The sequence below is a fragment of the Schistocerca cancellata genome, chromosome 9 (genome assembly GCF_023864275.1).
Source record: "Schistocerca cancellata isolate TAMUIC-IGC-003103 chromosome 9, iqSchCanc2.1, whole genome shotgun sequence".
In the NCBI taxonomy this organism is placed as follows: Eukaryota; Metazoa; Arthropoda; class Insecta; order Orthoptera; family Acrididae; genus Schistocerca; species Schistocerca cancellata.
The window spans coordinates 204,988,151-205,132,329 of NC_064634.1; the positions used below are offsets into that span (position 1 = coordinate 204,988,151).

General features: G+C 42.4%; 1 protein-coding gene across 1 annotated transcript; it reads right to left on the bottom strand.

Moving 5' to 3' along the window:
• Nucleotides 1-12,592: 12,592 nt before the first annotated feature.
• Nucleotides 12,593-86,263, bottom strand: LOC126101284 (uncharacterized). Its single transcript, XM_049911965.1, has 3 exons — nucleotides 86,102-86,263; nucleotides 35,333-35,572; nucleotides 12,593-16,196 (listed from the first exon to the last, which is right to left on the bottom strand). Exons 1-3 carry the CDS (start codon nucleotides 86,261-86,263, stop codon nucleotides 15,504-15,506), a joined length of 1,095 nt encoding a protein of 364 aa, XP_049767922.1. The 3' UTR covers nucleotides 12,593-15,503.
• Between the last annotated feature and the right edge of the window lie 57,916 nt (nucleotides 86,264-144,179).

Consider the following 144,179-nt stretch of genomic DNA (forward strand, 5'->3'; position numbering starts at 1 on the left):
TGCTAAGGACCCCATTCAGCAAAACTCCGGCATGGTTTTAGACCATCTCTCTGCATCTTGTAACTGTTGGTCAGTCTCTGCATCACCATCCGTGCAGCTTTGTACATGTGATTAAGTCGCAACTGAGTGGAAGTCAGAGAGTGCTATATGTACCATCGTCTGCATCCTGTGGGAAAACAGCTTTACATTTAATCTCATCTTTCACAGTCATGGGATATCAGATGTCTAGGTGTACCATTTCGAAGAGACCAAGAGCATTGATTCCTCATATTGCAGCCGAGTATGAGACCACTATTTCAGTTCTGACTATCCCTAGAATGTGTTGCTCCCATCAAGAGTCTCTCCATCTCATACAAGTGGTGTCAGTCAATCATAATCTGGTAATCAACAGCATACCAGTGGACAGATGGGATGGAAAAGACTCCGTCAATATGAGATGACGTACTGTAATAAGCACCACAGTTGATAGTGCTATAAATTTTAGCAATTTTGACAGTTTTTCCGTAATTACACCACCGACCAGTGACACAGCATCATGATTCCTGATTTCTGTAATATCGCTAAACCACTCCTAAACAACTTTGTGTGTACCATATATCAGATAGCGAATGTAGATAGATGACTGTGCACATGTCCATTCATGGTTAATTCTCGAACATACTCGTACATACGAAAGTATACAAGACAGTGTCGCATTACAGCCAAATCTAGACGACTGGGGAGCGAGGAAAATAGCTTGATGCATATGTATATTTGTAATCTCAGAACCTCTGCTGCATGGTATTATTTACTGATTAATTTGAGTGTTCCTACTTTTTAACACATTCTCGTAACCTACAGTATTTCTGTGCAACCAGAACAATTAATATTTTACCCAAAACACTCCAAGAGTGTGCAAGAATGACTTTTTTCTAAATTTATCTCAATTAACGTAACAGTACGAAGAACTTTGGCATATGGTGCAGACAGCGCATAATACATCGGAAAAAGTACTTGAAGCTGGAAATTATTTCCCGAAACGTATCATTCTGTTGAAAAATAATTCCAGTTTAGGAATTTTACAGCTGTTACCACTTCAAACAGCTTATTCGTATCATCCAAACTGACATTCTACTACCGAGATGGCTGAATGGGCACAGGCCAATAGAAAATAAATTAGAGAAGAAAGATAGAAACACACATGTTTGTATCTGTATATCGTTAGAGCAGTAAGGCTCTAACATACTGAAGAAGACAGCACGAATTAACCAATCACGAAACTCTATTTTTTTCAGTGTCCATATCTACATGACTACTCTCCAATTCATAACTAAGCGCTAGGTAGATGAGAATAATCGAATCATCAGCAGATCATATTTCTACGTATCCACTCACGAACAACGCGAAGAAAAATCGAACACTTAAATCTTTCTATTATTAAGTTACAATGATGACTTCTCTCTATGTATGTGGGCATCAGCTTACAAGCAGTGAGCTTTTTGACGTGTATTTTGCTGATAATGTTTAGGGAACGTGTGTAACATTAATATTGGGAGTGTCATCCACTCGAAATGGGACGTACGTTTGAGGTAGCACCATTGTGAGTGCGCTGCTGTATTTCATGCGTAACATATCACGAATCATACACGAAAACGCAGCTGAAAATCGGACTCATTTCCTGAAACGTGTCAAGCACGCGACATAATTCTAGTTTAGATCGGTATTCGTAGGTAATCTACGGTGGTTTATTGCCAATAGCAGAGTGGAAACTCCGACACATACTACTGTGTGTTTTGTGTCGTTAGAGCAAAAATGATTATGATATACGGGTGAAAGCAGCACGTAACTTGCGTTACGAAACAAGCAAACGAGTAACGCGATTTCACGAGTAGTCAGCTAGATGTGATACTGGTAGGTATGTTTGTAATACAGAACTGCTCCCTGAACTCAAATGAGAATGCCTGGAGGGAAGATGACTATCTTTTCGTGAAATACTAATGAGATAAATAAGAGAACCTTCATTTGAAGCTGCTTACGGAATGATTCCACTGGCGCCGACATTTATTTCATGTAACGGCCACAAACACAAGATAAAAAATATGTCCATTACAGAGCATATGGACAGTCGTTTCCTTTCCCCTCACTCTATTTCCGAGTGGAACAGGAAAGGGAGTCAATAGAAATAGCGGTGCACGGTCCTCTCCACCGTGCACAATACGATAGCTTGCAGAGTAGGCATGTAAATGTCTAATCAAATGTAGAAGGAAGGAAGATTAAGGTTCAACGTACCGTCGACACCAGAATCATTAAATACGGAGCATAAACTCGTGTTCTTTTAAAAAATGGGGAAAGAAATCATCCACGTCCTTTCAGAGGAATCGTACCGGAATTTGTCTGGAGTAATTTAGAGGAATCACGAAAAACTTAAATCTGGATTGCCGCACGTGGATTTGAACCATTGTCTTCCCGAATGTGAGTCCAATGCATGACCACCTCACCACCTCGCTCAGTGTAGATGTAGAAATAGTTGTGTTCTATAGTTTTCGAGTCATAACCACAAGCGACAACATTCTCGTACTTAAGCAGTTCCACGTAACATGAAGGTCGTTCTCCATACAGCGTCTGGAAATGTTCTTTTACTCCTTCTTAGCAAAGCATGTTCATACCCACCTGCAGACAGAATGAAATCCTATTGTTATGATTTGCAGTCTGAGAACTGGTTTCACGCAGCTCTCCATGCTACTCTACCCCTTGCGATCCCCTTCATCTCCGAATAACTACTGCAGTCTACATCCTTCTGAATCTGCTTACTGTATTCATCTCATGATCTCCCTCTACGATTTTTACCCACCCACCCTCCTCTACACTTCCCTACTATATTAAACTGGTGCTCTCTTGATGTCTCTGAATGTCTTCTATCAACTGATCCCTTCTTTTAGTCAAGTTGTGCCACAAATTTCTTGTCTCCCCAGATTCGTTCAGTACCTCCTCATTAGTTACATCATCTGCCCAACTAATCTTCAGTGTCCTTTTGTAGTACCGTGTTTCGAAAGCCTCTATTTTCTTTTTGCCTAAACTGTTCTTACGTACTTGCTACACTCCAAACAAATTACTTCAGAAAAAATTTCCTAACGCTTAGATGTATATTCGATGTTAACAAAGTTATCTTCTTCAGAAATGGTTTTCTTCCTATTGTCTGTATACATTTTATATCCTCTCTACTTCGGACATCCTCACTTACACTCCTGGAAATGGAAAAAAGAACACATTGACACCGGTGTGTCAGACCCACCATACTTGCTCCGGACACTGCGAGAGGGCTGTACAAGCAATGATCACACGCACGGCACAGCGGACACACCAGGAACCGCGGTGTTGGCCGTCGAATGGCGCTAGCTGCGCAGCATTTGTGCACCGCCGCCGTCAGTGTCAGCCAGTTTGCCGTGGCATACGGAGCTCCAGCGCAGTCTTTAACACTGGTAGCATGCCGCGACAGCGTGGACGTGAACCGTATGTGCAGTTGACGGACTTTGAGCGAGGGCGTATAGTGGGCATGCGGGAGGCCGGGTGGACGTACCGCCGAATTGCTCAACACGTGGGGCGTGAGGTCTCCACAGTACATCGATGTTGTCGCCAGTGGTCGGCGGAAGGTGCACGTGCCCGTCGACCTGGGACCGGACCGCAGCGACGCACGGATGCACGCCAAGACCGTAGGATCCTACGCAGTGCCGTAGGGGACCGCACCGCCACTTCCCAGCAAATTAGGGACACTGTTGCTCCTGGGGTATCGGCGAGGACCATTCGCAACCGTCTCCATGAAGCTGGGCTACGGTCCCGCACACCGTTAAGCCGTCTTCCGCTCACGCCCCAACATCGTGCAGCCCGCCTCCAGTGGTGTCGCGACAGGCGTGAATGGAGGGACGAATGGAGACGTGTCGTCTTCAGCGATGAGAGTCGCTTCTGCCTTGGTGCCAATGATGGTCGTATGCGTGTTTGGCGCCGTGCAGGTGAGCGCCACAATCAGGACTGCATACGACCGAGGCACACAGGTCCAACACCCGGCATCATGGTGTGGGGAGCGATCTCCTACACTGGCCGTACACCACTGGTGATCGTCGAGGGGACACTGAATAGTGCACGGTACATCCAAACCGTCATCGAACACATCGTTCTACCATTCCTAGACCGGCAAGGGAACTTGCTGTTCCAACAGGACAATGCACGTCCGCATGTATCCCGTGCCACCCAACGTGCTCTAGAAGGTGTAAGTCAACTACCCTGGCCAGCAAGATCTCCGGATCTGTCCCCCATTGAACATGTTTGGGACTGGATGAAGCGTCGTCTCACGCGGTCTGCACGTCCAGCACGAACGCTGGTCCAACTGAGGCGCCAGGTGGAAATGGCATGGCAAGCCGTTCCACAGGACTACATCCAGCATCTCTACGATCGTCTCCATGGGAGAATAGCAGCCTGCATTGCTGCGAAAGGTGGATATACACTGTACTAGTGCCGACATTGTGCATGCTCTGTTGCCTGTGTCTATGTGCCTGTGGTTCTGTCAGTGTGATCATGTGATGTATCTGACCCCAGGAATGTGTCAATAAGGTTTCCCCTTCCTGGGACAATGAATTCACGGTGTTCTTATTTCAATTTCCAGGAGTGTATTTTGCTGCCCAAATAACAAAACTCATCTACTACTTTTACTGTTTCTTTTTCTAATCTAATTCTCACTATGCCAGCTGATTTAATTCGATTAAATTCCATTATTCTTGTTTTGTTTATGTTGATGAACATCTTACATCCTCGTTTCAAGACGCTGTGCATTCCGTTGAACTGTTCTCCCAAGGCTTCTGCTGTCTCTGACAGAGTTACATTGTCATCAGCAAACCTCAAAGTTCTTATTTCTTCTCCTTGAACTTTAATTCCTGCTTCAAATTTTTCTGTGGTTTTCCTTACAGATTTCTCAACATACAGATTGAATTACATCTGGGATAGGCTGCAACCCTGTTTCACTGCCTTCTCAATCAATGCTTCCCTTCCATGCCCCTCGACTCTTATAATAGCGGTCCAGTTTCTGTACAGATTGTAAATAGTCTTTGGTAAATAGTCTTTGGCTTCCTGTGTTTTACCGATGTTAACTTTAGAATTTCAAAGAGAATATTCCCTTCAACATTTTCAAAAGTTTTCTCTAAGTCTAAAAATACTATAAACGTAGGCTTGCCTTTTATTAACCTATCTTCTAAGAGAAGTCGTAGGGTCAGTATTGCTTCGTGTGCTCCCACATTTCTCTGGAATTCAAACTGATCCTCTCCAAGGTCGGCTTCTACCTGTTTTCCCATTCTTCTGTAAAGATTTCGTGTTAGTATTTTGCACCTATTAGTTATTAAACCTGTAGTTCGGTAATTTTCACACCTTTCAGCATCTGATTTCTTCGTAACTGTAATTATTACATTTTTCTGGAAGTCTGAGGGTATTTTTCCTGTCTCATACACCTTGCACACTATATGGAATAGTTTTGTCATTGATGGCTCTCCCAAGGCTATCAGTAGTTCTGACGGAATGTCGTCAGCTCCAGGGGCCTTGTTTCGACTTAAGTCTTTCAGTGCTCTGTCAAAATCTTCTCGCAGCATCATATCTCCCATTCCACCATCAAACGTCTTCTTCCCTTTCTACAATAACGCCTTCAAGTTCGTCTCCCTTCTTACCTATATATCCCTGTTCATATCTTTTGTGTGTGTGTGTGTGTGTGAGAGAGAGAGAGAGAGAGAGAGAGAGAGAGAGAGAGAGAGAGAGAGGCGGTAAGTACTCCATTTCTGATATAGCTGGTGGTCGTAAACCTTGAATGTGGTGAATTTCTCTTCTAGTTTGCTTCTCTGCAACTCTAAACTTAAAAAAAAAAAATACTTGCCCGATCTACCACTCCGTTATCTACTTTCACTTGCAGTTCGCGAGTTATAAGCCAGTAATATTAGAAGTTCTTTCTCCTGTTGTCATTTAGCCTAAAGGTTACATAATTTATGGACACCACGTTTCACACCAATCAACAGTGTCTCGAAAGAAATGTCTCAGGGTGACCAGGACTGGCGATGAGCACCCATACTATATTCCACCAATTAATTCGGACGAGGTAGAACTTTTCTTACTTTAATGATTACAGTGTGGTGGCTGGAGAAGGTGATATGGATGACGTCACAACCTTGCACATCAATTCCCGTTGTGGTAATAGAGCCTATCAAGCCTTGATGCCGCTACTGCCGAAACATATGCAGAACGCTAAGTCGGTCAACCACATACTTCAGGCTCAGACCTCCTGCCGCAGATGGGGGATGGATTTTGTATCTGTCGTCTCTAAAAGGCAATGTTGGTATTATACGTCTCGATATAGAAGTTTGTTATCTGTTATATCACCTTAACAGGATCCTGGATTGAGGGAAAAAATGTTTATCTGGATAAAATATAGCATATATATATAATAACCACTCGCCTGTGTCAGCAACGTCCTCCTAGTTTATAGGCAAATGATTAAAACTATAGGCAGATAGAGAACTGCCCCAGTAGACACTGCAAATGCGTAACATATATTTCCACCAAGAGATCGTCTACAGCTCAGCTGACAGTCCCTTTACTTAATGCAGTATTGCTGTTTCTTACAACCACTCGCCATTGTCGAATGTTCCATTAAAGCTACGTTTAAAAAGCTTGACAGCAAACATAGAGAGTGATTGTCGGTAACCATGTATATTATCTACAATTTCCCGGATTTTCCAATTGCGGTCAGGTCGCAAGGCGTATGTGGAACAAAGTAATATGTTCGGGTGTGCAGACGATTTGCTTCTGGCTACAGTCCATACTTGGCCTGCACCACCTGTCAGTCGCGTTATTTTCAATAGAATATCCTACAAGTTGCGTTATAGGGAGTGATTTAAGTCTGCTCAACACTTTGATTCCTTTAGTGTTATCCCTTACGAGATACAGCATTGATGTGTGTATATCATCTTAAGCCTGTAATGAGAAAAAAATGTTTCCCATAGGGAATTGGTTGGTTGACTAATGTTATGAACATCTATGGAATAACATTGAACGATCCAGTCCTGAACCGATAATGTCTATATTTGACGGTGTCGTGGTGAACAACGTCCTAGATTGAAAAGAAAATGGATGTCTCCAGCTTAAATATGACATTTACGTGTATCACTCATGCCTTCTTTGTTGGAGTCTACATTATAATTTACACTGTGAGATGGAGAAGGTGGGGGAGGGAGTGTGATGGGTGCAGAGTACCGGGAACATGACTTTACAAATAAAAATACCGTTTTTAGCATTTAATATATTTACACAGGCTTCCAAAAGGCCACACACACAATCGATTCCATAGTCAAAAACTGTAGCTTATAGTGTGGTAATACCACAATCATTAGCCATTGTATTTCTGTTTGTTAAAATAGTCAACAATCAGCTGTACAGGAAAAATTTTATCCCTTTACCGGTTTCAGACGCCTTGTGCCCTTTTTTTAGAAGGTTACAATATCTCATTATTTGCGAGCACCCGACCACAGCAGTATGCTGCGTACATCTACTTACGTTTCACAAACACGAATAATGCGATAGTTACCACTTTTTGAAGAAAAGCACTGGGAGCCTGAAATCGGCAATGGAACAACTGGTTGCTGATTATTTCAACAAAAAATATTATCAGTGTTCACATTGCTGTTTCCCTGGAAGCCTCTTCTTGCAAACAGAAGTCGTGCTTTGATGTTAGGTAGTCACACACCCCCGTTGTTTAAAAATCTGGTTAACTAAATCTTGCATTATATCCAAATCCATGTGCTAATTGTCATCTACACAAATCTATTCCAATAGTCCATTTTAACGTCGACCAGCTACAAGTTATATGACATAGCTACAGGCTCTTTTATATTTCCATCAGTTCCTTGCCAGTTTTCCCGAATAAATTCAACTTGATGAAACGGTATTGCCCATGTGTAGGAGAAAATGGCAGTTTCGTCTTGACATCGTGTCTCTAGAATTTTGTGTCTTTCCACTGTCAGAACCCACACATGTGACGTACTCACACTACTATATCTAGTGCTTATATTAAAGTTCTGTTGCTTCTGCTACAAATTCCACTTACTCTCCCTGTATTATGCCATTTCTAAGCACATCTGTAAATCGGCGAAAGAAGGAAATTATAATTGGTATGTTATGGAAATTACAAAATAACGAAATATGTAATCACATACGACTCGTAAACGTGCTCGGAATTCTACAAAACCCAACTCAAAGGAAAGGTCGCGTCAAATAGAATCCTAAAAGCTTTCAAAGTCCAGTGCCAAATGAATGTTAGAGCAATGCCAGCTTCGAAAAGGAAATGAAAAAAACATAATAAAATGGTTACGATTACCACTTGAAGAAAATGCTCATTGAGATCATGCGTTCTGTAGAATCTGGTATTACATGAGCATATTTCACTACCATACTACCTTCGACACAATCCTTTATAAGTAACTTTCATATCATAAGGTATGTGTGAAGTGGATACAACTTTCTTCGAGATGTCAGAGGGGTAGAAAAAAAACTTTCACTTGATAATTTTGATCCACAGGCAGAGATTTTCAGGTCATCAAACAGTAATGAACAACTGCTATTAAGGGACATTTATGGAGTTTACAGAACTGGCATAAATTTTTTGCATCACACTTTGCAATAATCAAAGAAAGAGGTCACAATTCATAATTTATGTTTTATGTTCAATAAGGAATCAGCATCAAATAATTTTCCCGCTGTTTGTTGCGCTTTTGCATAAGTTTTGCTCGTTCTAGTCACATCCAGTTATTCTTTAAAATCGTTTCTTATATATGGAGGGGATGTATTTCAGGGCATAAATAATTATTCTGAAGATATATGTATATGCACGTTCCAGTACACTGGGTAGAAGGCAAATTACAATTCGCGACGCTGCTAGGATCTTATTTTTGGAATTTGCTCATGGATAATTAACACAGATACCAGCTTCAGTGGATATGGGAACTTCAATCATTTTACATAAAATTCTATCAATTGTAACTTATGAATAATTTCCATGCCAGCAGAATTTTTTCTGATAGTGTTCTTATCAATTCTGTGTAAACTATAGATTGGTAAAGTGTTGCTTGTTAGTGCAACCTTCGAATTGTGAAGATGCATTTTATAAAAAATCATTATGTCTCTATATGAAAAAGCTGAACTTTACTGTAAAAAAAGTTTATGTCCCTCGTGCATTTTCAGCTGTCTTTGGAATTTTTGTTCTTCTACTGTTTAAAAACTGGAAAAGCGATGTACAACTGTACAACTCACCATTGTCCTTTCTGTTAGAGCTTCCATACAATACGGTTTTGTGTTGATTATTGTTATTATAATTACTAATTAAATAATAAGTAAATGCTTAAAATAAGGATTATATTATATTTAAAATACTGCAGTTACCAAAAAGTTCCACTAATCCAGAAAGATTTTATGTATTTTCAGACTGTTAATTAGTTGGAGGTGAGTGCTTTGGTGATCCAATCATGGAGTGTCATCAATGCACTGTCATTTATGCATTTTTATTCGCATTTTTAGTCGAGCCTGAAACCTAATGTTCATTACGAAGTCCAGTTATTACTGTTATTATCATACAAATCATTTTATTGCATTGAAATTAAACATTAACATGGCCTTATGTCACAACATTTTATTGCATTGAAATTAAACATTAACATGGCCTTATGTCACAAACTTTTCCATTTTCCTGTAATGACTTCTGTGCCTGATGGTGTATGAGCACAGCCAATATGGCTGAACTATATCCTTGATTTTATTTTTCAGTTACAGCTTCAGGCAGTTTTACTTACTGAAGAGCATTGATTAATTGTATTTCCCCTCTTCATGAATCACCAACTTGCTGTGTGTTATGGCGTCCATATTAGAATTGTGAATTAAACCGCGCAGCGAGCTGTTATGACGTGTAGAATCTGGATAGATTGCACTTGCAAGCTCCCTCGGAACTTATTTTTTGTAAGTACGTTTCACATCGTAAGGCACGTATGATGCCGTTGCAGTTTCTTCATGATCTTTCAGCTGGGGAGACGAACAGCTTTCACTTGTCAATAGCGATCAAAAGACAGAGATTTCTAGGTCATCAAACAGTAATGAACAACTGCTATTAAGGGTGTTTGAGAGTTTATAGGAATTGCCTCACGTGTTTTTTATCATGCTTGTAGTAATGAAACTAGGATCTCACAACTCACAATCCATGTTTAATATTCAATAAGGCGTCACTATTAATTGATTTTCACCTTGTTTGTTGAGTTTTTCAGTAAGTTGCTTTCCATGTCCCTATTCTTATCAGAATCTGTTATCTTTTAAAATTGTGTCTTATATTTGTTGGTGCATTTCAGGACTTAAATAACCCTTCTAAACTTATATTAATATGGAAGTGCCAGTTCACAAGCTATGGGGCATCTTACAACTGTATAAATGGAATAGTGTACGTATTCTGTGAACGATACGTAAAATCATACCTCTGTTGACAATATGTAAATACCTTTCTCTCTTTGTTACTGTGTGGTTCTGCTTCTGAAGTGTACAGTGGGTTGTCAACTGTGTAAATGATATATTATATTGTAGGTTTCTGCACAAGAGAGCTGTTGGAAGTCCATAAATAAAGATTATTCCAAATTATCGATAGAGAAAAATACAAGGATCAATCCAGAAGTTTCCATTGCAGTGTATATGCAATCCAACGTGACTCTGATGCGGGTAAATAAGCGCCGGCAGGTAGGCAAGGGGTCAGTGTGGCTTTAGAACGGAAACTATAAGACTTGAAAATGCATGTTGATAACGTGGCATGGAGAAAATAAAGAAAAGTCATGAGCAGTACGAGTGAATACTATTTTATAATAAACAAAACCGTGAATTAAATTATGATTACAAAATGCAGATTTCATTGGTTTCATATGGTGATACTGATGAAACGCTGAAAGACTGTTGATGGTAGGTTGTGATATTCTGCTGGTATCTTGTCATAGGAGCAGCTGTCATTCCACTGTGTGTGGTGTGACTGGGCTAAAATGTACAAATGGCATAGGACTGGTAATGTGGGAAACGGGACATAGGTGATGACTGACAAGAGTGTTTAAAATGTGCAAATGGCGTATGCTTGGTAGTATGGCAATCTAAGTGGAGATGGGACACAGGTGAGTACCTCGCGAGATCACATAGTATGGAAAAGATATTTATTAGGAGAGCATTACAGGAGTTGTGGCAAAGGAGAAGGGTCTGGGTGTGCTTGTGGTGAGAACTTTATGCAGTACAGTAGGTAGCTCAGAAGAATACCTGCGAGAGGTAAGGTGGAGAGCAGGACAAAGCCTTTCCACCAGCTCCTTTCTGCCTGTGGCTGCCTATGGTCAGTGGATTGGCCACCCCAAAAATATTGTCCTACCACTACGCTCCATTGTTAGCCTTGTTGTGATGAGATTTATTGTATGACACTAACGATATTTTTAAAATGACATGTATTGTGCATCTGTAGATCCTGTAACGACCTGCAGCCGCATTCCTGCCACTCGCTTTCTTTTCTGCTGTGGAAACTAAGAATATACATTCTGTGTGAAATATGCTTAATAGGGTATCAAGATAGAAGATTGTGGATTTGGAAGTATGTGGTTGTGGCATTTAAGTGGAATGTGGAACAGGCAAATGGTGTGATTTGTTGGGGTCATGGAATTGCACAAAGAGTTGGATATTCAAGTGAGTGGTGATTCCAACACTGATTATATCTTCGTTGATAGTGAAAAGTAATTTGTGTATGGGTAATGGTACACTGATATGTTGGACTGGGGAGAGACTTGGCGGTCATCAGATCCTGATTGTGATTCAAAGCATCTCGTCAGAGTGGACATCCCTTCATAACATAACAGTCACTCAATATCCGACATTTGCTGCTTCTTTCCTATCACCTTATCTCCAATATCGGATAACATGACGAAACTACAAACGCCAGACTAAAGATAAAAAATAATAAAATAAAAAATCAACAAAAAGAACTTCGGAGTCTTGGCGTGACACGGTATTTAAACGAGTGCACCATGCGAGTGTTTAGTATTGAAAACAAAAGAAGACTTCCATTACTGATCAGGAACAGAGGAGGAAATGAACCTCACTTCAGTACCTTGATAAATGTTCTGATTTCTAGCCTCCAGTAGAAACAATTTGTAAAATGTGTGCAGTTTTCAGGCATCTGACGATCTTTCAACAGACTGAGACGAAACGCTTTAGTGACGAAAAAATAGATTTAGTAACTGCACAAAATGTATCATCACCAATATAGTATTTATGCAATATTTATGGATACCATGGCTTTATAAACGAAGAATGTACTATAAAGAAAATAACATTATGGATGTCATTATTTTAAATTAATTAACATTGGAATTAAATATTATGTTTTAGACTTGTATTTCTTATTCAGTAGGCTCAAACATTTGTACATGTCCTTATTAGGTCTGTTGATGTGGAAAGTATGGTACACACACCATTTCTATGTAATATGAGTTGATAAATATGTCTCTCAAAGTTATGAATGAAACAAAAGAAATGTTAATTTTTCGGTACTTCATTGGTCCTTCTAGACATTTCATTACAAATCAGAACTATATAACAAAAACAATACAAAAACAAACATGACATAACAAAGATAAAACGTCTTCATCACTTTAACATACAAGCACCTTTCTAATAACAAATAAATAGTCCCAACTCACACGAAATAAAAATGCAATAACTTTCCTTCTTGTATTCCGTGAGCACAGTGTATCTATAAATTGTAGGAAACATTTTTTCACATAATAGTGGGAATGAAAGTTTTCTGTAACATATTTTTAGACAGATGTTCATTTTGCAAATTTTGAACTTTAAACTACAAGTTAAATAAAACTTCACTTTAAGAATTCCAAGGATTTCATAACAGAATGTAATAGATTTCCTTTTGGTCGAAAATATGTCGAACACTATTACCTGCCGTTCACCTTATGAAAATATGTGTCTCGAGTAATGCACGCACAGCCATCACTACATAAACAGTCTTTTACTGGTCGCGTCAGTACAAAGTGACCATGTTCTGCTCAGTACAAGATCGTAATAACATGCTGAACTTGTCTCTAATAGAATCTGTGAGTAACATACTAGTATACATCCAGTCATTCGTGTCATATATGCACTATACTGATGGCTTTATGTATATGTTTATACACAATTTTTAAACAATGTATTTAGGAATATTACTGCTGTCGTCCTACTGATCGTTATATTGAAGTTTATGATATAATTTAATATTCGTAGAAGTGTTCCCACGTATTACAATGGAACCAATATTTTACATACTTGAGGTCGTAGAAGTGTCGTTTAAATAAATACGAAGAATTTTCGGGACGTAAGATTAAATGAAACTCACGACGTGTAATTACAGTTACATTTAGGTGCGCCTCAAAGGCGTTTCGGTACAATTCACGAATTCATTTTGGCTAAACAAGTAAGTGGACTGTACTGAAATGTCTTTGATGTGCATTTAAATGTAAGTAAAGTTTTAATTACATGGCCTAAGATTTGAAGTCATCCATCTTATAATCTAAGGTTTTTTTAAAAATTGATAATGCTTTGTTGGCAGCTAATTTACCTAGAAATACCATTTTCTAGTCGAAATAAGAATACACTGTAATAAGAACATAGGATAGGGAAAGTTCTGACGTGAAACGTCATACTCTAATTAACACCCGTCTTGGTCAAGAACATTTATACCAAAATCTTCCGTACTGTTGTCATATATTCTCCGCCACAATTGCATGACGTACAGATACCTTCGGTAATGCCGTCAAATGTTCTGCACATTGCATATCCGCACAAGTCTGTCACAACACTGCGACTTATCCCTCAACAACTCTAACATTAAGAAATACTGAAATATATGTGACAGTAGTACAGAAGGTTTTGATGTAAATTTTCTTGATGACATTTTAAGTGTTAAGCTCTCCTACCAGGATGATTCTTTCTTTCTCCTTCTTGGAATGCCCAACTAAGAACCATGTGCCAATTTCAGTTCCTTATTTATTTTTATTCTATCCTTTTCTTTCATTACTCCTTGATCTGTTGACTATGTTTTTTGATCGTGTCTTCCGACCATATCAGACCAGTTTTTTTCACTCTTTTACCTTGGAATCCTTCCACATCCAGTATTTTTTCCCCAAACACCTCTCTGTCAGTTGTTTCTTCAGCATTTATGTTATTTTTTTCTACATACTTTTTTCGTAATGCTCAGCTTGCATTTTTTAATGTTTGTAAAAAAAATTCATTTTTCTTAAATAAATCATAAGCCAAATCTCCTGGCTATTTCCTCTAAAAGATTATTTTATGTGACAGCAGATACCACATTTTCAGAAAGACATCTACAAAATTCAAGGTAGTTTATTCCAGTATTTTCGTTTTCTCTTCCCAGCCTTATTCTAGAAATCTTATACTCATTCAGTTCTTCAATCCAAATTCCCACTGTCTTTTTTTGGAATACAGTTATACAGTTACAAAGAATTGGGGATAGCAAAAGGATTATGATATTCCTCCCATACATTTTCTCTTTAAATATTGTGTCTGTGAGTGTTTCACAAATTAGATTTGCTAATTCAGACTTTACGCCAAATTCTTGAACTATTTTAGTTACAGTTTGTGAACGAAATGAAAGGCCTTTCTGAGATCGGCAACCATTACTGTAATATCTTTTGAGTTCAGTAATCTATGCTGCGTGACTGACTTCACATTAAATACTTGTTCGGAACATGATCTGCCCTTCCTACAACCACCTCGATATTCACCAAAATGACTGTCCCAAAAGACTGTCCAGGGTTGTTTCTGCTCTTTTTAGTAAAGTTGTTTTTATTTTAACATATTTTGACTTTGACTTAGAAATAGACCTTCCTACCGAAACCAGACTTCAATAAAGCAGTAGTCACTAAAAGCTGCTTACACCGGTAACATGAATTTCTTCAAATATATATTAATGTTTACCTCACGATTTGTTTCCTCTTACGTCTCGAAAAGTTTTATGGTTATAACATTTTAATGTACATGATAGTCTGCATCTGAATACAGTCAAGGTCTGTTTCTCATATTTCAGGTATCACTTGACAATAGCGCAACAGTCGAAAGAGATCAATAATATATTCTAAACCTCTGACGAAAGCCCTGGCACAAAAATGGTTTCAACCTCAGCCAAATTCCTAACGGTTGTGAAACCCAACGTAAGGAAAAATGACGGTTTTGGCCCACGTTTTGAATTGTGTTATTCAGAAAACAATTATTGGAATGTGCACCTTTTACTTCATGGTAAAGTCGTCTTGGTCTCAATAAATTTATTAAGGTCAAATCATCGTTACTTGTTGTACCGTCCTTCACGGTTAAAGCGAGACACTGTGCGTCTGTTAGTATAGTTGGCCTTCCGGGCGCGCATCGAGCACAGGCTGCTAGACGGTGAACCAGGTGGTCGCCAGCAGAGCGATGGCAGCGGCGACGCCGACCACGGAGGATGGAGCGTGCAGACAGGCCGCCCCAGAGGGTTTGCTGCCCACCGCGAGCACGGCGCACTGCTCTGCAGACAGCGGGCTGCCCGCAGCGCAGCCGCGCGCCTTGGCCAGCGCCTCCGTCACGCCGGTCCTCTTCCGGTAGGGACACACGTCCTCGGCGTCACACACTCGCAGGTCGTCGGAGACGGCCAGCTCCCTGCAGCTCTCGTACTCTTCAGCAAGGCACAGCAGCACGTTGTCGGAGATCGACGTCGAGCTGTCGCCGGCTCTCAGTCCGGACAGCGCGCCCGCCTCCAGCGCCTGGATGGTGTTCCTCTGGAACGACAGCCTCGACTTTCCTCCCTGGGACCAGTGGTGCCACCGTATGCTGCCGCTGGCCAGGGCCGCGAAGGTGTTATCCGACACGGTAGCGTCCTCTGACTGCACCGTCAGGGCGCGTGCGCCCAGGCTGGCGAATTTGTTGCTCTTCACCACCACCTGCAGGCTCTCAATGTACAACGAATCGCTGCTGAGGTTCGGAAACCGGCATCCTGCTATTTCCGTATAATTCAGTGTTATCCCATTAAGGAAATGAGATTCCAGCTCTTTAAATGCGACGTCTTGTGTGATTAACGTCTCCATGTTCTCAATTTCCTGCAAAAGAGAAAGTAATTATTACATTGTAGAAACATACACTATTTTTAAGGGGGCCTGAACGTAAACAGGAAGCTTTATCACCCTAAGTTTTAAGAAACCATTACTCCTCATCTGTAACTCTTAGAACGTTACATTTCGTACCGACTAAGGTCCAAAGCGAGGGGAAAGATCCACCGTGGTATAACAATCATGTACGAAAGGTACTACGGAAACAAAGAAAGCTTCATCATAGGTTTAAGAGTAGTCGAATCATAGCTGATAAGGAAAAGCTGAACGAAGCGAAAAAGAGCGTAAAGAGAGCAATGAGAGAAGCATTCAACGAATTCGAACATAAAACATTGGCAAACAATCTAAACAAGAACCCTAAAAAGTTTTGGTCATATGTAAAATCGGTAAGCGGATCTAAATCCCCTATTCAGTCACTCGTTGACCACGATGGCACCGAAACAGAGGACGACCGAAGAAAGGCAGAAATACTGAATTCAGTGTTCCGAAACTGTTTCACTGCGGAAAATCGTAACACGGTCCCTGACTTCAGCCGTCGCACGGACGCCAAAATGGAAAATATTGAAATAAACGATATCGGAATTGAAAAACAACTGCTATCACTTAGTAGCGGAAAAGCATCCGGACCAGACGAGATACCCTTAAGATTCTACAGTGATTATGCTAAAGAACTTGCCCCCTTTCTATCAGCAATTTATCGTAGATCGCTGGAAGAACGTAAAGTACCTAGCGACTGGAAGAAAGCGCAGGTCGTTCCCATTTTCAAGAAGGGTCATAAATCAGATGCGAATAATTATAGGCCTATTTCGCTTACGTCAATCTGTTGTAGAATAATGGAACATGTTTTGTGTTCTCGTATTATGACGTTCTTAGATAATACAAATCTCCTTCATCATAACCAACATGGATTCCGCAAACAGAGATCATGTGAAACTCAGCTCGCCCTATTTGCCCAAGAAATTCACAGTGCCGTAGACACTGGCGAGCAGATTGATGCCGTATTCCTGGACTTCAGGAAGGCATTTGATACGGTTCCGCACTTACGTTTAGTGAAAAAAATACGAGCTTACGGAATATCGGACCAGGTTTGTGATTGGATTCAGGATTTCCTAGAAGAAAGAACACAACATGTCATTCTTAACGGTTCAAAATCTGCAGATGTAGAGGTAATTTCGGGAGTACCGCAAGGAAGCGTGATAGGACCTTTATTGTTTACAATATACATAAATGACTTAGTTGACAACATCGGTAGCTCCGTGAGGCTATTTGCAGATGACACGGTTGTCTACAAGAAAGTAGCAACATCAGAAGACTCGTACGTACTCCAGGAAGACCTGCAGAGGATTAATGCATGGTGCGACAGCTGGCAGCTTTCCCTAAACGTAGATAAATGTAATATAATGCGCATACATAGGGGCAGAAATCCATTCCAGTACGATTATGCCATAGGTGGTAAATCATTGGAAGCGGTAACGACCGTAAAATACTTAGGAGTTACTATCCGGAGCGATCTGAAGTGGAATGATCACATAAAACAAATAGTGGGAAAAGCAGGCGCCAGGTTGAGATTCATAGGAAGAATTCTAAGAAAATGTGACTCATCGACGAAAGAAGTAGCTTACAAAACGCTTGTTCGTCCGATTCTTGAGTATTGCTCATCAGTATGGGACCCTTACCAGGTTGGATTAATAGAAGAGATAGACATGATCCAGCGAAAAGCAGCGCGATTCGTCATGGGGACATTTAGTCAGCGCGAGAGCGTTACGGAGATGCTGAACAAGCTCCAGTGGCGGACACTTCAAGAAAGGCGTTACGCAATACGGAGAGGTTTATTATCGAAATTACGAGAGAGCACATTCCGGGAAGAGATGGGCAACATATTACTACCGCCCACATATATCTCGCGTAATGATCACAACGAAAAGATCCGAGAAATTAGAGCAAATACGGAGACTTACAAGCAGTCGTTCTTCCCACGCACAATTCGTGAATGGAACAGGGAAGGGGGGATCAGATAGTGGTACAATAAGTACCCTCCGCCACACACCGTAAGGTGGCTCGCGGAGTATAGATGTAGATGTAGATGTTACATTTACACTACTGGCCATTAAAATTGCTACACCATGAAGACGACGTGTTACAGAGACGAAATTTAACCGACAGGAAGAAGATGCTGTGATATGCAAATGATTAGCTTTTCAGAGCATTCACACAAGGTTGGCGCCGGTGGCGACACCTACAACGTGCTGACATGAGGAAAGTTTCATACACAAACAGCAGTTGACCGGCGTTGCCTGGTGAAACATTGTTGTGATGCCTCGTGTAAGGAGGAGAAATGCGTACCATCACGTTTCCGACTTTGATAAAGGTCGGATTGTAGCCTATAGCGATTGCAGTTTATCGTATCGCGACATTGCTGCTCGCGTTGATCGAGTTCAAATGACGGTTAGCAGAATATTGAATCGGTGGGTTCAGGAGGGTAATACGGAACGCCGTGCTGGATCCCAACGGCCTTGTATCACTAGCAGTCGAGATGACAGGCATCTTATCCGCATGGCTGTAACGGATCGTGCTGCCACGTCCCAATCCCTGCGTCAACAAATGGGGACGTTTGCAAGACAACCACCATCTGCACGAACAGTTCGACGACGTTTGCAGCAGCTTTGACTATCAGCGGTAACCCTTGACGCTGCGCCACAGACAGAAGCGCCTGCGATGGTGTACTCAACGACGGACCTGGGTGCACGAATGGTAAAACGTCATTTTTTCGGATGAATCCAGGTTCTGTTTACAGCATCATGAGGGTCGCATACGTGTTTGGCGACATCGCGGTGAACGCACATTGGAAGCGTGTATTCGTCATCGCCATAGTGGCGTATCACCCGGCGTGATGGTAGGGGGTGCCATTGGTTACACGTATCGGTCACCTCTAATTCGCATTGACGGCACTTTGAACAGTGGACGTTACATTTCAGATGTGCTACGACCCGTGCCTCTACCCTTCATTCGATCCCTGCGAAACCCTACATTTCAGCAGGATAATGCACGGCCGCATGTTGTAGATCCTGTACGGTCCTTTCTGGATACAGAAAATGCTCGACTGTTGCCCTGGATACCACATTCTACAGAGCTCTCAGCAATTGAAAACGTCTGGTCAATGGTGGCCGAGCAACTGGTTCGTCACAATACGCCAGTCGCTACTCCTGATGAACCGTGGTATCGTGTCGAAGCTGCATGGGCAGCTGTACATGTACACGCCATCCAAGTTCTGTTTGACTCAATGCCCAGGCGTATCAAGGCCGTTATTACGGCCATAGGTGGTTGTTCTGAGTACTGATTTCTCAGGATCTATGCACCCAAATTGCGTGAAAATGTAATCACATGTCAGTTTTAGTATAATATATTTGTCCAATGAATACCCGTTTATCATCTGCATTTTTTCTTGGTGTAGCAATTTTAATAGCCAGTAGTGTATACAGAGTGTTTCACAGTACATCTTACACACTTCTAGAGGTTGAAGATGGGACTTAGTAGATCAAGTTTTACGTAGTAACTCATGTCCGAAACGTCATCCAACGACGTTACAGAGAGTCAGAGCTATAGCCCCGGCGCCTGTAAATGTATGTACAAAGGGGTTTCAAGAAGTTTTGCACAGTCGTCACTAATTTTTTTCTATTTTTTGCAGCAGGAGAATGAAATTTTTTGTGAATATACTTGGAACATTTAACCATAAGTTGGTATCTAAAAGTATTTTCTTTTATTTACAGGTGAGCCACAATGGACCGTGAAGTAGATGTCAGCTTGCGACAACGGTCGATGATGGAGTTCCTCTTCAAGGCTGGCGATGATTCAGAGACATCGATTCATAGGAAGTTGCTCCCTGTTTATGGGGAGGACACAGCTTCAGGGTCAGCACATCAGACTACACCATGACAACGCCAAACCCCATACAGCCCTTATGACGCAGGAGGAAAGCTGGAAAATGGGTTGGAAAATTTTTCCTCATCCTCCCTATAGTCCGGACTTGGCTCCATCTGATTTTTACCTCTTTGGTCGTCTGAAGGCGCACCTGCGTCGCAAAACATTTGATAGTGAGAAAGACCTTATTTCCTGTGTCAAGCGATGGTGTAAAAGTCAATACCCAGAATTTTATCAAAGTGCATTTACATCAAGGAAAGAACGTTGGGCCAGATGCGTCACAGCTGATGAAGGCTACACTGAGTAGGCTCAATGAATAGCTAAATGTTCCAAATATGTACACAAAAAATTTCATTCTCCTCCTGTAAAAAATAAAAAAATTAGAGACGACTGTGCAAAACTTTTTAAACGCCCTTTGTATGTATATATAGCGTGACTCCACGATGCTGTTACAGACCTTCTAGCACGATGTAGGAGGATAAATGTATCACTTTTAGGTCAGGGTCCCTGTAACGAAAACGAACGAGTCGAAATTTACAAGCTAAAACCGTTATGAAACCTCTGACAGTGGGATACATCTACTGATACTGTTGTTGCTAGGACTGTAGGTAGGCAACTTTCAGAGGTGGTAGTATGGACCGGATCAAGAAAAATGTCTAGTAAACATGGGCTCTGAAATGCATACGCTAAGAGCTTTGAACACTTGCTCAATAGGGGAGATGTTTTTCACACTAGCGAAGATGAACAAGTGCTCACAGCTCTTGAGGTATGCATTTTAGAACCCATGTTCACTAGATATTTTTCTTGTCCTGGTCCATACTACCACCTCTGAAAGCTGCATACCCATTATTCTTAGCAACAACAGTACCGGTGCAAGTATTACACTATTATTGGTATCAGAATGATTTGTAACTTTCGATTCTTTCGCTTCCAAAGAACGACCCTTACCCCTGATTGATACATTTATACGTCTACACATCCTTGCAAGTTTGCAACTTCATCACGGAACCACCCCGTATATACACCGATCAGCCAGAACATTATGACCACCGACCTACTATCGATATAAACCCGGCAGCCGATAGCAGCGTCTACTATGGAGGAATAACTGTAGTCAGGCGCGCACACACACACGATGTATGTAGTATCAATGACCGTGCTGTCCGTGTGTAGAATGGGGAAGGCGCGCTATCTACACTCCTGGAAATTGAAATAAGAACACCGTGAATTCATTGTCCCAGGAAGGGGAAACTTTATTGACACATTCCTGGGGTCAGATACATCACATGATCACACTGACAGAACCACAGGCACATAGACACAGGCAACAGAGCATGCACAATGTCGGCACTAGTACAGTGTATATCCACCTTTCGCAGCAATGCAGGCTGCTATTCTCCCATGGAGACGATCGTACAGATGCTGGATGTAGTCCTGTGGAACGGCTTGCCATGCCATTTCCACCTGGCGCCTCAGTTGAACCAGCGTTCGTGCTGGACGTGCAGACCGCGTGAGACGACGCTTCATCCAGTCCCAAACATGCTCAATGGGGGACAGATCCGGAGATCTTGCTGGCCAGGGTAGTTGACTTACACCTTCTAGAGCACGTTGGGTGGCACGGGATACATGCGGACGTGCATTGTCCTGTTGGAACAGCAAGTTCCCTTGCCGGTCTAGGAATGGTAGAACGATGGGTTCGATGACGGTTTGGATGTACCGTGCACTATTCAGTGTCCCCTCGACGATCACCAGTGGTGTACGGCCAGTGTAGGAGATCGCTCCCCACACCATGATGCCGGGTGTTGGCCCTGTGTGCCTCGGTCGTATGCAGTCCTGATTGTGGCGCTCACCTCCACGGCGCCAAACACGCATACGACCATCATTGCATCATTGGCACCAAGGCAGAAGCGACTCTCATCGCTGAAGACGACACGTCTCCATTCGTCCCTCCATTCACGCCTGTCGCGACACCACTGGAGGCGGGCTGCACGATGTTGGGGCGTGAGCGGAAGACGGCCTAACGGTGTGCGGGACCGTAGCCCAGCTTCATGGAGACGGTTGCGAATGGTCCTCGCCGATACCCCAGGAGCAACAGTGTCCCTAATTTGCTGGGAAGTGGCGGTGCGGTCCCCTACGGCACTGCGTACGATCCTACGGTCTTGGCGTGCATCCGTGCGTCGCTGCGGTCCGGTCCCATGTCGACGGGCACGTGCACCTTCCGCCGACCACTGGCGACAACATCGATGTACTGTGGAGACCTCACGCCCCACGTGTTGAGCAATTCGGCGGTACGTCCACCCGGCCTCCCGCATGCCCACTATACGCCCTCGCTCAAAGTCCGTCAACTGCACATACGGTTCACGTCCACGCTGTCGCGGCATGCTACCAGTGTTAAAGACTGCGATGGAGCTCCGTATGCCACGGCAAACTGGCAGACACTGACGGCGGCGGTGCACAAATGCTGCACAGCTAGCGCCATTCGACGGCCAACACCGCGGTTCCTGGTGTGTCCGCTGTGCCGTGCGTGTGATCATTGCTTGTACAGCCCTCTCGCAGTGTCCGGAGCAAGTATGGTGGGTCTGACACACCGGTGTCAATGTGTTCTTTTTTCCATTTCCAGGAGTGTATTTGAGTTTGAACGAGAGCAGATTGTGATGGCCCGGAGGCTCGACACGATCATTTCGCAAAATGCAGAACCCGTCGAGTGTTCGAGGAGTACTATGGTGAGTGTCTTCATCACGTGGCGAAACCAAGGTGAATGAGCGTCCATACGTCGTGGGGTTGGGCGGTCGCTCCTCATTACATATGTAGGGCATCGAAGGCTTGGCAGACTGGTAAAACGGGACAGGCGACGAACTGTGGCGAGACTAACATCAGACTTTCATGATGGGCCGGTTACAAATGTGTATGAACACTCAGTCCACCGAACACTCCGCAACCGACGGCCCATGCATGTAATAACGTTAACACCACAACATCGGCAACTACGACTGAAATGGGCACGTGTCCATCGGCACTGGACGTTGGTGCAACGGCAGAACGTTGCATGGTCGGATGAATCCCAATACCTTCTTCATCATGCCGATGGAAGGGCGCAAATCAGTCGTCTTCCAGAGGAACAGCTCCTTGACACCTGCACTGCGGGACGGAGACAAGGTGGCGGTGGCTCCATTATACTCTGGGGAACATTCAGGTGGACATCCATGGGTCCAATGGAGCTCGTCCGGGGCACCATGACGGCCAAACAGTGTCGTACACTGGTTGCAGACCACGTACACCACTTCATAACGCCCATGTTTCCCGACGTCAGTGACATTTTTCAACAAGATAATGCGACACGTCAACAGGCGAGGAGTGTGATGGAAGGTTCGAGGAACACAGTGACGAGATCCAATTAATCTACTGATCCCCTCCCCCCTCACCCGATCTAACACATCCGGGAAGTGATTGAACGTAGGATCAGAGCTCATCGCCCCCTTCCCCAGTATTTACGGAAATTATGTGACTTGTGTATGCAGATGTGGTGCCAACTCCCTGCAGTTAACTTCCTAGCCCTCGTTGGTTCCGCACCACGACGTGTCCGCGACGTGTCCATTGTCCGCGACAAAGGTGGACGTACTGGCTATTAGGCAGGTGGTTATAATGTTATGGCTGATCAATGTACATAAATTTATAGGAGCCGGCGCCCATAAATTGGATGCTCCGTAACGCCGTTGGATGACGTTCCTGGACATGTGTTTCTACATAAAACTTGATCTACTAAGTCCCCGATACTACCTCCAGAAGTGTACTGCATAACATTGAGTATAGCAGTATTCGAAATTATATTTATTTAACTTTAATAGTTTAATTATCACAACAATTGCTCTATTAGAAAACTTTCGAAAGGACCATTAGTTTTAGATACCGTTTTCCGGGGCATCATGGATGTGATATCACTAAAACTGTGGCATACTTCCTTCAATGTCCACAAAAATATCTTATGCCTCACAGCTCCTATACTGTCGTTTCCTCGGTTGTACTCCAAACTAGGAGTTGTGAGGCTTAAGACATTTCTATAGACGTGGAGATGTCTGTCAATGAGTGTTGTCACCCAGTTGGTGCCTCAGATAATGGCACCATGCCTGTGATTCCACAGGAACTATGGCAGGTTTCTCTCAACATCCATAGAAATAGCTTATGCCTAACAGCTTCTAGTTTGGAGTATAACTGAGGAAAGTACATCAATTTAAGTTACATAATGTAAAAGTAATTTCCTCTGCGACATTTTTGCAATAAAATTGTTTTCGTTCTGTTGTTATTTCAAAACTGCTACACTAATTATTAACTATGAAGTATATGTTAACCAAAGGAGAAATAAAATTATTCACTTCCAGTTAACTGATTGCACAAACTGAAGGACAAAGATGATCAGCGAGCAAATACAGTTAAAAAATTGTGTCCTGCTCGTTATACTACTTCAAAAGCCTTAGTGTGAGATGCTCTACTGAATATTACTCTGGCACAATTGGAGTTAATACCAGATATAGAGCAACAGCACTTATTGCCAAGGTATTCAAATAGAATTAATAATGAAAAAGATACCATGTGCTTACGACTAAATATGTGACAGGACGTCTCTTTCTTCGTTCTCAGATAATCGTAAAACGCCTTTTTGTTCCAATAACTGACAAGGGCTTCTTCTCGAGGCAAGCTTAGCTCATTCACTTGCAGTCGGTGTCGTTTTAATAGTAACGCAGGATTCGTCTCCAAGCACGTATGTGTGACGGTATTCATCCCACCAAAAACCGACCAACGAGATCGGACGCACTGCAAACCATCAGTCGGGCGATATAATGAAATAATCAGCAACCGACTGCATCAAAGAAATTTAATTTCTTGACCGGTTTCGGGCACTTAGTGCCCTTCTTCAGAAGGTTATTATGCTTATCGCATTATTTGCGAGTGCTAATAATAAAGTGCATACACTTCTGAAGAAGGGCACTAAGTGCCCGGATCCGGTCAAGATACTAAATTTCTTTTATGCAACTTTTTGCTTATTAATTCACTATATACGACTACAGTCGCTTATGACGGACAAAATACTAAACAGTCGGGTGATGTTATTGGGCAGCCTCTCTCGGCCGGATCTAGGCGCTTCAGTCTGGAACCGCGTGACCGCTACGGTCGCAGGTTCGAATCCTGCCTAGGGCATGGATGTGTGTGATGTCCTTAGGTTAGTTAGGTTTAATTAGTTCTAGATTCTAGGGGACTGGTGACCTCAGAAGTTAAGTCCCATAGTGCTCAGAGCCATTTTAACCATTTTGAGCCTCTGTCGATGGCGTCCGGCGACCGTCGTCGGTGGCACTCTGACCTCAGCCTAACCTGTGATACCATAATTGGTACTCTCTGGCCTCCAGAGTACAGATGTAGAGGTAGATGTAAATGTGGTTGTAGCTGTAGGTGCAGATGCAGATGTAGATGGTGGTGATACGTTGTGCACTTTTTTCGTTATGAGGTTTAATGTAATGGGGGTTCGTCGAAACTGTGTGTATGGACTGCAGTATGGGACGAATTGGAGTGGATGTTATATGGAAAGGAGCGTATGCAATCTATGTGGGAAAGAACTGATAGATGCGATGTAGATGTTAGAAGATGCGTGGAAAGACAACAGGGCAGGAAAAGGTTGGTTGCAGCCTTCATTCAGGATGAGCAGCGTAGGCTACGGGTGGAAGGAAGCGTACATTTCAGGGTCCAGCCGAAGGTCATGAATGGTAGGTATGTTGGTAGAGGCATGGTAGCAGAACAGGATTCTCAAGGATGGGAAGTACTATAGGATCATGGGAGAGAAGTAGGAGAAGTGGAAGTGTTCTAGGAGTTAAAAGTGGTGTGGAAACTGTATAACTGGTAGAGAACACGATCGGGAGAAGACACACGGTCCAGTCACATTAACTGGACTACTACCTACGTTCGACGTCAACGTGCAATAACCACCCACAGGAGACATGACTACATCTACATCCATACTCCGCAAGCCACCTGACGGTGTGTGGCGGAGGGTACCCTGAGTACCTCTATCGGTTCTCCCTTCTATTCCAGTCTCGTATTGTTCGTGGAAAGAAGGATTGTCGGTATGCCTCTGTGTGGGCTCTAATCTCTCTGATTTTATCCTCATGGTCTCTTCGCGAGATATACGTAGGAGGGAGCAATATACTGCTTGACTCTTCGGTGAAGGTATGTTCTCGAAACTTTGACAAAAGCCCGTACCGAGCTACTGAGCGTCTCTCCTGCAGAGTCTTCCACTGGAGTTTATCTATCATCTCCGTAACGCTTTCGCGATTACTAAATGATCCTGTAACGAAGCGCGCTGCTCTCCGTTGGATCTTCTCTATGTCTTGTATCAACCCTATCTGGTACGGATCCCACACTGCTGAGCAGTATTCAAGCAGTGGGCGAACAAGCGTACTGTAACCTACTTCCTTTGTTTTCGGATTGCATTTCCTTAGAATTCTTCCAATGAATCTCAGTCTGGCATCTGCTTTACGGACGATCAACAATATATGATCATTCCATTTTAAATCACTCCTAATGCGTACTCCCAGATAATTTATGGTAGTAACTGCTTCCAGTTGCTGACCTGCTATTTTGTAGCTAAATGATAAAGGATCTATCTTTCTGTGTATTCGCAGCACATTACACTTGTCTACATTGAGATTCAATTGCCATTCCCTGCACCATGCGTCAATTCGCTGCAGATCCTCCTGCATTTCAGTACAATTTTCCATTGTTACAACCTCTCGATACACCACAGCATCATCTGCAAAAAGCCTCAGTGAACTTCCGATGTCATCCACCAGGTCATTTATGTATATTGTGAATAGCAACGGTCCTATGACACTCCCCTGCGGCACACCTGAAATTACTAGCAGTGGAGCGTATATAAACCGAGTCGGAGACACGAGAAAAACACAGTGCAGTCATTGATTTAATGCAGAAACAGAGTGATTATCTGGCGTTCAAGAGGGCATGATGATTGACTTTCGGGCCTAGGGTGGAAATATTCCCGAAATGGCTAGTTTTGTGAACTGTTCGCCTGCCGCTTCGGTTAAAGTGTATTGTATATGGCAAAATGGCACTATCCAAACCTGTAGCCGAGGCAACTGCGGTGCAGTATGGACCATAGATGACGGGAGTGAACGACAGCTTTGGAGATGTGTACGGGCGAATAGACGTGCAACTGTTGAGCAACTGACAGCCCAGATGAAACAAGGGTTACCAGCAATGCCTCCTCAATGACCGTTCAGCGAACGTTGCTGCGTGTGGGCCTCCGCAGCAGGCGCCTAGTTCATGCACCCATGCTGACTGCTGTTCATTGGCGACAAAGGCTAGACTTTGCACGCCAGGACTGCAAGTGGAAGCCCACTGAGTGGCGACAGGTGGCTTTTTAAGATGAATCGCGTTGTATCCTCCATCGCACAGGCTGCCGCTGGCATGTACGGCCTTGCAGCAATTGTCGGAAGGGTCCAGGTCGGAGGAAGGAGCGTGTTGGTCTGGGTAATATTTTTGTAGCATTCCCTGGGTGATCTTGTGATTCTGGAAGGCACAATGGATCAACATAAGTATTCATCCACTCTTGGAGCCAATGCTCGCCCCCTACATGCAGTTTGTTTTCCCTCGGCATCTACCGAGCGAAGTGGCGCAGTGGTTAGCACACTGGACTCGCGTTCGGAAGGACGACGGTTCAATCCCGTATCCGACCATCCTGATTTAAGTTTTCCGTGGTTTGCCTAAATCACTTCAGGCAAATGCCAGGCTGGTTCCTTTGACAGGACGCGGCCGACTTACTTTCCCACCCTTCCCTAATCCGATGACCTCTCTGTTTGGTCTCTTCCCCCAAATCAATCCAACTCCGCGGAATGATGGAATCTACCAGCAAGACAATGGAACGTGTCACCCACTTTGCAGTAAAAGTGTGCAGTCTGAAGAGCACCAGGGGAGTTAACTCTATTGCCGTGAGCACCAAACTCTCAGGATTTAAACCCAGTCGAGAATCTGTGGGACCACCTCGATCGGGCTGCTTGTGGCATGGACCCTCAACCGAGAATCCTAGCGAAGCTTGCAAGTGGACTAGAGTTGGCATAGATCCACAACTCCGTCGGTTCGTTCCAGAACCTCATTGACTCTCTTCCTTAACACCTCCCTGCAGAAGGGGTTATTCACGCTTTTGACAGGTGGCCGACTTACTTTCCCATCCTTCCCTAATCCGATGACCTCTCTGTTTGGTCTCTTCCCCTAAATCAATCAAACTCCGCAGAATGATGGAATCTACCAGCAAGACAATGGAACGTGTCATCCACTTTGCAGTACAAGTGTGCAGTCTGAAGAGCACCAGGGGAGTTAACTCTACTGCCATGAGCACCAAACTCTCAGGATTTAAACCCAGTCGAGAATCTGTGGGACCACCTCGATCGGGCTGTTTGTGGCATGGACCCTCAACTGAGAATCCTAGCGAAGCTTGCAAGTGGACTAGAGTTGGCATAGATCCACAACTCTGTCGGTTCGTTCCAGAACCTCACTGACTCTCTTCCTTAACATCTCCCTGCAGAAGGGGTTATTCACGCTTTTGACAGGTGGCCGACTTACTTTCCCATCCTTCCCTAATCCGATGACCTCTCTGTTTGGTCTCTTCCCCCAAATCAATCCAACTCCGCAGAATGATGGAATCTACCAGTAAGACAATGGAACGTGTCACCCACTTTGCAGTACAAGTGTGCAGTCTGAAGAGCACCAGGGGAGTTAACTCTACTGCCGTGAGCACCAAACTCTCAGGATTTAAACCCAGTCGAGAATCTGTGGGACCACCTAGATCGGGCTGTTTGTGGCGTGGACCCTCAACTGAGAATCCTAGCGAAGCTTGCAAGTGGACTAGAGTTGGCATAGATCCACGACTCTGTCGGTTCGTTCCAGAACCTCATTGACTCTCTTCCTTAACATCTCCCTGCAGAAGAGGTTATTCACGGTTTTGACAGGTGGCCACGTTAATAAGATGGGTAGTGTAGTTGGATGCGGAAATTAAGCTGGAGTAGATACAGTTTCATGATTTGGGGGTAGTTTTACACTACCTCCACCGACCTGTATACAGAGAATCAAAAATGTACAGGGCTATTACAAATGATTGAAGCGATTCCATAAATTCACTGTAGCTCCATTCATTGACATATGGTCACGACACACTACAGATACGTAGAAAAACTCATAAAGTTTTGTTCGGCTGAAGCCGCACTTCAGGTTTCTGCCGCCAGAGCGCTCGAGAGCGCAGTGAAACAAAATGGCGACAGGAGCCGAGAAAGCGTATGTCGTGCTTGACATGCAATCACATCAGTCACACAGTGCAACGACACTTCAGGACGAAGTTCAACAATGATCCACCAACTGCTAACTCCATTCAGCAATGGTATGCGCAGTTTAAAGCTTCTGGATGCCTCTGTAAGGGGAAATCAACGGGTCGGCCTGCAGTGAGCGAAGAAACGGTTGAACGCGTGCGGGCAAGTTTCACGCGTAGCCCGCGGAAGTCGACGAATAAAGCAAGCAGGGAGCTAAATGTACCACAGCCGACGGTTTGGAAAATCTTACGGAAAAGGCTAAAGCAGAAGCCTTACCGTTTACAATTGCTACAAGCCCTGACGCCCGATGACAAAGTCAAACGCTTTGAATTTTCGGCACGGTTGCAACAGCCCATGGAAGAGGATGCGTTCAGTGCGAAACTTGTTTTCAGTGATAAAGCAACATTTTTTCTTAATGGTGAAGTGAACAGACACAATGTGCGAATCTGGGCGGTAGAGAATCCTCTCGCATTCGTGCAGCAAATTCGCAATTCACCAAAAGTTAACGTATTTTGTGCAATCTCACGGTTTAAAGTTTACGGCCCCTTTTTCTTCTGCGAAAAAAACGTTACAGCACACGTGTATCTGGTCATGCTGGAAACTTGGCTCATGCCACAACTGGAGACCGACAGCGCCGACTTCATCTTTCAACAGGATGGTGCTCCACCACACTTCCATCATGATGTTCGGCATTTCTTAAACAGGAGATTGGAAAACCGATGGATCGGTCGTGGTGGAGATCATGATCAGCAATTCATGTCATGGCCTCCACGCTCTCCCAACTTAACCCCATGCGATTTCTTTCTGTGGGGTTATGTGAAAGATTCAGTGTTTAAACCTCCTCTACCAAGAAACGTGCCAGAACTGCGAGCTCGCATCAACGATGCTTTCGAACTCATTGATGGGGACATGCTGCGCCGAGTGTGGGAAGAACTTGATTATCGGCTTGATGTCTGCCGAATCACTAAAGGGGCACATATCGAACATTTGTGAATGCCTAAAAAAACTTTTTGAGTTTTTGTATGTGTGTGCAAAGCATTGTGAAAGTATCGCAAATAATACAGTTATTGTAGAGCTGTGAAATTGCTTCAATCATTTGTAATAACCCTGTATTTATACTTATTGTTTAGTGTATTTTTACTTATTGTTGTGGATTGAGCACACCTAACACCCCACCAATCTGGCGATTTGGAGACAGACTCGAAGCGTGTACCACTAGGGGCAGGTATATCAGAACCTGTAGACGTGTCATTCGGTCTGTTTTGTCACATCAAATTAGTTCGTGCCTGCAGATATGTAACTCAATGAACAGATTTACAAAGCGGGCAGTCGCATGCATATGCTACTCATATTGACGTTTACCACGTCAGAAACAGTGCTCATATTGAGCAAGTATAATGTGAGCTGAAAACTTGGAAAGATGCTATATAGAGGATGTTTCAAAGTCTTTGCATCAAACATCCATGGGCGATAGATTACGTCATGAGCAAAAATTTATGTTAGAGATAAAGTGTCATCTGTCGCTTTCCGGAGTCACTGGGCGTCTTTTTATTCAGAAGATGGCCGTAGGGCTTAAAAGACAAAATAAAATAATTTTTTTTTAAAAAGGTATGATATGGTAGTGGATCATAGAATATTAAATGTGTAGGAAATAGCTGACCCCAAATGCACATTAGAAGAAAGGGTACGAAACATTTTACATAGATAATTAACTGTGAGAAATCTTTATGTAAGATTTGTTAAGTGCCAACCATAGGCAAATGAGAAAACGAGTTTCACGGCAACAATTTCAAAACGAATGCAGCTCCTTGTGGATAGATCATGGGACCACCACTTTAAAACAAAACCGAAACAAGAATACAATAATGGAGCTCAAACAAAAAATGGGAAGTTCATTTCTTCTTTCAGAAAGATTGTGAGCAGTGTTTTCGATGTTGAAAATGGGAGTCTTCTTGTTAATTATACTACCTAATCAGATCTACCCACATATTAGAGGACATTAATACGTTGTGTGTCCATCCTTCGGCGTTATGGTGGCTTCCAGCCATTTGGGGACAGTTACAGTGAGGCTTCTGAATGTCTGTGGAGGAGTGGCAGCCCATTCTTCCTCAAGAGCCGAAACCAGAGACGATAATGGTGTTGGATACTTGTGTCTGGAGTGAAGTCGACGTTCTAACTCATTCCACTGGATTGTGGTCGGGACTCTGCGCAGGCCAGTCCATTTCAAGGGTTGTGTTGTCCACAAACCACTGTCTCACTGTTGCTGCTTTATGACAGGGTGCATCGTCATGCTGATACAAGCAATAATCATCTCCGAATTGTTTCTCTATTTAAACCTAATCGAGAATCTGTGGAACCACGTCTATCCGACTGTTTGCAGCATGAATCCTCAACCGAAAATCCCAGCACAGCTTATCGCAGCACTGGAGCGGCATGGCTATACAGCTCGGTCGGTACCTTCCAGAACTTCATTGATTCTCTTCCTGCACGTCTCCCTGCAAAAGGGACTATTCAAGCTTTTGACAGGTGGCCACATTAATTAGACTGGACAGTGTAGTTGGATTCAGAAATTGAGGTGGAGCGCATACAGTTCCATGATTTGGATGTAGTTTTCCACTGTCTCTCTCGAACCGGTTACAGAGCATGAAATGTGTATTTATACTTATTATTTAGTGTTTTTATACTTATTGTTATGGGTTGAGTATGCCTAACAGCCCACCAATCTGGCGATTCGGAGACAGACTCGCAGATGACGAGTGATACTACAGTGATATTCGTAACTACCTCTAGGGTTTCAAAAGACGACTGTGTAAAACCTGAGTGACATGCAGAATGGCCATATATATCAGTGGAGAAAGCAGGTCTCCAAGTTTCGATTCATAACCTGCAGACGAATTGGTTCGTGCTTGCAGAAATCCAACTCAATGAATAGTCCGTTTCAGGGACGCTGTTGTTCACAAACCACTTCCTGTTTTACGACAGGATGCATCGTTATGCCGGTACAAGCAATCATCGCCTCCGAACTGTCTTGGGCGTAGTACGCCAAGCTGTAAAATGTATTCGTACTGTCCGGCATTTAGCTTTTTGTTAAGCATAATAAGGGTACCACACCCTAAACACCAAAAACAACCCCATACCACAAGGCCACCTCCCCTGTACCTCACCTGACGGCAGGTAACGTTCTTCAGGCATTCGCCAAACACAAACCCTTCTACTGGATTGGCACAGAGCACAGCGGAATTTATTACGACAAATCACTCATTTCCAGTCGTCCACTGTGCTCTTTCCACTAGGGCTACTGACAAAATATCGATCTATCGATTTTTTCCCAAGAATATAAACATATATCGGACGGTATCTTTTCTTATAATATATCGATATCAAAATGGTAATGTCGAGTGCCGATATTTTTTTCGCTATTTTCGCTAAGTATTTGAAGCTGTTCTTTTGAAGATAATTTTACTTTCACTTTGTGAAGGTGCCTTACTACTTTTTCAGCTTCATCATGTCCAACATTTCTCTTTGACTGTGTGCAGCAAGTATATGTGGCACAAAAAAAGAAGTCCGATTCCACTGGTGAGTGTCGGTGTGAATGGAGTTACAAGATGTGAAGAAATAGCGCACCAGTCAAGTTAATAAACAATTTTTAACGCAACTGGAGTGTTATTTCTTCACATCGGCATTCTTCAAAGATAGTAGCTGAAAATGATGAACAAAAATTTAAATGACGAGACTTGTCTTTGGGGCGGGCGGAGACGAGTAAGGGGAAATGCTGACGTAATCAGCGCTCGGCAACGTTTAACATCACCCCGCGATTTCGATACTATAGATGTTAGGTCGGCGACGTTGTAAAAAAAGAAACAAAATTGAGAAACTGGGAAGTAGATACGAAGTGTTCCAGACAAATTCGATATGTGACACACCGAAGACGGACCCATCAGTCAACTTTTATTGTGCCACTTACATGCATTACGATTAGTAGCAAAGTGGTTATCGCCAAGCGTGAACGTGCATCGTTTTCCTTTCAATTCTTGCTCTAAGAGGGGTAGGTAGGCTGCTAGCTTGTTGATGTACAGAATATATAATAATAGATCAATACTTAAATATAAAGCTCTAAACCCGTCTGTATATTTACAATGTGCAGTGAATATTTTTATAGGCCGGCACGTCGATAATTTTGTGTCGATATATCGATGTATCTGTGCTTTTATCGAATTGCTGTGAGCCTATTATCGTATTTTTAAATATCGATATACCGCATTACGATTTTTTGTAAATATCAACTGTCCTAGTTTACACCATGACACGTGTTTCCTCCCAATGGCTTATGAGGAGCTGTTCGACCATTGTGTCCGATTATTTTTAACTCCCTACGCACAGGTATTGTGGTAGTTTGACTGCCGGTAGCGCTTTCAAACGCACTAGTGATTTCTTCCACTGATTCCGTGCTATTTTGTCAACCAACCTCCGCAATGCTCTACTGTTGTTGTCCGTCAATACATGAGTAATGTGCTGCGAATACATAGAAAGAAAGATCCTTCATCATTTAGCTACAATATAGCACGTCAGCAACTGGAAGCAGTTAATTCCATAAATTATCTGGGAGTACGCATTAGGAGTGATTTAAAATGGAATGATCATATAAAATTAATCGTCGGTAAAGGAGATGCCAGACTGAGATTCATTGGAAGAATCCTAAGGAAATGCAATCCGAAAACAACGGAAGTGGGTTACAGCACACTTGTTCGCCCACTGCTTGAATACTGCTCACCAGTGTGGGATCTGTACCAGATAGGGTTGATAGAGGAGATAGAGAAAATCCAACGGAGAGAAACGCGCTTCGTTACAGGATCATTTAGTAATAGCGAAAGCGTTACGGAGATGATAGATAAACTCCAGTGGAAGACTCTGCAAGAGAGACGCTCAGTAGCTCGGTACGGACTTTTGTTGAAGTTTCGAGAACATACCTTCACCGAGGAGCCAAGCAGTATATTGCTCCCTCCTACGTATATCTCGCGAAGAGACCATGAGGATAAAATCAGAGAGATTAGAGCCCACACAGAGGCATACCGACAATCTTTCTTTCCACGGACAATACGAGACTGGAACGGAAGGGAGAACCGATAGAGGAACTCAAAGTACTCTCCGCCACACACTGTTGGGTGGCTTGCGGAGCATGGATGTAGATGTAGATGAGTTCGGCTTGGTCCTGATATAGCTGTGACCGTCACTTCGCGTTTCCACTTCATAGTCACATTACCAACGGTCTACTTGGGCAGCTTTAGAAGGGCTGAAATGTTCGCGAGGAATCAGATTACTCACGTGACGTACAACTTATAGTCCACGTTCGAGTTCTCCTGGCAGATGGAAGTTTTGGAAATTTGTGGTAAGTACCTATGGGACCATACTACTGAGGCCATCGGTCCCCACGCTTACACACTACTTAATCTAGCTTAAACAACTTACACACACACACCCATGGCCGAGGGAGGACTCGAATCCCTGTTAGGGGGGGATTGTGCTCTTACTTCTTCTGCACTGACTGTACAGTATTCCCCGCCTCCTCTTCTCCTGGCGGGTGTCCAGCTTTCATCATATCTAGTGGCCAATTCCACATAGCATACCGCTGTCTAGAAGTCGTCATCAGATAGTGTATGTTGAGCTGTATGATTTCATCTAAAAGACGGCCACGTTGATAACGTTTCGAATTAATTTACTTTCTATCTTTCACTGGCGGACAAAGAAATTTCTACGCAACCCTGGTCGGACTCGCCCCAGTAGAAGGACGAACTGGAGCTGACAGAGATCGGGCACATGCAGTAATGGGGTCAGCGTCACTGGAGTTACCTGAAATATGGCCACTGGGATGGAGGCGAGCTCGCCGATGCCTGAGAGGACGAGCTCCCTGAGCGATTTGGGGAGTATCGATTCCAGCTCCAGGTGTGACACATTCAGCACCCTGAGCTTCTCGAGTCCAGCTGCCTTCTCCAGTGTGTGCGCCCCAAGTTTCACCGCAGAGCAGTTCTCGATCGTGATCATATACGCACCCGACAGGAAACCCGTATCGTTAGACACCACGTCGATCTCCTGAAAAAACAAATATACAATGATTTCAGCCTAGCATGTATGTGGTGAAATGTATTGGTAACTTGTATGTGAATACAAGAGGCATTAAAAGCACATAAACGTATTAAATGGATGCTACATTGTGTTTCAGAAAACTACATCCGATTTCACAAGAGTACAGTGAAGCAGGGAAATAGTGCGCACTTAAGCAAAAATTAATATTTTCACACATTCATAATAAGTAACCCAAAACAGCATTTGATGTTTCTGTAGCTTATTTTTACTGTACTAAAACAATTTAAATGTAAAACATAGTACAATGAAGTTCAATTGCAAGTATCACAAAAACGAGATTGTGCATGATCATCCACCTCATGCCGCCGGAGTGGCCGAGCGGTTCTAGGCGCTACAGTCTGGAACCGCGAGACCGCTACGGTCGCAGGTTCGAATCCTGCCTCGGGCATGGATGCGTGTGATGTCCTTCGGTTAGTTAGGTTTAAGTAATTCTATGTTCTAGAGGACTGATGACCTCAGAAGTTGAGTCCCATAGTGCTCAGAACCTTTACCTCATAGGATAGTTATCTGCAGTGCTTGAGAAGGGAAGTTTACACGATGTTAAATGAATAGTTTACTTTTTTACTTTGTTGATATTATTATTACAGTTTTCTTATTAGAGCCGTTATTATTATTATTATTAATATTATTATTATTATTATTATTATTATTATTATTACAGGCGCACTGGTCTAAACTAGCCAATAACGTAATTTGGAAATGTGTGGCAAGGTCTTATGGGACCAAACCGCTGAGGTCAGTGCTCCCTAAGCTTGTTGTTGTTGTTGTGGTCTTCAGTCCTGAGACTGGTTTGATGCAGCTCTCCATGCTACTCTATCCTGTGCAAGCTTCTTCATCTCCCAGTACGTACTGCAACCTACATCCTTCTGAATCTGCTTAGTGTATTCTTCTCTTGGTCTCCCCCTACGATTTTTACCCTCCACGCTGCCCTCCAATACTAAATTGGTGATCCCTTGATGCCTCAGAACATGTCCTACCAACCGATCTTTTCTTCTGGTCAAGTTGTGCCACAAACTTCTCTACTCCCCAATGCTATTCAATACTTCCTCATTAGTTATGTGATCTACCCATCTAATCTTCAGCATTCTTCTGTAGCACCACATTTCGAAAGCTTCTATTCTCTTCTTGTCCAAACTATTTATCGTCCATGTTTCAATTCCATACATGGCTACACTCCATACAAATACTTTCAGAAATGACTTCCTGATACTTAAATCTATACTCGATGTTAACAAATTTCTCTTCTCCAGAAACGCTTTCCTTGCCATTGCCAGTCTACATTTTATATCCTCTCTACTTCGACCATCATCAGTTATTTTGCTCCCCAAATAGCAAAACTCCTTTACTACTTTAAGTGTCTCATTTCCTAATCTAATACACTCAACATCACCCGACTTAATTCGACTACATTCCATTATCCTCGTTTTGCTTTTGTTGATGTTCATCTTATATCCTACCTTCAAGACATCATCCATTCCGTTCAACTGCTCTTCCAAGTCCTTTGCTGTCTCTGACAGAATTACAATGTCATCGGCGAACCTCAACGTTTTTATTTCTTCTCCATGGATTTTAATACCTACTCCGAATTTTTCTTTTGTTTCCTTTACTGCTTGCTCAATATACAGATTGAATAGCATCGGGGAGAGGCTACAACCCTGTCTTACTCCCTTCCCAACCACTGCTTCCCTTTCATGTCCCTCGACTCTTATAACTGCCATCTGGTTTCTATACAAAATGTAAATAGCCTTTCGCTCCCTGTATTTTACCCTTGCCACCTTTAGAATTTGAAAGAGAGTATTCCAGTCAACATTGTCAAAAGCTTTCTCTAAGTTTATAAATGCTAGAAACGTAGGTTTGCCTTTCCTTAATCTTTCTTCTAAGATAAGTCGTAAGGTCAGTATTGCCTCACGTGTTCCAGTATTTCTACGGAATCCAAACTGATCTTCCCCGAGGTCGACTTCTACTAGTTTTTCCATTCGTCTGTAAAGAATTCGTGTTAGTATTTTGCAGCTGTGGCTTATTAAACTGATTGTTTGGTAATTTTCACATCTGTCCACACCTGCTTTATTTGGGATTGGAATTATTATATTCTTCTTGAAGTCTGAGGGTATTTCGCCTGTTTCATACATCTTGTTCACCAGATGGTAGATTTTTGTCAGGACTGGCTCTCCCAAGGCCGTCAGTAGTTCCAATGGAATGTTGTCTACTCCGGGGGCCTTGTTTCGACTCAGGCCTTTCAGTGCTCTGTCAAACTCTTCTCGCAGTATCGTATCTCCCATTTCATCTTCATCTACACTCTCTTCCGTTTCTATAATATTGTCCTCAAGTACATCACCCTTGTATAGACCCTCTATATACTCATTCCACCTTTCTGCTTTCCCTTCCTTGGTTAGGACTGGGTTTCCATCTGAGCTCTTGATATTCATGCAAGTGGTTCTCTTTTCTCCAAAGGTCTTTTTAATTTTCCTGTAGGCAGTATCTATCTTACCCCTAGTGAGATAAGCCTCTACATCCTTACATTTGTCCTCTAGCCACGCCTGCTTAGCCATTTTGCACTTCCTGTAGATCTCATTTTTGAGACGTTTGTATTCCTTTTTGCCTGCTTCACTTACTGCATTTTTATATTTTCTCCTTTCATCAATTAAATTCAATATTTCTTCTGTTGCCCAAGGATTTCTACTAGCCCTCTTCTTTTTACCTACTTGATCCTCTGCTGCCTTCACTACTTCATCCCTCAAAGCTACCCATTCTTCTGCTACTGTATTTCTTTCCCCCATTCCTGTCAATTGTTCCCTTGTGCTCTCCCTGAAACTCTGTACAACCTCTGGTTCTTTCAGTTTATCCAGGTCCCATCTCCTTAAATTCCCACCTTTTTGCAGTTTCTTCAGTTTTAATCTACAGGTCATAACCAATAGATTGTGGTCAGAGTCCACATCTGCCCCTGGAAATGTCTTACAATTTAATACCTGGTTCCTAAATCTCTGTCTTACAATTATATAATCTATCTGATACCTTTTAGTATCTCCAGGGTTCTTCCATGTATACAACCTTCTATCATGATTCTTAAACCAAGTGTTAGCTATGATTAAGTTGTGCTCTGTGCAAAATTCTACCAGGCGGCTTCCTCTTTCATTTCTTAGCCCCAATCCATATTCACCTACTACGTTTCCTTCTCTCCCTTTTCCTACACTCGAATTCCAGTCACCCATGACTATTAAATTTTCGTCTCCCTAAGCTTACACACTACTTAATCTCACTTAAACTAACTTACGCTAAGGACGACACACAAACCCATGCCCGCGGGAGGACTCGAACCTCCGATGGGGAGAGCGGCGCGGACCGTGACAAGACGCCTGAGACCACGCGGCAATAACGTAATACATAATTAAATAAAGGTAATCTTGTATAAAGTATTTGGTATCCTAGGTAGATGTTTAAAATAGTTTTGTCAGTCAGGAATTAAATCGAGGCTATGGATTCAGGCATGAAGAAACTAACGAAAATAGTGTAATAAGATAAACAGCCTTCGTTCTAAAGCAGGGGCGGGCAAACGTTGCACGCGGCTCGTGAGCGCACAGCGCTGCACGTGTGCTGCTCGCGTGGAATCGTCGAATGGGGCAGTGGCAACAGCCGGCAGGTTGCGGCAGTGTAGTACAAGGCAAGCCGCGGACGTAAATGCGAAGCGACCACTACGTAGTGAACGTTGTATTTCAAGAACCGGCAAAAGCAGAGTGAATCAAGGAAACGGGCACGTGGAGATTTGCTATCTTTTAAAAAGTAATGGGAGAATCGTTTTTTCTTTGTGCAAAGACGTGAAAATTCGAAATGTTTAATATGTGGCAGTATTCTCGCTGGTCAGCGGAAGTTTAGTATTGAAGGCCATTATAATAAATTTCACAAGGACGAGTACAATTTATTGTCGGATTCTGAGCGGATGGGGAAATTGACTGAGCTTAAGAAGAGTGACCTGACGATATTAGATGCATCTGTCCTAGTTGCCGTTGTCACGAGAGATCTGCGACTTTCTCTCGTCATGTCTCTCATCTAACTGATTTAACATTTTATGGAGCACTGTTTTCAATTTTTCAGGATGACAACAATAATAGCCCAGCGGTACGTGCAAGCTATAAAATTGCGCTTAATATAGTGAGAGCTGGAAAACCATGTGCTGAATTAATAAGCCTCGGTTAAGAGCAAACATAAGTGATGAAAATTTACGTAACTGTTTGCGTTTGTCTGTATGCAGAAATTTTGTTCCAGATATTAAACGTATTGTAAACTCCACCTGTGATAATTAAATAAAACGTATCGTAGTTAATAGGTACTCTTTCAAACCATGATTTATTTCAAGCACTCCTGCTAACCTTATTCCATCACTCAATAAAGCAAGCTAGAAAAACAAAACGCATTACAGAGGAAGGAGTGGACAGAAGGTATGGTGGGGAGGGGAGGTAAGCGGGTGGTCAGCTTGCCCCTGTGTGCACGCAGAACACCTGTTAACTGCACGCGTGCAAGTGCACCGCACACGTGCAGGATTTCTGCCCGCCCCTGTTCTAAAGCATCTCACCTAAACTGAAATTACCGAATTGACAATGCCCTTATTACTGCGTTTATCATGAACAGACCAGAATAATATTTGTTTATTTATTTACGATGAGATGAAAGTCACTTAATTTCTGATGCAAGGTACCGTGGTGTGTGTGAACTGAGGAGCAGATGGCTTACACACAACCACGGAACTTGTCTGAACAGAACCAATCTAATGGGTGCACGAAGCAGTGATATCTTGCAGATGTAACGCATACAAGCATCCATGGTTATTTATAACCATCTGGTATTCTCACTACTCGACTCGTGTTCGATTACACAGCAATAGTGAAGGCTCCGCTGTGATTACACACGTTAACGTTTTACTTGCTGTGGAAATACTTTCCTAAACTTTTTGTTACCATAATTGAGGGGCTGAGAACCATTGGGGTCTAAAGCAAATCATTATCGATTTCGAGATTGTAGCACATATGCAAGCTCCCGACGTCTGTTGATTTTATGGTGAACCAGCTTTATCGGTATCTGTAGTCACACACTGGTATATGAACTTTCACGAAAAGTTGTCTCGCCGATTACTCGGATATTCATGTCCATAAGGGCCCAAAGCAAAAAGCATAAAGCATAATTTTGTTTCTGTGCATTACTCAATTGTTGTCTAGAGTTGACGACATAATTTGCCGGCAACTGTGGCCGACCGGTTCTAGGAGCTTCAGTCCGGAACCGCGCTGCTGCTACGGTCGCAGGTTCGAATCCTGCCTCGGGCATGGATATGTGTGATGTCCTTAGGTTAGTTAGGTTTAATTAATTCTAAGTCTAGGGGACTGATGACCTCAGATAGTGCTTAGATAGTGCTTAGAGCCATTTGAACCATTTGTGAACATAATTTAGTACGCCAGCCGGTGTGGCCGTGCGGTTCTAGGCGCTACAGTGTGGAACCGCGGGACCGCTACGGTCGCAGGTTCGAATCCTGCCTCGGGCATGGATGTGTGTGATGTCCTTAGGTTAGTTAGGTTTAAGTAGCTCTAAGTTCTAGGGGACTGATGACCTCAGATGTTAAGTCCCATAGTGCTCAGAGCCATTTGAACCATTTAATTTAGTACGTTGTAGTAGTACTTCATAATCAGGGATGTATCGTAAATTTTACCTGAACCTCAAGCCACAGAATGTGCTTAATGACAATGATGATAACAGTATGTGTGGTGCATTTAGTATCTATTTATTAGTAATTTTTGAGAATATTTCACGTAGCGAATGTTCTGATTCTAATGTCACAGTAATTATGAACTTTATAACAGGCAAAAGACACTATTGTCACTAATATGAAAATTTTATGAATTAACATTAACAATAAATATAATCTTAATTATTCATTCATATTTCATAACAAAGTGGTTAAATTATTTTTCATATTAAGTATAGGATGTTGAGACTTGGTTAAAAAACAGTTTCCACCTATGAGACTGGTCGTTTCTCTATAAATCTGATTTTCACAAACGTCTGTTTTTCTCAAAACTTTGTTTCTGTTTTGTGAGCCTGCACGGTTCTCAGTGCCTCAATTTAATAATCGAATACGCTAAAGGATATAATAAACTAATAGTGACATTCCAATCAATGGTGCTTAATGAATCCCACTTAACAGATCATCATACGAACGCAATTAATAAACAACCAAAAATCGACAAGGACGAGCCTAATTATCAACAAAGTGCTCAAACTGGACCAGAACATCAAGAGGCCGCCAAGCTACTTAGATGACTGTCCTAGGAGCGCGGACAGACGTCCTGTTGCAGACAGGGTATTCCAGGGGATGCAAGCAGTCAAAAGTACTGGTAACTTAGGTACGTAAATGATCGTTCTCTATTGTTTACGCTGCAATAAATGGCTGTACACGTTCCACGGTGTATGTTTCGAGCGGACGCCCTGGTGCTAGACGGCAACCATTGATGTGACGTGACAGAAAGCGTTGTTCATGTGATTCGGCAACTCGTTTCCACTTTTCCATGATGCAATAGCGATTGCCCACAGCAGACGTAGCAACTGAGGATGTCGTTGCGTCAACAATCACACGCGCACAGCTCGACATTTGCGAAACTCCATTTGCGAAACGTAAAATGCACCACAGATAACAACCTATTGTGCTTTATGAAAGGGAAAGACGTTAATTTCTCACAGTTTTGAAAAGTGGTGGACATACAACGCCTTGTCGCCAATTAGTAGTTGCATTGTCGTTAGTCGAATTTCAATAAATGGCAATGGCGATAGCACATAAACAATAGAAGAACCGTTCTATTTCCCTGACATTCATGCCCAGTCACTGTACTTTCAAAATCAGCCCTTTGTCAAATATTTTCGAATCATAAAGTTCCCATCTGAAGTGACAATTGCCTGGGTTTGAACAATTATATCGAACGAGGTGGCGCAGTGGTTAGCACTATGGACTCACATAGTTCAAACCCGCGTCCGGGCATCGTCATTTTGGTTCTCCGCGATTTCCCTAATTCGCTCCAGACAAATACCGGGATGGTTCCTTTGGAAGGGCACGGCCGATTTCCTCCTCCATTCCTGAAACAATTCGAACTTGTGCTCTGTCTCTAACGACCTCGGCGTCGACAGGACGTTAACCCTAATCTCCCTTTTTTTTTCTTTCGAATAATTATCTCTTGGTTTTCAGGAGTTGCCACCTTAGTCTCACGCTATTCAAGTAGGCCTCCGAGCCCAAAAAGGTTTTGAGAACGCTATATTTCCCCCTATACAGGGTGGTCCATTGATAGCGACCGAGCCAAATATATCAGGAAATAAGCATCAAACGAAAAAAACTACAAAGAACGAAACTCGTCTAGCTTGAAGGGGGAAACCAGAAGGCGCTATGGTTGGTTCGCTAGATGGTGCTGCCATAGGTTCAAAAAACGGCTCTGAGCACTATGGGACTCAACTGCTGTGGTCATAAGTCCCCTAGAACTTAGAACTACTTAAACCTAACTAACCTAAGGACATCACACACATCCATGCCCGAGGCAGGATTCGAACCTGCGACCGCAGCGGTCGTGCGGTTCCAGACTGCTGCCATAGGTCAAACGGATATCAACTGCGTTTTTTTTTTTAATAGGACCCCCCATTTTTATTACATATTCGTGTAGTACGTAAAGAAATATGAATGTTTTAGTTGGACCACTTTTTTCGCTTTGTGATAGATGGCACTGTAATAGTCACAAATATATGGCTCACAATTTTAGACGAACAGTTGGTAATAGGTGGGTTTTTTAAATTAAAATACAGAACGTAGGTACGTTTGAACATTTTATTTCGGTTGTTCCAATATGATACAGGTACCTTTGTGAACTTATCATTTTTGAGAACGCATGCTGTCACTGCGTGATTACCTGTAAATACCACATTAATCCAATAAATGCTCAAAATGATGCCCGTCAACCTCAATGCATTTGGCAATACGTGTGACGACATTCCTCTCAACAGCGAGTAGTTCGCCTTCCGTAATGTACGCACAACGGGAAGTGTCCCGCTGGTTTTGATGAGTGAGTTTCCGAGTGTTAAAATATGTGATGTAAATGGCCTTAGCTTTTGGTTGCATTGATTTAGAAGCTTAAATTTTTTACACTGCCGGGGCACCGTAGGCGTCACTATATCAGATGGATTTCACCTTGATACCTCTATCCGTTCCTGAGAAAGTGAGTCTTAACAGTCAGACAGACAGCCAGAAAGACAGACGGACATAAAAGCGATCCCGTAAGGGTGCCGACTGTGGTACGAAACTCATAAAAAAAGTACTCAGCATGTAGCTCCAATAGTCTTGCAGACACATGATTATTCTCAACAAGGGCAAGAATCTCCGTTAAATTTGCGCATTTCGCACATTAAATATGGAGGAGCTAGTCATGCAGTGAATAGAAGATGACCCAGAAACAAGTATGCGAAGAATCACACCTGCTCTAGCGGTAAATAATCATGTAGTATAGTCAGTTCTGCATATGCCATTACTTAAATCATGCAAGCCGGTGCCCGCATCTCGTGGTCGTGCGGTAGCGTTCTCGCTTCCCACGCCCGGGTTCCCGGGTTCGATTCCCGGCGGGGTCAGGGATTTTCTCTGCCTCGTGATGGCTGGGTGTTGTGTGCTGTCCTTAGGTTAGTTAGGTTTAAGTAGTTCTAAGTTCTAGGGGACTGATGACCATAGCTGTTAAGTCCCATAGTGCTCAGAGCCATTTGAACCATTTGCAAGCCGGTGTGGCCGAGCGGTTCTAGGGGCTTCAGTCTGGAACCGCGCGACCACTACGGTCGCAGGTTCGAATCCTGCCTCGGGCATGGATGTTTGTGCTGTCCTTAGGTTAGTTAGGTTTAAGTAGTTCTAAGTTCTAGGGGACTGATGACCTAAGATGTTAAGTCCCATAGTTCTCAGTGCCATTTGAATTTGAACTTAATTCATATCACTAACAGCATGTGCAAATTGTCACGCCACAAAACTGCCGTGCCAGATTGCAATCCTGCCAGTGGATTCTAAGACGTAGAGCTCCAGACGCACAGTTCACATCTTGCAGTTTTTTGATTACGCGCGAGTGGGAAAGTACGAGGGGCGTTCAGTAAGTAATGCAACAATTTTTTCCCAGCCAATTTCGGTTGAAAAAACTGCAGTTTTTGTTGTGAGACATCATGGAGTGTTTCCGCTCCAGCTCCTACACTTTCATGAAATTTCGATAGGTAGCGGCGCTATACATGGCCTTCGAAATGTTGTCTGCAACGGCGGTGCGTTCCAAGTAGTGACCTGTCATTGAATTTCTTTCGGCCGAAAATCAGAACATCGCAGGTATTCATAGGAGCTTGCACAATGTCTACGGAAACCCGGCCGTGAACAAAATCACGCTGAGTCGTTGGGCGAGGCGTCTGCCAACACCACAATAACGTCGCGCAAACCTATCTGATCTCCCACGTGTCCGCCGCGCTGCAATGTAGGAACTTGCGGACATTCACATTCAAGGTGACCGACGGATCAAATCAAACACCTCGCTGGAGAACTGGACGTCTCCGTTGGTAGAGATGACACACGCATACGCCAACTGGGATACTGGAAAGCCCGCATCTCGTGGTCGTGCGGTAGCGTTCTCGCTTCCCACGCCCGGGTTCCCGGGTTCGATTCCCGGCGGGGTCAGGGATTTTCTCTACCTCGTGATGGCTGGGTGTTGTGTGATGTCCTTAGGTTAGTTAGGTTTAAGTAGTTCTAAGTTCTAGGGGACTGATGACCTAAGATGTTAAGTCCCATAGTGCTCAGAGCCATTTTTGATACTGAAAGATGTATGCCGTCTGGGTTCCTCGCTGTCTAAAAGAAGACCATAAAGAGGAAGGAGACCATCTGTGCGGAATTCTCCACGACAACGCAAGGCCTCACACAGGTCTGTGCATCCGAGAGGACCTCACAAAATTTCATTGCACTGTTCTTCCTCATCCACCCTGCAACCTGGATCTCGCTCCTTCCATCTTCCATCTGTATGGCCCTATGAAGGATACACTCCGCGGGAAGCAGTACGTGGATAATGGGGAGAATGGCTCTGACGTTGACCAGTAGAGTAGTACCATGCGGCCATACAGGCTCTCCAACTAAGGTTTCGCAATGAACGTGAATTATGTTGAAAAATCTGATTTTGTAGCCAGAGGAGTGGAGAATAATACCGCGTATTAGAATCTTGGACAAACAACTTGCTTTCAGAAAAAATGTGTTGCATTACTTATTGAACGCCCCTCGCAATTTATCACAATAACCCCGTGTGGACAGATCCAGACCATCGAACTATCAAGAAAGCAAGGCATCATAATGTATGACCAGAAATTATTAGTGAGAGATCCATATGGCTATACAGTTAAAAGACAAATTAGCAGGCGACGTTAAACAACAATTTCTGTGCGAAAAATTACCCGCAACATATGAGAACGTTCCTCTTGCAAAGAAAGCACCAACGAGATTGATGCACGACGGAGTACCACCTTGTTTTCTGCGCCTCCTACGACACTGCCTAACACAGACGTTTAATAAGCCTTGGATTGGACGACTAGGTCCAGTATCACGGTCGCTCCATTCTCCTGTTTAAGTGCTTGATTTCATAGGGCATTTTTTTTCTAGTCTTGACCCGTACTCCTTTCTTTTTTCAAACTACCTGTTTTTACTTAGTATACATCCACCTCACCAGAGTGGAATAATAAACTGGCAAATAAACTAAAGCAGATGATATGATTGGCTGGGAGACCATGAGGGACAGGTTCAGTTACCTAGTTCAGTTACCTAGTTACCTAGTTCCTATCAGAATGAGATTTTTCACTCTGCAGCGGAGTGTGCGCTGATATGAAACTTCCTGACAGATTAAAACTGTGTGCCGGACCGAGACTCGAACTCGGGACCTTTGCCTTTCGCGAGCAAGTGCTCTACGACCAAGGTCCCGGCACACAGTTTTAATCTGCCAGGAAGTTTCAATATTTTTCTCCTTCACGCCACTGGAATCACTGATTTGCGAAGTATAAGATTAGTATGTTAAGTGTATTTGATATATGTAGATGACTAATGTGTGTGGGTGGTGTGGTGTGCTGTGGTGTCCTCTTTGCTTTGTATGACGATGAGAGGGTAAACTCGGTGCTGTCACATACTCCTCATTCACCTGCTCCTCTCGAATAGCACCAAGGGGTCCGCCGACCTCAACGTCCCCATCCAACAGACGGATCACGATCAGCCGTGGCACATGTCCTCACTCCATGCACTGCGGAGAAGTCTGGAACTCTGTCGAAGACATTGATGCAAAATCTGGTGACCGAGAACTTTATGCCACCTCCCCTCCTCCCCTTTAAAGAAAAACTGCCAACAGCGCGCTACACACCCGGTCGGTCACCCATTAGAGTACCGAGTACCGGTAATGCCCGGCGTAGCTTAGCTTTGATGTCCTGATGGGAACCGCTGTATACACGAGGCAAAGCCGTTGGCAATTAATTGCCGAGATAACGACATACAGTAAAATGCTAATTCTCGAGCGGTCAAGAAAGCAAGGCAACACGTTCGCTTTAGTATCAATTTGTAGGCTGATGTATCACTGTCGCTTCCCCTCACAGCTTTCTCCTATTCCGATTCCCGCCAATGGTGTACCTGAAGAACAACCGTTGGTGAGCGTCAGTACGACCTCTTATCTTTCTGAATTTATCTGCATGGTCTTTCCTTGAGTAGCATACTGCCGGAAAAAGCACTGCAACACCTTTAAGGACTAGGTCGCTTTATTGACAAGTGACGTGATAGGCAGTTCAACGTTGTAGGAGTATATGACAACAAATACAGACCAAATGAAACACTCGAGTCACAGTAAATGATATCCAAACAGTCACGTCAATAAACACATCTGTGACAACGCAGGCGCGTTTTCTCGTATGCAAATGTCCATAAAGGAGGTGAACGGCATCCTGCGATTGATCATCCCACGCTTTTGCGCCTTTTGTTGCAATTCGGCAATGGCTTTTGCAGGTCCGCGAGAGCGAGAAAGCTCCTGCATCGTCATGTAGCACACTTGTTCAACTGGCGACAGATCTGGTGACTTTACTGGCCAGGGCAGTTGCTTTACACCACGAAAAGCACGTTACATGCAGCAACTCTATGTGGATGTGCATTGTCGTGCTGAAAGAGCACATAAAAAAATAGTTCAAATGGCTCTAAGCACTATGGGACTTATCTGAGGTCATCAGTCCCCTAGACTTAGAACTACTTAAACCTAACTAACCTAAAGACATCACACACATCCATGCCCGAGGCAGGATTTGAACCTGCGACCGTAGCAGCAGCGCGGTTCCGGACTGAAGCGCCTAGAACCGCTCGGCCACAAAAAAAAAAAACACAACACCTTCCTGTCGAAGAAATGGCAATAGCACGAGGATAACAGCCTGTTCAACGTAGCGGGCACTGGTTATTGTACCCTGGCAAAACACCTATTGTAGCCGTGAGTTCTTGCTGATGGCCGCTTCACCATCAAGCCTGGGATGGGACTTGCGTGTCGAGCGCGAATGCACTCTGGAATAGACATCTCATCAGGTCCACGCCGTACGCGTGTACGTCCATCACTCGGATACAAACACAACCTACTGTCATCACTGAAGACAACCGAGCGTCATTCCACTTTTCAATCATTTCTTTCAAGACACCATCGTAGACATGTCTGGCGTTGTCGTGGTGTCAGTGGTGGCCTGGCCAGAGACATACGTGATCTTAGTACTGGTGCAAGCAGACGGCTCTTAACGGTCTCTGATGACAGAGTAGTTGCAGCAGACAACCGGAGCTCTTTCCTGGATGACGTTCGGTCGGCCTCCGCTGCCCGCACAATGCGTCGATCTACAAGGGCGTCTGTACTGCTTGGACGTCCAGAACCTGGTCTACATATGTGTGTATATTGCGCAGACCACTGACAAAAGCACCGACTCACCACGCCCACTACGTGACCAACATGTGCAGGAATCCGTCGATACGCCCATCCACCTTCCCACAGGCCAACAGCGCGACTCCATTCAAATGGCTGAAGTTGTTCAACCTTGACTTGACTCTCTGGTGGGGTATGGTTGTATCATAGAATGAAAGCTGTAAACACTGTGCACCTCTAAATTCACGCACAGTCACTGCCTGCAGAGTCCAAACAGATCGCGCATAGACAGGCCTACTGAGCGCCTTCTGATCGTCGATGACCGTCACAAATGATTCACCAGTACTTTGATCCCTCAGTATTACAGACGCCCACCAACGATCTGCTGTCGTCGACTTCCCTTATGTAAGATATTGATGTTGTTATCTACTGTATACGCCCGACTTTTCTTTATATTTACACATCAGATGGAGCAGCCACAAACATCTTCACTCTACGGCGATTAAATATCGGGTTCTGATAATAATAATTAGTGTTGACTTTTTGCGCAGTCGATCACCCCTCACCTGTTGCTGCGTTACCAAAGGGAAGATAGTTAATAACGTCTTTGGCTGTTAGTTATCATTTCAACTTCCTATTTCCGACGTTACTACTTATCCGCACTGCTTCTGGTTTTGTATTATTTCTGTCCGATTGGAAATGAAACGTTAAATAGCTTTTAAGCCACAATTTACTCTTCGTAATATTTCATAATCGAACCTTCCGTTATCCAGAGATACAGTTTGCAGCTTGCGTATGATTATCGTTGTCTAATACACAAGCTATTGTAGAAAACACTTTAGTTTTTTATAAACAACATTTAATAATAATTAAATGACCATGAATGATTGTGTTTTGTATATACAGGAAAGGAGGGTTGATCCTACAATTACTCTCAGCAATTACGGCAACCAAAATGTCGGTGATTTTTATAGTTTATCACTCAAAAATATTATAGCAACAACTATGGTCCATGACTATACTTCGATACATTCATTCAAACTTCGTACATTTTTACTTACACAAGGCTAAGTGTCCAATTCCGTTCTTATATTCAGTTTAACGTTCCTTCGTATAGTCCACAGATCCTATTATCGGTTATTCGGTATGTAATAGAGTTTAATACTGGGCGCCACTTTCTCTCGAGCAAACAACTCCTCGGGTATTTTTTGACCGTGACCTTACGGCAAAGATCTACCTAGACCTCAATATAACTTTCAACGTAAGGTTGTCCCATATAAATTAACTGTAGTCACTTTTCTTGGAGTGTAACATAAGTGCCCTGGTCCCTTCCGTAGCATATCAACGGAAATGGCAGGTATATCGCACGCCGCAGCTACATGGACTTAATCAGAGTGCAGGAAATCTGCGCGTGGTTTATGTCGTAGAATTTAGAAACAAAAGTAGCCGCATTGAACCCTCTATGATTTCCATGAGGCGCTACCTTACTACGGGCGTTATTCTGATGAGAGAGTATATATCGATAATTTTAATTAAAAATTTTTCAATGCTATTAATTATTTACGGTATTATCGATCACCTCTTCCGTATACGAGAATAAGACTGATAATATTGTTCTCAATTAAAAGAGCGGTTATAGTAAACACACGTTATACCCTGGCGTCACTGAACACAGTCCTTGGGGATTGCATTCTGTTTCCTACAGCGTATGTAGGAGAAAGTATGGTCTCGCAATTTTAACAGTAGATCTTTCCGTAACACGCAAAGACGTTCGTGCGACGTCTGCTACTTGATCGCTAGATATGTTTCCGGTACATCCGACTAACACGCGAGTGTTACCGAAATACTACGTGAACACAAGTGCGAATCCCTGAAGGGAAGTAGACGTTCTTTCCACGAAACTCTGTTGAGGAAGTTTAGAGAACCGTCGTTTCCGACAGACCGCTGAAGGGTTCTACTGTCACCAACACACATTCACGTACAGACCGCGAGGACGAGATAGGAGAAATCAGGACTCGTACGGAAGCACATAGACAGATATTTTCCCTCACTCCATTTGCGAGCGGAACAGGAAAGTGAATCACCAGCAGTTGTATAAGGGACACTCCACCACCCACCGTGTTGAGGTTTGAGAAGAATGTATGTAGATGTAAATATAGTTTGACGAGTGCCTCCGCGATCTTCTCACTTAAACGAACCCGCCCGAAACCAGCTATCCTTTTTCGGATTTTATCTATTTCCTCTGTCAGACTTCCTCGCTAAGGGTCCCAGGCTAAGGAGCAATACTTAGACATCGGTCGGATGTGTGTTTTGTAAGCTAGCTTCCCCTGCATGGCCTACTGTTCCTGAGGAGTCTTCTAATGCACCTCGGTCTGGCACCCGCCCTTCCTGTGGTTTTATGTGAGGTCCACTTCATATCGCTCCATAAGCATACTACCAGATATTTAATGGATGACTGCTTCCGCTAATTTTTCGGAAATCATGTAATCACACAATAACATGTCTTTCCACCAGTTTACGCGCAACACATTTCTTTATGTTTGTGCGTCAACTACCAGACACTGCGCCGAGCGTCGATCCCCGACGGGTATTCCTGCATTTCGTTACAGTTTTCTAGCGTTGAGTTTACTCTGTATACAACTTCATTAGCAGCAAACAGCTTCACGGAGCTTCCGAGGTCGCCACTACGTCATATACACGGTGTAAACGGTAACCGTTTATAACATACCGCGCTAGTGTAAAGTCGAGACGGATCATTTGGTCCATCAATCTGGGGAACAACCTCAAACTGGCCTATCAGTAGAGTTGTTTAACTACTGTAGGCTACGGTAGATATCATAAGTAAGCGTAGACTATGGAGGTTTTCCTTGTAGCTTTGGTCAGTCAAGATCCCAACACAGTAACCTATACGTTAGGTGTATAGCACACCTATCGGGTACTCCTTCATTTCGATCGCTTTGTTTGCAGATCAGTGTCTTACTAGATCCCCCTAGAAATAGGAAGCAATGAATCGTCTAGAAACTGAGTGAGGAAATACGAGGGGCGTATTGTTAGTACTGCAAGGCATTTTCTTCCTAAAAACAGGTTGGTTATAGTCAGGATTCCAATACACCATATTATTCCCCACTCTTTTGGCTACAAAACCCTTTTTTTCAGCATAATCTCCGTTCATGCAACGGCCTTACGCCGCCTTACTGGGAGGGCCTCTATGCCCTCATGGTACAACTCTACTGGTCGACGGGTTGGGGATTTTCTCTGCCCAAGGACTGGGTGTTAATGTTGTCCTCATCATTTCATTACCATCATCATTCGTGACAGTGGCTACATTGGACTGTGTAAAAAAATTGGATTGTGTAAAAATTGGGACTTTGTACGCGTGCTGATGACCGTGCAGTTGAGTGTCCCACAAACCAATCGTCTACTGGTAGACGTCAGAGCCAATGTCTGGCTGCATCAATAACCTCCCCATCATCCACGTACTGCTTCCCGCGGAGTGCACCCTTCATTGGGCCAAACAGATGGAAGTCAGAAGGTCCGAGATCCGGATTGAAGGGTGAATGGGGAAGACCAATCAAATGAAGTTTTGTGAGCTCCTCTCGGGCGTGCAGACTTCTGTGAGGCCTTGCGTTGTCATGGCGAAGAAGTAGTTTGTTTGCATTTTTGTGGCAACGAACACGCAGAATTCGCTTCTCCAATTTCCTGAGGGTAGCACATACGCTTCAGAGCTGATTGTTTCGCCATGAGGGAGGACAACACAGGTTGTATGGTGCCGTTCCATGTACTGCCTTTTTGTTCCCGGTTCAAAGTGATGAGCCAATGGTCCATCGCCTGTGACAACGTTCGACAAAAAATTGTCACGATCAGCCTCCTTCGTTGCTGTTTATGGTCTTCATCTAGGTGGCGAGGAAACCAGTGGGCATACACCTCTGAGCACCCCACCTGGTGGCCGAGTGTGTCAGCATTACCAACAGATACGTCCAGTTGAGCAGTGAGGTGTCTGATTGTGTTCTGTCTATCACCTCGAATGAGAGTGTCCACGCGTTCCAGGAGTCACAGTTGTGTGTGGCTGCGGGCACGCGGGAGATCGGACAGGCTTACGCGACCTTGTTGCGATGATGACAAACGCCTCGTCCAACGACTCACCGCGCTTTTGTTTACTTCCATGTCCATGTAGACATTGTCAAGCGTGTATGAATATCTGTGATGCTCTGGTTTTCGGCAAAATACACTCATTGAAAGCTCTCTGCTTTGAACGTACCAAGCCGGCCGCTGTGACCGAGCGGTTCTAGGCGCTTCAGTCTGGAGTCGCATTGCTGCTACGGTCGCAGGTTCGAATCCTGCCTCGGGCATGGATGTGTGTGTTGTCCTTAGGTTAGTTAGGTTTAAGTAGCTCTAAGTCTAGGGGACTGATGACCTCAGATATTATGTCCCATAGTGCTTAGAGCCAATTGAACGCACCTCCGTTACAGACGTCATTTTGCATGCTACGTACAACACGCCACAAATTGGAACTTCACGAATCTATAGGGTCTGAAGCGGGAATCTTCCACTATGTCCTACAACATGGTCTGAGTTTTTTCAACCGAAATTTGGCGAGACAAAAAAGTGTTGCACTACTTATTGAACACTCCTCGTAACTTGTACTTTCGTATAAGGGTAATGAAGGAAAAGAGACTTTTATAAACGTCATTTCAAAACCAAACAAAACTAAACATGTTAGTAATTCGGCCTAAACTTAGTTCTTACACAATACCTTCTTAGCTAGAAGGCCACAGAAAAAACGACCCAGTTCTTAACTTTATGCTGTTAAAATTTTAGCGAGAAAAAGAAATGAACTTCAGACAGTTAACACCGGCAACCCGGTGCTGTAAAGAAGGCGAGAGGATATTCCAAATCTCGCATGGAGAGCACGCGCTATAGCTTAAGTGGTTTTTGTAGGCTAGTTTGAGGCCGTTTCCCGACTTGATAGACCTCAAGGGTCTTGTTTTCAAATTGTTCGTCTTGACTTCTTCTACACCATTGTGGTACTTTTAAGCAGGTATAAACAGTTGTCGATTACACCCTCTGTATTGTAACAAGCGACTGTCACACAAGACTCCGCCGTCGTTCGCACGAAGGTACTTCTACGTCTGAAGATTTCTCTCTGCTTAGAATGGCATTTTGTATTCTATTCCATATAAACTATTCAGTTCAGTTACAAAGTTGATCTCGTATAGTGTATGACCAATATTAAATTGTGCTGAAAACTGTTGCCGCCTCTTCGTGACAATACAATCTGTTTAATCCATTGTTTTGACCATCTGATAAGACGAACTATAGTATGGATGTTTTCACCAAGGTGGAGCAACAGCGCTATCGTTCCTGACGATTTCAATGAGGAGACGACAGTCAACAAGGGCAAAGAAATCTCGATAACTACAATATCGCCATACCTCTCTCAATGTGATATATAACTGTTCAGCAACTTGAAAGATTAAATGTAATGTAATAATGTCTACACGCTGGAAGAGCTACAGCGGAACACTGAAAACCATATAGCCGCCGCCTCTCAGGTAAAGACGTTAAGTGCGTTCCACAGTTTCATAAATCGCACACAGCGTTGCATCGATGTCAATGGTAGCCTTTTCTAGAATCGCTTGTGAAGTCCTTCTGTTCATTAACTAAGGTAACTTATTCTGTGTGAGACTTATTCTTAACGGAGAGAAAGTTTCAGACATGATAGTAACTTCTGACGTACCCCCAAGGGAATGTCGTAGGACCAGATATACTCATTGACTTGAGTTTCATTGGAATAATTGTCAGCAACTGTATTCCACTGACGAAGGAGGAAACTTACAAAATCTTCGTTCGACTGATACTTGGATCGTCAGTCTGCGACACGTGCCAGGACCATTTGATAGAGGAAATAGAGAAAGCCCACATAGTAGCATATTTCGTCACAGCTCTATTTAGTAACACGAAAGCTTTTAGGAGACGCTCCTCCAACTCGAGTGTCAGACGTAAGAAGAGAGATGGACGTCATCATTAAAATTGCGAGAGCGTACGTTAGCAGAAGAGTCAATCAATATGTTGTTTATTCCTACGTACATCTGGTGGAAAGGCCATTAAGGTAAAATTAGAGTGTTTCGAGCTTACACGGATTCTGACTAACAATCGTTCTTCCCGCTCACTATTCGCTGTTGGACAGGAAACAGGGATAGTGAGAGAGGTAAACTAAACAACCTCCGCCACACACCATAAGGGGGTTTGTGGAGTAAAGATCTAGATGCAGATGTTATACAAACATTTTATGAGCCAGTTTTATTTGGGCTGTTCTGTAGCTCCAGACTCAGAACTCTCATGCCAATTTCTGATACCTGCTCAATGCTCCTAATCGTTGTGTTGACTGTTCTCCGTCAGCGCTCCAAGTTTGTGTGGTGATTCTACGTGAAGTCTTTAGAGGTACTGATTTTTTCACTATCCGCGCGTACTTGGAGACTACCGTAGTGCTATTCGGATGCCCCGTCTCGCAGATACCGCAGGGAAGTGAGACCATCTTGCCCAACACGGAAGTCTGCCTCTGTTCCTTCCTGCCTTGACGATAAATCCCCGTGCCAGTGTCACGTCACAACTGTGTTTCAGAATTCCGTTAATGCGCAACTCACTGACCTTCTGATCTGCAGTGGAAGCCACGCATCCTGGTGTCGTAATCACACGGTGCATTCGCAAATTTACGCTTACGTTTCGACGCGGTTGCGTAGGAATGCTGAAGTTGAATACTATTACCCCTAGTTCAAATTAGTCTTGAGATGTTGTATTTTCACACCGCCACATTCGTCACATAAAACACTGATTTGAGTAACGAAAGAGGCCAAGAGCCATTTATTTGTCAATGTATAATATTTAACTACGCATTGTAATGATGTATTTTGACTATTTACACGGAGAAATGAATCCAGCGCCACTGACGCGCCCGAGAAACTATAGACTAATTCAACGCGCGTGTAAAAACGTCGATATTAAAGTCAGACTCTGAAGACATTTAAAAAAAGGAAGCAAGCGCGCAACCCATATATGTGACGAGCCCGATACGTCAAGGCTGTGTCACACACGACACGATAACGAGGCTTGGGATTTCCATCTTAGTTTGCTACCGCTTGAGGAAGAACCTGCAGCTATATGAAGGAAATCCGGTAAGCTCCGTATTATTGAGTGATGGTATATATAAAATTGTTGTAATCTTAGTCATTAAGTACCAAAATTTGCACCTTAATGAAATACGATATTGTCTCTTGAAACTACATCAGATTCTACGAAAGCGCAGTTCCGGTGAGCTCTTGCCCGTTTAAAGTAATACTCAGCTGTTACCATTACCTTTCAAGGAACAATCATATTTAGGCGTGTATTGCAGTGTTTAAATGAATTATTAAGTGTTGGGTTAAAAAAATTGTGGGAGCCTTCCTGTTTTGATGTTATGCTTTATTATTCTATGTAATTTGAATGTGCAATCGTAAGTGTGCTGTTGTAGTTGATTTATGTTTCAGTTGTGTGGAGCGCAGTGTATTTCGTCCGGTACGGTGGGACGTGGCAGTGGGGCCTGACGACTTGGGCATTGCCAGTGGAACTGTCATTCGTTACAACGGGCTCCATGTTCATGGCCTTCTGTCTCGATCTCGTCATCAAGTATTGCTGTTCTCTTTGTTCCTGGTTCTGTCAGGCCTTTAAGCTTTATAGCTCGTTCCTCCGTCGCCTCAGCGGATGCACCTCTCGCTCGAAACATGAATTTAAACCTGTAAAACTGGGTCACTCTGTAATTAGAGCCCGATCGGATTGCTGGAAGCTCCGGCTTATTAATCCTGAATTCCCTTGTCAGTCATTTGTATCATACACATATCAAAAAAAGTTTTGCATCACCCAGGTTCCCAGAACTCCTGGAGATAGACGTTTACTGTGGATATTGTATCACAGACACAGTCCCTTTGACTGTTCAGAGATGTCACTAAACCCGCCCAAAGATGTAAACAACCAGCGCCTATTGGACCGAGGTGCTCCGATAGCTGATCAGTTCCAGTCATTCCATCAGGAAGGAGGTACACGGCTCGTGTTGTCTGTAGTTTAACCATGCCTAGATGGTCAACACCTCGGTTCGATCGCGTCCGCATTGTTACTTTGTGCCAGGAAGGGCTCTCATCAAGGGATGTGTCCAGGCGTCTCTGAGTGAACCAACGCGATGTTGTTCGGACATGTAGGAGATACAGAGAGGCAGGAACTGTCGATGACATGCCTCGCTCAGGCAGCCCGAGGACTACTACTGCAGTGGATGACCGCTACCGACGGATTATGGCTCGGAGGAACCCTGGCAGCAACGCCATCATGTTGAACAATGCTTTTCGTCACGTTACGACTCAAACTGTGCGCAATAGGCTGCATCATGCGCATCTTCACTCCCGACGTCCATGGCGAGGTCCATCTGTGCAACCGCGACATCATGAAGTTGTGTACAGATGGGCCCAACAACATGCCGAATGGACCGCTGAGGACTGGAATCACGTTCTCTTCACCGATGAGTGTCGCATATGCCTTCAACCAGACAATCGTCGGAGACGTGTTTGGAGGTAACCCGGTCAAGCTGAACGCCTTAGACACACTGTCCAGCGAGTGCAGCAAGGCAGCGGTTCCCTGCTGTTTTGGGGTGGCATTATGTGGGGCCGACGTACGCCGCTGGTGGTCATGGAAGGCGCCGTATCGGCTGTACGATACGTGAATGCCATCCTCCGACCGATAGTGCAACCATATCGGAAGGATATCGGCGAGCCACTCGTCTTCATGGACGACACTTCGCGCCTCCATTGTGCACATCTTGTGAGTGACTTCCTTCAGGATAACGACGTCACTCGAATAAAGTGGTCAGCATGTTCATCAGACATGAACCCTATCGAACATGCCTGGGATGGACTGAAAAGGGCTGTTTATGAACAACGTGACCCACCAACCACTCTGAGGGATCTAAGCCGAGTCGCCGTTGAGGAGTGGGACAATCTGGACCAAGAGTGCCTTGATGAACTTGTGGATAGTACGCCACGACGAATACAGGAATGCATCGATGCAAGAGGACGTTCTACTGGGTATTAGAAGTACTTGTGTGTACAGCAATCTGGACTACCACCTCTGAAGGTCTCGCTGTACGATGGTACAACATGCAATGTGTGGTTTTCATGAGCAATAGAAAGGGCGGAATTGATGTTTATGTTGATCTCTCGGAACCGAAGTAATGCAAAACTTTTTTTGATGTGTGTATTTTTACCTTGTACGCTGATCGTGAAGATTAATTTTATAAAGGAGGGTTTCTTGTGTACGTGTTCTCAGGGAATGTTTAGATACTGAGGCACTGTTTTTTATTAATTGTTTCTTATTTAATTACTGGCATCAACTGGATTATTCCTTAATCAGAAGTTAGTGCGCCCGGTGTCTTTACTGCCGAGCGCTGAAGGTTTAGGAGTTGCCTGATTGTTATTTGTATGCCTTATATTATGCTTTAATGTTATACCTTCGTATGAATTTACACTGCAAAAGAGAGGTCATTGTACAAGATAGTCTTGCGGGTTCAGTGTTTGGCAAGTTTTGATTGTGTTAATTATTTACACCTACAGAAATTTTCTTAATGTTTTGTGCATTTGTTATACAGATTTCAACAGGAGTTTATGAAAAAATTTTATTGTGCTCCTGTGAGGTTGCTAAATTTATCTGATTTATTGTATTTAAATTGGCAAGATAATAAACATTGTTTAACACAAGCTATGCACGTTTGGCCCTGCCGCTTTCTGTCGTATTATTGGACCCAAATAACACGTTCCAATGGGAACAGAAGAGAATCAAAGCGTTTGAGATGTGGTACTGCGGAAGCACGCAGAAAATTAAGTAGAATGATAAGGTATGGAATGATGATATTATCCGCCGAATCTGCGAAGAAAGAAACATGTAGAAAACACTGACAATGGATGGTACATATGTTAAAGCATCAGGGAATAACGTACATGGTACTATAGGGAGCTGTACGAGGTAGAGAAACCACGGAATATCCAAATGTAGAGGACCAGATGACGATTTCACTCCTAATGTTGCCGGATGCCACTACTGTTTGTCCAGGACAAATTGCTACAAGTAGCGGAAAAACTTGTCGCTAATTGGGAGATATTCATTTGGCTCCTAGCGCTGTCATTATTTTGGCGAGTGTCATTTCTACCTTCGTATAAGCAAAAAACGTGGTATGGTGCCAGCATTGCGCTGATCCCTTTTCACTCTTTCGCTCCTGTCTGCAAACTTCAGTCGGTGACAAGGCTGCTGGCCTCCTGCCGCTAGCGACAGCCATCTCAGTGCATCGCTAACGAAATACAACATAAATGATCCATTACGATGTGAACAGAATTGTCATATCCGCAGCTGCTACATCAGAAGATAAAATGACCTTCAGTACTTAATACTAAAACTACCGGTGACTCAAAAATAATAGTGACAGTGACAGTGGCAACTCAATATATAGTGTTTGACAGTGATGATGAGGAAAAAGAAAACGTAAGTGAAACATTATGTAAATACATACATACATACACACACACACACACAGAATTTATTAATTTCAGGCATAGAAATAACAATTTTCAAATCGTAATTTTGGCTTAAACAATGTATCTACTTAAAGGTATAAGTGGTTGCAGATGACAAACTGTGGAACAAAACAGTCACTACAGAAACACAACACATCAGAAAAACCACACCATGTGGTAAAAAGGTATAAATTCATAATTTATGTTTCTTTTTCAAATATCTGTAATTACGATTTAAAAACTAATAGTTACATGTATGCAAATAGTAAATAACATTCTTTATCTTTAACAGATGAAAAATAAAAGCCCCCTGAAGGTACTGCAACTGCAGTGAAACATGTTTGGGTTAAAAAACAAAACTGTGTTTTGCTAAAGGCGGATCCTATCCAAAAATATTGTTAAAGCAAACACGGAAAAAAAGAGCTTCAACTCCAAGATGATTACTTGATACAGGGTACTTGCGGTCTATAAAGTCGGGGAGTTACGGTACCTCAGACTGGCCTACAAAAGCTACATAAGCTACAACGCGAAGAGAGAGCGAGATTTCCAGTACTCTCGCTCTCTCTTGGCGCAAACTATAAGTCCTAGAGAAAAAATTAATAAGCCTTCTTTGTAGGAAATTTAATATAGTTTAATTTCGTACTGTGACATGTCTACGCTGAAATGTGCGGTTTAAGAGTTATTCAAGAGTAACGTACAAAACTAATATTAAATGTGTTATCTCGGAAAGCATTCGGAATAGGGCATATGTCAAAAAATGGTTCAAATGGCTCTGAGCACTATGGGACTTAACATCTGAGGTCATCAGTCCCCTAGAACTTAACCTAACTAACCTAAGGGCATCACACACACGCATGCCCGAGGTAGGATTCGAACCTGCGACCGCAGCGGTCGCGCGGGTCCAGACTGAAGCGCCTACAGCCGCTCGGCCACTTCGGCCGGCAGGGCATATGTCCGTACGAACTTCTTTACTCAGAATCACTAATACTTTCAACTATTAAAGCATACACCCTTCCTCCTGACTTACCATTTATACCACGTAGCTGCAAAATTATGGGCCGGCCGGAGTGGCCGTGCGGTTCTAGGCGCTACAGTCTGGAGCCGAGCGACCGCTACGGCGCAGGTTCGAATCCTGCCTCGGGTATGGATGTGTGTGATGTCCTTAGATTAGTTAGGTTTAATTAGTTCTAAGTTCTAGGCGACTGATGACCTCAGAAGTCGCATAGTGCTCAGAGCCATTTGAACCACATGCAAAATTATGTCATTGTACGACACATATGTCTGGAGACATGGCATCTTATACACGCGAGTTCGATCTTTTAAAGAATCGAGAGGGAGTGTGGAGGGAGGGTTACTGTTTATTCCCTAAACCACTTAGCCATAATCCCTGATGGTTCTTTTGAAAGAGACAAGGCCACTTTCGTTCAACATCCACGTCGAATCTAAGGTTACACTCTGTCTCCGATGAACTCGCCGTCGACAGGGCGTTAAACTTTAAGCATCCTTTGCTTCCTCTCTGTCCAATCAACACTTCTCCCAAATGTGAAACAGTATTCATCTGATTCTCTATAATACTTGTAAAGTCGCGCGCAAACTACAGAGCACCCTTCAGGGGAAAGAAAGGCGTATGGGTGAACAAGGAAATAAAAATCAGAGAACTTCTGGTTTGGCATACTGTGAAAAATAGACAACTAAGAGAGAATAGACCTACACAGCAGCACGCTTGAGCAGCGATGATCATCTACACGAAACACAGTGGTAACGTCCATCAGCGTGTATAATTGTAAACGCAACGAGGAATTCGTAAGTTCTGAAGTGGCGGAAAGGTGGTAAATTTAAACTCCAACTGCCCTGTTTGTTGAACAGCCCACAAAGATAGCGTCTACCGACGCTGTGGCCGCCGCTTCCCTCCGCAAGGCAAAGTGTCGGCGGTCTGCCACTTCCTTCCCCCTTCCTGCTCGCGACCGACCTTAGCGGGCGGCTACAGGAGCGAACAACAGCTCTGTCTCGACTACTGTTTGTGTTGTCCTCATTATTTCATCATCATTCATGAAAGTGGCGAGTTTGCACTGAGCAGGTGTTGGGAATTTGTACGGGCGCTCATAACCGCGCAGTTGAGCGCCCCACAAACCAAACGTCATCATCATCATCATCGAACTACTGTGGTTCTGTTTTGAAACGTTCTCCTCTTGATAAAATATAATTTCTACAAGGTCCAGTCACATTAATGTGAGCAACGCCTATGTTCGACATCAAAGTGCAGTAACCACTCACAGACAGCAGGTGGCAGCACTAGTAGAAGAGGGCATGTAAAGCGTTTCGGAAGGGTGTGGAAAAACGATGCAGTCGTCTGACATCCAAGACAGCATGATCTTTGGCTTTGGGGCTAAGGGTGGAAGCATTTCCGAAACGGCTAAGTTTGTAGACTGTCCGCGTGGTGCCGTGGTTAAAAGTATACCGTGCGTGGCCAAACGGTGCTATCCAAAACAGGCACTGAAGCAGCTGTGATGCACGACGAGCCATCTATCACAGAGGACAACGACGTTTGCAGTTGTTGAACTGACAGCCCAGATGAACCAAGGAGATATCAACAGTGTCTTCTCAACGACCGTTCAGCGAACGTTGCTGCATAGCGTCTCCGCAGTAGGCGCCTGGTTCACACACTCACGCTGACTATATTTTTGTCAGCGACGAAGGCCGGAATTTGCACACCAGTACCGCAAACGGACGTCCACTGAGTGACGACAGGTGACCTTTATAGATGACTCACAGTTTATGCTCTGTCGGACGGATGACCTTTGTCGACCCGATAGGTTAGCCGAGAGCGCTAATGCGCTGCTTGCTGGACTCGGGTAGGCGCACCAGACCCGGATCGAATCCGCCCGGCGGATTACCGCCGTCGGTCGGTGTGCCGGACAGCCTGGATGTGGTTTTTAGGCGGTTTTCCACATCCCGCTAGGTGTATACCGGGCTGGTCCCCAAGTTCTGCCTCAGTTACACGACTCGCAGGCATCTGAACACGTTCGCACTATTCCATGAATTACACTAGACGCAGACAGCAGGGGTACACTAATTCCGACCCGGGGGGGGGGGGGGTACGGGGTGGCGGCAGGAAGGGCATCCGGCCACCCCTTTCCACTAACCTTGCCAAATCAGTTCCTAACAATGCCGACCCTGCGTCAGCGCGGGACATGGCACCAGTGAAAGAAAACAAGAAAGGACAGATGACCTTTGTCATGTATGGCCTTGCAGATCATAGGAAGTTTACGGGCCAGAGGAGGGAGAATTATGGTCTGGGGGCAAACTGGAAAACACAGTGGATCAACACAAGTGTGCATCTACTGTCGGAACCATGTCCTCCCCTATATGCAGTTTGTTTTTCCGTGATGGCATCTATCAGCAGGGTAATGCAACGTGTCACGCAACTTGGTATGTGCATGGTTCGAAGAGCCCCAGGATTTGTTCACCATATCCCCTGGCCATCAAACTCCCAGAATTTAAACACAATAGAAAATGTGGTGGATCACCTCCATCGGGGTCAGGGATTTTCTCTGCTTCGTGATGACTGGGTGTTGTGTGATGTCCTTAGGTTAGTTAGGTTTAAATAGTTCTAAGTTCTAGGGGACTGATGACCATAGATGTTAAGTCCCATAGTGCTCAGAACCATTTTTGAACTTCCCTCGGGCTGTTTGCGGCATGGATCCGCAATGGTGAATCGTAGCGCATCTGGACACAGCACTGGAGTTGGCATGGTTCCACATCCTTGCCGGTACCTTCCAGAACCTCACTGACTCACTTCCTGCACGTCCACGCTGGAAATGGTGATTATTCTGGTTTTTATAGGAGGCCACATTAAGGTGACTAAACCGTGTATGTCAAAAACTCTTCTCGTAATATTAGGAATACATCCCCTAGACCTAGTAATTAGAAAAAAGGCAGACAGTATTGGTCAAGAGGAGGTGACGATGGTAAATTTACAGAGATATTATGATAAAAAGCAAACACCAAGCAGCAACTCTCTGCGTGCATAATGCTAAAGTGGCTGGAGTACTTGTTTAAAAGAATAACAGGACGATTCGTCTATGAGTTCTTTCCAAATGTTTGGGAAACACTTCAAATTAAGTATATTCTACTCTTGACTGGCACGATCCATTTTCTTACAGGACATAGACCTTAGTACATCTGTCTGAAGAGAACAGGGCGTTGACTGAACGGCGAATGTGACTGGGGAGAAACTGTAACGCCGGACCATCACACTGTATTCAGTTCAGAGGCGTCGCTCAATCCGAAAGAGTGAAAAAGTACATAAAATCACAAGGGACAATCAAAAAGGCTTAAGTTAAACAAAATAGCCGAAAAGGGATCCGGGAGAGAGCTAGAGATTTATCTTTAAAGACAAGAGAGGAATAACATTTATTCGTTCTCGTAGTGCAGACATCTATTAGCTGCATATGGCGGGTTGGTGAACGTTGAGGACTGCCAGCAATCACTTCTGTCGATTCTGGGGCGGTAGTGCGCGGTATGTTGCAATTTAGCGACAAAAGGAACCCAGAAGACTGGGCACTCGCCGTCGTTGCAGCACAAGTCCTTACTGGAGGGGACCGATGACCGTAGCAGTCTGGTCCCTTTCATCTCACAAACCAACCAACTTACTGGAGTCATGGAGGTAACTTCAGATCCTACGGACTTACATTAGTGCTAGCTGTACCAGTGGAAACTTTTAAATAACTACAAAAGTTACCTGATTTAAGCTGTTCAGCCCGGTCACTGCCTTCTGGATTCCAGAAACATTTTGCTCTTACGATCACGCACGTCTTGCTTTAGTTGACGGAAGACCGTGCAAAGTGGGACAAATCCAAAACACGATTTAGGCTATTAAACTGCCGTTCCTACAATTTTAAAACACGGGCTGGCGTCATATGTCGATTGACATTACAGAATATTCCGTAATGGATATACCCACATATCAGAGCCTCAGGGAGTAATAGATGAACCAGTGGCGAATGAACACACGGAAGCAAACATTACTGTCGTTGAGGAGAGCTTCTGTAAAGTTTGGAAGGTAGGAGACGAGGTACTGGCAGAAGTAAAGCTGTGAGTACCGGGCGTGAGTCGTGCTTCGGTAGCTCAGTTGGTAGAGCACTTGCCCGCGAAAGGCAAAGGTCCCGAGTTCGAGTCTCGTTCGGGCACACAGTTTTAATCTGCCAGGAAGTTTCATTACTGTCGTTGCTTCCGTGTGAGGGCCTTTCGGCTACCAATTTGGTGAAACTCGGCCCACAGCCACGCAAATGAGTCATCCGGACGGATCCAGCCGCTGGAAATCGCCAAACAAAACTGGTTCAAATGGCTCTGAGCACTATGGAACTTAACTTCTGAGATCATCAGTCCCCTAGAACGTAGAACTACTTAAACCTAACTAACCTAAGGACATCACACACATCCATGCCCGAGGCAGGATTCGAACCTGCGACCGTAGCGAACGCGCGGTTCCAGACTGTAGCGCCTAAAACCGCTCGGCCGCTCCAAATGGCCTAACAACTGGCCAAAAATGTTCCCACATTCTACATACGAGTTATGAATTTATATGTCCTATAAAAGAAGGTTGTACACATGGAAGAATCCTGGAAATACTAGAAAGTATCAGATAGATTATATAATGGTAAGACAGAGATCTGGGAACCAGGTATTAAATTGTAAGACATTTCCAGGGGCAGATGTGGACTCTGACCACAATCTATTGGTTATGACCTGTAGATTAAAACTGAAGAAAATGCAAAAAGTTGGGAATTTAAGGAGATGGGATCTGGACAAACTGATTAAACCAGAAGTTGTACAGAGTTTCAGGGAGAGCATAAGGGAACAATTGTCACAAATGGGGGAAAGAAACACAGTAGAAGAAGAATGGGTAGCTCTGAGGAATGAAGTAGTAAAGGCAGTAGAGGATCAAGTAGGTAAAAAGACGAGGGCTAGTAGAAATCCTTGGGTAACAGAAGAAATATTGAATTTAATTGATGAAAGGAGAAAAAATAAAAATGCATTAAATGAAGCAGGCAAAAAGGAATACAAACGTCTCAAAAATGAGATCGACAGGAAGTGCAAAATGGCTAAGCAGGGATGGCTAGAGAACAAATGTAAGGATGTAGAGGCTTATCTCACTAGGGGTAAGATAGATACTGCCTACAGGAAAATTAAAGAGACCTTTGGAGGAAAGAGAACCACTTGCATGAGTATCAAGAGCTCAGATGGAAACCCAGTTCTAAGCAAAGAAGGGAAAGCAGAAAGGTGGAAGGAGTATATAGAGGGTCTATACAAGGGCGACGTACTTGAGGACAATATTATGGAAATGGAAGAGAATGTAGATGAAGACGAAATGGGAGATACAATACTGCGTGAACAGTTTGACAGAGCACTGAAATACCTGAGTCGGAACAAGGCCCCGGGAGTATACAACATTCCATTAGAACTACTGACGGCCTTGGGAGACCCAGTCCTGACAAAACTCTACCATCTGGTGAGCAAGATGTATGAGACAGGCGAAATACCCTCAGACTTCAAGAAGAATATAATAATTCCAATCCCAAAGAAAGCAGGTGTTGACAGATGTGAAAATTACCGAACAATCAGTTTAATAAGCCACAGCTGCAAAATACTAACACGAATTTTTTACAGACGAATGGAAAAACTAGTAGAAGCCACCCTTGGGGAAGATCAGTTTGGATTCCGTAGAAATATTAGAACACGTGAGGCAATACTGACCTTACGACTTATCTTAGAAGAAAGATTAAGGAAAGGCAAACCTACGTTTCTAGCATTTGTAGACTTAGAGAAAGCTTTTGACAATGTTGACTGGAATACTCTCTTTAAAATTCTAAAGGTGGCAGGGGTAAAATACAGGGAGCGAAAGGCTATTTACAATTTGTACAGAAACCAGATGGCAGTTATAAGAGTCGAGGGACATGAAAGGGAATCAGCGGTTGGGAAGGGAGTGAGACAGGGTTGTAGTCTCTCCCCGATGTTATTCAATCTGTATATTGAGCAAGCAGTAAAGGAAACAAAAGAAAAATTCGGAGTAGGTATTAAAATCCATGGAGAAGAAATAAAAACTTTGAGGTTCGCCGATGACATTGCAATTCTGTCAGAGACAGCAAAGGACTTGGAAGAGCAGTTGAATGGAATGGACAGTGTCTTGAAAGGAGGATATAAGATGAACATTAACAAAAGCAAAAGGAGGATAATGGAATGTAGTCGAATTAAGTCGGGTGATGCTGAGGGAATTAGATTAGGAAATGAGACACTTAAAGTAGTAAAGGAGTTTTGCTATTTGGGGAGCAAAATAACTGATGATGGTCGAAGTAGAAAGGATATAAAATGTAGACTGGCAATGGCAAGAAAAGCGTTTCTGAAGAAGAGAAATTTGTTAACATCGAGTATAGATTTAAGTGTCAGGAAGTCGTTTCTGAAAGTATTTGTATGGAGTGTAGCCATGTATGGAAGTGAAACATGGACGATAAATAGTTTGGACAAGAAGAGAATAGAAGCTTTCGAAATGTGGTGCTACAAAAGAATGCTGAAGATTGGATGGGTAGATCACATAACTAATGAGGAGGTATTGAATAGAATTGGCGAGAAGAGGAGTTTGTGCCACAACTTGACAAGAAGAAGAGACCGGTTGGTAGGACATGTTCTGAGGCATCAAGGGATCACAAATTTAACATTGGAGGGCAGTGTGGAGCATAAAAATCGTAGAGGGAGACCAAGAGATAAATACACTAAGCAGATTCAGAAGGACTTAGGTTGCAGTAAGTACTGGGAGATGAAGAAGCTTGCACAGGATAGAGTAGCATGGAGAGCTGCATCAAACCAGTCTCAGGACTGAAGACCACAACAACAACAACAACGACAACGACAACATGTCCTTCCAGGGAATAGATTAAGATGGAAAATAGTAAACGTCTTCTTTACTGACCTGCTTCTCAGTTTTGACAGCTCCCTGTTCGAGATGACGCCACAATACATGCTAGTGTCAAAATTCCCGTGAGATTACGGAATATTCCGTGACGGTCAGGCCTATGCGTCAGATCTGGAAGATGAAATAGCGGTCCTAATGTCAAACTGTCCTGTCTTTCATATATGGACCTTCCGGCCACGCAAGAGGCGAGCCCAGGTCCATTAGCACGCATCTGAATCATCCCGCTAGAAGAAGCCGCTACTCGTGGCGTAATCACTAGGCGAAAGTGTCGCTGCGTGGTAAGTACGAGCATGAAATTTATGTTCACACACCGAATAATTTAGGCTTACAGACGGAGTATGCCACGATATAACGTAAAAAGTAATGTACTCTATAAATCAAAATGTTATTATGAAAGCGGCTCCATTACTGGAAGAGCATTATTTCTTACTGTTTTCGTCTTTCTGTTTCACCACAGTCAAAAAACAAATTACTCTATTCCTTAATAATATATTTCTACACAAAACTATAACCTACCCCTTGCGGAGTGCTGAATGACAGAAAAATATTTTATTTATGTCACGAACGGTATGCTTCACCAGCTTGTAACTCATCTGACAAATATTTGTCACGGAGCGGTGAAGTTCTATTGTCAGTTGGTCAAGAATCAGCACCACTGCCGACTGTCTGAGACTGCAACTAGAGTTCATTTCAAAACATTGTTGTTAACTGGCTGAAATATAATGGTAGCCCTACATAAGCAAATGGGGCAAAAAATTAGTTACACGCAGGAGACAACACGATCATACCACGTAACACCGCCCTGACAAGAACCGCAATTCGGCGAGAAAAAAGACTCCCAATAGTTTGCCGCGGTTCTCGTTTATATGGTGAAAGATTAGATTTAACTGATAGAAATGTAGCATTCAGTTCCCGAGCGCTAGTTCCTAAATAATATCAGTTCTGCTAAGTTGGCTCGTATGCAATAGAGGCTTAACATAAAAACCTTAAAATCTTAACTTATTGAGTACATAAAGTTCTACTGGGGCCTTAAAATTTTCGCTCTGTCTGTTACATCCATCTTCCTCTGAAAATTAAAGTTCTGCCGTTCCGGGCGTAAGAGAATTCCAAAGAGTAGTCAGCGTAAATCCAAGGAATAAACAATTTTGCCTAAAAAAAAACCGTATCAAGCACTTGTAAACTCCGTCCAAACAGACCTCGGAAGCCCAACGGTAACAACCGGCCGCCGGGTGATCCTCACTTGACAAGCGTAGAGGATGCGGATATGGAGCGACATGTAGTCAACAAACCGCCTTCCTGGTCGTTGACAGTTTTCGCGACCGGAGCCGCAACTTCTCAAACAAGTAACTCCTCAATTGGCCTCACAAGAGCTGAGTGCACTCCGCTTGCCGACAGCCCTTGGCAGATGGTTCAAAATGGTTCAAATGGCTCTGAGCACTATGGGACTTAACATCTGAGGTCATCAGTCCCCTAGAACTGAGAACTACTTAAACCTAACTAACCTAAGGACATCACACACATCCATGCCCTAGACAGGATTCGAACCTGCGACCGTAGCGGTCGCGCCGTTCCAGACTGAAGCGCCTAGAACCGCTCGGCCACTACGAACGGCCCTTGGCAGATCCGGACGATCATCCACCCCGGTGCTGGCCAAGCCCGCCAGCATTTCACTTCGGCTTTCTGGCGGGAACCGATGTTACCATTGCTGCAAGGCCGTTGGCGTATCGAACATTTAATGAAAAGAAAATTTGAACTGCCTTCATTTTAGAATAAATTCATCACACTACCACGCAAATCCTCTCATCACGTAAAAGAAAAATACTAAATTACTCTGTATGCACAAATCTTGAATATATTCCAAAAACACATTTACGTTCAAAATGCCATGTCCCTTTATCTACCATTCACGAAAATCGGACAGTATTCAGTAATCTGACCTGGTGCAATAAAAGATTGACGTCAGTCAGTAATGAGCATAAGACAATGGCTGCCGTTGCTAAAGTTTAAACATGTCTTTTAACTCGGCAACAGCATCTACAGGGCTATTGCAAATGATTGAAGCGATTTCATAAATTCACTGTAGCTCCATTCATTGACATATGGTCACGACACACTACAGATACGTAGAAAAACTCATAAAGTTTTGTTCGGCTGAAGCCGCACTTCAGGTTTCTGCCGCCAGAGCGCTCGAGAGCGCAGTGAGACAAAATGGCGACAGGAGCCGAGAAAGCGTATGTCGTGCTTGAAATGCACTCACATCAGTCAGTCATAACAGTGCAACGACACTTCAGGACGAAATTCAACAAAGATCCACCAGCTGCTAACTCCATTCGGCGATGGTATGCGCAGTTTAAAGCTTCTAGATGCCTCTGTAAGGGGAAATCAATGGGTCGGCCTGCAGTGAACGAAGAAACGGTTTAACGCGTGCGGGCAAGTTTCACGCGTAGCCCGCGGAAGTCCACGAATAAAGCAAGCAGGGAGCTAAACGTACCACAGGATGGTGCTCCACCGCACTTCCATCATGATGTTCGGCGTTTCTTAAACAGGAGATTGGAAAACCGATGGATCGGTCGTGGTGGAGATCATGATCAGCAGTTCATGTCATGGTCTCCACGCTCTCCCGACTTAACCCCATGCGATTTCTTTCTGTGGGGTTATGTGAAAGATTCAGTGTTAAACCTCCTCTACCAAGAAACGTGCCAGAACTGCGAGCTCGCATCGACGATGCTTTCGAACTCATTGATGGGGACATGCTGCGCCGAGTGTGGGAGGAACTTGATTATCGGCTTGATGTCTGCCGAATCACTAAAGGGGCACATATCGAACATTTGTGAATGCCTAAAAAAACTTTTTGAGTTTTTGTATGTGTGTGCAAAGCATTGTGAAAATATCACAAATAATAAAGTTATTGTAGAGCTGTGAAATCGCTTCAATCATTTGTAATAACCCTGTATAGACTCCGTGCTGTCCAGCCCACTGCTACTTTGCTTCTCATCTATTTTCCAAGAAGTACCAAAATCTACCATAAAAAGTCGTGGAACTCTACAGGCCAAAATAAAAAGGAACCTGTTGACAGCTGAAATGAAACTAGTGCTCAAAGAGGCTGATATTTATTAACAGAATCTATTTTCCAAGAAGTACCAAAGTCTACCATAAAAATCGTGGAACTCTACAGGCCAAAATAAAAAGGAACCTGTTGACAGCTGAAATGAAACTAGTGCTCAAAGAGGCTGATATTTATTAACAGAATCTATTTTCCAAGAAGTACCAAAGTCTACCATAAAAAATCGTGGAACTCTACAGGCCAAAATAAAAAGGAACCTGTTGACAGCTGAAATGAAACTAGTGCTCAAAGAGGCTGATATTTATTAACAGAATAATGACGTGGCAAACTGAGAACTTTTTATTTTTAATCCTGTAGCTTCCACATATCCCAGTCACTAAACATGGAGGTGATTCTTCTAATACGAATAGGAAAACGCAATTAAAGTACTACTCTGTCTCCTGTTAGTGTTCACATAGGCTACAATTATAAAATCTCAGTGAAATGTAACACCAGGTGATGTGCAGCTTCTCGCAGAGGTCCAATGTGGGCTGCAGTTATCGTATGGATGCGAAATTTAGTAGATATTCGAACGCGCTGATGCAGAACCGTTTTACGCTGGAAAAAAATTAGTTGCGGTTTTAGCCACCACGTACAAATACGGTGCTGTGAATACAAGAAAGAAGTATAGAAATCTTTGTGTATGTAACGGATTAGGAACAGGACATGGCCAGAAAAGATAAAACAAGTGATAAAGGCACAAAGTTGATGTTATTAACCGCTGCTTTAACAGTTTGTACAATATGAGCACCAGAGATGTCGACAAGATGCTGTGCAGCATTAGATTTTGTAGCGGGACTTTGAATTTCGCCGCGCTACACTCGTTCCCTCAGATATAAATTATACCGTCGCAGCTGTATGAGCGCTCGACGGCAGAGAAAATATTTATAAGAAAATGAAGGTACAAAAATTGTAACTCTTTTTGTTTTCTACCCGCTATTGTCTCTTGAGAGCGAAAACTTAACTTCACTTATTCGCTAGTCTTGGTACGATTCAGACGTAAAAACTTATTTGTTAGTCTTGGTCTGATTAAGACGTAAAAAAATTATTGATGTGCAGACTTATAGTATTGTGGAAGCTTATATGAAATTTGGAGGATGGAAGCAGCCGTAAAATACATTGCATTCAAGATCAAGATGGTTTTAATTTGTGCACATTAGTAATTCCTGGACGATGAAATTTACTTCAAGATTTTGGAGCAGCTACGACTTTTTCACACAGAAGTGAAGCAGGAGATCGTTGCAGAACAAGACCTGAACGCCGCACGAGGGAAGACATATTAACTTGGTAATGAATGTACTCTTATCTACGCCATTTACCCCTGTTAATCACATTTTGTTATTCTCTGTTCTCTTTCAAATAATTATTTTTGTAGTGGAAATTGGTTTGACTTTTGCTCAGAAACGCCATAAGGACCACCCCAACAATAGCTTTTCTGTAATACGAAGTCCGATTTGCATTTCATTCTTTCCATTTTTCACGGTCATTAACGATTTTAAAACCCCTTTTTATTCACCATTTCTTCCCACATTTTCAAACTTTTCTTTTCTTTTCTTCTCTTTTTCTTTTTTATTAGCCACTACAATTTGCATCTGGTGAGCAAAATTGGAACTAATTTTTTTTCAAATGTAAATCGGTTTCGCATTACCGCATTAGAATATCTACCAAGATTCGCTGCCATACGATAACTACAGCCCACAATGGACCCCTGTGGGTAGCTACACTTTAATGATAACCCCTATCGCCCTTCCCGATATATACGATTCACAGTAGTAAAGCCGCAATCGTAAGATTGAAATCATTTAAAACGATAAATTATTTGTAACTTAATGTGTTTAAGTTCAAAAGGAACTGAGTACAATTATATGCGGGTGCTTGGTACGTAGTTTATGATGTGTTACGCCGATTTCAGTTCGTTTTGCGAGTTTCATTGAGGATATGCTGTTGCATTGAGTACTGACCTCCAAATCTGTGAACACAGCACACTCGCCGGCCAACGTTATTTTGACAGTGAACATCTTCTGAGAGGTGCATTCGACCCTATCATCATTGTCGTGGGTGACAATGCGTGGGCCGGACGGTGTGGCCGTGCGGTTCTAGGCGCTTCAGTCTGGAACCGCGTGACGGCTACGGTCGCAGGTTCGAAAACTGCCTCGGGCATGGATGTGTGTGGTGTCCTTAGGGTAGTTAGGTTTAAGTAGTTCTAAGTTCTAGGGGACTGATGACCTCAGATGTTAAGTCCCATAGTACTCAGAGCCATTTGAACCATTTGAACAATGCGTTACCGCGTCGAACTGCACAGATGGCGGAACTCTTTGAACGAGTTCGGCGAATGAACTGTCCTGTCCATTCTCCCGACTATAATCCCGTCGAGCACGTATGGAATATGTTGCGGAGAGGTATCGCAGCACGTCCACATGCATCAAAGAGCATCCAGCAATAGTCAGCCGCGCTGCCGGAGGACTGGAACGACCTGCCACAATAACACCTAACCTTGTGGCCAGCAAGATTCTCAGCATTTATTGCCATCCATGGTGGTAACATACCCTAGCTTCGGTGTAACTTGCCTTTGAATAACAGCGTCATTTCTGTTCGTCTCATTGCGTATTCCTTTCACTTACCTTCTGAACTATTCTGTAGCAGCTCTTTTTATATGTTTCGAGCAATGTTACCCGGCAGTGACACATCATGTGAAAGCTACTTTTTTCTCTTAGCGTTACACACCATTGTATGTGTGTGTGTGTGTGTGTGTGTGTGTGTGTGTGTGTACACAATGTGATCAAAGGTATCCGGACACCCCCAAAAACATATGTTTTTCATAATGGGTGCATTGTGCTGCCACCTACTGCCAGGTACTCCATATCAGCGACCTCAGTAGTCATTAGACATAGTGAGAGAGCAGAATGGGGCACTAAGTGGAACTCACGGACTTCGAACGTGGTCAGGTGCTGGGTGTCACTTGCGTCATATGTCTGTACGTGAGATTTCCACACTCCTAAACAGCCCTAGGTCCACTGTTTCTGATGTGAGAGTGAAGTAGAAACGTGATGGGACACGTACAGCACAAAAGCGTACAGGCCGACCTCGTCTGTTGACTGACAGACGCTGCTGACAGTTGAAGAGAGTCGTACTGTGTAATAGGCCGACATCTACCCAGACCATCACACAGGAACTCCAAACTGCATCAGGATCCACTGCAAGTACTACTACAGGTAGGCGGGAGGTGGGAAAACTTGGATTTCATGGTGGAGCAGCTGCTTATAAGCCACACATCACGCCGGTAAATGCCAAACGACGCCTCGTTTGGTGTAAGGAGAGTAAACATTGGACGATTTAACAGTGGAAAAACGTAGAGTGGAGTGACGAATCACGGTACACAATGTCGTGATCCGATGGCAGGGTGTGGGTATGGAGAATGACGGTGGAAGTCATCTGCCAGCGTGTGTTGTGCCAACAGAAAAATTCGGAGGCGGTGGTGTTATGGTGTGGTCGTGTTTTTCATGGAGGGGGCTTGCACCCCTTGTTGTTTTGCGTGGCACTATCACAGCACAGGCCTACATTGATGTTTTAAGCACCTTCTTGCTTCCCACTGTTGAAGAGCAATGCGGGCAAGGCAATTGCATCTTTCAACACGATACAGGACCTGTTCACAATGCACGGCCTGTGGCGGAGTGGTTACACGACAATAACATCCCTGTATTTCACTGGCCTACACAGAGTACTGACCTGATTCCTACAGAACAGCTTTAGGATGTTTTGGAACGCCGACTTCGTGCCAGGCCTCACCGACCGACATTGATACCTCTCCTCAGTGCAGTACTCCGTGAAGAAAGGGCTGCCATTCCCCAAGAAACGTTCCAGCACCTAATTGAACGTATGCCTGTGAGTGTGGAAGCTGTCATCAAGGTTAAGGGTGGGCCAGCAGCATACTGAATTCCAGCACTACCGATGGAGGGCGCCACGAAATTCTAAGTCATCTTCAGCCAGATGTCCGGATACTTTTGATCATATATATATATATATATGGGTGGGGCACGTAATTTTATTCACATGATTAATACGAGGGCATTAGGAAAAGTGATGCCTCCGGATTTTTTATGTGAAAACTCTTAATGATTTTTAAGCAAAACAATCGTTAATAACATTCTTCTACATCCTTACTATTTCTCAACATAGTCACCCTGGCGATAAACACATTTCTCCCAACGACAGAGTAGTTTGTTGATACCGTTACTGTAGCATGTTTGACTTCGTTGACGGAGCAACACCCTCATCCCTGCTTGCACCACCCCATCACTATCAAACTGGAGTCCTAGAACGCGTTTTTTAAATTTTGGAGACAGACGAAAATCGGATGGGGTCATGTCGGGACTGTATTGAGGATCACTGATGACAGTGAACCCAAGGGGTCAGCTCAATGCAGACGTTGCAGCGCTGGCGTGTGGTATCGCATTGTAGTACTGAAGGAAAGGGTGCCCCATGTGTGGATGGGCTTTTCCAATTCGTGCTTTCAGCTTTCTGAGGGTCTCGCAGTACCTTGCACAGCTTATGATGGTGCCTTTAGTCTTGAATTTCAAATGCATCACACTTTCAGCATCCAGAACTCTGAGAGCGTGACCTTGCCTGCTGATGGCAATGTCCTGAATTTTTTTTGGCGTTGATGGTCCATTGTGGCGGAACGTCACTGATGCTCTGTTGTTTTCGCCGTCAAAATGGTGAACCCAGCTTTATCACCTGACACAATGTTGTTAAGGAACCTGTCATCCTCAAGCACAAAACGCAAAAGAAATTTTTGACACATGCCCAGTCTCGTTTGATTCATGTCAGAAGTAAGCATTCGAGTCACCCACAGTGGACACAGTTTCCTGTGCCACATTTCTGCAGTGTTGGCCTGTACACCTTCTCGAGAGATGCCTCACGTATCTGAGAGCTGTTATTCGACGATTTTCTCTGATGAGATGATCAGTCCGATTTCGATGAGCCTAGTCGGTAGCCGTATGTGATCGTCCATTCCGAGCTCAGTTATACACGTTGAGGTTGGCAACACCGTTTCCTCCATTACGAGCACGAACAACCCAACGCCGCACATTACTGATGTCGATACAATCATCGCCGTACACAGCTTTCATTCTTCTACGGATTTCAACATTGGATTCACGTTTTCTGCGGTTAGAAACTCTATAGCAGAACGCTGTTCCTCACGCACCGACATACGTAGTTACGTTACAGACCGTCATGTTACCCGCTACAATCCGGAGCCCTCTAGGGACAGAGGGTTATAACTTGCGCCAGGGAAGCGGGAAAGTCCATCGAGTAAGATGTATGACATGTAACACTTTCCGGTACTGAGAACAGAATAAAAAACTGAGAGGCACTACTTTTCAGCACATCCTCGTACATGCAGGGAGAGAGTTTCGTAAGCTGTCACCCCTTTTGTTACGTAGTCCAGCAGTGGATGTATACGGACACGTCGCTTGCAGAAAGTCACTTGATTTTGCAGAAGGAAACACCTCTTCTATTTCTTTGGTGTAGTCAACGTTTCACTCAATAGTTAACGTCAATGATTTTCATTAAATGAGGTGTTTCGTAATTCTGCAGTGATGAATCAAATTTTACGTAGGAACCCATTTCCGGAATCGTCATCCAACGACGCTACAGAATGTCTGATTCATAGGCCCGTAAATGTATGTCCACAAGGAGATTCCGTGATGATATTACGAACTTCCAAGGATGATGGAGAAGGATAAACGTATGAGTTTGAAGTAAGGGAAACGAACGATTGGAAAGTTATAGGTGAAAGCCGTTCTGATACGTCTGGTCCAGATTATATACCAATTAGGTTCCTTTCACAGTATGCTGATGCAATAGCTCCATACTTAACAATCATATACAACCATTCGCTCGACGAAAGATCGGTACCCAAAGACTAGAAAGTTGCACAGGTCACACCAATGTTCAAGAAAAGTAGCAGGAGTAATCCACTACATTACAGGCCCATATCATAAATGTCGATACGCAGCAGGATTTTGGAACATATATTGTGTCCGAAGATTGTGAATTTATGAATTACCTCGAAGAAAACGGTCTATTGACAGACAGTCACCATGGATTTAGAAAATGTCGTTCTTGTAAAACACAACTAGCTCTTTATTCGCATGAAGTGTTGAGTGTTATGGGCAAGGGATTTCAGACTGATTCCGTATTTCAGGATTTCCGGAAGGCTTTTGACACTGTACCACACAACCGGCTTGTAGTGAAATTGCAGCCGGCCGCTGTGGCCGAGCGGTTCTAGGCGCTTCGGTCCGGAACCGCGCTGCTGCTACGGTCGCAGATTCGAATCCTGCCTCGGGCACGGATGTGTGTGATGTCCTTAGATTAGTTAGGTTTAAGTAGTTCTAAGTCTAGAGGACTGATGACCTCAGATGTTAAGTCCCATAGTGCTTAGAGCCATTTGAAACATTTGAGTGAAATTACGTGACTATGGAAATCGTCTCAGCCGCGCGGGATTGGTTGGTTCAAATGGCTCTGAGCACTATGGGACTTAACTTCTAAGGTCATCAGTGCCGTAGAACTTAGAACTACTTAAACCTAACTAACCTAAGGACATCACACACATCCATGCCCGAGGCAGGATTCGAACCTGCGACCGTAGCGGTCGCGCGATTCCAGACTGTAGCGCCTTTAACCGCTTGGCCACTCCGGCCGCCCGCGCGGGAATAGCCGAGCGGTCTCAGGCGCTGCAGTCAGGGACTGTGCAGCTGATCCCGGTGGAGGTTCGAGTCCTCCCTCGGGCATGGGTGTGTGTGTTTGTCCTTAGGATAATTTAGGTTAAGTAGTGTGTAAGCTTAGGGACTGATGACCTTAGCAGTTAAGTCCCATAAGATTAAAAAAATATATATGTTGTCCCAGCTATATGACTGGATTTGTAATTTCCTGTCAGAGAGGTCACAGTTAGTAGTAATCGACGGAAAGTCATCGAGTAAAACAGAAGTAATTTTTGGCGTTCCCCAAGGTAGTGTTATAGGCTCTTTGCTATGCCTCATCTATATAAACGATTTGGGAGACAATCTGAACAGCCGTCTTAGGTTCTTTGCAAACGACGCTGTTGTTTATCGACTAATAAAGCCATCATAAGATCAAAACAAATTGCAAAACGATTTATAAAAGATATGTGAATGGTGCGAAAATTGGCAGTTGACCCTAAATAACGAAAAGTGTGACGTCATCCACATGAGTGCTAAAATGAACCCGTTAAACCTCGGTTACACAATAAATCAGTCAAATCTAAAGACCAGAAATTCAACAAAATAGCTAGGTATTACAATTATGAACAACTTAAATTGGAAGGAACACATAGAAAATGTTGTGGGGAAGCCTAACCAAATACTGCGTTTTATTGCAGGACACTTAGAAAATGTAACAGATCTACTAAGGAGACTGCCTACACTACGCTTGTCCATCCTCTTTTAGAATACTGCTGCGCGATGTGGGATACTTACCAGATAGGATTGACGGAATATATCGAAAAAGTTCAAAGAAGGGCAGCACGTTTTGTATTATGGCGAAATGGGGGAGAGAGTGTCACTGAAATGATACAGGATTTGAGCTGGACATCATTAAAACAAAGGCGTTTTTCATTGCGACGGAATCTTTCACGAAATTCCAATCACCAACTTTCTCCTCCGAACGTGAAAATATTTTAGTGACACCGACCTATATGGGGAGAAACCATCATCATGACAAAATAAGGGAAATTAGAGCTCGTACGGAGAGGTATAGGTGTTCGTTCTTTCCGAGCGCTATACGAGATTGGAATAATAGAGAATTGTGATGGTGGTTCGATGAAGGCTCTGCCAGGCACTTAAATGTGAGCACTTGTTCAATAGAAGAGATGTGTTTGCAGTAGCGAAGATGACTAAGTGCCCATAACTCCTCATGTATGCATTTTAGAGGACTTGTTTATTTGACATTTCTTGTTCTCTTGGTCCATACTACAACCCTAAAAGTTGCATACCCCAAATTCATGGTAACAACAGTACCGGCACATGTATTCCGCTGAATGTTTTCCGCTTATAACTTTTGCCAAGTTCGTTTCCGAGCCAGAGAGCCTTATCTCAGATTGATCCGTTTACCCGTCTCCATATTCTCCGAAAGTCTGTGACATCTTCATGGAAGCCTCGTAACATCATAACGGAAGGTGTTTACAATATATAGGCACCGATGCCTGTAACTTTGATGCTTTTCAGTGTCGCTGAATGACGTTTTCGCATATCGGTTCCTATGTAATATTTGATCGACTAAATCTGCACTAAAACTTCTAGATGTGTGTAACATGGATTGTGTAACACTTTGTAGAAAAGACTCTTTGGGAACGACTGTGGGTGGAACAGATAGCCGTACGCTGGCTTGGGAACAAGGAGGCACGTGTGGAATTTCCTGGTACGTGTTGACTACGTGTAGCGGATAAAAACAAGGAAAACTATGCTATCTTCAGTTGACGAGTAGCTGCATTTCCCAAAGTTATGGTCATCTTTCCTTTAGTCTACAAAGAAACTTCTCGAGGAGCATGTTGCGACTAATGTGCATCGTATACACCAGTGATTCCAAAACGGGGGGGGGGAAGAGTAATAGAGTAATTTTATGAGGGATGAAAAGAATCTTGTCCGACTACGTTTCAGTTATGAAATTAAATTGATTAAAAAGATCGTTACTGTTAACACTACTTCTTAAGAATGTAGATCGTATTACATAAGTTACTAATATTTACTTTTTTTTAAATACCGGCAGTAGTGTGTATGCGTGTGGTGGAGGATACAGCCTGTGAAAGGAATACACGAACATCATCTTCCTCACCTAGTCCACCCACTGGGCACATAACTTTTACAATGAAAGTAAAATTGAGAGGTGTGCGTCACTTATGCTTAAATCTCTCACGAAAATCCTTCTCTGAATCGCAGGTAGACCCGCAGTGGACCAGAAATTTGGCGAGTGCAGGCATTTATCTGCAAGGGAACCGCGACCGTTAGAATTTAAAACTGTAGAGCCGTCATAAGTCACACGTAACTTTTTCTTTATTTTACATGTTTCTCTCAACCAACGCGAGCATCTTTAGAACTGTGGAAACACAAAGTGTTACACCACCATACAATAAGATAAATTAACAGATTCAACTTACAGCACAATAATTTACATTATGTGACCGAGGGCCACTCGTTACAAATAACGGGCTCTGTGTAGCCATTCACCCTGTCTATCTCCTTCCCCCCCCCCCCTCTCTCTCTCTCTCTCTCTCTCTGTGTGTGTGTGTGTGTGTGTGTGTGTGTGTGTGTGTGTCCATCTTGTCCTGCCCCCAACATCCAGCTCATACCCTCCTACCTCTTCTTCGTCTTCTCCTTCTTATTAACTTCATGTATTAGGCAGACTGTTTGTTACAGTACCCATCTCTTGCATGATCTTTCTACATTTGTTCTTCCATTGCAGTTATAATTTAGAGCCTTTATTTTCTCGTTTAAGTTATATATTCCTAAATCTTTCCTTATATCTTTATTTTTCCCTATCTTCAATTGTACATCTTTACAATCTTCTTAGAAATCTCAGATCTCTTGAGCCTTTATTCTACTTTCTTGTTATCTTGTTGTTTCCCATGTTTCACTTCCATAAGTAAGGGTTGATACCGCTATTGTTTTATAAAACTCCAGCTACGTTTCTTTCCTGGCTTTATTCTGCAAACTTTTTATGAGGGATCCACATGTGGAAGTAAATTTATTCAATTTTTGGTCCACATCATTGTTACATTCGTAAATGATGTCGCATCCTAGATACTTAAAATGTTTTACTTGCTGCAAGATTTTATTATTCAAGACTGTTTTAGATCTTACTCGTTGTCTGCCCAGAAATGCCTTCACTTTCGTATCCGTGCTCCTACTGGAGCTATAAGGTTATAAGTCCCACCATGCTGTTTCTTTGCCAAATTTGATTGAAATCTAGCCAGGAGTTTGTGAGGAGATCCCAGATACACAAAAATACACATATACTCTCTGTTTTATATATATAACAGGTACAGATATAGGTTTAATGCACCTCCACATTTGATGTTAGGTATTGTTGTGGGAGAATACCTTTCAGTGTGGCATGTGCTCCAAGTGGTCTCAACCTACTTGTTCCCTCTGCAGCGTCATGCATTTTTAAACTAATATGCACGTATTTTATTTATCTGTTTAAGCTAATCACTTCTCTAGTCTATAAAGTCTGCATTTTTATCTTATGATTCTTCTTGTTTGATGAGAGGCATTACAGTGATATATCTTTTTGAATCCAAATATCTTAATTAAATAAGAAGGAACCAGTCTCGTTTCACTGCATTTGGCTACAAACTGAACGTGTTCACACCATATAATTCGGTAGATTTATATGATTGCCTACTGTCTGATGTTTGATTACATAATCCACGAATATTCTTCTTATTCGTTGCTCTGATTTTTGTAAAAGTGCTTGCTGTGGTAAACCCATTTATTTACTTATGGTCAGATTATGTTTTCAGATTAAATATTAGTTCAGGAACATTAATAAGATACAACATAGTTTCATACATCAAGGCTTTTCTTGACTCCTGATGACAATAGAACAGTTCTTAACGTAGACACACAGCTTACAATTTATAAAACTAAAATACTGTTTTTTGTTTGGATACAAATCACAAATGCTTTCTCATTACAAACAAATATAGTTGTTCATAATGACGTTGATAAATCGTACTAAATGTCTTAATGATTTTAATTCTTTTCATTTTTTAATCCCATCAATTTATAAAATTATAAATGATAACATTTGAAGAAACACTTCAGAGCCGCATCGCTTTTAAACATTTAATTTGAATTGATGATCAGTTTCAACAGTCCTTTCCTGTCGTCTTCTGATATATGACATGGACACACATTACATTTTTAAACATATTTTCTATGCCAGCAACAATGAAATACGTAAGTATAATATTTTACATATTTGTAACATACTTCATCTTTTTAAAAATTGTGGTGTATCGTAAGGTCAACTCGATTTCTAAACTGAAGGAAACAGTTCACGGCATTCACTTCAGAACTGCTACAAATTCGCCGGGCAATAGACCGCGCCGCTCGAACTGTCAACACAACTGGCACTGCTAAGAGTATCCTACGACTCCCACATCGCTTTCAACGGGCTATACACAATGCTGGTGACTACTTTGAAGGTCAGTAAAACTTTTAAACACGTATTTATTTTGTACGAGCTGTAAATAAATACTTGCTACTATCAAAGTTCCAACCCTCGTAATTATAGGCCTACATCGTTGACGTCAATCTGTCGTAGAATTACGAAACATGTTTTATACTCAAGAATTATAACGCTTTTGGAGAACGAAAATCTCCTCTCTAAAAATCATCATCGATTCCAAAAACAGAAATCTTGCAAAACACAGCTTCCTCTGCTCTTTCATGATAGCCACAGCAATGTAGACGACGGCACTCAGGTTGACGCCGTGTTCCTTGTCTTCAGGAAGACATTTGACACGGTCCCGTACTGCCGTCTACATCTACATCTACATTTATACTCCGCAAGCCACCCAACGGTGTGTTGCTACTGAAAAAATTACGAATCTACCGATTATCGGACCAGATTTGCAACTGGATTCAGAACTTCCTTGTAGATAGAACTCAACACATCGCTCTTAACGGAATAAAATCGACAGGTGTAAAGGTAGTTTGGTGTGGCCGAGCGGTTCTAGGCGTTTCAAGTCTGGAACCGCGCGACCGCTACGGTCGCAGGTTCGAATCCTGTCTAGGGCGTGGATGTGTGTGATGTCCTTAGGTTAGTTAGGTTTAAGTAGTTCTAAGTTCTAGGGGAGTGATGACTGAAGTCCCATAGTGCTCAGAGCCATTTGAACCATTTTTGTAACGGTAGTTTCCGGAGTTCCCCATGGAAGTGTGATAGGACCGATACTGCTTACAATGTATGTAAATGATCTAGAAGAAAGCGTCGGAAGATGTTCGCAGATGATTCGGTTGTCTATAAGAAGGCTGCATCACCAGAAGACGGTATCGATTCGAAAAATGACCTGCAGAAGATTGATGAATGGTGCAGTCTCTGATAGTTGACCCTGAACGTAAATAAATGTAACATATTGCGCATACATAGGAAAAGAAATCCACTGCTGTGCAACTATGCTGTCCATGAGAAATTTCTGGGAGTAACTTTCTAGAGAGACCTTAAGTGGAATGACCATATAAAATAAATAGTAGGAAAGCAGACGCCAGAATGCGATTCATGGGAAGAATCTTAGGGAACTGTAACTCATCCACGAAAGAGGTGGCTTACAAGGCGCTTGTTCCGCCGATTCTTGAGTAATGTTCATAAATCTGGGATCCTTGCTAGGCAGGACTGACAGAAAAGGTATAGAAGATCCAACGAAGAGCGGCGGGCTTCGTCACGGTATCGTTTAGTCGTCAAGAGAGAGTAACAGAGATTCTCCACAAGCAGAGAAGCGTTGTTCATCAAGGAGAAATTTAGTATTGAAATTTCAAGAAAGTACTTCCCAGCAAGACTCGAACAACATATTACTTCCCGCAACATAACTCTCGCGAACGACCACGATGAAAACATTTGAGAAATTAGAGCTAATACAGAGGCTTACCGACAGTCAGTTTTCCCACGCGCTATTCGCAGGTGGAACGTGGAAGGGGAATCAGTTAGTGGTAACAGAAGTACCCTTCGTCACAGACCGTCAGGTGGCTTGCGGAATATTGATGTAGGTATACGAGTGAGGATTGGAAAGTAACGCACAATAATTTTTTCTGCGCAGGCATTGCTGATGGAATGTTGAAATTTCATGACGATGAAGTTTGAAGTGTGCGTTACAGAGGGTATTTTGATTTCGTGTGCAACTCTAGAGAGAGAAGCCTGAACCACGAAACAAACATAGCGCGTATGTTACTGACGTCAACTTGTGAAGAGCAGCGATATTTGTGGGGCAAAGGGCATAAATCGAGTGAAATTCACCGGGACATGCGTGGCGTGTATTATGATGACTATATGGACCGTAGCGATGTCTCCAGGTCGTGTGCGTGAACCATAGTGATTCGCCACATTCCGGGCGACCTGTAACAGCAGGAACCTCGTAGAATGTCGCAGCCATTGAGGCAGCAATTTTGATCGATTGTCGTGTTCAACTGCGAATCTTTTCGCAGCAGTTCAACGTTTCCTATGGTGCGGTGTTCGATACTGTTCGTGACACGTTGAAATTTCGTGAAGTTAGTGCTCATTTGGTAGGTGAGAACTTGACAGACAACCACAAGGGCCAGCAAATGACGACAAGCCTCGATCACTTAACACTTTACGCCGCAGAAGGGCATGAGTTTCTGAAAGCAATCGTCACTAATGATGAGTCGTAGGCCTACCACGGCACGCCCCAAATCAAACAGGCCACTATGGAAGGGAAACATGCTAGTTCACCAATACGAAAAAAAATTAAAAGTCACTCAGTCTGCCGGCCGGTGTGGCCGAGCGGTTCTAGGCACTTGAGTCTGGAACCGCGCGACTGCTACGGTCGCAGGTTGGAATCCTGCCTCGGGCAGGGATGTGTGTGATGTCCTCAGGTTAGTTACAGGGCGTTTCAAAAATGACCGGTATATTTGAAACGGCAATAAAAACTAAACGAGCAGCGATAGAAATACACCGTCTGTTGCAATATGCTTGGGACAACAGTACATTTTCAGGCGGACAAACTTTCGAAATTACGGTAGTTACAATTTTCAACAACAGATGGCGCTGCAAGTGATGTGAACAATATAGAAGACAACGCAGTCTGTGGGTGCGCCATTCTGTACGTCGTCTTTCTGCTGTAAGCGTGTGCTGTTCACAACGTGCAAGTGTGCTGTAGACAACATGGTTTATTCCTTAGAACAGAGGATTTTTCTGGTGTTGGAATTCCACTGCCTAGAACACAGTGTTGTTGCAACAAGACGAAGTTTTCAACGGAGGTTTAATGTAACCAAAGGACCGAAAAGCGATACAATAAAGGATCTGTTTGAAAAATTTCAACGGACTGGGAACGTGACGGATGAACGTGCTGGAAAGGTAGAGCGACCACGTACGGCAACCACAGAGGGCAACGCGCAGCTAGTGCAGCATGTGATCCGACAGCGGCCTCGGGTTTCCGTTCGCCGTGTTGCAGCTGCGGTCCAAATGACGCCAACGTCCACGTATCGTCTCATGCGCCAGAGTTTACACCTCTATCCATACAAAATTCAAACGCGGCAACCCCTCAGCGCCGCTACCATTGCTGCACGAGAGACATTCGCTAACGATATAGTGCACAGGATTGATGACGGCGATATGCATGTGGGCAGCATTTGGTTTACTGACGAAGCTTATTTTTACCTGGACGGCTTCGTCAATAAACAGAACTGGCGCATATGGGGAACCGAAAAGCCCCATGTTGCAGTCCCATCGTCCCTGCATCCTCAAAAAGTACTGGTCTGGGCCGCCATTTCTTCCAAAGGAATCATTGGCCCATTTTTCAGATCCGAAACGATTATTGCATCACGCTATCTGGACATTCTTCGTGAATTTGTGGCGGTACAAACTGCCTTAGACGACACTGCGAACACCTCGTGGTTTATGCAAGATGGTGCCCGGCCACATCGCACGGCCGACGTCTTTAATTTCCTGAATGAATATTTCGATGATCGTGTGATTGCTTTGGGCTATCCGAAACATACAGGAGGCGGCGTGGATTGGCCTCCCTATTCGCCAGACATGAACCCCTGTGACTTCTTTCTGTGGGGACACTTGAAAGACCAGGTGTACCGCCAGAATCCAGAAACAATTGAACAGCTGAAGAAGTACATCTCATCTGCATGTGAAGCCATTCCGCCAGACACGTTGTCAAAGGTTTCGGGTAATTTCATTCAGAGACTACGCCATATTATTGCTACGCATGGTGGATATGTGGAAAATATCGTACTATAGAGTTTCCCAGACCGCAGCGCCATCTGTTGTTGAAAATTATAACTACTGTAATTTCGAGAGTTTGTCTGCCTGAAAATGTACTGTTGTCCCAAGCATATTGCAACAAACGGTGTATTTCTATCGCTGCTCGTTTAGTTTTTATTGCCGTTTCAAATATACCGGTCATTTTTGATACACCCTGTAGGTTTAAGTAGTTCTAAGTTCTAGGGGACTGATGACCTCAGACGTTAAGTTCCATAGTGCTCAGAGCGATTTGAACCATTTCACTCAGTCTGCTAAGAAAGTGTCTGTCACAGTGTTCTGGGATATGTATGGTGTGTGGTGGACTTTGCTGAACGCAGGACCACTGCGAATTCTGCAGCCTACATTAAAACTTGGACTAAGTTGCGTCTTCATGACAATGCTCGCCCCCAAGTTGCTACTCCTGTTCTTGAGAAAATGGACAATTTTGGGTGAGAGGTGCCCCAGCATCCACCATGCTGTCTGGACCTTACACCGTCGGACTTTCTTCTCTTCGGTCCTACGAAGAAATTCCCGGCCAGCCAATGCTTTGCGACAGATACGGAAGTGAAATCAGCAGTCCGCAGATGGCTGTACTTCAACCAAACGGACTTCTACGAACAGGGCATATTGAAACTGGTTCCGTGATGGCAGAAACGTATTGAGAACGTTGGTGACTATGTATAAATGCAGTTAAAATGTGTATGTTAATTTATAACCTTTTTGTTTTGTTATCTATTAAAACTTTTGCTGATAAAATTATTGTGCGCTACTTTCAGTCCTTCCCTCTTAGATGTAGAACTGGGCAGTGTCAAACACAACGACTGTAGTTCCTCTGAAATGGTACTGGGTGAAATGAGAGCAGAGAAATACAACGGTACGTACCGGGTGCTGCTGGGAGCAGCTGCAGCTGACGTTGCCCTGCTGGCGGGAGCACACATCCTGCAGCCTGGGCGGCTCAGCGGCGGCCAGGGCGACGCAGCCGGCGGCCGCCAGGAGCACGGCCAGCGGCGCGGTCCCCGGCACCTGCTGCTGCGGGCGGCGCATCCTCGACACGACTGACGCAGCAGGCACCACCGCGGCGACAGAGCCGCTCCACTGCCGCCCGCCGCTTCCTGCGCGCCAGCTCCGGCCCCCTTTCGTCACCACTCCCAGGGAACCACACGGCGCGCGCCAGCCTACCGCGTCTACGTCCGCTCTGTGAAGCCCCTTTTCCGAGGGCGACTGTCTCGTCTCAGTCGACTACCTGTGGCACGTGAGCACAAAGGCAGAGGCTTTCCTCGTCACTCTGGGAACATGTCCCGCTGACAACGCAGGGCGATATCTTGCCACAACATTCGCTAATCAGCCAGAACATTATGACCACCTAGCCGCTATGTCCACCTTTGGCACAGATAACAGCTGCGACGCGTCGTGGCACGGAAGCAATTAGCCCTTGGCAGGTCACTGGAGGGAGTTAGCACCACATCTGCACACACGAGTCAAATAAGTCTCGTATGTTCTCGGGAGGGGGGCGATGAGCGCTGACGCCAAATTCAATCACATCCTAAATGTGTTCAGATATGGGGGGTGGGGGGGCCAGCACATCAACTGGAACTCGCTGCTGCGTTCCTCGAACCACTCCATCAAACTCCTGGTCTTGTGGCATGCTGTATTTGTTTGTTGTGGTCTTCAGTCCTGAGACTGGTTTGATGCAGCTCTCCATGCTACTCTATCCTGTGCAAGCTTCTTCATCTCCCAGTATCTACTGCAACCTACATCCTTCTGAATCTGCTTAGTGTATTCATCTCTTGGTCTCCCTCTACGATTTTTACCCTCCACACAGCCCTCCAATGCTAAATTTGTGATCCCTTGATGCCTCAAAACATGTCCTACCAACCGATCCCTTCTTCTAGTTAAGTTGTGCCACAAACTTCTCTTCTCCCCAATCCTATTCAATACCTCCTCATTACTTACGTGATCTACCCACCTTATCTTCAGCATTCTTCTGTAGCACCACATTTCGAAAGCTTCTATTCTCTTCTTGTCCAAACTAGTTATCGTCCATGTTTCACTTCCATACATGGCTACACTCCATACAAATACTTTCAGAAACGGCTTCCTGACACTTAAATCTATACTCGAGCTTAACAAATTCCTCTTCTTGAGAAACGCTTTCCTTGCCATTGCCAGTCTACATTTTATATCCTCTCTACTTCGACCACCATCGGTTATTTTACTCCCTAAATAGCAAAACTCCTTTACTACTTTAAGTGTCTCATTTCCTAATCTAATTCCCTCAGCATCACCCGACTTAATTTGACTACATTCCATTATCCTCGTTTTGCTTTTGTTGATGTTCATCTTATATACTCCTTTCAAGACACTGTCCATTCCGTTCAACTGCTCTTCCAAGTCCTTTGCTGTCTCTGACAGAATTACAATGTCATCGGCGAACCTCAAAGTTTTTACTTCTTCTCCATGAATTTTAATACCTACTCCGAATTTTTCTTTTGTTTCCTTTACTGCTTGCTCAATATACAGATTGAATAACATCGGGGAGAGGCTACAACCCTGTCTTACTCCTTTCCCAACCACTGCTTCCCTTTCATGCCCCTCGACTCTTATAACTGCCATCTGGTTTCTGTACAAACTGTAAATAGCCTTTCGCTCCCTGTATTTTACCCCTGTATTATCTTGTTTAAAAATGCCACTGTCGTTGGGAAACTTGATCCTCATGAAGGGGTGTACATGGACTGCAACCTATGTGCGATACTCCTTGGCCATCATGGTGCCCTGCACGAGCTACGCTGAACCCACGTGTAGCAACAGAATGTTTCCCAGGGCATAATGGAGCCGCTGCGAGCTTGTCTCTGTCCCACAGTAAAGGTGTCAAGGAGCCATTGCCTTAGAAGACGAAGTATTCGCGCCCTCCCATTGGAATGATGAAGAAGGGATTTGGATTCTTCAAACCGTGCAACGCTCTGCCACTGCACCAACATCTAGTTCCGATGGTCACGTGCCCATTTCGGTCGTAGTTGTCGATGTCGTTCTGTGAACACTGGCACATGCACGGTTCATCGGCTACGGAGGCCCGTCTTTAGGAGTGTTCAGTGCACTGTGTGTTTAGACAAGCTTGTTCTCTGCCCAGCATTAAACTTTGGTGTTAGTTTCACTACAGTTCACCACCTTTCTTGTTTTACCAGTCTGAACAGCCAACTTTTGTATCCCGCCTGGATAGGTGGCGCGTGGGTCTGCTGCTTTGAACTGCTTCTGTATTATAGGCCGAGAGTGAAGGAAGCGAGTAGGAGCAGGGGAGGTGAAGCACTTCGGTACTTCATGTAACCAACACTTCCTACTAGAGTCAAAAAACACAAGTAAATAAATGCATACATAACTTTGGCTAGGATGAGCACGAAGGTGTGAAGCCGTAGTCCATGTCTAATCAAAGTCTCAATAGCAAGCTAGCCCACTCGGTAGTAGAAGCGATATTTCCAGGCCGTCTGCTCTTCATGAAATGCCCAGAATGCTGAGCTCCACAGCGTCGCCCAGGCGGCGCTGTTGTCGGTGTAGTTAGTCTTCTCTCTTAGTGCCAACTTACGAAAGCGTGCACCTACGTTGTGGCACCGTAACTATCGACGTCACACCTACGGCGTTTGACATCTGTAATTAGTGGTGGCCACCCAACCGCACGACGTCTGCATGTGGTATCACCTTGGTTTCGCCACGTGTTGAAGACACTCAGCACAGCACTCCTCGAACTCCCGACAAGTCGTGCAGTTTACGAAATCCTCGTGCCGAGCCTCCGGTCATCACAATCTGTTCTCGGTCAAACTCAAACAGATAGCGCGCCTTCCCTATTCATCACACGGACAGCACGATCCCGTGTGTGTGTCTGAGAATCAGTCATTCCTCACCAGCTGAGCGTGCTATCGCATGGACGGGTATCGATAGTAGACGGTGTTCTGGCCGATCAGTGTATCAGCTGCGGCCAGATAACATGGCTAAAGTAGCACACTTGTGTCCAAAACGTAAGGACGAAAGCAACTTTCGCATTATGTGTCGCTGCCAGATACCATAGCACTGTGAAACTTGGACCTTATACAGGGTGGTCCATTGATAGTGATCGGGACAAATATCTCACGAAATAAGAGTCAAACAAAAAAACTACAAAGAACGAAACTTGTCTAGATTGAAGGGGGAAACCAGATGGCGCTATGGTTGGCCCGCTAGATGGCGCTCCCATAGGTCAAACGGATATCAACTGCGTTTTTTTTTTAAATGTTGTTGTTGTTGTGGTCTTCAGTCCTGAGACTGGTTTGATGCAGCTCTCCATGCTACTCTATCCTGTGCAAGCTTCTTCATCTCCCAGTACCTACTGCAACCTACATCCTTCTGAATCTGCTTAGTGTATTGATCTCTTGGTCTCCCTCTACGATTTTTACCCTCCACGCTGCCCTCTAATGCTAAAATTGTGATCCCTCGATGCCTCAGAACATGTCCTACCAACCGATCCCTTCTTCTAGTCAAGTTGTGCCACAAACTTCTCTTCTCCCCAATCCTATTCAATACCTCCTCATTAGTTACGTGATCTACCCACCTTATCTTCAGCATTCTTCTGTAGCACCACATTTCGAAAGCTTCTATTCTCTTCTTGTCCAAACTAGTTATCGTCCATGTCTCACTTCCATACATGGCTACACTCCATACAAAAACTTTCAGAAACGACTTCCTGACACCTAAATCTATATTCGATGTTAACAAATTTCTCTTCTTGAGAAACGCTTTCCTTGCCATTGCCAGTCTACATTTTATATCCTCTCTACTTCGACCATCATCGGTTATTTTACTCCCTAAATAACAAAACTCCTTTACTACTTTAAGTCTCTCATTTCCTAATCTAATTCCCTCAGCATCACCTGACTTAATTTGACTACATTCCATTATCCTCGTTTTGCTTTTATTGATGTTCATTTTATATCCTCCTTTCAAGACACTGTCCATTCCGTTCAACTGCTCTTCCAAGTCCTTTGCTGTCTCTGACAGAATTACAATGTCATCGGCAAACCTCAAAGTTTTTACTTCTTCTCCATGAATTTTAATACCTACTCCGAATTTTTCTTTTGTTTCCTTTACTGCTTGCTCAATATACAGATTGAATAACATCGGGGAGAGGCTACAACCCTGTCTCACTCCTTTCCCAACCACTGCTTCCCTTTCATGCCCCTCGACTCTTATAACTGCCATCTGGTTTCTGTACAAATTGTAAATAGCCTTTCGCTCCCTGTATTTTACCCCTGCCACCTTCAGAATTTGAAAGAGAGTATTCCAGTCAACATTATCAAAAGCTTTCTCTAAGTCTACAAATGCTAGAAACGTAGGTTTGCCTTTTCTTAATCTTTCTTCCAAGGTAAGTCGTAAGGTCAGTATTGCCTCACGTGTTCCAACATTTCTACGGAATCCAAACTGATCTTCCCCGAGGTCGGCTTCTACCAGTTTTTCCATTCGTCTGTAAAGAATTCGCGTTAGGATTTTGCAGCTGTGACTTATTAAACTGATTGTTCGGTAATTTTCACATCTGTCCACACCTGCTTTCTTTGGGATTGGAATTATTATATTCTTCTTGAAGTCTGAGGGTATTTCGCCTGTCTCATACATCGTGCTCACCAGATGGTAGAGTTTTGTCATGACTGGCTCTCCCGAGGCCATCAGTAGTTCTAATGGAATGTTGTCTACTCCCGGTGCCTTGTTTTGACTCAGATCTTTCAGTGCTCTGTCAAACTCTTCACGCAGTATCTTATCTCCCATTTCATCTTCATCTATATCCTCTTCCATTTCCATAATATTGTCCTCAAGTACATCGCCCTTGTATAAACCCTCTATATACTCCTTCCACCTTTCTGCTTTCCCTTCTTTGCTTAGAACTGGGTTGCCATCTGAGCTCTTGATATTCATACAAGTGGTTCTCTTCTCTCCAAAGGTCTCTCTAATTTTCCTGTAGGCAGTATCTATCTTACCCCTAGTGAGACAAGCCTCTACATCCTTACATTTGTCCTCTAGCCATCCCTGCTTAGCCATTTTGCACTTCCTGTCGATTTCATTTTTGAGACGTTTGTATTCCTTTTCGCCTGCTTCATTTACTGCATTTTTATATTTTCTCCTTTCATCAATTAAATTCAATATTTCTTCTGTTACCCAAGGATTTCTATTAGCCCGCGTCTTTTTACCTACTTGATATTTTTTAAATATGAACCCCCATTTTCATTACATATTCGTGTAGTACTTAAATAAATATGAATGTTTCAGTTGGACCACTTTTTTCGCTTTGTGATAGATGGCACTGTAATAGCCACAAACACATGGCTTACAATTTTAGACAAACAGTTGGTAACAGGTAGGTTTTTTAAATTAAAATGCAGAACGTAGGTACGTTTGAACATTTTATTTCGGTTGTTCCCATGTGATACATGTACCTTTGTGAACCGACCATTTCTGAGAACGCATGTTGTTACAGCGTGATTACCTGTAAATGCCACATTAATGCAATAAATGGTCAAAATGATGTCCGTCAACCTTAATGCATTTGGCAATACGTGTAACATCATTCCTCTCAACAGCGAGTAGCTCGCCTTCCGTAATGTTCGCACATGCATTGACAATACGCTGACGCATGTTGTCAGGCGTTGTCGTTGGATCACGATAGCAAATATCCTTCAACTTTCCCCACAGAAAGAAATCCGGAGACGTCAGATCTGGTGAACGTGCAGGCCATGGTATGGTGCTCGACGATCAATCCATCTGTCATGAAATATGCTATTCAATACCGCTTCAACCGCACGCGAGCTATGTGCCGAACATCCATCATGTTGGAAGTACATCGCCATTCTGTCATGCAGTGATATATCGGTAGAACATTACGTAGGAAATCAGCATACATTGCACCATTTAGATCGCCCTCGATAAAATGGGGACCAATCATCCTTCCTCCCATAATGCCGTACCATACATTAGCCCCCCAAGGTCGCTGATGTTCCACTTGTCGCAGCCATCGTGGATTTTCCGTTGCCCAATAGTGCATATTATGCCGGTTTACGTTACCACTGTTGGTGAATGACGCTTCGTCGCTAAGTAGAACGCGTGTAAAAAATCTGTCATCGTCCCGTTATTTCTCTTGTGCCCAGTGGCAGAACTGTACACGAAGTTCAAAGCCGTCGCCACGCAATTCTTGGTGCATAGAAATATGGTACGGGTGCAATCGATGTTGATGCAGCATTCTCAATGCCGACGTTTTTGAGACTCCCGATTCTCGCGCAATTTGTCTGCTACTGATGTGCGGATTAGCCGCGACTGCAGCTAAACACCTACTTGGGCATCATCATTTGTTGTAGGTCGTGGTTGACGTTTCACATGTGGCTGAACTCTTCCTGTTTCCTTAAATAACGTAGCTATCCGGTGAACGGTCCGGACACTTGGATGATGTCGTCCAGGATACCGAGTAGCATATATAGCACACGCCCGTTGGGCATTTTGATCACAATAGCCATACATAAACCCGATATCGACCTTTTCCGCAATTGGTAAACGGTCCATTTTAACACGGCTAATGTATCACGAAGCAAATACCGTCCGCACTGACGGAATGTTACATGACACCACGTTCTTATACGTTTGTGACTATTACAGCGCCATCTATCACAAAGCGAAAAAAGTGGTCCAACTAAAACACTCATATTTCTTTACGTACTACACGAATATGTAATAAAAAACGGGGGTTCCTATTTTAAAAAACGCAGCTGATACCCGTTTGACCTATGGCAGCGGCATGTTGCGGGCCAACCGTAGCGCCATCTGGTTTCCCCCTTCAAGCTAGTCGAGTTTCGTTCTTTGTAGTTTTTTCGTTTGATCCTTATTTCGTGAGATATTTGGCCCGGTCACTATCAATGGACCACCCTGTATGCGCCATCGGAAAAATGCTCCTGTCGGAGCACAAAAAAGACGAAAATGCTCCAGTTTTAAAAGACTCTGACTGAAAAGTGGGCTATCAGCTGCCTCATTTGCCTTTCTCATTACCTTTAAACTTTTTCCCAAAAATTTTGGCATACGAACGTATTCGCGCTTTTTTATGCTGACACACAAGGATGGTGTAAAAGTAATAAATACTGGAAAATAGTAGACACTGGCTGCGATATACACTGAAGTGCCAAAGAAACTGGTATAGGCATGCGTATTAAAATACAGAGAATCGTAAACAGGCAGAATACGGCGATGCTGCCGGCAATGCCTACATAAAACAAATGTCTGGCACAGTTGTTAGATCGGTTGCTGCTGCTACAATGGCACGTTACCAGAATTTAAGTGAATTTGAACGTGACGTTATAGTCGGCGCACAAGCGATGGGACTCAGCGGCTCCGAGGTAGCGATGAAGTGGGGAATTTCCCGTACGACCATTTCACGAGTGTACCATGAATCTCAGGAATCCGGTAAAACGTCAAATCTCCGACATCGCTGCGGCCGGAAAAACATCCTGCAAGAACGCTACCAACGGCGACTGAAGAGAATCGTTCAACGTGACAGAAGTGTAACCCTCCGGCAAATTTCTGCAGATTTCAATAATGGGCCATCAACAAATCTCAGCGGGCGAACCATTCAACGAAACATAATCGATATGGGCTTTTGGAGCCGAAGGCTCACTCGTGTGCCCTTGATGACAGCACGACACAAAGCTTTACACCTATCCTGGGACTATCACCACCGACGTTGGACTGTTGATCACTGGAAACATAATTCCTGCTCGGACGAGCCTCGTTGCAAATTGTAGCAAGCAGATGGTCATGTACGGGTATGGAGACAACCCTTCAAGTCAGGAGGGGGCTGTTAAAGCTGGTGGAGGCTCTGTAATGGTGTGAGGCGTGTATAGTTGACCCTGATACGTCTAGATACGACTCTGACAGATGACACGTACGTAAGCATCCTGTCTTATCACCTGCATCCATTCATGTTCATTGTGTATTCCGATGGACTTGGGCAATTCCAGCAGGGCAATGCATCGCTACAGACTGGCTCCAGGAACACTCATCTGAGTTTAAACACTTCCGCTGGCCACCAAACTCCCCAGAGATGAACATTATTGAGCATGTCTGGGATGCCTTGCAACGCGCTATTAAAAAGATCTCTCCATCCCCTCGTACTCTTACGGATTTACAGACAGCCCTGCAGGATTCATGGTGTTAATTCGCTTCAGCAGTATTTCAGACATTAGTCGAGTCCATGCCATGTCGTGTTGCGGCACTTCTGCGTGCTCGTGGCAGCCCTACAAGATATTAGGCAGGTGTACCAGTTTCTTGGGCTCTTTAGTGTAGAAAGAGAAGGGGGCGATAGCAGACTGAGAGAAAGAAAAGGACACACTGGCAGTGGAAAATAGTTGACAGAGACAGAAGAGAGCTAGGAAAAAAAATGAAGAAGACGGTGGCAGTGGACGAGCAGTAAGCAGAAGGAGAAAGTAGAAGTGGGTCAGAGCCACTAATAATGAGAGATAGAGTCAATGACAGTGACAAGGTGGAAGAGAGAGATATTGAGAATGAGAAGAGACAGAAGCAGTGGGAAGGAATGAATGAGATGGTAGCAGTAAAAGAGAGCAAGGGGGAGACAGCGACAGTGAGAGAAGACAGTAGTATTAGTATGACAGAACGGAGGAGAGTGTGACTGTGAGTCAGGAAACAGTGACAGTTACATCTCATCTACAGCTACATGATTACACTGCAAGTCACAACTAAATGCCTGACAGAGGGTTCATCGAACCACCTTTAAGCTACTTCTCCACCGTTTTACACTCGAACATCGCGCAGGAAAAACGAACGCTTCAATCTTTCCGCACGAGCTCTGATTTCTCTTATTTTAGTATGATGATCATTTCTCTCTATGTAGACTGCTGCCAACAAAATATTTTCGCCCTCTGGGGAGAAAACTGGTGATTAAAATTTCATGAAAAGCACCTGCTACAACGAAAAATGCCTTTGTTTTAATGATTGCCACCAAAATTCGTGTATCATATCCGTGGCACTCACTCCCTTACTTTGCGATAATACAAAACGAGCTGCCCTTCTCTTAACATTTTCGATGTCTTCCTCCAAACCTATTTGATGTGGACCGCACACCGCACAGCAATAATACTCCAGATGAGTGTAGTGGCCGGCCGGAGTGGCCGTGCGGTTCTAGGCGCTACAGTCTGGAACCGAGCGACCGCTACGGTCGCAGGTTCGAATCCTGCCTCGGGCATGGATGTGTGTGATGTCCTTAGCTTAGTTAGGTTTAATTAGTTCTAAGTTCTAGGTGACTGATGACCTCAGAAGTTAAGTCGCATCGTGCTCAGTACCATTTGAACCATTTGAGTGTAGTGGATGCAGTCTCCTTAGTAAACATATGATATTTTCTAAGTATTCTGCCAATAAATGGCAGTCTTTGGTTTGCCTTCCCCACAATATTATCTATGTGATCGTTCCAGTTTAAGCTATTCGTAATTGTAATAGTTTATGGTACACGAACTGGGTGAGAGTCATTAAAACAAAGGCGTTTATCGCTGTGGCAGGACCTTTTCGAGAAATTACTATCACCAACTTACTCCTCAGAGTGTGACAATATTTTGTTGGCGCCCCCCTACACATAGAGAAATGATCATCATAATAAAATTAGAAGAAATCAGAGTCCGTACGAAAAGGAAAGCGTTCGTTTTTCCAGCCCGCTGTTCCAGTGTGGAACGGTAGAGAAGTAGCTTAAAGGTGGTTCGATGAACCCTCTGCCAGGCACTTAATTGTGGGTTGCAGAAGAGTCATGTAGATGTAGATGTAACTGTCACTACTGTCTCCTGTCTCACAGCCACAGTCTCCTTCGTTTTGCTCTACTAGTACAGTCTCCTCTCACTGTTGCTGTCTCCATCTTACTCTCTCTTACTACTATTATCTCATTAATTCCTTCCCACTGTTTCTGTCTCTTCTCATTGTGACTATCTCTCTCTTCCACTTTGTCATTGCCACAGACTCTGTCCCTCACTATTGCTGGCTCTCCCCCATTTCCACTTTCTCCTTCTCCTTATTCCCGTACGACTGTCACTATCTCCATTTTTTACGAGCACTGTTCCGCCTCTGACAACTATTTTGACTGCCATTGTGTCACTGTCTTTCTCTCAGTCTGCTATCTACTCCTTCCCTTTCTATACCCCAGCCAGTACCTACTATTTTCCAATATTTATTACTTTTCCGTCTCTTCCCCACTGCCACTGTATGCTTCTGTCTCAGCATAAAAAAGTACGAATATGTTCGCATGGCAGATTTTTTGGGAACATTTTTAAAGGCGTTGAGAAGGGCAAATGAGGCAGCTGGTACCCCACTTTACAATCAGTCTTTTAAACAGGTCCACATTCGCCTTTTTTTTTTTTTTTTAACAGGTCCACATTCGCCTTTTTTTTTCCCTCCGATAGGAGCACTTTACCGCTGATTCCTGTCTTTTCCACAGCGGGGAATGTCACTCAAATGAAAAGAAATTTATGGGTCAGTAAAATTTTGATACTTTTCTTACGTCATATTGAAATATCGCAAAATTAATTTTTCGCCTAAGATTGGATTTTACATGCACAAAAATTTTTCTCGTGCTTCAATACAACAACACTTTACAGCTTATTTCTCCTTGCTACGTCAGTTTATCAACAACATTTCGCTCCACGCCGGGTAGTAGGTACTGCGCATCTCTGTACGTCGGAAACGTATAAATATATCAAGAAAATTTTCAGATTTATTCGAGATCGGGATCTTAGAAATATATCGTAAAAAGTATAGTCGTTCTCCATGCATAGCTGTTTTGGAAACCTCGGTTGAGTTTTGGTAACGAAAATCCACGTTTTTCGTATTTTCTCAGGAACCGCCCATGAACTAAATGGTGCCTCCATTAGTCCCTTAAAGCGCAGCATACTCGTAGAACGCATATAAGGCAGAAAGACCCACCCGATTTGATCAACTTGCGTAAGCTGCAGCAAGTGTGTAATTTCAAAGTTTTAGTCTTTGCTGTGGGATGGTTACAGTAAGAACATCCTTCTGTTGGGTATACAAACGGTGCGACTCCAAAGGCTATCCAAACCACCAGATCCTATCACCAACAGAACCCGAGGTATGAGCCCTGAAAAAAAAAAAAGGCGATTTCCAACATGACGGGTAGCGCATGCTTCTGCATGTGTACCGAAAGAACTGCTATAGCATGACACAGATGATAACTGAAAGAATTACGTAATGAGACGAACATAAATGAAACTTTTATTCAAAGGCAACAATTGCGCAGAAGTCATCGTGATTTATCATGGGCCCCTGGACATTAGAAATGGCGGAATATGTGATAGTCACGGACGGCAATGCATGCTTTGCAGTGTGCTCCTATGGTGGGCACGAGGTTGGAAAGGAGTTCTTGTGGCAGGAAGTTCCATTGCTCCACCAGGACGATTCACAACTGCAGGACGCTCATTGGTGTCTGTCGATGTACTGCAAAACGTCTCCCCAGCGCATCCCAAATGTTCACGAAGAGATTTAAGTCCGGAGAATGGGCAAGCCAGTCCATTCACCGAACATACTCTCGTTCCAAGAGCTCCTCCACCTGCGCTGTGTCATCCATAAAAAATGAAGTCAGGGTCGAACGCAGTCCTGAGAAGACACTTGTGGGGAAGGAGTACATCGTCGCAACAACGTTGACAGTGAGTGTACCGTGTTCAGAGATTTGGAGGTCAACGCTCCCATGCAAAATTATGCCTCCACACACCATAACACGTGGCCCCCCGAAATCATCACGTCCAACGATGATGGACATGCCCTCATATGGCGAGAGGTGGGAACAGGTACATGTCAAACATGATCGTTTTGATGTCCAGGAGTTATGGTGTGCGGAGGCATAATGTTGGATGGGCGTACTGATCTCCAAATCCTTGAAGGCGGTACGCTCACTGGTCAACGTTATTGGGACACTGTACCCCACCCCCATGTGCGTCTTTCCAAGACTGCGTTCCTCTCTGACTTCATTTTTATGGGTCACAATGCGCGATGGTATCTGGCAGAAAACCCAAAGAGATTCTGGTCATACATAAAGCACACCAGTTCAAAGGGCTCCAAGCACTATGGGACTTAACATCAGCGGTCATCAGTCCCCTAGACTTAGAACTACTTAAACCTAACTAACCTAAGGACATCACACACATCCATGCCCGAGGCAGGATTCGAACCTGCGACCGTAGCAGCAACGCGGTTCCGGACTGAAGCGCCTAGAACCACTCGGCCACAGCGGCCGGCAAAGCACACCAGTGTCAAGACGCAATCAATACCTTCACTGTGCGATAACAACGGTAGAGTCTTTGATGACAATGCCACTAAAGCAGAGTTATTAGACACGATTTTCCGAAACTCCTTCACCAAAGAAGACGAAGTAAATATTCCTGGATTCCAATCAAGAACAACTGCCAAGATGGGAAACATAGGAATAGAATTCCTCGGTGTCACTTAATAAAAGCAAGGCTTCCGGTCCAGATTGTAGACCAGTCAGGTTCTTCTCGGAGTATGCTGATACAATAGCTCCATATTTAGCATTTATGTACAACCGCTCGCTCACAGAAATATCCGTACCTAAAGACTGGAAAATTGCTCAAGTCACACAAATATCCAAAAAGGGAAGTAGGAGTAATCCGTTGAATTAAAGGCCCATATCACTAACGTCGGTCTGCAGTAGGGTTTTGGAACATATACTGTATTCGAACATTATGAAGTACCTCTAAGATAATGATTTATTGACATGTAGTCAGCGCAGATTTTGAAAATATCGTTCTTGCGAAACTCAACTACCTCTTCATACTCATGAAGTAATGAGTGCTATCGACAGGGGATGTCAAATTGATTCCATATTTTTAGATTTCCAGAAGGCTTTCGACACCGTTCCTCACAAGCGTCTTCTAACCAAACTGCGTGCCTATGGAATATCGCCTCAGTTGTGCGACTGGATTCGTGATTTCCTGTCAGAAAGGTCACAATTCGTAGTAATAGACGGAAAGTCATCGAGTAAAACAGAAATAATATCCGGCGTTCCCCCAAGGGACGACATAGGAGACAATCTCAGTAGCCGTCTTAGTTTTTTTGCAGATGATGCTGTCATTTACCGTCTTGTAAAGTCATCAGATGACCAAAACGAATTGCAAAATGATTTAGATAAGATATCTGTATGGTGCGAAAAGTGGCAATTGATCCTAAAAAAAGAAAAGTGTAAAGTTACTCACATGAGTACTAAAAGAAATCCGCTAAATTTCGATTACGCGATAAGTCACACAAATCTGAAGGCTGTAAATTCAACTAAATACTTAATGGTTGGTTGGTTGGTTGGTTCGGGGAAGGAGACCAGACAGCGAGGTCATCGGTCTCATCGAATTAGGGAAGGACGGGGAAGGAAGTCGGCCGTGCCCTTTGAAAAAAATACTTAATGATTACAATTACAAATACCCTAAATTGGAACTATCACATAGATGATGTTGTGGATAGAGCCAACCAAAGACTGCGATTCATTGGCAGAACACTTAGAAGGTGCAACAGAGGCTACTTACACCACGCTTGTCCGCCCTATTCTGGAGTACTGCTGCGAGGTGTGGGATCCGAGTCAGATGGGACTGACGGATGACATCTAAAAAGTACAAAGAAGGGCAGCCCGTTTTGTATTATTGCGAAGTACGGGAGATAGTGCCACAGATATGATACATGAATTGGAGTAGCAATCATTAAAACAAAGGCGTTCTTCGTTGCGACGTGATCTTCTCAGGAAACTTCAATCACCAGTTTTCTCCTGCGATTGCGAAAACATTCTGTTGGCACGCACCTTCATAGGGAGAAATGATCATCACGATGAAATAGGAGAAATCAGGGCTGGCACAGAAAAATTTAAGCGCTTATTTTCCCGCGCGCCGTTCTAGAGTGGAACTGTACAGAGACAGCTTGAAGGTGGTTCATTGATCCGTCTGCTAGGCACTTTGTTGTGAATAGCAGAGTATTCACGTTGATTTAGGTGCTAAATGTAGATGAACACCACAGCTGCAGGAGCTCCGGGAAGGGACGATATTCTATAAGTAGATTGGTCTGTCCATTCCTTCGACTTAAAACCCATCGAGCACGTGTGGGATGCGTAGGGGAAATATTACCAATCTTGTAGCCAGCATGGGAGCACGTTGCATTTGTGGTGATGGCTCTGAGCACTATGGGACTTAACTTCTGAGGTCATCAGTCCCCTAGAACTTAGAACTACTTAAACCTAACCAACCTAAGGACATCACACACATCCATGCCCGAGGCAGTATTCGAACCTGCGACCGGAGTGGTCGCGCGGTTCCAGACTGAAGCGCCTAGAACCGCTCGGCCACTCCGGCCGGCCATCCGTGGTTAACATACAGCCTGTTAAGAAGCAAACGACATTGTGGTAGCTCTGTTATTAAAAAGTACTAAGTAATGTTAATTTCGGACATGCATTTGTGTCGGAAGGCAAGGCACTGCGGCGACTACAGCCGTCATGAAATACGTGAAATGTATTCGTAGTTACGAATACAGACTACCATCAACTGTACAAGGTGAATCACTAACTATTACCACCTAGAATAACTCCGAAAGTATGATAGGAGCAGAAAAGTTTGTGGGACAAAAGTTGCATGGGACAACGAAGCCATAATATGACGTTGGTTTTTTGTTGCTAGGTGGGGTCGCTTCAGAGATATGACGGTCAACTTTCTCGAACAGTCCACGGATGTACTGCCGGTCCATAGTATCCAACGGGCACAATACAGGGTGATTCAAAAAGAATACCACAACTTTAAAAATGTGTATTTAATGAAAGAAACATAATATAACCTTCTGTTATACATCATTACAAAGAGTATTTTAAAAAGTTTTTTTTTCACTCAAAAACAAGTTCAGAGATGTTCAATATGGCCCCCTCCAGACACTCGAGCAATATCAACCCGATACTCCAACTCGTTCCACACTCTCTGTAGCATATCAGGAGTAACAGTTTGGATAGCTGCTGTTATTTCTCGTTTCAAATCATCAATGGTGGCTGGGAGAGGTGGCCGAAACACCATATCCTTAACATACCCCCATAAGAAAAAATCGCAGGGGGTAAGATCAGGGCTTCTTGGAGGCCAGTGATGAAGTGCTCTGTCACGGGCTGCCTGGCGGCCGATCCATCGCCTCGGGTAGTTGATGTTCAGGTAGTTACGGACAGATAAGTGCCAATGTGGTGGCGCTCCATCCTGCTGAAATATAAATTCTTGTGCTTCTTGTTCGAGCTGAGGGAACAGCCAATTCTCTAACATCTCCAGATACTGTAGTCCAGTTACAGTAGCACCTTCGAAGAAAAAGGGACCAAAAACTTTATTGGCTGAAATGGCACAGAAAACGTTCACCTTAGGCGAGTCACGTTCATACTGAGTTGTTTCCCGCGGATTCTCGTCGATTCACTTCTGCCGTACTCAATAACACAAAAAGCTTTCTGTTGAGCGGTCGCCATCTTAGCATCAACTGACGCTGGAGCCTAGTCAACAGCGCCTCAAGCGAACAAATGTACAACTAAATGAAACTTTATAGCTCCCTTAATTCGCCGACAGATAGTGCTTAGCTCTGCCTTTTGTCGTTGCAGAGTTTTAAATTCCTAAAGTTGTGGTATTCTTTTTGAATCACCCTGTATTTCGGCCATCAGACATGTCGCAATCGTCAGGTGCGCTGACGAACTGAGTTCCTGAGGGCGGGCGGTCGTCTTAAATCCCCTCCACTGGCGAGGCTCTTTTGCTTAGCAAAGGAAACGAACGGGCGTCAAGGGCGCACGAGGCAATTACACAGACGCCGGCGCCAGCGTCTCACCGACCGCTGATGCGCGGGCGCGGACCGCGCAGAGAACGCCTCACGGCCAGATTCAAACTTCCATATCGAAAGGTGGACATATGTAGGTGGATTCTACGTTTATTTTCAGATAGTTTCAGAATGAGTGGAAATTTCGTATTACGAGAGCGAAGAAATTGCGTGTGTACTTCGGCTCCGTTGCAGAGCGGAGAGCAGTCGAGTGTTGGGCATGGAGTAGGGTGGTTGAACTGTTAGCGTAGCGCATACTGGAGGAGGATTTTGCTGAAGAAAATTGTTAGGAATTATTAATGTCGTGGAAGGACTTACAGACGCATCATTTATGGAACAGAGAGAATGGATTAGGATTATGGATGTATTTTTGGGTAACAATTGTTGTTGGCGCGTACTGATAATGTTAGTCATTCTTGAAACATAACAGTCCACCTCCCAACCTCGATTTAGGTTTATTCAACTTAATTCATTTCAATTTGCATAGTCGTAAAAGCACTGACTTTTGTAAAGAAAGTAAAGTTTTTGGTTTTCTATGAGTTTTATGTAGTTGTGAAATAAGAGTTTGAAATACAGCATTACAATGAACGGATTACTATTTTCATTTCAGGTAAGACGTTTTCTCTGTTATGACAAAATCATCCCAATATTTCTCTCAGTAATTTGGTTTCATAGTAGCATATTTTAGTTGGCTCGATTTCTTCATGCGGTGCTGTTGCTGCTAATTATGCTGTAATTTTTCGGGTGAGATTCTTTTCATATTTAGTTGGTTCTTTCGTTTCTCATCCCACGTTTCCATTGCGCAAATCTTAAGCATTTTCTTTGTAATTAAGATTTTTAATGGGCAACTGAACAGCGTGAATTTCAAAGTGTTGCTACGTAATTTCAGTGTTTCAACTTTTTTGGGCAGTGTAGAGTTTGGTTTTGGTAGTGGGGTTTTGAGTGACCGTTTTGATTTAATTTCCTGCACAGTGAATGTCAGTTAGTTTTGTCTTTATGTAAATGCGTGCACTGAGTCACGCTGTTTCGCTGTTTGCAATAGTAATTTCACTTCAACCTTTTTATAACAGAGGACAGTACATTCAGTTTTGAGTAAAAAGCAGGCAAACATTTTTCATTTGTCTACCACTTCGTGCCGTCTGCTGGCACTTTTGAAATGCAGTCAGATAATTTTTTTTTCTTTTGCTACAGCACACAGTACAGCGCATGTTTTATGTACTAATAATTTCATGTTTCTTGTATTATAGTTATTTTCTGCGTAATCGTTACGTGTGAAATTTTCTATGTTTTCATTTACTTGCTGTGTGATAAATATTCAGTACGTGTGACGAAGTTTCATTACGTGTAAAAGTTTGACTGTGTAAAAGTTTGCTGTTAGGCAACAGTCGCGTCATATTTTCAGTTATTTCATTTTTTAGAAATTTATTTTGAGCGAGAGAACTTAACTTAAAACTTGAGAATTTTTTGTAACGTTTGTCAATCTCACTTTATTAAAACAGTGAATACCAGACACGTTCAGCGCAGTGACGTATAGCAACAGAACTTGACGCAACATAACGAAAGCATGTCATTTAACTCATTTTATAATGAACAGTTACCGTTCAGCGTCAAGACAGTAACCGACACGGAACGTAATCTAATTACGCAAGTGCGGGGAGATGTGACTACACCTGAAACAGAACAAAATTCCGAAACGAGTGATAGCTGGCAAACTGAACAAGAAATGAAATGAAATGATCGTACGGCATTGTTGGCCGGGAGACCCCATGCCGGGTGTTCGGCCGTCGAAATTGCAAGTCCTTTTTAGCTGACGCCACTTCGGCGACTTGCGAGTCAGTGACGATGAAAGACACACAACACCCAGTCATCTCGAGGCAGAGAAAATTCCTGACCCCGCCGGGGCTTCGAACCCCGGACCCCATGCGCGGGAAGCGAGAACGAGAATCTCTAGGCGATAAGTCACCAACCTGTAATATGCAAACCAGACAGCAAACTATGAATAACACAGATACGAATACGCAGTTGAAAAAAAACTGATTCAGGCTTTGCATCGTTTGTTCCCCAGAGATCCGTCTCTGGTCACTATGTCCAACAGTATGAATTCAGATCAAAACGTAACACCTATGCTTCAAACGCTACTTGAACAGCTTGAGCATTTGCAACTGCGGCAAGAACGAACATGTGGACAGATCAAACAGATACAAGAACAAAATAATGCACAGTTTTAACAGTTGAGGGAAGAAGGTGAACAGACACAAGAAAAGATACAAAGCTTATCAGGCGAACTCAAGGAAAAAATAAAGATTTTTCAGCCAATGTTTGACGGTATTGCTAACCGATTGCAAGTTTCAGAAATCAACATTGAACAAATGAAAAACATACAAAAAGTGACCGCCTCAAATCCATTCCCACTCCTCTCCCACCTGAAACCTTTCTTGTCACCAGAGATGCTACATCCCTTTACACAAACATTCCACATACCCATGGTCTCTCTGCCCTTGAGCACTACCTCTCCCAACGCCCACCCGAAGATCTTCCAAAAACCTCGTTCCTTATCACACTTACCAACTTCATCCTAACCCATAATTACTTCACTTTTGAAGGCCAGACCTACAAACAAATCAGGGGAACGGCCATGGGAACCAGGATGGCTCCGTCCTATGCTAATCTCTTCATGGGCTGCATGGAGGAGGCTTTCCTGAAGACCCAACAGCTGCTTCCCCTGGCCTGGTATAGGTTTATAGATGACATCTTTGTGGTCTGGACTCATGGTGAAGAAACACTCCTTAATTTCCTCCATAACCTCAACTCCTTTTCGAATCTGAATTTCACCTGGTCCTTCTCCAAAACCCAAGCCACCTTCCTGGATGTTGACCTTCATCTTGTTGAAGCTCACATCCACACCTCTGTCCATATCAAACCCACAAACAAACAACAGTACCTTCACTTTGATAGCTGCCATCCATTCCACATCAAACGTTCCCTTCCCTACAATCTAGGTATTCGTGGCAAACGTATCTGCTCCAGTGATGAATCCCTCAACAACTACACCAATAACCTGACCAGTGCTTTCCTCTCCCGCAACTATCCTGCAGACCTTATCCACAAACAGATTTCCCAAGCAATACACTCCTCCCCGTCCAACAACAATGTTCCTACCCCCAGACCACACAGAAGCATCCCCCTTGTCACCCAATATTATCCTGGCCTCGAATACATCAACAAATTACTCCGCAAGGGATATGACTTTCTCAAGTCAACCATTGAAATGAGATCATCCCTTGACCAAATTCTCCCCACACCACCCAGAGTTGCCTTTCGTCGCCCCCCCCTAACCTCCGTAACATCCTAGTTAAACCCTACAATATTCCCAGACTACCTTCTCTACCCAGCGGTTCCTACCCCTGTAACCGACCCCGCTGCAAAATCTGTCCCATGCATCCCCCCACAACCACCTACTCCAGCCCCGCTACTGGTAAAACATACACAATTCAAGGCAGGGCCACGTGTGAAACTACACATGTCATTTATCAGCTGACATGCCTGCACTGCACAGTCTTTTACATCGGTATGACAACAACTAAACTGGCTGAGTGCATGAACGGACACAGACGAACTGTCCACGTAGGAGATGTCCAATACCCAGTAGCGGAGCATGCCCTCCAGCATAATTCTAGGGACCTAGGAACCTGCTACACCGTATGTGCCATTTGGCTTCTCCCACCCAACACCAGTCCCTCTGAACTGCGGAGATGGGAACTTGCACTCCAACACATCCTTTCATCCCGCCATCCCCCTGGACTGAACCTACGTTAAACAACCTCACTCCCATTTACTCTTCAGTCTTCTCCTCTTTCCGTTTCCTCTTTAGCCATTCACGCATCTTTTCATCCTACATAGTTGCGTTTATCTTTATACTGTATACTTCTTTACTTCTTTACTTCTGTATGCATCCTCTTTGGTTTGAAGCTGGCACAGTACATACAGTAGAATATCTTTGGCTTCCCTCTGACAACCATGCCTCCATCCTTGCTACCCTCCCTGTTTTCCTTTCCCTGTTGCTTCATAACCTGGGTTGTGAGTAACTGAATCCACTTTCCCTTCTTCCCTTTCTTTCCCCTCTCTCCTCCCTGATGAAGAAACATTTGTTCCGAAAGCTAGGAACGTAAATTTTTGGTTCTGTTTTTTGTGTATCTATTGGCTGTACTGAGCTGAGATAAGTGCTGGCCAGCCCCTCTACCTCTTTATAGATATTCTACTTGTTCAATGCAAATACTTTAGATAAAATTCTTTGACAGGGGACTAACAAGCCTGGTGGCTCAGAAATGAGTTTAAATTATTTGAATAGTTGAGAACATCAGAAACATAATTTACAAGCTACAGCTTTAAAATCAGAAAAAAATATTTCTTACAGGTACAACACATGCATCAATTACAGTACTGCTCGAACTCAACAGTGTTCCTTGGTCGTAGACCCAGTTAGTTGCACCGCGTTAGTTGCAACCTGTGCGGAGCAACCCAGCTGGCTCAGCAAACAACAATTTCCTTCTATAACACACCAAACAAACAATTAGAACACGGTATGTTTTTAGCCAACTGTGAAGCCAGCTGACCTTTCACATGCAAGATGTTAAATCAGATATTAACATACAGCCTAGCAAACAGCCTAGAAGCTTGAACTTCTTAAAGAAAATTGCACAACTTTAAAGTATGTAAAACATTTTCATTGCAACTTTAACCATCAAATGATTTAAGTAGGATGCTTACTGAAATACTCCAGCAGTGCGCAAAGCAAAAAAACACAGTTCATTATAGGGTTAAGATAAAATTAGACCTTAAGAATTACATCTAAAATGGGGTTGCATAATTTGAGCTGCTTGCATGCACAGTTGAGCTGAGGTCACCAGTACATAATCAAACACGGCAAGAGCAACCTTTACCTGTAATGTGGTTGACACAATTAAGACTACACATGCTGCTATTCAATACAACACACATCAAACAACATAACAGACTTCACCACAGTCATGCTTATAGAACTTGCCAGGCATTGGGCTTTAAATAAACAGGTATTACACCAGAAAAAATTCCTAGATGCAAGCTCTATATAGTTCAAACAATTTGTACAGCTTTCATAAGTTGGTGAAAGTGAATTACGTAATTGGCACAGTTAGTACTTGTAAGCACAACAGCACCTAAATGGTGAGGAACTCCCCCACACAAATGCGACAGCACATTTGAGGTACTACAGCTCAACGTGAAAGTTGTAAAGAGGCATTCAACAGTTAATTGTACAAAAATGATCCTGGATGAGAAGACACCTTGCCCACCAGATTTAACACACTTAAAGGTGGTAGCAGCAGGCAGAAGTCTTGGCACAGTGACAGGATTGGTTGTATTCAGGCCTCTGCAGGGCACACTGTCCCCCACACATAGCAAAGCCCCAGTTCTGCTATTAGCGTGAAATCTCATACCACATCGTCCACTCATGATCCTTGCTTCTGTACTCAGCAGAAAACAACCTCTGGGCTCACACGACCCACCACCGACCATGGCATGACGACGACTGACAGGGTCACTGCCCTCTCTCAGTAAGCAGTATAACTTCCATCACGTCTCACTGCGGCATCCACTCCCTTTGAATTGTTCCACATGCCTCTAAATAGATGATTGTGAACAATTGCACCACGGCAAAGCATGGGGACAAGAATTGTTCCATAGATAAGTTGTGGCTCAGTTGGTTAAGTTCACAAGAAGAAGAGATCAACCACCAATGTTTCCTGTATAATGTTCCTTTTCAGTGCTCACAAGATTGTGTTGATAGTAATACAGTTTATCATTGTACAAACAATGACATATATCATCCAGTTATCAATTTAAGTACACTAACCCAGCAAAGGATCCAGAAAGCAGAGAATTATGGTGAAAATGACAGGAAAAAACTTAGTGAAATTTTACAAGAACATGCAGTAGCGTTTACACATAGACCTGGTACAATCAAGGGATTTCAGTACCAGTCGCAGGTTAGAGAGCACAACAAATTCTGTGTAAAACCTTACGTAATACTGGTTCAGTACCAACAGAAAATGAAGGCTGAGATAAGTCATTGTTAGAAAATGGTGTTATTGAGCCAGCTGTCAGCTCCTACATCAGTCAATTGTAAGTAGTTGATAAAAGAGATGGTTCAATTAGGTATCTCTTGGAATCATGTCAGATCAATACTATCATTCTTCTGGAAATAGACAAACCCCAGACTCTTGACAAATTGTTACTAAATTTCAGTGACATACAAGTATTGTCATCTATAGATTTATGGTCCAGTTTTTGTCAACTAGAATTGCATCCTGATTGCAGGAAGTACACAGCCTTTTTATGCTTTGGGACATGTTAACAGATCTCTAAACTGCCTTTTGGTTTAAAAATTTCATCAGGAGCATTTATTCATGGACTAAACACTATTCTTGCAGACCATCTAAAGAGTCTAATCACCACTTACATAAATGACATTTTGAAAGTAGAACCAACTCGGCTAAGACGTAACAAAATCTTAGGAAATTTGTTGGACATTTTTGAAGATTCAAATTTGATAGTAAGCTTAGAAAAATCATATTTTGGTAAGACACATATAAAATTTTTAGGCCATATCATTTCATTAGAACATATTGCACCTGACCCTGAAAAACTAGAAGCAATCAGAGCAATCCCACCACCTACTACTAAACTATGAGTCAGAAGCTTTTTAAGAGTAGTAAATTTTTACTGTAGATTTTTGAAATTGAAAATTTTGACTACACCGATATTACATTTGTTGACAGGCAAAACCACCATTTGGCACTTAATGATCAAGCACAATTAGAGTTCAATATGCTGAAAGAGGCACTGTTCATAACACCTATTTTAGCTCATCTTGATCTCTCAAAAGGTTTCTGCTTATCTACAGATTCTTAAATTGCACTCGGAGCCCATCTTTTACAAGGGCATATTGAGAACAGAATCATTGTCCAAAAGAGTATTGCATTTGCCAGTAGAGTTTGAAATAAATCTGAAAGAAAGTACTCAGTCACAGAATTAGAGGCCTTAGTCATTGTCTTCACATTTACGAAATTTACGGAAGGTACTATTTACTTGGCAAGCATAAAGTTTATTCAGAGCATTAAGTCTTACAGTTTTTTAATGATCTCTAAGTTAAACCATGAAAGCTTATGTCATTTGGCACTGGCCTTGCAGGAATATAATTTCACAACCTTTTACAGTCCAGAAAAAGACAACATCATTACTGATGCTTTATCCCTTACCTCAGTTGGTTTAGCTGATAACAACACAGATACTTCACAGGACACAAATTTTAGCTTGCTTTATATAGCAGAAGAACAAAATAAAGATTCCATTTGTAATGATGTTAAATAAAAATGGAAAGACAGTAGAAATACAACTGTCAGATGGTTTTACTGGGTCAGAAATGAAATCATATTTAAATGTAGCATTATAAATGTTGCACTTTGGGTGGTGGGTATTTCAGAGGAATTTATCAAAAAGTTGATATGGTATACACACTTAAGCTACGTATGTTTTGGACCATAGAAGTGTTTCATAAATTACGGACCAGGTGCTATTTTAACAACATGGAGAAAAGAATATGAAAAGTACTTGCAGAGTGTAAACTCTGTCAAAAAGCCAAACATTCCACCATGTCACATTGTGTCCCACTGTTTCCAAATATACCATCCAAGCTAAAAGAATTAGCAGCCATAGATTTACTAGGAACACCAGTTAGACCCAGAAATGGTTTTTCTGGTGTTTTCATTGCAGTGGAGTTGACATCTAAATTTGTATTACTCACCCTTTGGGTAAGGCCACAGCAAAAACAGTGTCCAAAGCTTTCATTAAGAACTTTTTACACCACATAGGACATGCTGACAAGGTCACATCAGATAATGGTCCTCAGTTTCCATCCAATGTTTGGCTACAGAAATTAAAGCAATACAAGATGCAGCCAATATTTATTTCATTATATTCTCCACATTCACACCCAACAGAACGAATAATGAAAGAAGCTAACAAGTTGTGCAGACCTGCCACCACCATCAGCATGGAAACTGGGACAGATATATATCACTTTATTTCAAGATATCTTAAATGAGCTTCCTCATGACTCAGTTTCTCTGCCACCAGTCTAAGTGTTAAAGAACCAACAGCTGCCAGACAAAACCAAAGAACTTGTACAGTTTCCTCAGATCAGAAAATTATAATGGACCCTACAGAATTAAAAGAATAGCACATGAGAATGCAATTGAAGTCAAAGCACTACATACATGGAAATCCAAAGGAATGCACTACATATCACAAGTAATGCAACCTGTTGAGTAAACACTATGTGGGAATATGTGATACTGTAGATAAAGGCATACAATGAAATTTTGTTTTCTGCTGAGTAGGTGTTGGGTAAAGAAGTATATTGGGTGTAGTATACAGGTCCATGAAGTATGTAATGTAACAGTGGTAGACATTATTCAAGTTTCTTGGGTTTGAGTGAAGAATGGAAGTGATTTTCTTAGTAAGCAACTAACAATGTAGTTTTTCTTATCTGCTAATTTGAGAAGAGTAAGCAGAGAATAAGCATTGTACTGAAAATGTAATGAAGTTTTATGAGATTTTAGGCTATTTGTGCATTGAAGGTACTGGTGCTATATTTCAATGATGATGTACGACAAAGTTTGTGATGAGTAGTGTGATGATGATGATGATGATATTTGAGGTAATGTTGACAAATGTTGTAAGATGGTTTTCAAGCTAAAAAGTGAGTAAGTGTTGATTGTCATATAAAACGCTAGCTATTCTTGCACGATATGAAATGATTTACACACCCCATATGAAAATTTTTGCTCAGGCACCTGAAAGATTTGACATATGACTAAGTAAAATGTTAGATGGAATACAATTTGCCACTTAGTTGTTTTGCTGACCATCAGTACCATATTTCTTGCAAATTATGTTTTGCATACGTGACAGAAGTATTTCTTGCAAATTTTCTTTAGATGCTTTTGTAAACGTAAAATAGTTTTCCCACTTTGTACTAATCTTTAAACTTTCCTGTTCATCAGACCTCTTGAAAGTTCATTATGAGTAATTTCACTGAAAAGTGTTTACATTCTGAAATATCATTGGGAGAGACTTACTCAAAAGCTATGAGAAAAGCGAGAGGAAATCTGTCACAAAGAACAAAAGAGCAAAATTCTAATAATTACTAACAGTCGTCTTTCAGCAAACACTTTTAACTTACTATGTAGCAAATATTTAGTATAAGGAGTACTATGGTACACCAATCTAAGTAAGCTGGTGTATAATCATATATTTATTCTTATTTTTCATTTCAATGTCATCTTTCTTCATTTGACAGCCAGATTGATTTATATTGATATGCAATACATTTGGCACTTGATACACTGTTTCATGTGCTATGACAATTTACTTTCCAGTGACTGTGTGTTTTCGATATTTCTTTGGGAGCAATGGGATTAGTGTTGAAATTTATGTAAGATGTCATGTTGTATAGTTTGCTTGGCACTTCATAATATTCACCACACATAGCCTCAAGTGACTGCCTCCTCTTTCCAAACTCGAAACTTTGGCTTACTGGAAAGAAATTTTCATCAAATGAGAAAGTGATAGTTGCAGTCAGTGAGTATTTTACAGAGTTTGACAAAACACATTTTTCCGATGGGCTGAAAAAGCTGGATGATTGCTGGACCAAGTATATATCCCTCAAAGTAGAGTACGTCAAGAAGTAAGATGAGCTGTTTATGGGACAAACATTTCTATTGCTTTTTTAGAAGACTTATCAGACCACCCTGGCATATCATTCAGTACTTGAGAATGAGAGCACTTAGTGACTTCCAACAAATTTTGGAGATAACTTTTCACAGCTTATGTGCTTAATGTCAAACATTTAACACATTAAAGCATTTGTAATGTAGTCAGATGTTTGAATATGTTTCACACACAGAAGTTCAAGTCTTCAAATAATTGAAAGTTTACTGGTTCTTCCTTATTGTGTAAAGTGTAACTGAGGTGAAACGATCCACTCCATAAGTGCCGACGTGAGTACCTGTGACTGCCTGAAAATCACACTTATGGCAACCAGCAGGATGGGCCTGGAGCAACATGAAGTCAAATAGAGACGCACTTGCCCCTGCAAATTTAACCATCTGGAGATGTTACCTGTGTGTGCTAACAGTTTTCTTACTGGGAAGATACGAGGGTAATCCCAAAAGTAAGGTCTCCTATATTTTTATAAGTACATAGACCTGTTTATTTCTACAATGGTTTACATCAGTTTACAGCTTGAACATTTATCCATTTTTTGACATAATCAGCATTTCTTTCGATGCATTTTTGTAGACACTGTGGCAGTTTTTGTATGCCCATGTCATACCAGCTCGCCGCCACGCTGTTCAGAAAGTTCACCTTGTCGTCGGAGCTGAATTGCTGGGACCACAATTAAAGCTGACAGGAACTGTGAGACTCTAAAAAAACTCTAACGGACAATTTAGAACCGGAGAAGAGGAATGTTGAGCACGGGCGCACACATTCTCCATGACAACACTCGCCCACACATTGCTCCGCAAACCGTTGCTCTCCTGCAACAGTTTCAGTGGAACATAATCACCCACCCATCTTATAGTCCTGACTTGGCACCCAGTGACTATCACCTGTTCCCTAGGTTAAAAGAACATTTGGCTGGAAAGCTATTCAGCTCCGACGACGAGGTGAAAGAAGAGGTTCATAACCTTCTGAATAGCATGGTGGCAAGCTGGTATGACATGGGCATACAAAAACTGCCACAGCGTCTACAAAAATGCATCGACAGAAATGGTGATTATGTTGAAAAATAGCTAAATTTTCAAGCTGTAAACTGATGTAAACCATTGTAGAAATAAACAGGTCTATGTACTTATAAAAAAAATAGGAGACCTTACTTTTGGGATTACCCTCGTAGAAGAAACATGGAATAACATTTAAATATTTACAAGAGGTGATCAATAAGCAATGCAATACATTTCTTTTTTGTCCAATTTCGTTTGAAAAATGTGAAATTTGTTGTGGGACATCATAGAATATTCCCACATTAACCCATATAGTTTTGTGAACTTCCAATAGTCGGCAGCACTGTATGCAGCCTCCAAAACGGCATCTGTAATGCAGGTGCATTCCAAGCAGAGAGTTGTCATTGAGTTTCTTTTGGCAGAAAACCAGAGCATCACAGCTATTCATAGGTACTTGCAGAATGTCTATGGAGACCTGGTATTGAACAAAAGCACATTGAGTCATGGGACAAGGCATCTGTCATCATTGCAACAAGATCGCACAAACCTGTCCGATGTCCTGCCTGACTGCATGTTGGCTGGCAGAACACAGTTGTAACTCCTAAATTTCTAAGCTGCACCCCCATTCGGAAAAGTCATGGTAAAGATTGTCTGGGACTCTGAAGTGATTATTCTGTTTGATGTCCTCCCTCTTGGTGCAATGACCAGTTATGAAGCATTTTGTGCTACCCTCAGGAAATTTAAGAAACCACTTCAGTGTGTTCATTGTCACAAAAATGTAAACAATCTTCTCCTTCTCCATGACAATGCCAAGCCTCACATAAGTCTATACATGCAAACAGAGCTCACAAAGCTTTGTTGGACTGTTCTTCCTTATCAACCCTATACCCTAGATCTCTCACCTTCCAATTTCCGTCTGTTTGGCCTAATGAAGGATGCACTCCACAAGAAGCAGTATATGGGTAACATGGAGTTTATTGATGCAGCAAGATGTTGACTCCAACATTGACCAGAATGGTATCACATGGCCATAAAAGCCCTCCCATTCAAGCGGTGTAAGGAAATCACATTGAACAGAGATTATGCTGAAAAATAGAGTTTTGTAGCCAAAAGAATGAGGAATAATATAGTTTAATAGAATCCTGAATAAAACCAACCTACTTTCAGAAAAAAATGTGTTGCATTACTTGTTGTACACCCCTTGTGTAATCAGTGTTTTCTCCTTGCTATGTTTTTGAACTCACTAAAAGTCAACTGTAACTTGTAGTTTCAGTGACCTGACTAATATTTATTATGTTGGTAAGATAATGATTCAAAATTCAGAATGCATGGCATTTGTTGGTGTTTAAAGTAATAAAATTCAACTTTAATAGATGTTACCTTCACATATTACAGGGAAATAAAATAATGCTTTTAAAATGAGTTGCTTTTTTTGTTGTCTTAAGTCTGAAGATTAGTTTGATGCAACTCTACACACTAGTCTGTCTTATTAAACCCTCACCATCTCTGAATAACTACTGCAACCCATATCCAGTTGAATCTACTTACTGTATTTATCTCTTTGTCTTCCTTCACAAATTTTACCCCCACATTTCCCTTGATTACTAAATTGATGTGATTCCTTGATGCCTCTGAATGTGTCCTATCAAATGATTCTTCCTTTTATCAACCTGTGCCATAAACTTCCTTTCTCCCCAATTCCATTCAGTATCTCCTCATTAGTTACTTGATCTATCCATCTAATAATCAGCAATCTTCTACAGCACCACATTTGAAAAGCTTCTAATCTCTTCTTGTCTGAACTACTTATCGTCCACATTTCACTTCAGTACAAAGCTACACTTTGGACATACACCTTCAGAAAAGATTTCTTTACCACTTAAATTAATATTGAGCATTAACGAAACCCTATTTTTTAGCAATGCTTTTCTTGCTATAACCAGTCTTCAGTTTGTATATCCTCTAGTTTGGCCATCATAAGTTATTTTGGTGCCTATAAAGCAAAACTCATTTACTACTTTCAATTTCCGAATCTATGTACCTCAGCATACCTCATTTGATTTGGTTACATTCCATTACCCTTGTTGTACTATTGTTGAGTTCATCTTATACAAGGTGTGCTCACTAAGTAATGCAACACATGTTTTTCTGTTAGCTTGTTTTATTCAGAATTCAAAAACACCATATTAATCACTTATAAAACCCTATTTTTCAACATAATCTCCATGCAATGTGATGTCCTTATGCCACATTAGTGGGAGGGCCTGCATGCCCACATGGTACCACTCTACTGGTCAACGTCTGAGCCATCATCTTGCTGCATCAATAATGAATAAAAAATCAGTCAACGTTAGATTAAAAGGACCAATAAAAAATGAAACTAAATTAAATTAAATGTGAGGCCTACCAACAGAAAAATCCTGTCAAGCAGCAAGGTGTTTGATTGCGATATGTCAATCACCTCGAATGAAAAAGTCCACATGTTCCAACATTCCAGGACTCACAACTGTGTGCATGTGACCGGCTGGTGTGCCGCAGATCAGACAGGTTTGTGTGGTCTTAATGTGATGTGATAGACACCTTGCCTTTGTTTCCTTTACTGCTTCTTCAATTTACATACTGAAAGCTACAAACCTTGTCAAGCACTCAAGCACTACTACTACTACTACTACTACTACTCTCTCTCTCTCTCTCTCTCTCTCTCTCTCTCTCTCTCTCTCTCTCTCCCCCCCCCCTCTCTCTCTCTCTCTTTCTCTCTTTCTTTTTCCCCCATAACTGCAGTCCTTTTTCCATACAAATAGTAAATAATCATTTATTCCCTGCATTTGTTCCTTGATACCTTTAGAATTTCAAAGAGTGTATTCCAGTCAACATTGTCAAAAGTTTTCTCAAAATCTACAAATGCTATTAACATAACTTTCCCTTTCTTTAATCTATCTTCTGACAAGGGTTACCAGCCATAGGCTACTCTATGACACAGTCAAAACTTCATAGTGAAAGAAGGGTGATAACAAAGGAACACCTATTATGGCTTAGGTGTGCAAAATAGTTTTCGAGAAAATGACAGTAAAACTTTCAACGTCACTTCCTCAGTCCACTCGTGAATCCTAAAATCACATGATTTGGCAGCACAGTGGCTTCAAATCCTATCATATGTTTTGTTTTTCTTTTGTTGTAACAGAAGTACGTTACAGGAATTTTTTTTTTTTTTTTTTTTTTTTTTTTTTACATCATAAAATACAAAGGAATTGCTGGCAAAAGAAACAAGCATTTCAGATATCATTAAAAGTGGATTCTGTCATCAAAAGTTTTACATAATCCTATACAGTAATATGGAATCCTATATAGCATGTCCCAGGAGAAACAGTCAGTATTCAGAGACATGAGAGGAATGATCATTCAGAACAAAAAAAGGTCCATTAAACATGAGATGAACCTGGGGTCTAGGGGCCACACTCAAGTCGCTACCATTGACATACATCTCGGCACTCAGTGGGGAGGTGATGCCAAGGATGGAGCTTGTATGTGAACCCACACCGCAGATGACATCGGGCCAAAAAGATGATCAGATGAGTCCTACTCTACTCCAGTCCCAGATGTTGCAGATGATGGATCACAAGGATGACCACACAACACAAGGTATGGGAACTGAAGTGGAGGGGTCCACAGATGCTGTGGCAGTGTGACAGGAACTACAGGATTCAACAGCATTGGAGCTTGATATCCAGGTGTGTAAACAATGCTCCCTGAAGTGTTGCAAAAAATGCTGCCTCAAATCTGGAGAATTGTCCCTCCTTATCCTGAGACACCTGATGACTTTGGCAATATGAACCTACTACCGTGGAACAACAGCTGCTGGATGTCACTGAAAAAGGGCATTCAGATACTGAAAAGATGTTCTTTCATTCCAATGATGTCCCCTCTGGCATCCAATGACCTTTCGGCATAGAGGATGAAGCTGTGGAAGGTTCATGAGCACTGCATACCATTACAGTCCAGGCATAGCAGAGACTGGGTCATAAAGTTGATGATGTGTTTATGGGAGCACTGTTCGGCACAGAGAAAAAACAAGCAACACACTGATGTTTGTACATATTAAGGTACCACATACAAAAATATCTGCACTTTTACCCATTACACCCTTTATATTTCTTCCACCTTTTGGCTTTCCCTTCTTTGCTTGGTGTTGGCTTGCCATCTGAACTGTTGATATTCATACAGCTGCTTCTCTTTTTCCAAAAGTCTCTTTCATTTTCCTACAGGTGGTGTCAATCTTTCCCCTAGTTACGCATATTTCTACAATTTTAATATTTTACATTTTTCCATACTGCTAAATAGAGGAGCTACAGCTCATTAGTGTTACAGTTTGTGAGAACCTTTAACTGGCCCCGAACTTACAATCAAAGCAATTTCAACTTTTACGCAAATTAAAGCAAAACACAATTATATCGCAGCTGTGACCAGTGACATAAAAAATTGTGACCACTATCTGAAATCAGCAATGAACAACACAATATGAGAACTGTGCTGTTGGCTTGCTTTCCATATTTTCATATGACATGCTGCTCTTTTGCATGCATGCAGGTGTGTGTGTGTGTGTGTGTGTGTGTGTGTGTGTGTGTGTGTGTTTGACAAAGTCTACTGAAAATACAAATGATGACAAAGGTTTTTTGCCATCCACTTTTCTCTCAAAAACCTAGGTGTGGGTCTACCTGGCCCATGTGTAAATATGGCCCTGATGCCAGGTGTAAGTGCTCCTCTGAGATGAAGTCATAGGCGAATAAGAGGAAGTTATGGAAGATTGCATTAAACCAGTCAGACTGTAAATAATTTTCTCATCCTTCCAAGTGTTATCTGTCAGCAACATAAAATGACAATATCTTTTTTGTACCCATCAAATCATCTCTGACTCCAGGTGACTATGAACGCTGTCTCTCCATTCACTCCTGAACATTGTTTTGTTTCTCAGTACTTCCAGCAGCATTCCATTCTTTCTTTGATGATCTCTGCCCACCTTTTCTTTATGTCCTTGTCCTTCTGTTCCTCCAAGTATTACATCTTATGCTACTGGTTGTCTCCTTTCATTATATGCTCGAAGTACTTTAATTTCACCTGCAGTATTTTGGCTTTCAAACATTTTCAGTCCATGAAATCCTCAGGATCCTTTTCCAACATATATTTCAAAAGAAATTATTTTCTTTTGATCCACTTTTTTCACTTTCCATCATTAATATCCATACAAAACTCATGGGAAGATCAATGTTTCCAACATTTTTATTTTGGTCAGTAGTGACAATTTCCTTTAGCAATTTCCTTAGCTCAGTCGTCATTTCATCAGTCCAGGGACTGCTTTTTGCTATCATAGATTCTAAAAATATATATTTATCAATTTTGTCAATGATTTCTGTATGGAGGAATTTCCAAAACTTACTTTGTTGCATGGCCTGCAGGTCATAATTATACACCCAAGATTCAAACAGGCTGTCATTTCTTTAGAGCAGCATTTCTGTTCATATGGTTTATCCTTGTAGCACATACTTCGGGCCCCATGCTGTCAGGAACCCCACGTCCACACTGACCATTTTTCATGCAAAAATTAACTGAAATGAATTATAGTGTTTATGCTTTTGGTCACATGATGTGCAGTACTTTGACATCACTGACATAAAATTGTGCATGCTTTCAAACAATTGTGCAATACCTATATTCCTGAAAACACTACTTTATTGTTACATGTGACATATTACAAGGTGGCCCAACAGTTTTACCCTGGTCTGCTGTGCATTATTATCAACTTGGACCTCAACGTTGATGACAGGCAAAGCTCACCTAAAAACAGTGTGTGGGTACAGAATCACAGCAAACAACATAGGTCATTAACTCTGAAGTGGGCACATGGAGTACACGTGTCACCCATCAGTTTCAGACTGTGATTATTTCCATTATGTTTAAGTTGTAGCATTCCCATGCTCAGTTCCTTTGAAATGGAGTCATTGTTGGCGCTTATGGACACTCAGTGGCAAGGTCATCAGCACATTTCATTGTTGAAAATCTGTTTAAATTTTTGTCAGTTGAACAGCTAAACTGATACCAACAGGACACTGAAGTGAGTTGGGGTACAGCTGTCCACCATGTGCCTAACTATGCAAGAATTTCTTAATGTAGGTATTGTATTTATTTAAACCTATTTCACGCCAAATCCAAGGTAAGTACAGCATTCGAATTTTTTTGTTAATTTGGTATGAAGGGTGTTGCAAAACAATTCTGACAAACTTTGAGAGCTTGTAGCGGGTGTATGGAGGATCAAATTGAGGATAGGTACTCATGTCCAGGAACGCAGCCAATGACGCTACAGAGCATTGAATTAATAGGCACCTGCACCTGATGCTAGGTCACCCCTTTGACAGCAAACATGGTGTACAGTGATGGACTACAGGCAGAACATCTCACAAGAGACCTCACAGTGTTCTGGATGTTTGATGGCACCGAATGTGTCCACACCTGTCATGGCACTGTGTGGAGACCGCTAACAGCAGTGGCAGCAGAGGGGACAAACAAACATATGTGGTAGACATGTAGCACTCATCTGTAGTTTGTCTTCTGCTGCTGTTCCACATGATGGAGAGCTTCACTTGGTTTGAGCCATTTCATTTATGGTGAGCCAAGACGAAATGGCCATGTCACTTTACATGTATAACAGCAATGGTATCCAAATAGATGTCAGGCACACCTTTCCATAGTTGCAGTTCTTCATCCACATCTGGGTGAAACTGGTGGTTTCAAAGGATGTCAAAATGGCAGAGGTTGCCTGCTAAGCATACACACACTACAATTTGAAGAGGATATATTAGAGAGATTTGATGCAGGGTCATCCACAAGCACTTGTACTGTGGCACATACAGTGAAAAGCTTAGCAATTTTAAGGGTAATGCATGAGAAGGGAATGCATCCAATCCATTTTCAGAAGACACAGGTGGTGATGGCCCATGAGTTTGCTCCGCGTGAGGAGTTCAGGCAGTGGTCTTTGCAGCTTTGTGCCAGGCGGCCATATTATGTGGCATATGCTTCATTCATGGACAAGACACTCTTCAACCATGAGGATATTTATAACAGTCACAATTGTCATATAATGCTGCCGGAATTAATGAAGGAAGTGTCACTTGCAGTCTGTCAAAATATGTGGTTCCAGACATTTCAGTCCAGCTGCCAGAACCCAGATCAGACAGATGTTTGGAGATGCCTGGATTGGTCAAGGCAACACAGTAACTTGGCTGATTTGTTCACCTGACCTCAACCAGGTGGATTTTTTCTTGTGGGTTCATCTGAAGAATGTAGTGTATGAAAGCCCAGTGATGTTAGTGGAAAATGTGGTTGTAAGGATTCATGCGCATTCCTTCTCTTTTCTTTGCTCTCATATTTCCTTTCCTTTAAATTAAATAAAAGTGTGTAATTCTCAAAAACTCTTACTGTTATTCATTTAATGCAAATGATTGTCACAAACTTGAGTGGAGTGGAGTACACAGTGATAGCTGCTGTGTAGGAAGACATTCGCACTTGTAATTTTGATGCTGTCCGTATCTTTCTATTATATCCTGTATACTGAAAAACAGTGGAGATTTTAAAGTGTTACGAGAGAAAAATAAACTTTATCTGAAACTGTCAATCTTAAAGGTAACAGAGCATTGCATTCATAGGATACAAGGCCTGTCTATGCAGAAGCAAGTTCTATCTTCACCACTGGCAATCATGGCAATCAGTCATGATCACTGAACAACAAACAACACATGTTTATTCCGCCTGCTCAATGTCAGCATAGAAGGGCATGTTCGCTGCCACAGAGGTGGCCTAGTGGCAGGCACCAGCACCTATGACTTCAACGCTTTTTGTCATTGATTGACATTCTGCTTATAGGTTACTATCATCAATTTGTTCCTCAAGACACCATCTACAACCTCTCAAAGTTTTTGGTACCATTTTGTAACACCCTGTATAATAATTATGTTAACTAAAACAGTCTTCAATACGTACTCTCATTTGCTGAAATTGACACTCGTAAAAATGTTTTTATATTAGTGATGTCAGATCCAAAAAGAAGAAGGATGGAAAAGTCTCTCGACCCTGAGGTGTGGATGATGTGTCTTGAAGGAGACACAGTGTGTGATGGAAATGCCATATTTGCTTCTGAAGAACACGACTCATATCAAGATGACCAGTTAACAGAAAGTGATCATCAACTGAAACTGAGCATCTGCAAATGAATATGATAATAATGACGATGAGTCTAGTTGCTCCTGTTAACTTGGGAAGGGCAGTAAAACAAAGTGGTCCAAGTCTTTTCCTAACAGAAATGCAAGAACAAGGTCAGAGAATATAATAACTCATTTTCCTGGCCATCAGCAATAGTTTCTGCAGTTAGTTATTAGATGTTTCCCCAATAGCAGTGTTTACAAAATTATGGTTAGCTGCACAAATATTTATGTGAGTAATTTGGAAATCCAATTTCAGATATATAGGGATGTTACACCCAACAAGGATACTGAAAGGAGAGCACTTTTTGGTATACTCTACTTAATAGGAATACTAGGAAGTTCTAGAAAAAAACACTAGCACACTCTTTGTTACAAAACTGTGAGCATCAAGATATTTGTTTTGGTAGATGCTAAACCTGGCTACACTTCTAACCTAGAAACCTATGTTGGTACTCAGTCCCTACAGATGCAGTAATGTGAATGGTGGAACTTTTCAGTGGGACTAATTGTATCATTACTGGTGACAATTGGTTCAGCAGTATACCACTGGCTAAGTACCTACTAGAAGATAATGGACAGACGTACCGTATTTACTCGAATCTAAGCTGCACTTTCTTTCCGGTTTTTGTAATCGAAAAAAACGCCTGCGGCTTAGAAACGAGTACAAAGTAAGCGGAAGTTCTGAAAAATGTTGGTAGGTGCCGCCACAACTAACTTCTGCCGTCAATACATGTAGCGCTACACAGCCATGCTTTGCAGGCACAAAGATAAATATGGGACCAAAACCTCCACGTCAGTAAATAAATTAAAAAAAAAAAAAAAAAGGTGGAAGATGAGCTTTTTTTCTCCACCCCGAGTTTTGACCACTGCATTTTCATACATTATCCAACGAAGTAAATACAAATTCCGTATTGTTCATCTTCGAATGTAGCAGCATTTCAATGTACTACGAAAATCCGACTGGCAAGACTATTTGGGATGTTTGTCAATATGGCCAACTCTACGTTCTGAATTTTTTCCTACCTGTGAGAAAGATGATTGCTAATAGGAACTTTTATGAATTGTGAATCACATGCAGTATTCTCTTCACCATAAGAATAATACGAATATAAACATTTTGCCATGTATTCGTTCGTGTTTGCTGCTATCTCATTTAAATCCTGTCTGCCTAATAAACTATGAATTTAGAGTGAGACAACAGCAAAAGCGGAAGAATATACATCCCATGTGATGTTTATATTCATCTTATTCTCATGCCTAATAGTGATAAAGTCAGAAATGGAGCACGGCAATCGACTAGATTTTTAAATCTACGATGACTCTAATCTCTTTCAGAATGTAATGTACTAAAAAGGCGTATGCAAAGATTTTCAAACGGAGAAAAACTCTCGTTCAGAACATCTTGTATCATACGCAGTCTATTATTTGGTTCTTGTTGAGCATTATCAAAGAAAGCAGCAGGGTAAATAACAACAAATAGCAGTCTCTTCCCATTGTTTCTTTACTGAGACAATTCCTATTTTTTTTTATTGTAAGCGGCGGTAGCGCCCGCAAAAGCAAGCCATGCGGCGACAGGTCGTAAACACTCATTATCAGAATGCGACAAACAATGCCTGACACAGTACAGTAATGCATTTTCAGCTTAGAGTGACGTAAACACCTATAACAAAGAGAACGGCACTTATCAGATCAAAGAAAAATAAGCAATCAATTCAACCAAGACGAAGCACGTGAAAAAGGAAGGGTACCTGTATAAATACGGATGGAGCGCCTTTTTATTGGCTCAAATGGCTCTGAGCACTATGGGACTTAACTTCTAAGGTCATCAGTCCCCTATTACTTAGAACTACTTAAACCTAACTAACCTAAGGACATCACACACATCCATGCCCGAGGCAGGATTCGAACCTGCAACCGAAGCGGTCACGCGGTTCCAGACTGTAGCGCCTAGAAGCACTCGGTCACCCCGGCTGGCCGGACGGACGGACGGACGGACGGAGCGCCTGACGCATAGCAATGGCTACCTGGTAAAGCTTAACTGCTAAGCTAAGCTGATGACTCGAACCAAACTACTGTAGCTGTATCGTCATTCATTCGACCTAAATTGTATCTCATATTACAATGGACCAACTTTGTTTCGATCTGGAGGTGCGACCTAAAACTTTTCTCTCCCCTTGAATTTCGAGTCTCAAATTACAGGTGCGGCTTAGATCGGTGATAATTTTTTTTTCCTTGATTTCGAGTCTAATTTTTCAGGTGCGGCTTAGATTCGAGTAAATACGGTAAGTTTGAATGTTCAAAACAACAAGGAGGAGATCCCAAAGGAATTTTCATTTAATAAGCACAGGCGTTAATATTATTCTTTTATTATTATTATTTGAGTTCTCATGATGATATCATTGATAAAGATATAAGCAATTCACTGTAACCAGAAATTATAACTTTTTACAATATGACAAATATTGGAATTGATTTACTTCAGCACTAATGTAAAGAAATGATGTTTCACAGAACACTCATTGGTGGCCTATAGTTGTTTTTTACTATTTACTTCATGTCTCTGCCATGAATGCACTATACATATATTGAGTAAATTCTAGGATACCTAAACAAGAGAAAAGAACTGACTGTCCACAGAGGCTGGGCTGGGAAATGATGAAACCTCAAATTCAGTATAGATCTGCTGTCCTTCAAAATTCCCATTGAATTATGGTGGTATGCACGTATTCTGTTGCACATAAATTCAACATTTACACCAAAGACAATCCCAGACAAAGTTCCTGAGAATGCTGCTGTGAGTGTGGAAGGCAGAAAGACAAGTCACCTATAAAATCATTTCCTTAATGTAAAAGGCTCATTTGCGTGCTGTATGTGTTAACTGTCTCTGAAATACATTATTGAAATGTTTTGGAAATTTATGTTTTATGTCCACGCTTATACATGTACAAAGATAGAAAATCAGTTAAAGAACTTCATTTGATAATCACTTCAATGAGCAATTTTAAAAATAAAATGGGGGACAGGAGTCCCACATTTGCCTGACCATGTAATGATATAACAGGCACCTACTGCAGGGTTAAGTGAAACTGTCAGGCAACCAGAATACTCCCAAAGACTGACCGCTAATCATTTAAATTAAGGTTCATGGTAATCTTGCTCAAAAAAAAAAAAAAGTGTGTGAAATCTTATGGGACTCAACTGCTAAGGTCATCAGTCCCTAAGCTTACACACTACTTAACTTAAATTATCCTAAGGACAAACACACACACCCATGCCTGAGGGAGGACTCGAACCTCCGCCGGGACCAGCCGCACAGTCCATGACTTCAGCGCCTTAGACCACTTGGCTAATCCCGTGCGGTAATCTTGCTCAGTTAGTGTTGTTATGGCAATCCTTTTTTATGACTCTGTTCAGCAAAAATGAGTATGTACAGTATGGAAGTCTATGGTATTTCAAAGCAGTTCTGAAAAGTTTTCATGTATATTTTAATGTGCACCCACTCACATGTGCCAAAGTGCTCATTCTCTCCCGCTGAATCTTTTAGTGCTAGGTTTCCATCTTCCACTATGAAGCATTATGTGGGTTACAAATTTCTAACCTCAATGTCACTATTTTGCTACTTTCACTGTGTGGTAGAGTCATGTGTTGTCTTTCATACAATTGCGTTCTATCCAAAGATATAAACTTTATAAGGGAGGGGCTAATTCTTTATGCGGCAGTGCTGAGAAACATTTAAAAAATTGCAATAAGGACCTATGGTCAATTAGAGACAGCATTCTCCTCCACAATCTGACAGTCTTTGAATCCTTCGTACATAGCCACCTAAATAGGTTAACAATTTTCTTTTTGGAAAGAGAGCCAAAACATAGGATGCAAACAGCAGTTTCTCCTTGTTATGTGATGAGCTAATAAAGGTCAACTATCGCATATAGTTTCAGTGTCTTGACTAATGTTAATTAATGTTAAAAAATCTGAGTACACAGTTAAAAAATTTGAGTACACAACATGTGTTGGTGCCTAAAATGGTAAAATAAAATTTTGTTAGAAGTTATCTTCACGTATTATGTGGAAAAAGAATTAAGTTTCAAAATCCGACTCTATATTAGTACCGGTAAATAGGAACCCCACAGCTCATCGCCGTTACGAGACCTGTGCAACCTTAAACCAGTTTGTAAAACACACACACACACACACACACACACACACACACATTGGCTTTGGAATAATGTTCATTGCCAGTCTGATATTAATATGCAGCTTCACTAATAACTGATAACTGACTTGACAGAGAGGCAACAGCTTTCAAGTACTGGTTCCTCCAAGTGGTCAGCAATCCCAGGTTCCTCACTGAGATGTGGGCAGCCATTTCTCAGCTCATCTTCCACGTTCATTTGACTGGAAGACCTCTATTCCGTTTTATAATAGTGAAGTTCCTTGTTGCTTTTTTATGTTTTTCAAAGAGAGGAAATGAACTTCCATCCTCTCAAGACTGTTCACCATTTTGGATTTTGCATTCTGACAGTGCTCTGCTAAGGAACAGTGAGCCAAATTGTGAGCAGCAAACACTACATGGATATGACATCAATCACCTATACAGAACTTGAAGCTAGTCTTCTTTGTTGGCCGCAATAATACAAATTTTGAAACACAAGCAAGGAAAGGCACTTACCCAAACAACAACATGACCAGTCACTCCAAGAAGAAGCCCCTGCCTACCAACAATCAAAGAACTGATGTTCATAGTTCCTCGCAAGATTCCAAAAGTTACTTATCGACAACCAATTGTCTACCAAACCTGAGCCAATGGGTCAGTCTTCTTTCCCAGCATTGACAATGTGAACACAAAGGGAGCGCTGGCAGGTCACTATGTTCTAGGCAAGTACCTTGCACCACAACAGTTATATGTGTCGCATACACATCTAATTGATTCTTGGTCAAATGTGTGTATTATCAGTGGATCAACACAAACAAACTCAACCCACACCTGGGTTATAACAGCCAACAGCTCCACAATTGCTGCTTCTGAGGAGCAAAGTGTTGTTGTGGATATAGGTTTCATGCAACCTTTGAAGTGGACTTTGATGCTAGCTGAAGTAACAAAAACCACTCCAGGTGCTGATATTTTGCATCGTCATAAAATTTGCATATTCTTACCCCATGCACATATATATATTGGTTCTGAGAGTATTAAAAGATCTCTGGCACAATCGTGAAAGCTCATGCCTTATTTTGCAATTTGTCATGCAGCTTAGTGCAGTCTAGTGATGCTCATGACAGTACTGCACAGGGTACAAAGATGATGGAGATGGATTCAAGTGACTCAGTTCCTCACCCCTCCATCAGCATGCTAGATGATCTTGAAGCTTTGCATGATAAATGTTATCACATGTACGATCATTTGGCAGCCATTAAGGAGGACAAAACAAATATTCTTGGGGAAATTAAAATGTTACTTTGCAAATTATGTGCGGCAACTGTGGAATTAGAGGCTGTTCAAGCTGAACGCAGGAACTTACAAAAAGATTTTCCTCCACTGCAGCTAGCGTCAGCTGCCAGGATGACTAAGGTTGCACCTGTTGTTAATGGATGATCTCTGCCTACTGGTGCCATTGTACACAATACACGACACCACATTCAGACTGTGTCCAGTTCTACTTTCGCCTTCAAGGCTTACAGGCTGGCACCTGACAAGTATGCATCAGCTAAGAAAAAGATTAATGAGTTATTGAATGTGAAATTTTGGAAGAAAGTATTACTTAAGTCACTTCTCGAAAAAAAATTCAGAATAGTCCTAATGGCTTAATCTCAATTAAGACAACACTCATGCTGATAAAGGTGCATAAATGCAATTTATTGCTATTCAAACGGTCTGTGGACATCACCTTTGCACCTCACCAGAAACAAAGACAGGTCTTGGTGACCATGTGGAGACTACTGCATGTACATTGCATGCATCATACCAGACTGTTATCAGTGTCAAATATATTAGATTTCTCTGGTGTATCAGAGGGTGCAACAAAGTTCAGCATAATTAACTTGAAAAAAGTATACAGTCAGATTCCATTGGACCCAAAGGCATTCCTGAAATAACTGTCATCACCCCCTTTGTATTGTCTGGATATCTACATATGGCTTTTGGCCTCAAGAATGCTGATCAAACATGGAAACACTTTGTCACTGAGGTACAATGGGGAGCTTACATTCTATTTTGCTTCTTCAGATGATGTGTTGGTGTTTTTAAAACATTAGTGGAACACAAAAAAACATTCACAAACAGCTTTTTAACAGGTTCTCAAAATATCAGTTGGTGATCAATGAGGACAAGTGGGTACTCCAGCAATGGAATACATAGATAATTCCTAGGACAGCTGGTCTCCTCTTTCAGAATCACTCCCCTACGGGGTAAGGTCAGTTCAATACAACCAGTGCCATGGGCCAAGGATTTTCAGTGTCTGTGCCATTTTCTTGGAATGGTTAATTTTTACAGACACCATTTATCCCATGCAGGACACAGTACCAGCAGCTGATGCCCCTCTTTCCTGGACAGCAGAGATATTACAAGCTTTTGAAAAGGAAAGGTCAGCCTGAGTAATGTTGTGCTTTTGATGCAACCTGTAAATTCTGCATCTCTCACTGCAACAAGATATAGGTGCTTTCCAGTGATAATTCAAAGAACCTAAATACATAACACTGACTAACCCCAGATGAGAGGCAACACCCACCAACCAGCTGGCTACAGGAGCAGCACTTCACTAATAAATCCATGGGTTATGGCAGCCATTCAGATTTTTTTCTTAACGACTAACATGCCCATGGACAATGTGGTGTGCATATGGCAGGGAACTGGTAGCCTTTCTTGGGACCATATGTACTCCATTCATCGAGTTTACAGACCATAAAACTACAACATCTTCATTTACAACACTGAATGAATATTTTTCATTGATGCATTTCAGGCAATTGAAGTTTATCAGACATTCAACATGTCAAAACTGCAGACACTCTGGTGGTGCATTATATCAATGCAGTATTTAATGATGTCAGCTAAAAACTACTGGTGGTGGTTAGGCCACAGATGCTCAATTACAAGAACTTACAAGCAGTCAAAGTACTGGTCTGACACTTCCCTTTAAAGGCTTCTAAGATTATGTTGTAATAAGATGGCTGAAGAAAAAAACCTCACCCATGTGTGCCTCCTGCTTTTTTATTTGCTACATGGCCTCGCACACTCAGGAGCAAACTGTACACTTCAAATGATCACTGACACATACATGTTGCCTTATATTAAACATGACTGTCATGCATGGGTTCAAACATGCTTAGTGACTCAGAAAGCAAAAGTAGGCCATCATGAGTATAATCCAATTACTACATTCAGCACACCCACCCAGTGTTTTGCACATCCGCACATTGTTCTGGTGGGACCTCTTCTTCTGATGAATGGTCTCAAGTACATATTTACAGCCATCAACCACTACACAAGCTGCACAGAAGCCACACCTACTGCTGACATCTCAGCATTGACAGTGGTGCAAATCTTTTTGACTGCCAGGATTTCCCACTTTCGATGTCCAAACAATACTAGTACAGATGAAGGAAGACAAGTCAAACTGGACATGTTCTGTGAACTCACTGACTGTGATTTCCAACACCATCACACAACGAACTACCGTCCAACCAGTACTGTGATAGTGGTACAGTTGCATAAAACTCTGAGATCTTCTTTAGTGTGTCACAGATATCAGCACCACCTTTAGTGTAATTGGGATGACATGCAGTCATAAAACCAGACATTAGTACCTCTGTAGTAGGATCTGTTTGTGGCAAAACCCTTTAACTACTATCAGAGTTTTTCATGCAGCAGCAAGAGCATATCCTACAAGAGCTGTCATTTCTCTTTCAACAAGTAAAGTACTATATCTCTAAATGCTGTCTGTTCCTGATATCTCATCACATGGACATAAATATTTTCATTCATTGTTCCCAAGTAATGTTATGGATGAATGCAGTCATTGTGACATTACATTCACAACACATTGTTCCGTATCCAGTGTGGCATGCAATGAGCACACACTAAAAGTCCTATAGAAAGGTAAACCCATTGTTGTATCATCAGAGAAAGTTAAGGTCATCTATCTGTTACCAGAGGACTCTACTTAAACCCAATTTAATGACCATTACCTGATACCTACATCAGAAGACACAAATAGAGTGGAGTCTACACCACCTCTTACACAGACTGTGCAGCCAGTGGACGCTGTGCTGGTTTCACAGGATCTATTGCCAATTCTTAAATGAGATGGTGGGTGGTGCATCACAAACTCTTCTTTATACCCAGGGCTCCACTCTATCTGGGGGAAGACTGTGTAGTGATGCAAATTAGTCAGAGAACTAAAAGACAATTGTTGACTGAGACTAGTACAATATCTTTGACTTTGTTCACCTTTGCTCATTTCTCTTTGTGACATCTATGTGGTCAGTGACTTGAATTGCACCCAGGGTGTATACGACCCGGGACAACCGGGAGATCCGGGAAAAACCCGGGAATTTTTTCATCCGGGAGAAAACCGGGAAAAACCCGGGAATTTTTCAGAATTCCGGGAATTTTTCATTATTTTAGGTTTCAATTAAATTTTTGCAATATTGACTGGTAAGAATCGATGCTCTAACAAAGGATATTACTCTATCCCGCTACTGCAGAATAATACTACAACAATAAAACGTGAACGAGAAAAAAATATGAAAATGAAACATAAATCGCAAAGGAAATGTGCCATATACAACAACAAAACACAGTGCTCATACAAACGTTTGCCAACAACAAAATGTGTCAAAGGTGTTAGGAAGACTATGCAATGCTTTATAACAACAAAATGTCTCCGATGAGAGTGACGTCACAACGGTTTAACTAGATTCGTTATAGGAGTTACGAGCGGGCTCATGCGCATGCGCAGTTGAGTGGCGGGGCAAACCGATGTATCTGACCCGAATGACAATTACGGGGGTGGAGGGGGCGCCAAATTCATATTCTTGAGAAGAAAAAAATCATGTTTCACAAAGAGCCTAGCATCCAGCGCACGTTGGTATACCGATTACTCATGATTTTGAAACGCATCCCTCTTGGTTTTTGAACGCACTCTGTAAGTTGATTTCTGAATGAATCATAAGTTAATTTTTGAATGCGTGCCTAGTGTACGTGATGTCTGTCAGGGGAATCGTCGTCGCATCTAGAAATAAACTTTCCTGCAAGCAAAAGGGGACCGGGTTATACGAGCTGAGCAGAGTAAAGCCGAACGAGTGAACGCCACCCGCTGTCTGATTATGTGGTTGATTGGGCTTGGAATGATCAGCTGTGCTATAATTACTAGCGAAATCCATAGAGTCAGACTACCAGAGTGGAAATAAACGACTAACAGGAATAACAGGTAAGAAAGATTACGTATTATCTTCTCGGTGTATCCAAGAAAATGAAATTTTGTCAGAAAATTTTTGGCCAGATCGCTCCACTTGTAAGGGCCAGTTGTACAGCCCCCTTCTAGCAGCCGATTAACTTCTATTCTGGAAGTAGGGCGGAAAGTGGTTTGTACGAACATAACAACGCCTAACCGGAGAATAATCAGGGATAACTAAACCGGTGATTCTGGCAGGGTTAGTGAAGTTAACCAGCGACAAAATTTTGACAAAGGCAGGAATTGTTCCAGAGTTAGTCATGACAAGATTGTTTGTTAGAACGAGGAACGGGGACATCACACCAATTAGGGAAGAATATGACGATTCCAAATTTAAGTAAAAATCTCGTACTACTACTTTTCGATCTCATGCTCGAGAAACTGGGGCGTATGAATGAAATGTGAAACTATTTTCTAACATTAAACTATTTGCTTGTAGTAGGCCTAATAGTCATTTTATGTTGGTCTTCGTGAATTATATTCTGTCGTGTTATAAAAATGACCATTTGTGCAAAAACAGTCTCGTTTATTTGGTATGTGTTACAATTTCTGCAGTGTTAGAAAGACCTATTTTGTTTTATCTAGCAGACAGCGACAAAATAAACGTAATCAGATTTGAGACACCACACCAGTCATGGGTAGTATTTGTATTAACAACTTATGCAGCATTAGACAACGATATTTCGGCCTCTTTTCTTTTATGACATAACGTAAGATCTTTTAACGTTTTACACATACGAACATACGGGCTTCCTGCGTCATCGTAGCTGCCAAAGCGCGGTGGCGCTTCTTACCTGGCGCTCTCTGACGACTGCTGAAACGAACCTATTTCTAACAGGTCGCGGGAAAATATTGCGAATGGCTGTTTGAAAAACGTTACTTTCAAAGCAAATTTCCTCTTACGCAAGTGGAACTATGTGTGAGAATGTGCGATGAATTCCTTAAATCACAGAGCGTTTGATGACGAGCGATTAGAAGTATTTAGAGCCCAGATCAGACAATCGTGTCGTTATTATGAGCAAATTGATGTAATGCTACGGGAAGCTCTCGCTCCTCTGCGGTAGCTAATTTATTTGTGGAAAACTTGCTTTTCTTGTAGGAACACTATGTATATTAATTTAAAACATTAACTTTTCCTGTTTGTGTATCCGCGCTACTTAACAGTGATGTTGCTATTAGCGGACTACATCACGTGTCCTACGCTCTGAATATCCGCTGTCATCGGCTGGCGGGATCACGTGACATGAGCAATGACTCGCTTACAAAAGCGTATCGTAATCTCGATTACATGGTTCGGAAAGTAACATGCGGTGTTTGGTGGGATTCGAATTTATACTTTCGTGATACGAAAATATACAGCGTACTTATTGATGCAACAAAAAAAAAATCCTGTCACTTAATAGCACGGAAAAAGTGTGTTTTCATCCGGGAGAAAGTGTATTTTTAACCGGGAAATCCGGGAAAAATCCGGGAATTTTTTTTCCTTGTCCACGTATACACCCTGTGCACCCCATTATATGTTTCTTGTTGGAGTATGCAATAAATTGCTTTCATTCATTTTTACCAGTATAGGTGCTATTTTTATTGTGGTTCATGATACCAAAAGCCCATTAAGACTATTCTGATTTTATTTTTTTTAAATGACTCAGGCAAACGTGTCTTTCAAAATCTAAAAATATTGACATTTCCATGCATGTACATTACAGAAAAATAGTTTCACTAATAAAAGACAACATTTTACCAGAAAAGGCAGATCTCTCTTCACATGACACAAGAAATACAGATCTGCTAACAAGTATACCACACAGACTGCAAGTTGTTGGGGAAGAAACCTCAATACTCAGGCATAAAACTGATACAATGTCTACCTGAGAACCTACAGGACAGTATGACAGAAAAGACGGTCTAGAAATTTCTTAAGGAGCATCAAATACATAAATAATTATGCAGTATAGAGGAGTACATACATAAAAATGGGGAACATTTAATTATCACTATGTATGCACTATAGTCAACTGTGCATAAAGTGTGTCAAAGTAATATTTATACTTGAATCTAAAATTACATTTAAATGTAAATTATTGTAAGTATTATACATTTCTGTATCTCTCATATAGGCACATGATTTATAAGGAAATTAAATAAAGACCTAGATGTAAAAATAGAGGTAAATTTATGTTCAAAATTTCTATCATGTGGGTGAAATATTTTAGACAGTTGATTGAACTGACCTCTTCTACGAGTATATTTGTAGTACATACTCTGTACATAAAACAGTCAAATGGGACCAAGTAAAAATCAAATCAGTTATTTCACTTGCCTGACAAACTAAAAAATGCACACCAAACTCTCTCAGCCAGAAAGGTTATGACTATCCTTTTTTGGTACACTGAAGGAATGTTTTTTGTGGATTTTATGGAACATGAAGGGGCAATGAGTTGTAAAGTCTACTGTGAGGCATTAAGAAAACTGAGAGGAACCACTGACAACACGTGATGCAGTCTCTTGACTATGGGTGTTGTGTTTTACATGACATGCTCTGCTGCACTCTTCCATTTAAAAAAAAAATGTCACTTCAGATAGGACACTTTCGAACATTTTCCCTGTAGAATGGATTTGTCTCCAAGTACTTTTAACTTATTCAGGCATATGTGGCCTGGTTCCCAACACTATGACTCAGATGGATAACTTCATGGTGCTGACAAAGGTTGGCTGTAATCTCACGCACCAGAATTTTATGCAGAGGTAATTTTGTGAACACATTCATATATATGGTGAATGCTTAAATCTGAATGTTGATTATGTAGAGAAGCAATACAAAGGTGTAGTTTCAGAAGTTTTCTAATAAATTTGCTTTAACTATTCCTTTGTTTTATTTATAGCCTAGTGGAGATTATGTTCCTGATAGCCCTCACAGATGTCAGTTGTGAGTTGCTTTAAAGAATAAACAAATGAACTTGAGTAAACAGGAGGCTCCTGTATCATTCATTGCAGAAGTGAAATGGCAGATATACCAATGGCCACATCTCATTTCACATCAGTGACCACCACTGGAGACCACCTTGATCACCAACTTAAACACTGGCCACAGCAAGAACAATACATCACTAACTGCAGTTTTTTATGTATTAATTAATACCTTGCTGTAATGATGTACCATAATTTACTGTGATTCATTATTCCTCACAGTCTCCTTCCATCTGTTGAGTATTTAACAGTTGTTCCTGCGCCTTTGCTCAGCTCTTGACCTGTGAAATGCAGTGAGCAAAGATTTATGCTGCTTTTGTAGGGGACAGTGTTGAACCTTGTACACTTTTCTGACTTTTGCCTCTAGCCAGCCCGGTGACATGTATTTTTTTGTTCCAGTTTTAAATGATAGCATTCACTTTTTATGTTCTGCTGTCTTTTTCTGAAATTACATTATGTTGAAAATTAAATGCATTGCAATCAATAAAATATTGTCAGTACTATACTTAATTATCTATATGCTACATTATTACTCTGCTTCACACAAATGATCAGTCGATGAAATCAAATTAAGCAGAAGTATTGTAAAAACCAGTTACATGTTAAATGCATTTTGAAGCAGAAGTTATTGGAAACTAACACAAACTGCGATTTTTCAAGACAGGTAAAATTTTTGGGAGGTGGTGCCCCACTGCTCTTAGACATTTGAAAACTGTCATACTATTGCCTTGAGTTGCTGGTGAAATACTGTATGTACAACTGCTAACTCCATTCAGCAATGGTACGCGCAGTTTAAAGCTTCTGGATGCCTCTGTAAGGGGAAATCAATGGGTCAGCCTGCAGTGAGCAAAGAAACGGTTGAACGCGTGCGGGCAAGTTTCACGCGTAGCCCGCGGAAATCGACGAATAAAGCAAGCAGGGAGCTAAACATACCACAGCCGACGGTTTGGAAAACCTTACGGAAAAGGCTAATGCAGAAGCCTTACCGTTTACAATTGCTACAAGCCCTGACACCCGATGACAAAGTCAAGCACTTTGAATTTTTGGGCGCGGTTGCAACAGCTCATGGAAGAGGATGCGTTCAGTGCGAAACTTGTTTTCAGTGATGGAGCAACATTTTTTCTTAATGGTGAAGTGAACAGACACAATGTGCTAATCTGGGCGGTAGAGAATCCTCACACATTCATGCAGCAAATTCGCAATTCACCAAAAGTTAACGTGTTTTGTGCAATCTCACGGTTTAAAGTTTACGGCCCCTTTTTCTTCTGCGAAAAAACCATTACAGGACACATGTATCTGGACATGCTGGAAAATTGGCTCATGCCACAACTGGAGACTGACAGCGCCAACTTCATCTTTCAACAGGTTGGTGCTCCACCGCACTTCCATCACGATGTTCGGCATTTCTTAAACAGGAGATTGGAAAACCGATGGATCGGTCGTGTTGGAGATCATGATCAGCAATTCATGCCATGGCCTCCACGCTCTCCTGACTTAACCCCATGCGATTTCTTTCTGTGGGGTTATGTGAAAGATTCGGTGTTTAAACCTCCTCTACCAAGAAACGTGCCAGAACTGTGAGCTCGCATCAACGATGCTTTCGAACTCATTGATGGGGACATGCTGCGCTGAGTGTGGGAGGAACTTGATTATCAGCTTGATGTCTGCCGAATCACTAAAGGGGCACATATCGAACATTTGTGAATGCCTAAAAAAACTTTTTGAGTTTTTGTATGTGTGTGCAAAGCATTGTGAAAATATCTCAAATAATAAAGTTATTGTAGAGCTGTGAAATCGCTTCAATAATTTGTAATAACCCTGTATATGACCGTTTTCTGTCAAAGACTATCATCGGGTACATAAAAGTGTTCAAAGCATCATGTTAGGGGAAATATAAAAACGTTATTGTCAGGTGATAAAACCATGAATAATTATGTCATCAATCTATAAAAACTGTGCTAGGGAGTGTACTCATAAATGTTAAAATCTATTAATGAGTACAATCCTTAACACAGTTTCTATAGATGGATGATCTAATTTATTTTATGGTACAATCTATTGCTTATGAACTGTAGATTAAAACTGAAGAAACTGCAAAAAGGTGGGAATTTAAGGAGATGAGACCTGGATAAACTGACTAAACCAGAGGTTGTACACAGTTTCAGGAAGAGCATAAAGGAACAATTGACGGGAATGTGGGAAAGAAATACAATAGAAGAATGGGTAGCTTTGAGGGATGAAATAGTGAAGGCAGCAGAGGATCAAGCAGGTAAAAAGATGAGGGCTAGTAGAAATCCTTGGGTAACAGAAGACATATTGAATTTAATTGATGAAAGGAGAAAATATAAAAATGCAGTAAGGGAAGCAGGCAAAAAGGAATACAAACGTCTCAAAATGAGATCGACAGGAAGTGCAAAGTGGGTAAGCAGGGATGGCTAGGGGACAAGTGTAAGGATGTGGAGGCTTATCTCACTAGGGGTGTGATAGACACTACCTAAAGGAAAATTAAAGAGACCTTTGGAGAAAAGAGAACCACTTGTATGAATATCAAGAGCTCAGATGGAAACCCAGTTCTAAGCAAAGAAGGGAAAGCAGAAAGGTGGTAGGAGTATATAGAGGGTCTATACAAGGGTGATGTACTTGAGGACAATATTATGGAAATGGAAGAGGATGTAGATGAGGATGAAATGGGAGATATGATACTGCATGAAGAGTTTGACAGAGTACTGAAAGACCTGAGTCAAAACAAGGCCCGGGAGTAGACAACATTCCATTAGAACTACTGACAGCTTTGGCAGAGCCAGTCCTGACAAAACTCTACCATCTGGTGAGCAAGATGTATGAGACAGGTGAAATACCCTCAGACTTCAAGAAGAACATCATAATTCCAATCTCAAAGACAGCAGGTGTTGACAGATGTGAAAATTATCGAACTGTCAGTTTAATAAGTCACAGCTGCAAAATACTAACGCAAATTCTTTACAGACGAATGGAAAAACTGGTAGAAGCCAACCTCGGGGATGATCAGTTTGGTTTCCGTAGAAATATTGGAACATGTGAGGCAATACTGACCCTACAACTTATCTTAGAAGATTGATTAAGGAAAGGCAACCTATGTTTCTAACATTTGTAGACTTAGAGAAAGCATTTGACAATGTTGACTGGACTACTCTCTTTCAAATTCTGAAGGTGGCGGGGGTAAAATACAGGGAGCGAAATGCTATTTACAATTTGTACAGAAAGCAGATAGCAGTTATAAGAGTCGAGGGACATGAAAGGCAAGCAGTGGTTGGAAAGGAGCGAGACACAGTTGTAGCCTCTCCCTGATGTTATTCAATCCGTATATCGAGCAAGCAGTAAAGGAAACAAAATAAAATTTTGGAGGAGGTATTAAAATCCATGGTGAAGAAATAAAAACTTTGAGGTTCGCCAGTGACATTGTAATTCTGTCAGAGACAGCAAAGGACTTGGAAGAGCAGTTGAACAGAATGGATAGTGTCTTGAAAGGAGGATATAAGATGAACATCAACAAAAGCAAAATGAGGATAATGGAATTTAGTCAAATTAAGTTGGGTGATGCTGAGGGCATTAGATTAGGAAATGAGATACTTAAAGTAGTAAAGGAGTTTTGCTATTTGGGGGGCAAAATAAGTGATGATGGTTGAAGTAGAGAGGATATAAAATGTAGACTGGCAATGGCAAGGAAAGCGTTTCTGAAGAAGAGAAATTTCTTAACATCGAGTATAGATTCAAGTGTCAGGAAGTCATTTCTGAAAGTATTTGTATGGAGTGTAGCCATGTATGGAAGTGAAACATAGACGATAAATAGTTTGGACAAGAAGAGAATAGAAGCTTTTGAAACGTGGTGCTCCAGAAGAATGCTGAAGATTAGATGGGTAGATCACCTAACTAATGAGGAGGTATTGAACAGAATTGGGGAGAAGAGGAGTTTGTGGCACAACTCGACTAGAAGAAGGGATCGGTTGGTAGGACATGTTCTGAGGCATCAAGGGATCACCAAATTAGTATTGGGGGTAGCGTTGAGGGTAAAAATCGTAGAGGGAGACCAAGAGATGAATACACTAAGCAGATTCAGAAGGATGTAGGGTGCAGTAGGTACTGGGAGATGAAGAAGCTTGCTCAGGATAGAGTAGCATGGAAAGCTGCATTAAACCAGTCTCAGGACTGAAGACCACAACAACAATAACAATAGTTTATTATTCATGGTTTTACCAGCTGGTAATTACAATTTTATATTTTGCCTAACATGATGCTGTGAACACTTTTATGAACCTGATGATGGTCAGATAACTGAAAGTGGTTATGTACCAACAGCTCAAGATGATAATGTGACACTTGTCACACAGGTAAAATTGTTCAGACACTAAAGAAACTCAGTTAATTTGCAAGTATGACATGTTCCATGGTAAAAGACAGTTTTCTGTTTCAAGGTGCAACATTATGCATGACTGTCGAAATATGTCTTAATTGTCAACATGTTATATAAATAGCTCTAAAAATATATAGTATTTTACTCAGCATAAAATTCTGTAACTGAAAAACTAGCAGTATATTCCAAATAACTTTAACATACTGCACAAATGTGTAATGTGAATTATTTACAAATACTGCCTCATGTTTAACAACAACAGAAACTGTAGAAAATAGAAGAAATTGCTTGTAACAGTCTCTAGTAAGCATTACTTCATGTGGATCTAACATCAATCAATAGACTGAAGTACCAATCAAAAATGACCATACACTATGAGATCAAAAGTATCCAGACACCTGGCTGAAAATGACTTACAAGTTCGTGATGCACTCAACTGGTAATGCTGGAATTCAATATGGTTGTTGGCGCATCCTTAGCTTTGATGACAGCTTTGACACTCGCAGGCAAACATTCAGTCAGGTTCTGAGAGGTTTCTTGGAGAATGGCAGCCCATTCTTCATGTAGTACTGCACTGAGGAGAGGTATTGATGTCGGCTGGTGAGGCCTGGCATGAAGTTGGCATTCCAAAATATCCCAACGGTGTTCTATAGGATTCAAGTCAGGACTCTTCACATGCCAGTCCATTACAGGGATCCTATTGTCATGTAAACACTCCACCACAGGCCGTGCATTATGAACAGGTGCTCAGTTGTGTTCAAAGATACATCGCCATCCCCGAATTGCTCTTCAACAGTGGGAAGCAAGAAGGTGCTTAAAACATCAATGTAGGCCTGTGCTGTGATAGTGCCACACAAAACAACAAGGGGTGCAAGCCCCCTCCATGAAAAACAGCCACACCATAAGACCACCGCCTTCAAATTTTACTTTTGGCACTACACATGCTGGCAGACAACATTCACAGGGCATTTGCCATACCCACACCCTGCCATCAGATCGCCACATTGTTTACCATGATTCAGCATTCCACGAAACATTTTTCCACTGTTCAATCGCCCAATGTTTACACTCCTTACGCCAAGGGGGGCGTCGTTTGGCATTTACCGGTGTGATGTGTGGCTTAAGAGCAGCTGCTCGACCATGAAATCCAAGTTTTCTCACCTCCCACCTAACTGTCATAGTACTTGCAGTGGATCCTGATGCAGTTTGGAATTCCCATGTGATTGTCTGAGATGTCTGCCTATTACACATTACGACCCTCTTCAACTGTCGATGGTCTCTGTCAGTCAACAGACGAGGTAGGCCTGTATGCTTTTGTGCTGTAAGTTTCCCTTAATGTTTCCACTTCACTATCACATCAGAAGCAGTGAAAGTAGGGATGTTTAGGAGTGTGGAAATCTCATGTACAGAAGTATGACACAAGTGACACCCAATCACCTAACCACGTTCGAAGTCCGTGAGTTCTGCGGAGCGCCCCACAATATCTAATGACTACTGAGGTTGCTGGTATGGAGTACCTTGCAGTAGGTGGCAGCACAATGCACCTAATATGAAAAACGTATGTATTTGGGGGTGTCTGGATACTTTTGATCACACAGTGTATATTCCTAGGTACACTCTTCCTTAGGTACAGCAATCACTTCTACTTTGTAGCAAGAAGAGTTACTGGAATGCAGTGGTAGGGGAAGGAAAAAAAGAAAGAGTTGTTTGGTAACATGAACTTTGTAGTAGAAATGATAGAGGCGTAATACTAATTGAGTTTTGCAATAGATTACAGCTAGTAATCACAAATACACTGTACAAAAATCACAAGAGGAGGAGGCATACACTAACTGATCAAAAGTATCCAGACACCCCATGGAAATGTGGAATTAACTATGTGATATCACAAGAGGCAGACTCAGCAATATAAAAAGAGGCAGGGATACTGTGCTGTCAGTGGAGAAGCAGTAGCAGCAGAAGGGGCTGGTGAGGAGAGCTCGGCGATTTTGAACATTGACTATCATTGGGTGTCGTGCGACACATTTCTGTAGTCAGTGCTAAGCAATGCTTGAGGTGGTGTAAAGAGCAATACCAGTGGGTAGTGAATAACTGGAAACAAGTGATTTGGAGTGATGAATCACAGTATGCCCAGTGACAATCCAATACAAGTGTTTTGGTCTGACAAATGCCTGGAGAACATTACCTGGTACGGAGGAGGTGGCATTACAGAAAGGTTCCCCTACTGCAGTTAAGGAAACGCTCAATACAGAAGGAAATAAAGATGTTTTACAGCATTGTCTATTAAGTACAGCACAGTAACATTTGTGTGTGGTGCTGATTGTGTCAGCACGACAATGCACACTGTCATGAGGCATCATCTGTGAGGCATTTGTTTGAAGACAATAACTTTCCTGAAATGGTCTGGCTTGCCCAGAGTCCTGGCCTGAAAACAATGAGACATTTTTGGGATGAGTTATAATGACAACCTCATTCCAGACCTCTGATTTCAGCTCTTGAGGTGGAATGAGTTGCCATTCCTGCAAAGACAAAATCATTTCCTGGATTGTAAGGCAGGTGAAGATATATACTCAGATCACAATTTAGTAATAATGAAGGTCAGAGAATCGTGCTGAAAAGTCAGTCTTAAAAGAAATGTACTGAAGTACTGAAGAATGTTGTGCATTTGAAGTTCTCTGAGGCTGCAGATAATGTGATAACGAATGCCACAGTGGGCATGTCAGTTGAAGAGGAATTTATGTATGTATTTTGATCCATCTTTGAGCATTTTTATGCACTCAGTGTTGTCATAAGAAGTTTACATTTATTGTACAAATACATTTTTTGTGACAGTTACAGTATGCATATTAATAATAATACAAGCCACAAAAAATTTTAATCTGGCAAAAAAAAGGCTATCAGGTCTATTTGTGTAGTTATAAACTCTAAAACCTCCTGCAGACCACTTTTCAAAGACTTAAACGTATTGTCAGTCACATCACATTGTATATACTGTTGCCTACTAAAATTTAATGACATCTTAAACAACTATATCTTAAGGGAAACTGTACACCAATATAAAACTAGGCAAATGAAACAGCTAGATTAAAGAAAACACAGTCTAGTTATGAACACCTGGGCATAAAATTATTAATACTTTACCTTTAGAGGTGCATAATGTCTCACTTAATGACTTTAAAACAAAAGTTGAAAAATGGTTGAAAGAAAAGCCTTTATACAATATTTCAGAAATTCAAAACTGTTCTAAAATAACAATATCTTAATTTTATAATACATAAAAAATAACATACAGATGTACTGAATAAATTATTGGCATACTAAGGTAAATAAAAATAGTTTACAGATAGAAATAATTTAGTACCTCAGGTCATCCTTAGAACAGTTTTGAAGTGTTAAACAATTTTATGCCCAGATATTCATAACTGGACTGTGTTTTCTTTAATCTAGCTGTTGGCATATCTATATGTTTTATTTGCCTAGTTTTATGTTGGTGTACAGCTTCGCTTAATATGTAGTGTTTAACATTTCTTTAAACTTTAGTAGGCAACAGTATATAAAAAGTGATGGGACTGTCAGTACTTTTAAGTCTTTAAAATGAGGTCTGCAGGAAGTTTTACAGTTTTTAACTACACAAATAGACCTGATAGCCTTTTCTTCTCAGTGGCCCCTGCAGAATTACCCCATGAAAGGATACGATTTTGCATGTGGCAGTGAAAGAAGGCATAGTAGGGGTTAAATAACAGATAGTTGTTACACATTACTGTAGTTTAGTCAATAAAAAAGTAACATGTGAGAGCTTTCTGCATATGTGATCTGTGTATTTGTCACAAGTTAATTTGGAATTAAGGTATATACCAAGTAGCTTAACAGTTGAGCACTCAATTTCACTGCTTGATAAACTGAAAGTGATGTTCACTGTCTTTTCATAGCTAATGGATAGCTCATTGTTTTTGAACCATGTATTAGACATGGTTAATGTATTCTTTGTTTTCCAGTTCCAATTTGTTTATGTCTTTATCCAGAGCTAATGAATGTTTTGTCATCAGTGTAAAGTACACATTTATTATAAATAGTAACGGGGAAAGCACAAAACCCTGAGGAACACCTCAAGTTTCCTGACAATATTGGGGCATTTAGTTGTTGTAAACTAAATTTGTTTCCTGTGACTGAGATGGGAGCTTATGAGGGAGATCTCGGAGTCTCTGATTCCAAAACACCAAAGTTTCTCCAGTAGTATTGTATGGCTCACTGAATCAAATGCCTTGCTTATGTCAACTATAATGGCTTCAGCAGATAACTTTGATTCAAATGAGAACATGTTTTTTGCTCGAGTATCATGTCGTTTTTGGAAACCCAGAATCTACTATGTAGGAATCACCATGGATTCCAGAAACAGCGATCGTGTGAGACCCAACTCGCTTTATTTGTTCATGAGACCCAGGCTCCCAGGTAGATGCTATTTTTCTTGACTTCCGGAAGGCGTTCGATACAGTTCTGCACTGTCGCCTGATAAACAAAGTAAGAGCCTACGGAATATCAGACCAGCTGTGTGGCTGGATTGAAGAGTTTTTAGCAAACAGAACACAGCATGTTGTTATCAATGGAGAGACGTCTACAGACGTTAAAGTAACCTCTGGCGTGCCACAGGGGAGTGTTATGGGACCATTGCTTTTCACAATATATATAAATGACCTAGTAGATAGTGTCGGAAGTTCCATGCGGCTTTTCGCGGATGATGCTGTAGTATACAGAGAAGTTGCAGCATTAGAAAATTGTAGCGAAATGCAGGAAGATCTGCAGCGGATAGGCACTTGGTGCAGGGAGTGGCAACTGACCCTTAACATAGACAAATGTAATGTATTGCGAATACATAGAAAGAAGGATCCTTTACTGTATGATTATATGCTAGTGGAACAAACACTGGTAGCAGTTACTTCTGTAAAATATCTGGGAGTATGCGTGCGGAACGATTTGAAGTGGAATGATCATATAAAATTAATTGTTGGTAAGGCGGGTACCAGGTTGAGATTCATTGGGAGAGTCCTTAGAAAATGTAGTCCATCAACAAAGGAGGCAGCTTACAAAACACTCATTTCACCTATACTTGAGTATTGCTCATCAGTGTGGGATCCGTACCAGATCGGGTTGACGGAGGAGATAGAGAAGATCCAAAGAAGAGCGGCGCGTTTCGTCACAGGGTTATTTGGTAACCATGATAGCGTTACGGAGATGTTTAACAAACTCAAGTGGCAGACTCCGCAAGAGAGGGGCTCTGCATCGCGGTGTAGCTTGCTCGCCAGGTTTCGAGAGGGTGCGTTTCTGGATGAGGTATCGAATATATTGCTTCCCCTACTTATACCTCCTGAGGAGATCACGAATGTAAAATTAGAGAGATTAGAGCGCGCACGGAGGCTTTCAGACAGTCGTTCTTCCCACGAACCATACACGACTGGAACAGGAAAGGGAGGTAATGACAGTGGCACGTAAAGTGCCCTCCGCCACACACCGTTGGGTGGCTTGCAGAGTATAAATGTAGATGTAGATGTTTGTATCAAAGAAATGATGCCTTCAAATGCTTTCCCTATTGATAATTTGGACCTAAAACTATACTGAGATTGAGTCAGAATATTGATTTCAGACAGATGTCTGCAAATATCCTGTTGTATGCATTATTCTATTATTTTGGAGATAATAAATACCAATGAAAGTGGGTGCATAACTTGTTATCCTTTTTATGAATAGAGATGACAATCTGTTCTTTTTAGACACTCTGGAAAATAGCCACTAGCTTACATCCAGTTTATTAGTGTGCAAAGAGGATTTGATATGAGATACACTATGTTTTTTAATCACAAAAGCCACATAAGCCATAAATGTCTTCAGATTCTGAATTTCCTGGTTTTGTTACAAATTTAACCATGTCACATACTTCTACTTGTGTCCACTTGAAGTTGGCGCAGTGTTCGCACAATTTTAAAGAAATTGATTGACAGGAATGGGGTCTAGATTAGAAGCGTACATTGAATCGGAAATATTCTGATCATAAGTTGGGGTGTTTGTGGGATTTGCTGCCTTGAAAATTGATTAAATTCATCTGTTGTGATATTGACAGAACTTGTAGTTTCTTTAAAATTTGTGTCTGTACCCAACTCTGCTTTTATAATCCTCCATTCTGCCTTGCATCTACTATTTGAGTTTTCAATGTAA

Bases quoted from the DNA above. Each gene is read 5' to 3' on its own strand.
- LOC126101284 (XM_049911965.1), bottom strand. From the start codon at position 86,263: ATGCGCCGCCCGCAGCAGCAGGTGCCGGGGACCGCGCCGCTGGCCGTG. The intron at 35,573-86,101 runs GTACGTACCGTT...TTGTTTTTTCAG, and splicing joins GCTGCTCCCAGCAGCACCCG to GAGATCGACGTGGTGTCTAA. The intron at 16,197-35,332 runs GTAACTCCAGTG...TCTCTTTTGCAG, and splicing joins TCCCAGTGGCCATATTTCAG to GAAATTGAGAACATGGAGAC.